At 40.9% G+C, this 144,179-nt stretch overlaps 1 protein-coding gene and 1 pseudogene across 7 annotated transcripts; both read left to right on the top strand.

The window, feature by feature from the left end:
* Nucleotides 1-25,020: 25,020 nt before the first annotated feature.
* On the top strand, nucleotides 25,021-143,959 carry TRIM9 (tripartite motif containing 9). 7 transcript variants are annotated; one of them, XM_059890678.1, is made up of 13 exons: nucleotides 25,026-26,010; nucleotides 87,543-87,638; nucleotides 90,090-90,212; nucleotides 105,347-105,457; nucleotides 106,569-106,722; nucleotides 118,232-118,377; nucleotides 120,048-120,186; nucleotides 132,071-132,259; nucleotides 134,773-134,814; nucleotides 135,236-135,259; nucleotides 136,069-136,372; nucleotides 139,490-139,652; nucleotides 141,901-143,959. In XM_059890678.1, exons 1-13 carry the CDS (start codon nucleotides 25,189-25,191, stop codon nucleotides 141,961-141,963), a joined length of 2,376 nt encoding a protein of 791 aa, XP_059746661.1. In that variant the 5' UTR covers nucleotides 25,026-25,188; the 3' UTR covers nucleotides 141,964-143,959.
* LOC100335253 (GTP-binding protein Rheb-like pseudogene) lies at nucleotides 77,644-78,729 on the top strand (annotated as a pseudogene).
* Nucleotides 143,960-144,179: the final 220 nt, after the last annotated feature.

Below are 144,179 nucleotides of genomic sequence, written 5' to 3'. Positions count from 1 at the left end.
CCTCCATATCCATCTACAAACCAGGAAGGCTGTATAGAGGACATATGTAAGGAAATGGCACTCCCTGGCCCTTGCTGCTGATTGTCTGGTGATGATTGGAGCACCTCTGTTTGTGGCAACCTCAGCTCAAATCCAAATCCACACATTTGGTGTATTGTTTTAGGGAGTCTATGTTATGACTGCCAGGGTGCTAATTCCTGCTTTGGTTCTACCTAGCCTGGTGATCCTGGACTCATTACTTGATTTCACCATGCCTACCTTTCTTTACCCTTACAAAGAGGATATATATCACCTATCCTGCAGAGTTGTGAAGATTCACTGAGATGATGAATGTACTGGGCTGAGCCCGGTGCCTGGCACAGGGTAAGCTCTCGGTAAATTGCAGCTCTGAATTGATTAATGATGGAAATGAATTTATATTTGTGCCACGAGTCTCTCTCCCAATAGTAAACCTCACTAATTGATTAAGCCTTTCTTTCTTTTTAAAAATGGCCTCACAACCTTCATATAACACCATCCTCTCCTAGACAGTCAGTAACAATCAATCATCTGGAATTGGTATGCAAACTGAAACCTATTAGTCCTTCCTGACTCAGGAAGCTCTTAACAGGCTGTCAGGCAGGGTTATTAACACTGAACTTGGTGTCCAAAAGTAAACTGGTAGTTAATTTTGCCTCTGGAAAAGTGGCAGTTTCAGCAGGATGCATCCATAGGCAAACTCACTAGTGTGGGAGAAGAGGGAGCCATGGGAGAACCTGCTCTTGATAGATGAGGGTAGGGGGAAGGCCCTGCCCACTACCATTAGGCTTGGCTCCCAGGAGGTTACACTGATAGAAATCAGGGCTTCTGGAAGGCAGGATGTGAGCAGTGCTAAGATTTACTCTCTGATATATTCTTTTCCATGAAACAGCTCTGATGGAAACTGGGAACTCACCAGGAAAAACTCATCCCTCCTGATTGGCTCCCTTTATATTTATATTAACTATTCCAAATACGTCCTAACAACTTCTGAATTGCAATTAAATCAATGGAGGACTATAATTTTTTAATAATTTACTTTTAAATGTTAGAGAATCTGGCAGATTGTAACTGGTGTGTGTGTGTACACTATTTTAGAAGTGACAATGAGGTTATTGAGAAGCCTTTCCAAGAGCTGAAGAGCCTGCTGGCTTGGATGGATAGCAGTGACATTTTCAGAAAAAATAAATGTTAAGAAGCTAGAAAGATGAAATATAGAAATAAAAACAGAAAGTAACACTTGTGTTTAATTTATTTCCATAAATCTGGCCCTACCAAAAATAACAAATTAGGAGATGCCAGCTTTCTAATATCCCTTTCTTGCTCATTTTTCTTCTTTCTTAAAAGGATCCAGTGCCCCAACTTTCTCCATTATTTTCATCATCAAAATCTTTCTGTAGGATATTAGTTGTAGAAAAACAAGTTCATATGTATCAATGATTAGTGGCTTAATATTTCCTCTTATAGGCAATGCATAGTCTTTATGACTTAAAAAGAGATGAGCTGAACTGTATTCCCCCCAAATTCATATGTTGAAGTCCTGACCCCCAATAACTCAGAATATGACTGTATTTTGAGATAGGGCCTCTAAAGAAGTAATTAAAGTTATATAATATCATTGGGATGGATCTTAATCAATGTGACAGATGTCCTCATAAGAAGAGGCGGTTAGGACACAGACAGGTTCTGAGGGAAGACTGTGAAGATACAAGGAGAAAACAGCTTTCTACAAGCCAAGGAGAGAAGCCTCAGAAGAAACCAATTCTGTTGACACTTTGATCTTTGACGTCCAGCCTCCAGAACTGTGAGGAAATAAATTTCTGTTGTGTAAGCCATCCAGTGTATGGTGTATTGTTATGGCAGCCAGAGCAGACCAATGCAAGTAGTATTGGAGTATAGTTGATTTACAGTGTCATTTACAATGTTTCAGGTGTACAGGAAAGTCAATTGGTTATACACATACATATATCCACTCTCTTTTAGATTCTTTTCCCATCATAGGCCATTATAGAGCACTGAGTAGAGTTCCCTGTGCTATACATACATCTTATTGGTTATCTATTTTATAGATGCTTGCTCTTTTGCTCAGTAGTGTCCAGCTCTTTGCAACCCCATGGACTGTAGCCCACCAGGCTCCTCAGTCTATGGAATTCTCCAGGCAAGAATTCTGGAGTGGGTTGCCCTTTCCTACTCCAGGGGATCTTCCTGACCCAGGGATCGAACATGGGTCTCCTGCATTGCAGGCAGATTCTTGACCACTTCACCACCTGGGAAACTCTCCATTTTATACATAGTAGTAGATGTACATGTCAATCCCAATTTTCCAATTTACCCCTTCTCTCCTTTTTCCCCCTGGTAGCTGAACATTTGTTTTTCTACATCTGTGACTCTATTTCTGTTGTGTAAATAAGTTCATTTGTACCATTTTTTTAGATTCCACATATAAGCGATAACATGATATTTGTCTTTCTCTAAATTACTTCATTCAATATGACAGTCTCTAGGCCCATCCATGTTGCTGCAAATGGCATTATTTTGTTCTTTTTTTATAGCCAATATTCCAGTGTATGTATGTAAACACAGATGCTTTATCTGTTCCTCTATCAAAGGACATTTGGGTATAAGGATTAAATGAGACAATATACATTATTGGCTAGCACAATGTCTACATGGTACCTGGCACTTAGCACTTCATCAGTACAATTATTACTATTATTGAAGTAGAATTTTAACTAAATATAGATGAACAAAATGGGTACTTCTGTACATCACTTGTCTTTATACACAGATACTCAAAAAGTATCTGTTACTGGATCACACTGCAATGGCAGCTTCTCACTCCTAAGGGGCCCTTAATTCCCATACAGTTGGCATCAGAAGCTACAGGCGTGGTCTTAATCTCCAAAATATAGATAAGAATTATGGGAAAACATAAGGAAAATCCATCCTGCAATGAAAGAGACAGATAAGAGTCTGCACCAACAAGTTAAATACAATTTAAACTTCAATAACTGAGTGATTATGCTAAAACCACTAGTTTATTAAGCAATTTATACTAATATGGAAGTAACTTGTTCCTAATTTTCTGAGAAAGCCTCTTAAGTGAAGGGTCTTGGGTAAATGTCTTGACTTGGAGGAAAGTTATTTAATAACTTTGGTTTCAGGTCAGGCACATTAAATTTCAAATAAACATTCTGTCTTTTAACATGTAAGTTATTTTTAGTATATATGATTCATCTAACAATCAAAACTCCCTACATAGGGAAGGAAGACAACATTAAAATTGATACCATTCTCTGACCCCACAGTTTTCAAAAAAAGGTAATGAAACAGTTCACTTAAAACTATTTTTCCACAAAGCAATCGACACGGTCACCATGATGTGTCCTGATGCCTGGCATCCCCGAGGGAAGCAGGAATAGAGCTGTGTTGGGCCTCCGCGTTCTCAGATTTTAGATCTAAGTACATTAGCACCTACTGCATATTTCGAGGCTTTTCCTATGCTTTTCTCTATAAATGGAAATAAAGCTGATGTTGAAACACCAGGTACATAATGCCAAAATATAAAACCAGAGGTAGCCTTCTTCTGAGTCTTGTTCCCAGTGTTCACAGTCTATGCTGGCCGTTCCTTCTCAACAGCAGAGATCTGTCCTTTTTTGTCTCTCTACCCCAACTCGGGCACAAGATATCTCTTTTCATTAATCTTGAGTCCATAATGCTACCAGTCCTGAAGTTCTGGGTTCTGTTTTGCCCCCCTCGTTCCTCTTGCAAGGCTCACTCATCTGTTCTCTGGTACCCAGGGACCGGGCCCACTACACCTCCCCTCCTCAATGAGTTATCTGTCTCTCATCTATTTCCCTGTGTAATACAGCTGATCACATTGTGCAACAGACACAAGAAATACTGAGTAGAGAGGCTGAAAGGAGGGGAGAACCAGGTCCCATTCTTAATATCAGGCCTCTGGAGCCTGGCTATTGAGTGTATCATTAGCCTGATAATTTAGCATCTCCCCAAATCTAAAATTCACCCAAAATGGGGCTTGCCTAGCAGTCCATTGGTTCAGAATACACCTGCCAATGCAGGGGACACAGGTTCAATCCCTGGTCCAGGAAGATCCCACATACTGCAAGCCAATGAAGCCTGAACACCGCAACCCAAAGCCCGCAACAAGAGAAGCCACCTCAGTGAGAAGCCATAACTAGAGAGTAGCCCCCACTCACGGCAACAAGAGAAAGTCAGAGTTAGCAGCAATCAAGACTCAGAGCAGCCAAAATAATAATAGTAACAAAACGCACCCAAAATGAATATACCTTAAAATCCTGGAAGAAATAACCTAACAAAAAAAAATAGAGAAAGATTTTATATTCTAGACTTCTATTTTCTCCTCAAGAAGAGGCTAAGCCAGTAACCTCCTTTGAATTCAAGTGACATTCTCTGTTGTAAATAATTCTTTACATGAGCCTCACAGAAAACCATTTCTCAACATTTCAATTGGAACAGAAATTACCACAATGACATGTTCCCTAAGCTCCTGTTAGCCTGACATCTCCCCCCTTGTCTAGCAGAAGAGTGAAGAAAAATTGACTTGTAGTTTTTATAAATGCTATAACTGAAATCTTATTGCATATATATTTTCGCTCAATTGCTGAAGTCAGTAAAGGTGTATTTGTTTTCTGCTTTTCTTAAGTAACGATGAATCAATAGGTCCATTTAGCTCAACCTCTCTACGTTTAAATCTTATAGTGAAACATGAGGGTGGAAGACAGGACCATGCTTGATTTTCTTTGTGTTACATCCTTCAGTCTCTAAGAAGCTTCCCTGATCATTTGAGTGACCTCACTCCCTAGATTACCTCAGCTACTGCTACTACTAAGTCACTTCAGTCGTGTCCGACTCTGTGTGACCCCATAGACGGCAGCCCACCAGGCCCCGCCATCCCTGGGATTCTCCAGGCAAGAACACTGGAGTGGGTTGCCATTTCCTCCTCCAATGTGTGAAAGTGAAAAGTGAAAGTGAAGTCGCTCAGTCGTATCGGACTCTTAGCAACCGCATGGACTGCAGCCTACCAGGCTCCTTTGTCCATGGGATTTTCCAGGCAAGAGTACTGGAGTGGGGTGCCATATGCATGGGTAAATTTGGTTTGCAAGTGCACACCCATAGTCTTTGATTCAGTGATTCCCTACATCACTGATTTTGTGTGTTATTCTGTACTGACTGGCTCTCCTTTCATCACATTGTAATTTATCAGTCAATTTTATCAATCATTGAGTGTGTTTTTATTTTTTAAATCCTTTTAGGTTATACTAATGAAAGAAGACAAAAGCTGATAGTGATGTAATCCTCTGAATTTTTTTAGTGATTCACAGAGGAATTTGGATTGATATAACTAGATATGACAGCTGCCATGAATGCCCTGCGCTGTCTCTTGCAGGACCTGATAAAATCTTCATATGCTCTCACAATCAGATCTATTATATTATACAGGCAAAAGAACCCACCAGAGAATATAATTATGACTAGCTCAATCACAGAATTCCCTTAGAATAATAACTAAAGGAATAACATGAAATTAAAAACAATGAATATAATGTAATGCTCCCCATAAGCAATTAGTAGATACTCATTAACAGACTATGAGACAAGGGAGATACCAAAATGTAACTCTGGTTTGCACCTTCACAGATGCGCAATCACTGACAAACCACAGACACTTATGATGCCCGGCTTAATCAGTTTCCACAGCAGGTGATGAAGACTTAAACTAGGGAAGTATCATTGAAGAGGGATAGTTCTTTTTTCTTTAGCCATGGAACAGATTTTTTTTCCATGAAATTCTCTAAACTAAGCAAATACTCATCTTTGTTTGGTAGAAAACCGCCTTGTCAGCATTAACTAGAATGCACGTGATTCCAAATGAGATGTTCAGTATTTGGTTTAATAACGTATTGGGTCTATCTTTGTCCTTAATAGCAGGAGAAGAATTTTTTTTTCCTATTTATGCCTAAAGGGAATGGCTGCTTCCCTGTCAGTCTCTAGAGACAGGAAAGAACAGTGCACTGCCAAGCATCTTTGAATACGAATGGAGGTGGTTCTTGCAATAAGCATGGAGAAGGACTTCTCCTTTCTCTAGAGCCAGAGGTTGACCTGATCATCTAAGGTATGGTGATAGAGATTTTAATTTTTAAGTTTGAGCCAAATTATCACTACTCAGAGGCCTATCCAGTCATGGGCCTAACTGTAGCCACTTTTGTGGGCATATCTTAACTATTCTCAAAGGTCGTTTGACCCACAAGCAAAGCCTCGCTATTTCTTCTTTGTCACTTGCCAATCTTATCCTGAATCTAAAAACAGAATGAAGTTTCTTATTTGTCTTTGCATCCCAGCATCTAGCATAGTTCTTGGCCCACATTTTATAGGATTGAATTTTTGTAAAATTCGATGGAATTATTAGTATAAGAGTCTTATCTATATTGAATAAAAGGAGCTAGTCCTTTAAGTGACTTATTTCTAACTTGAGCTGCATTAATGGACAAAGTCTAGATCTTTGGCCTGCTTTCATTTTTGTAAAACTAAATTTGTCAGTCATGTCATTGAAAACCACATATTTTTAAAAACCAGATATACAGTCATAAAAATCAAAAAGCAATTAATTAATGAAAGATACAGTTAGTGCTTCTTGATCTGAAGATGAAGAGAAAGTCATGTTTAGACACCCGGTACATGAAATATATACTGTATTAGAGAATTTCTCCTACGTTTTCTTGTTTAATTTCTTAATACAATTCCTTGAGTTAGGTATTGTGTTTCCCAATATATTAATAAGGAAACTGAGGTTCAAAAAGATCATTAATTTATCTAACAAATATTTATGAAGCACACATTATATCCCAAGCATTGTTCTCATGCTGGGGAGATATAGCAATGAGAAAAACAGTGTCCTCATGGAATTTATGCCCATTTTCTTTTAGCTAGTAAGTGGGTCTGAATCTGTATCCACCTGATCCCAATATTCATGGGTTTTTTTCACCGCACATGGCAGGTGGAGTGGAGATACTCAAATAGAAAAGACTACAATATTTGAATAACTTGAATAAATGCTATGTGACCCTGCCTTGGCCCTACAATAAAAGGGAAAGGGAACCCCAAAAGTAAAAGTACTTCAATTCTTGGTTCTAAGTTATTTATTCCTTTAAGCAATTAACCTATATTATTTTTTACTTAAAATAAATTCCACTTTCCCTGTCTAGACTCTGGAGATAATCAGATTTTTGTTAGCTAGCAAGGAATTATTCTGAGTCTTTCAGAGGTTGCTGAGACTCATGGCCATGCTTCTGCCCTTTCAGAAAAGTCCCTCTCCTTCTTTCATTTGTATGTTTCTGTGACCTATATACTGAGATAATGCTTTTGGGTTGATCCCCTTCACTACAGATTTTATCTTCAAAAGCCCCAAACTCCAACTTCTCTGCTTACTATGTTCCCTGCTTAATGTTCTTCCCCATCCTAGCTGTTTCTTCTGAAATCCAACCCATGAAGGCTTCATAACCTCAGCCACACATGCTCCCTCCTTTGACCCCCATGACACTATGGAACCCTTTCACAGCACTCATAGTCTCATACCGTGATCTTGAGTGATTTTTGTCTTATTCTCTAGTAAACATTCACTCTGAGAGGGCAGGGATGTCTTTCTTTTGTCTCCCATAATCAGCAAATGAGCAATAAATATTTTAATTGATTGTGTTATTTTAAAAAATTAAGCCCATAATTATCTCCACTCAGATTTTTTTTAACTGTCATTTCAGAGAATCAGCTATTTTCAAAACCACAAAGAAACATGCCACTCAAATAAAAGCCTGTATTACAGTTATTGAATCTGTAAGAATGTAAAAGAGGGCTTTCATTCAACCCATAGATAATTATTTGTCATCTACACTGCACAAATAATTATTCCAGGATAATTGGAGGTCGCAGTGAAGAACCAAACGTACATACAAATTTGTGAAGTGTTATAAAATAATTTAACAGCCAATAAATTAAGAGGTAATTTCAAGCAATTCAAAGAGATTGGAATCATGGATTTGGAGCAAGAAAAATGATCTTGCTCATTCAGGCTCTCCTCAGAAGTAGATCAGTAAAATTGGAAAATCCAGGGCTCAAAACCCAGCAGTAAGTAGAACTATCCCAGAATCTACATAAAAGTCTTCTAACATAGTATTCATTGGCAGCATCAAAGAACCACTTCATAAAAACTGGCATCTCAATGTGACTACCCTATAAATGTTACTGAAGCTAAGAAAACGTTGCATAGTAGAATGCTATTAGAAATTAGAACAACAAAATATTATCTTACCAGTTTGCTTGGCTACTCCTTTATATGAACTGAACTATACCCCAAAACCATCTTCATGATCTTGGGCACACCACTTAAACTTTAAGCATCTCTGTGTCTATAAAGTCACTTACCAGGGTTGTGCTCAATCATGTCTGACTCTTTGCAACCCCATGGGCTAGCCTGCCAGGCTCTTCTGTCCATGAGATTTCCCAGGCAAGAATACTGGAGTGGGATGCCATTTCCTTCTCCAGGGGATCTTCCTAACCTAGAGATCAAACCCAGGTCTCTCGCATCTCCTGCATTGGCAGGTGGACAATACAGTGTTGGTAAACAACATAGGTACCATACCATATGTATTATTCTGTTTTATTCTCTGCTTAAATACTAAATCAATATGGTTATTATATTAAACTTGTATTTTATTTTAAGGCATAAATATTTTCTTCTCGACATTTGAGTAAAACTTCATATCAAAGAACAGAAATTAATAATGAAATGTCTAGTAGTACTACAGCCATAGTTTAGCAACTTTCTTCTACCAAATAAGTTTGAACTCTATTTTATCTTATTTAGATGTTACCATGTAACAAGTGGTTCTTCAGTTCAGTTCAGTTCAGTCGCTCAGTCGTGTCCGACTCTTTGCGACCCCATGAATCGCAGCACGCCAGGCCTCCCTGTCCATCACCAGCTCTCAGAGTTCACTCAGACTCACGTCCATCGAGTCCGTGATGCCATCCAGCCATCTCATCCTCTGTCGTCCGCTTCTTACTTTTCACTTATTGCACAAACTTGTAGAGGATGCTTGGAGTATTAAGTGTCCCCCAAATCCTATTCTCGTTCTCATTCAGCCTGAGGAGAAAATGATCTGAAACATTTTTTCCTTGAAGACTACAGGGCATGTGCTCCTCCTCCCCTTCCTCCCCTCCTCCTCCCCCTTCTCCCCCTCTCCCTCCCACTCCTCCTCTCTTTCTCCCCCTCCTCCTCCTCCTTGCTCTCCTCCTCTCCCCCTTCACCACTCCTCAATATACTACTTCCTCATCCCCCTCTCTTTTCCTTCCTTCTTCTTCCCAGAAATTTAATGTGGATACTAAAGCCAGAGTTCCATAGAGCTTCAAGGAGCCATCTAGGCATTCTTAAGACTTGAGAATTTAGGTCCCGCACAGTGTAGGACATGACAAGATCATATAGTTCATACAATCCTGAGAAATCTAATTTTGGAAGTGTAATCTGCTTTATTCTTCAAGGAGCAACCAAGTTGAAAGAATCAGTATGTCTAGGTCTTCATATTCAAGTCCAAGATCTTTACAAATTGTCTTACCTTGTTCTTTCCGTTACCAACATGAAAAAAACATATAAACAACAAACAACAATTCTGGCTTTTCTGCTAGCTCAAAGTAGGGGAAAGAGAACTGAACCAGATGCAAAAAGTTCTGACTTAACGTCCTGGCTCTGCTCCACAACTTTGGACAAGTCACTAGGACTTTTTTAAGTCCCAGTTTTTGTAAAATTAAGATGCCTATCTGAATTACTTTGGAGAATTTTAATAATTTAGATAACGAATGTGAATATCTTCTATTAAATCATATAGTTCTGAGTGAACCGGCACTTTTATTATTCTGTGAGCTCCTGAAAGGTTTTTAAGGATTAAAAGCAAAAATTATATGGGGTAGAAATATAAACTAGTTAAATTCTATTTTTAAAATGTAAGATAAGAATGACATCAGAAAGATAACAGAATAGGAAGCTCAAGTTCTCATTTCCACACAGAGACTCTGACTCAATAACAATATATGGACTTAAATGCCTTCATGAAAACTCCAGAAACCAGTTAAGAAGTTGCAGTACTCTGGGTGACTGCGAAGCCAAAAACAGCCATGTTGAAATGGGTAAGGAAAGCCATTGAATTCTTTCTGCAGTCTCACCTCACTTCATCTGATACAGCTTTAGCTCAGTAGGGAGGAAACTCCAAACTCGTGGCTTCTCCTTGGGAGGGAAAGAAAGGCATGGAATGTACGTTTAACATTCGGAGTTCTTAAGGCTGCCCAAGGGACTGGCTCTGTCTTCCTGATATTTTTGATGCCTGGGACTCATGGAAAACAAAAGAGAACTCTGGGACTTGTTGCAGCACCACACCTGCAGTACCACAAACAGAGCAAGAGATTCTTGCTGTTCTTTAGTCACTAAGTCGTGTCCGACTCTTTTGCAACCCTATGGACTGTAGCCCACCAGATTTCTCTCTCCATGGATTTCCCAATCAAGAATACTGGCATAGGTTGCAATATCCTTCTCCAGGGGATCATCCTGACGCAGGGATCCAACCTGCGTCTCATGCGTTGCAGGCGGATTCTTTAGCACTGAGCCACCTGGGAAGCCTGAGCAAGAGATTACAAGCTCCTAAATAGTAAGCCAGCAAACCTTTCTTATTGGGAAATTGCCTGCATGAGCCCACAGAACATGAATTCCTGGGAAATGTTTGAGAGGTTCCCAGATTCTCTGGTCAGATTGGAAAGTTCTTGCCTTGTATAAAACTGTTCCATAGAGATTAGGAGAGGTGGCTGTTTTTTCAAATATCCAACTCTCAGAGGGAAAAAAAATTACATGGCATACAAAAAAAAAAAAACAGAGAAATATGGTCCAATCAAAAGAGCAAAATAAATCACCAGAAATTAACCCTAAAAAATAAAAACCAGACATCTATGAATTACCTGACAAAGAATTCAAAATTAGTTCACTGTGCATCAGTTCAATTCAGTTCAGTCACTCAGTCATGTCCGACTCTTTGTGACCCCATGAATCGCAGCACACCAGGCCTGCCTGTCCATCACCAACTCCCGGAGTTCACTCAGACTCATGTCCATCGACTCGGTGATGCCATCCAGCCATCTCATCCTCTGTCGTCCCCTTCTCCTCCTGCCCCCAATCCCTCCCAGCATCAGAGTCTTTTCCAGTGAGTCAACTCTTTGCTTGAGGTGGCCAAAGTACTGGAGTTTCAGCTTTAGCATCATTCCTTTCAAAGAAATCCCAGGGCTGATCTCCTTCAGAATGGACTGGTTGGATCTCCTTGCAGTCCAAGGGACTCTCAAGAGTCTTCTCCAACACCACAGTTCAAAAGCATCAATTCTTCGGCACTCAGTCTTCTTCACAGTCCAACTCTCACATCCATACATGACCACAGGAAAAACCATAGCCTTCACTAGACGGACTTTTGTTGGCAAAGTAATGTCTCTGCTTTTGAATATGCTATCTAGGTTGGTCATAACTTTCCTTGCAAGGAGTAAGCATCTTTTAATTTCATGGCTACAGTCACCATCTGCAGTGATTTTGGAGCCCAAAAAATAAAGTCTGAACTGTTTCCACTGTTTCCCCATCTATTTCCCATGAAGTGATGGGACCAGATGCCATGATCTTTGTTTTCTGAAAATTGAGCTTTAAGCCAACTTTTTCACTCTCCACTTTCACTTTCATCAAGAGGCTTTTGAGTTCCTCTTCACTTTCTGCCATAAGGGTGGTGTCATCTGCATATCTGAGGTTATTGATATTTCTCCCGGCAATCTTGATTCCAGCTTGTGTTTCTACCAGTCTAGCGTTTCTCATGATGTACTCTGCATATAAGTTAAATAAGCAGGGTGACAATGTACAGCCTTGACGTACTCCTTTTCCTATTTGGAACCAGTCTGTTGTTCCATGTCCAGTTCTAACTGTTGTTTCCTGACCTGCATACAGATTTCTCAAGAGGCAGGTCAGGTGGTCTGCTACTTCCATCTCTTTCAGAATTTTCCACAGTTTATTGTGATCCACACAGTCAAAGACTTTGGCATAGTCAATAAAGCAGAAATAGATGTTTTTCTGGAACTCTCTTGGTTTTTTGCTGATCCAGCGGATGTTGGCAATTTGATCTCTGGTTCCTCTGCCTTTTCTAAAACCAGCTTGAACATCAGGAAGTTCACGGTTCACGTATTGCTGAAGCCTGGCTTGGAGAATTTTGAGCATTACTTTACTAGCGTGTGAGATGAGTGCAATTGTGTGGTAGTTCAAGCATTCTTTGGCATTGCCTTTCTTTGGGATTGGAATGAAAACTGACCTTTTCTAGTCCTGTGGCCACTGCAGAGTTCCAAATTTGCTGGCATATTGAGTGCAGCACTTTCACAGCACCATCTTTCAGAATTTGAAATAGCTCAACTGGAATTCCATCACTGCCGCTAGCTTTGTTCGTAGTGATGCTTTCTAAGGCCCACTTGACTTCACATTCCAGGATGTCTGGCTCTAGGTCAGTGGTCACACCATCGTGATTATCTGGGTCATGAAGATCTTTTTTGTACAGTTCTTCTGTGTATTCTTGCCACCTCTACTTAGTATCTTCTGCTTCTGTTAGGTCCATTCCATTTCTGTCCTTTATCAAGCCCATCTTTGCATGAAATGTTCCCTTGGTATCTCTAATTTTCTTGAAGAGATCTCTAGTCTTTCCCATTCTGTTGTTTTCCTCTATTTCTTTGCATTGATCGCTGAGGAAGGCTTTCTTATCTCTTCTTGCTATTCTTTGGAACTCTGCATTCAGATGCTATATCTTTCCTTTTCTCCTTTGCTTTTCGCTTCTCTTCTTTTCACAGCTATTTGTAAGGCCTCCTCAGACAGCCATTTTGCTTTTTTGCATTTCATTTCCACGGGGATGGTCTTGATCCCTGTCTCCTGTACAATGTCATGAACCTCATTCCATAGTTCATCATGCACTCTATCAGATCTAGGCCCTTAAATCTATTTCTCACTTCCACTGTATAATCATAAGGGATTTGATTTAGGTCATACCTGAATGGTCTAGTGGTTTTCCCTACTTTCTTCAATTTAAGTCTGAATTTGGTAATAAGGAGTTCATGATCTGAGCCACAGTCAGCTCCTGGTCTTGTTTTTGTTGACTGTATAGAGCTTCTCCATCTTTGGCTGCAAAGAATATAATCAATCTGATTTCGGTGTTGACCATCTGGTGATGTCCATGTGCAGAGTCTTCTCTTGTGTTGTTGAAAGAGGGTGTTTGCTATGACCAGTGCATTTTCTTGACAAAACTCTATTAGTCTTTGCCCTGCTTCATTCCGTTTTCCAAGGCCAAATTTGCCTGTTACTCCAGGTGTTTCTTGACTTCCTACTTTTGCATTCCAGTCCCCTATAATGAAAAGGACATCTTTTTTGGGTGTTAGTTCTAAAAGGTCTTGTAGGCCTTCATAGAACCGTTCAACTTCAGCTTCTTCAGCAGTTACTGGTTGGGGCATAGACTTGGATTACTGATATTGAATGGTTTGCCTTGGAAATGAACAGAGATCATTCTGTCATTTTTGAGATTGCATCCAAGTACTGCATTTCGGACTCTTTTGTTGACCATGATGGCTACTCCATTTCTTCTGAGAGATTCCTGCCCACAGTAGTAGATATAATGGTCATCTGAGTTAAATTCACCCATTCCAGTCCATTTGAGTTCGCTGATTCCTAGAATGTTGATGTTCACTCTTGCCATCTCCTGTTTGACCACTTCCAATTTGCCTTGATTCATGGACCTGACATTCCAGGTTCCTATGCAATGTTGCTCTTTATAGCATCAGACCTTGCTTCTATCACCAGTCACATCCACAGCTGGGTATTCTTTTTGCTTTGGCTCCATCCCTTCATTCTTTCTGGACTTATTTCTCCACTGATCTCCAGTAGCATATTGGGCACCTACGGACCTGGGGAGTTCCTCTTTCAGTATCCTATCATTTTGCCTTTTCATACTGTTCATGGGGTTCTCAAGGCAAGAATACTGAAGTGGTTTGCCATTCCCTTCTCCAGTGGACCACATTCTGTCAGATCTCTCCACCATGACCCGCCCGTCTTGGGTTGCCTCACGGGCATGGCTAGTTTCATTGAGTTAGACAAGGCTGTGGTCTGTGTGATTAGATTGACTAGTTTTCTGCGAGTATGGTTTCAGTGTGTCTGCCCTCTGATGCCCTCTTGCAACACCTACTGTCTTATTTGGGTTTCTCTTACCTTGGTTGTGGGGTATCTCTTCATGGCTGCTCCAGCAAAGTGCAGCCACTGCTCCTACTCAGATAAACAATTAAAGGAAATCAGAAAAATGATGTATGTACAAAACGATGCATAAACAAAGATAGAAACTAAGAAGAACCAACTGAAGTTTGAAATTAGGTAATAAAAAAGGAATAATGGGCCTAACTTCACAAAAAAATGAAGGGGTAAGTGACAATTTCATGAGATGAGGCTTCCCTTCATTCCCTACTTATGCACACAAAATGGTTATTTTGGTTTGGAAGCACATCTGGAGACATGAATTTAAGTGCAAATATTTTATTTAGGGGATGAAACTAAGAAACACTGTTAAGGAAATGAAGTAAGGAGACAAGAAGCTACCCACTAAAGGGTGAATTTTTAAGCCACTTTGGGCAGGTAGGGCTTCCTTGATAGTTCAGTTGGTAAAGAATCCTCCTGCAATGCAGGAGACACCGTTTCGATTCCTAGGTTGGGAAGATCCCCTGGAGAAGGGAAAGGCTACCCACTTCAGTGTTGTGGCCTGGAGAATTCCATGGACTGTATCATCTACGGGGTCGCAAAGAGTCAGACACGACTGAGTGACTTTCACTTTCACTTGGGCAGGTAAACTGATCCCACTGGCGACCTCTTGGAGACAGTGTGAAGCAAGTCTCAAAATGATCTCAACCAAGAGATGTAAGGAACCTAGATATTTATCCACCAACCCCTCACCCACCCAGCATCACTTGTTGGGGCTGCTTCCAGGGGCATTAATTCCCCAAACTTCCCCTGTGTCTCAGCTGAGCATGTTCCCTTGGCTAGAAAAAATCTCTCAAAAACTCACAGTTTTCTGCACTGTCTCTTCCTAAGGCTATATTCATGACTCGTCTCTGCCTATCTCCTCCATTCATCTCTCTTCACTGCTGTATTAGTCAGGTTAGGCTGTGCTGTGTGACAGTAACACACAACTCTCACTTCTCTGGCTTAACACAGCAAAAGCTAATTTTCCTTGGTTGTTCTTTAGGCAGTGAATCACCAATTCTGACAGCTGTTTTCTGTATGCAGATTCAGTGATCCAGGCAGCTCTGATCCATGGTTCAATAATATCTCAACACATTTTCCATAACTTTGTGTGGGAGCTTTTCATGAACTCAGTCTGGAAGTCACACATTTCACTTCTGCACATATGTCTTTGGCCAACAAAGTCTTGCCTAAAAACAAAAAGTTTCATATTCTCCCCTATATCCAGGAAGGTATTGCTAAGCACTGGTAACATCTGCTCCCCCAGACAAGTTCCCTGAAACTAGCTTCCATATAACTGTATTGGCTAATCTGGCCTCTAGTGCACTTCATGACCTTTCTGTTTAGCACCGTCAATTAACATACTCAGTCTTTCAGTTTCCCAAATTCAAAATCCTAACAGAAGAATTCCTATACCCTATATTCTCCTATATTGGTCCTCCAGCATTACCAAAAGTGGTAACAGCTAAATGTAAAAGAAATTGTGAATGACTTCTGACTTTGAGGCTTAAAAAGAGAAGAGCTTGGGGCAGTTTAGGTGTTTACAGTTTAGGTGTTTACAAACACCTAAAGAAAAATTCTATGGACAAGTTAATTTTCCTAGCAAACTATCTGCTTCTTAAAGACAGGGGTAAAATATTTGAAAACTTATAGAAGGTAGAGAAATTATCCAGGAAGACACCTCCAGAGAACATCACAGGGAACAATGGCATTAGAACTGTATTAAGCACTTAGGAGAAAGTATTAATAGCTCTGATTTCTAATTAGGATACAGTAAATGATATAAAGTCAGACCAACACTGTAACAGCATATGTAAAGTAGAACTCCAAAACTTAAGATCAGAAACATGAGATTTTTTTTTTAACTCTGGCATGTAATAATGAAGACTAGATAGGAGAAAGGGAATTCCAAGTAATAGTGCTCACATTCCTTCAGAAATTATTTTGAACTTCTTCTAAGAATTATTTTTTAGATATTTTTCAAGTTATAACACATGCTTGTTATAAAAAGTGAAATAACCTAGAACAGTATATAAAGACTAAGCTAGCATCTCTCCTTTCCTCACTTTTCGAACTTTTTAACTTTATTGATGTTTTTAACTTCAATAGATGTTTCCATAAGCTTATTTATAATCTTTATTTAAAATTAATTGACCATACCTATGAATCTATTTCTAAACTCTATTGTTTCATTGATATATATTTATATCCTTAAGCCATTAACACAACAGTTAATTACTGTAGCTTCATAGTAAGTCTTAAAATCAGTTAATATAAATCTTCAAGTTGTATCTTTTTCAAAATATTTTTGGCTGTTCTAACTTCTTTATACCTTCAAGTAGATTTTACAATCAGCTTGTCAGTCTCTTACCCCAAAAAATTTCTACTGAAAATTTTCATTGGAATTGCATTGACACTATAGATCAATTTGGGGTAAACTGGCATCTTAACAATATTGAATCTGCCAACCTATGAACATGGTGTATCTCACCATTTATTAAAGTTGCTTTTAATTTCTCTCTGAAATGTTTTGTAGTTGTCAGTGTATAGATTTATACATTTCAAAAGTCAAATTCATGATTTTTGATGCTGTTATAAATAGTATAGTTTTAATATCAATTACTAATTGTGCACTGCTAATATATAGAGAAAAGGAGTCCGTCAAGGCTGTATATTGTCACCCTGCTTATTTAACTTATATGCAGAGTACATCATGAGAAACGCTGGACTGGAAGAAACACAAGCTGGAATCAAGATTGCCAGGAGAAATATCAGTAACCTCAGATATGCAGATGACACCACCCTTATGGCAGAAAGTGAAGAGGAACTCAAAAGCCTCTTGATGAAAGTGAAAGTGGAGAGTGAAAAAGTTGGCTTAAAGCTCAACATTCAGAAAACGAAGATCATGGCATCCGGTCCCATCACTTCATGGGAAATAGATGGGGAAACAGTGGAAACAGTTCAGACTTTATTTTTCTGGGCTCCAAAATCACTGCAGATGGTGACTGCAGCCATGAAATTAAAAGACGCTTACTCCTTGGAAGGAAAGTTATGACCAACCTAGATAGCATTTTCAAAAGCAGAGACATTACTTGCCAACAAAGGTCCGTCTAGTGAAGGCTATGGTTTTTCCTGTGGTCATGTATGGATGTGAGAGTTGGACTGTGAAGAAGGCTGAGCGCTGAAGAATTGATGCTTTTGAACTGTGGTGTTGGAGAAGACTCTTGAGAGTCCCTTGGACTGCAAGGATGTCCAACCAGTCCATTCTGAAGGAGATCAGCCCTGGGATTTCTTTGGAAGGAATGATGCTAAAGCTGAAACTCCAGTACTTTGGCCACCTCATGTGAAGAGTTGACTCATTAGAAAAGACTCTGATGCTGGGAGGGATTGGGGGCAGGAGGAGAAGGGGACGACAGAGGATGAGATGGCTGGATGGCATCACTGACTCAATGGACGTGAGTCTGAGTGAACTCCGGGAGTTGGTATGGACAGGGAGGCCTGGCGTGCTGCAATTCATGGGGTAGCAAAGAGTCGGACACGACTGAGCGACTGAACTGAACTGAACTGAACTGAATATATAGAGATACAACTGATTTTTTGTATGATCAATGAGTTCTCTTCATTCTGGCTGAAGAGAATATGAATGATACCTGGTTCTGTGTGTGCTCTGAGAATTGTTTACATTACAACTCCAATAATTGCTCTTCCTCAGAAGTTGTCATTGCCCACCTGGTAGAGATTCACCCTGTACATACACATAGGGTATCCAAACACCAAGCAAATCCCCATTCAGATTCCTTGAAACTTTGTCTAGCTCTTTCCTCTCTCCAAATTCTAGCTTCCTTCACCTTCTTAAAAATTGAATCTCTTGTCTTCTCAACTCAGGGAGATTGATGGGCTTTGTTAGAATTCCTCCTCCTTATGTCAATCTGGAACTTACAATCTGGTAGAAAGCCTGATTGAAGGTAGGGCTTACCTCTTTGTTTTCCTTCTCTCAGGAATTATAGTCCTACACTGTCTGTTATCTGAGGTCAGACCATAGTTGATTCCTATAGTTAATCCTGCTTTTTAGGCATTTATGGAGGGAGGATTATTCTCATATGGCCAAAAGAGGGAATTTTGCCCCTGTAACTAAGGATTGATGACTCTAGAACAGAATGTGGGGAGAAGAGAGAATTCTTTCTCCTCTGAGTATTCATTCTTTAGAATCAGAGACTTTTGTGTTAATAATCAAGCACTGTAGTCAAAAGTCAGAGAAGGCAATGGCACGCCACTCCAGTACTCTTGCCTGGAAAATCCCATGGACGGAGGAGCCTGGTGGGCTGCAGTCCATGTGGGGTTGCTAAGAGTCGAACACAACTGAGAGACATCACTTTCACTTTTCACTTTCATCCTTTGAAGAAGGAAATGGCAACCCACTCCAGTGTTCTTGCCTGGAGAATCCCAGGGACAGGGGAGCCTGGTGGCCTGCCATCTCTGGGGTCGCACAGAGTCAGACACGACTGAAGAGACTTAGCAGCAGCAGCAGCAGTAGTCAAAAGTAAACTGGAAAGCACCTAAATTTTTCATTGAAAAACCTTTGTCTTAAAAAAAATGGAAAAGCCACTAGTTCAGCTTAATTTTCTTGACTTATCGCTAAGGAACATCATTTGGGTGAAGAATTTAGTAAGTTTCAGAGGCATTTTACACAAATGAGAACATCTACAGTCAACCCTATCAATCCTTGTGCTTCAGGGCATGGGCTGATCACCAGCTGGAAGAGCGAAGATATTCCCTATACTACTTCTATAGCATCAACTACATTCAGGTCTTTATTTCCTTTAAACACAATTCAACGGAGGGCTGTAAGTATATTATGGCCAAATACTGCAACATGAGGGGAAATATATATAATATTTTAGAGAAAAAAATTCAAGAAAATGATAAATTATCAGGGAAGGTAAGCAGAATAAGCATGTGTGTTCATTGCTCAGTTGTGTCTGACTCTTTCAAATCTGTGAACTGTAGTCCGCCAGTTTCCTCTGTCCATGGAATTTTCCAGGCAAGAATACTAAAGTGGGTTGCCATTTGCTTCTCCAGGGAGAATAAGCATAGAAAATTTTTTTTAAAGGTCATTTTTGGTATCTATTACACACAGGGCCTGACAGAGAGTTAAACTCAGCATTTGTTGAATGAATGAATGAACAAAGAAAGAAAGAAATCCTAGCCTCACCAATATTTGACCTTTAGTACTTTGCTTATCATCAATTTACTCATCTTTAAAATGGGGATATTTATACCCATCTCTTCTTGTTATCACAGAGATCGAAGTAGATAATATATGTAAATAAATTAACTCACTGATGTGAGTTAATCAATCACTGAGTCAGTAATATATTTGTAGTATATATTTGTAATGTATTCGTAAATTATTTTGTGTTTGTGCTGTTGAATAAGAATTTTCTTTTCCTTTCTACTCAAATTACTGACTGTTCATTCTGAATCTTGTCTCAAATGTTGTTTCTCTCTTACCTTTTCTTAAACAAAGATTTCCAATTTAAAAATAAGCCATCAGTTATTAACTCACTGCCTGGAACAGCATGAAAATTTAAAAAATGATAGTCATTTAAATCTCCTGGGTTTGACTAAGCTAGTCCTGACCAAATAGACCTAACAAATCATTGATACATAATCAATATTTCTAGCAATGAAATCTTGATATATTTCAAGTATATCTCTCACAGGTCTGAAGACTGGGAAGTACAAGATCAAGGTATTGGCAAATTTGGTAACTGGTGAAGATCTGCTTCCTCACCAGATGGGAGAGGGCAAGGGAGCTCTCTTGGGCTACTTTTTTAAGAGCACTATTGGAGAAGGAAGTGGCAACCTACTCCAGTATTCTTGCCTGGAGAATCCCAGGGACAGAGGAGCCTAGTGGGCTGCCGTCTGTGGGGTCCCACAGAGTCAGACACAACTGAAGCGACTTAGCAGCAGCAGCAGCAGCAGCAATCCCATTCATGAAGGCTCTACCAAGGGCCACACCCCTGGATACCATCATCTGAGATACATTCAATCCATAGCAAATGGTGATCTGTGATAAGAAAGTTCAAACTCATAAAAAGAATAACAGCTGCTTACCTTGAAATGTCAGAAGCACTGGGCTAAGGCTGCTACAATTTACCAAATCCATATAAAAGTCATTTGAAGGGCTGTTAATTATGCATGGCACTAACACTCCTTTTTGCCTTTCTTTGGGATTGAAATGAAAACTGACCTTTTCCAGTCCTGTGGCCACTGCTGAGTTTTCCAAATTTGCTGGCATACTGAGTGCAGCACTTTCACAGCATCATCTTTCAGGATTTGAAATAGCTCAACTGGAATTCCATCACCTCCAGTAGCTTTGTTCATAGTGATGCTTCCTAAAGCCCACTTGACTTCACATTCCAGGAAGTCTGGATCTAGATGAGTGATCACACCATCGTGATTATCTGGGTCATGAAGATCTTTTTTGTACAGTTCTTCTGTGTATTCTGCCATCTCTTCTTAATATCTTCTGCTTCTGTTCGGTCCATACCATTTCTGTCCTTTATTGAGCCCATCTTTGCATGAAATGTTCCCTTGGTATCTCTAATTTTCTTGAAGAGATCTCTAGTCTTTCCCATTCTGTTGTTTTCCTCTATTTCTTTGCATTGATCGCTAAGGAAGGCTTTCTTATCTCTTCTTGCTATTCTTTGGAACTCTGCTTTCAGATGCTTATATCTTTCCTTTTCTCCTTTGCTTTTCGCTTCTCTTCTTTTCACAGCTATTTGTAAGGCCTCCTCAGACAGCCATTTTGCTTTTTTGCATTTCTTTTTCATGGGGATGGTCTTGATCCCTGTCTCCTGTATAATGTCATGAACCTCATTCCATAGTTCATCATGCACTCTATCTATCAGATCTAGGCTCTTAAATCTATTTCTCACTTCCACTGTATAATCATAAGGGATTTGATTTAGGTCATACCTGAATGGTCTAGTGGTTTTCCCTACTTTCTTCAATTTAAGTCTGAATTTGGTAATAAGGAGTTCATGATCTGAGCCACAGTCAGCTCCTGGTCTTGTTTTTGTTGACTGTATAGAGCTTCTCCATCTTTGGCTGCAAAGAATATAATCAATCTGACTTCGGTGTTGACCATCTGGTGATGTCCATGTGCAGAGTCTTCTCTTGTGTTGTTGGAAGAGGGTGTTTGCTATGACCAGTACATTTTCTTGGCAAAACTCTATTAGTCTTTGCCCTGCTTCATTCCGTATTCCAAGGCCAAATTTGCCTGTTACTCCAGGTGTTTCTTGATTTCCTACTTTTGCATTCCAGTCCCCTATAATGAAAAGGACATCTTTTTTGGGTGTTAGTTCTAAAAGGTCTTGTAGGTCTTCATAGAACCGTTCAACTTCAGCTTCTTTAGCATTACTGATTGGGGCATAGATGTGGATTACTGTGATATTTCATTCCAATCCCAAAGAAAGGCAATGCCAAAGAATGCTCAAGATACTGCACAATTGCACTCATCTCACATGCTAGTAAAGTAATCCTCAAAATTCTCCAAGCCAGGCTTCAGCAATACATGAACCATGAACTTCCTGATGTTCAAGCTGGTTTTAGAAAAGGCAGAGAAACCAGAGATAAAATCGCCAACATCCTCTGGATCAGCGAAAAAGCAAAAAAGAGAGTTCCAGAAAAACATCTATTTCTGCTTTATTGACTATGCCAAAGCCTTTGACTGTGTGGATCACAATAAACTGTGGAAAATTCTGAAAGAGATGGGAATACCAGACCACCTGACCTGCCTCTTGAGAAATTTGTATGCAGGTCAGGAAGCAACAGTTAGAACTGGACATGGAACAACAGCCTGGTTCGAAACAGGAAAAGGTACGTCAAGCCTGTGTATTGTCACCCTGCTTATTTAACTTATATGCAGAGTACATCATGAGAAACGCTGGACTGGAAGAAACACAAGCTGGAATCAAGATTGCTGGGAGAAAAATCAATAACCTCAGATATGCAGATGACACCACCCTTATGGCAGAAAGTGAAGAGGAACTCAAAAGCCTCTTGATGAAAGTGAAAGTGGAGAGTGAAAAAGTTGGCTTAAAGCTCAACATTCAGAAAACGAAGATCATGGCATCCAGTCCCATCACTTCATGGGAAATAGATGGGGAAACAGTGGAAACAGTGTCAGACTATTTTTGGGGGCTCCAAAATCACTGCAGATGGTGACTGCAGCCATGAAATTAAAAGACGCTTACTCCTTGGAAGGAAAGTTATGACCAACCTAGATAGCATTTTCAAAAGCAGAGACATTACTTTGCCAACAAAAGTCCGTCTAGTGAAGGCTATGGTTTTTCCTGTGGTCATGTATGGATGTGAGAGTTGGACTGTGAAGAAGGCTGAGCGCTGAAGAATTGATGCTTTTGAACTGTGGTGTTGGAGAAGACTCTTGAGAGTCCCTTGGACTGCAAGGATGTCCAACCAGTCCATTCTGAAGGAGATCAGCCCTGGGATTTCTTTGGAAGGAATGATGCTAAAGCTGAAACTCCAGTACTTTGGCCACCTCATGTGAAGAGTTGACTCATTAGAAAAGACTCTGATGCTGGAAGGGATTTGGGGCAAGAGGAGAAGGGGACGACAGAGGATGAGATGGCTGGATGGCATCACTGACTCAATGGACGTGAGTCTGAGCGAACTCCAGGAGTTGGTGATGGACAGGGAGGCCTGGCGTGCTGCAATTCATGGGGTCACAAAGAGTCGGACACAACTGAGCGACTGAACTGAACTGAACTGAACTATTTGTTATTAGCAAATTCTCTTGGAACTTATGAATTAGATGTATCCTGCAAATAGATGATGTTCCAAACTCACATGAAAACTTTCAATTTCTGTAAACAGAGTAAGTAGGCCTTTGGATGCTCTGGACTCAACTAATTAAAAGCTAAAAATAAATCACATAGAAATCAACTATACTCCAATTAAAAAATCACATAGCATTTGTAGTTAACATAACTTTAAATAACAATGAGAACTTTTCCCCCCCAAAACAATGATCAGGTGCTGTTTTTACTGCAATTGAAGAAAGGTGTTGGAAAGATAACCTAGTTTATTGGACTATTTCCCCATGAGCAGGATTATAAAAACTCCTCTTCCCCCCACCCCCCAACCCCCACCCCTGGCACAGTAGAGTGGTTTAAATGAGCTACAATCAAGCGATCTTTTTGGAAGATGGAAAATTGGAAGATTTGTTAAAACTTGGAAAGAAATTTTGTCATTTACTTCACGAATCATTCAGCAAAAGGCAGGCATGTGCAACTTGAAATAAGTTACTACCTCAGAATATCACCATGTCACTTAACCTAAAGGTGGATTTGGGGGTGTTTTTGGATTTTTTTATTTTTTATTTTTTTGTCCTCCATCATCAAATCAGTAGTTTTGCAAGCAAGGGACAGGACCAGTTATCTCCAGCGATGACTGGGGAGAGAGAGAAGAGTGATTAATATTTAAGGACTGACACTAGAACTACCCTGCCCCCACCCCCTATCACCATCATCTCATGCACTTCATTAGAAGAAACAGGAAGAACCCACCATCCTGGAAGCTGTGGTAGACGCTATTTGGTGTCACACACTTGAGACTCTGCATTGACACAGTGATCCATTTACTGAACTGTGGGCACTCAGAATTAAGCAACCCAATCCTGCCTCAACTGAACCAAAGATTCTGCTGCTCTTGAGGAATCTCAGCCAGGTGCTGACAGCCTGGTGAGAGGACAGCTTTGAGGGAACGGGGACTGAAGTGGGGATATAAGGACACTTTCACATCACACGGTAAGAAGCCTCTGGGCCGAGTTTGTACTGAAAGCGTGAAATGAAGGGGGCATAGATTTTAACTAGTATACTGAGCTTTACGTGAATCCCTAGTTTAAGTCACACTGCAACACTAGGAAATCGATATTGTCAGTCCACTTTTAGACAGCAGGAACTGGGACAGAAAGAAGACAAAGAGTTGACTCCTGCCAGGGCTCACGGCCTGCACCATCGGGTCCCCGGAAGCTGGAATGCAGGGACCGGCTTCTGCGGGTTTCTGAGCTGGGGAGAAAGTCCCCGCTGCGGTACAGAAACCGAGGTCTGGGTGAGGCGCCAGCAGCGGAAGGAGAAGGGCCGTCTCCTCTGTGGTGCAGCACTCGCCGAGGGGAGGTCGGCGCGGAGACCAGAGCTGAAAGCCAAACGCAAACGCCGGCGATAGCCATCAACCCCTCTGTCAGCCCCCTCGCTGCGAGGAGGGGTTTCTCACGCTCAGTTCTCGGGAGACTGAGCCGGAGGTCGGAAGGAAGCGGGGCGAGGGATGAGTCATCCCGCCCAATTCCTCCTTCCCGGTCCCTTCGCCTCCGCATGCCGGCAGCCTCCCGATATCATGCAGCCGGGCATGAAGACTCCCCGCATCCTCAGAATCCTCCACCAAACCCCCTGTGACCTGCAGAGGAGAGGAGAAGGATGGGGCATATGGCCAATGAGAGCTTCGCTCTCTCGCTTTCCGTCCAATCGGCCGCTGTTTACAGGCTGGGGCGGGACTAGGGGGCGAGGAGGGGGCGGTCCCAGGCTGGCTCTGGGCTCCGAGGTTCGGTGGCTCACAGAGAGAGCGCCTCGCAGGGAGTCGGCGCCTAAGCGACGCGGGAAGGCGCCACTGCCAAAACCACCGCCGCCACTGCTGGCCAAGGTGCTGGACACGACAGGCCAGCCGGCCACCTCGTCAGCTCAGGCGCCCGTTGCAGCCGCAGCTGCTTCGCTCCCAGCCGGGTCCCCATGGAAGAGATGGAAGAAGAGTTAAAATGCCCAGTATGCGGCTCCTTCTATCGCGAGCCGATCATCTTACCCTGCTCTCACAATATATGTCAGGCGTGCGCCCGCAACATCCTGGTACAGACCCCGGAGTCAGAGTCCCCCCAGAGCCGACGGGCCTCGGGCTCCGGAGTCTCTGATTATGACTATCTGGATCTGGACAAGATGAGCCTGTACAGCGAGGCGGACAGCGGCTATGGCTCCTACGGGGGGTTCGCCAGCGCCCCTACTACACCATGCCAGAAGTCCCCCAACGGCGTCCGTGTGTTCCCCCCGGCTATGCCGCCACCGGCCACCCACCTGTCACCGGCCTTGGCCTCTGTGCCCCGCAACTCCTGTATCACCTGCCCCCAGTGCCACCGCAGCCTCATCTTGGATGACCGGGGGCTCCGCGGCTTCCCCAAGAACCGCGTCCTGGAAGGGGTAATTGACCGCTACCAGCAGAGCAAAGCGGCTGCCCTTAAATGCCAGCTCTGCGAGAAGGCACCCAAGGAAGCCACCGTCATGTGTGAACAGTGCGATGTCTTCTACTGTGACCCGTGCCGCCTGCGCTGCCACCCGCCCCGGGGTCCTCTGGCCAAGCATCGCCTGGTACCCCCGGCGCAGGGCCGCGTGAGCCGGCGGCTAAGCCCACGAAAGGTTTCCACTTGCACAGACCACGAGCTGGAGAACCACAGCATGTACTGCGTGCAGTGCAAGATGCCCGTGTGCTACCAGTGCTTGGAGGAGGGCAAACACTCCAGCCACGAAGTCAAGGCTCTAGGGGCCATGTGGAAACTGCACAAGGTAAGTCCTAAGAAAACCCACCCCTAACTCCCCGCGCCTCCGATCCTCCAGTTTTGCAGCAGATGACACCCCCCCCCCCTCTCTTTTCCGCACAGTGCATCCCAACGGGGGCGCAATGCAGGTGCCTCCGATATCTGCTTCCCCCGTCTGGTGCATTGCAGGAAGCGCAGGGGAACCTTAAACGGCTCACAGGGGAGTTGAACCTCTCCAGAGAGTTGTTTCGGGGATGTGTAGAGCGGGTCTCCCGGAGCACTCTGCCTGCGAGCCAGACGCAGGGCGCCCCCTCCCCGCCGCAGACGTGCAACTCTGGGCCGCCACCAGCGAGTGGGAAAGCGATGCGTTACTGGGCCGACCCGCGGCTTATTCTCAGGGCCGCCAGGGACGCTCCAGGGCAGAGCCGGTGTGGGGCTCCGGCCGTGATCCCCGGGGAGGAGGTGGGGGCCGTTGGGTGGCGCGGACCACTGGGTGCGGAGCTGCTGAATAGGCTGGCGCCTGGAGTCGCGGCGTGGGCGGGGAACACGCTGGGAGCGGAATACTGATTAGTAGGCACTGGCCCAAACCCAACGTCCGCGCTGGAAGGACGCGGATCCGGGTGCTTTGCGCTCAGGAGGTGTATGAGTGGGGAGTAGGGTGAAAGAAGTAAGAAAAAATAAAATAAAATCCTGTAGTCGCCATGGCAACACGGCCAGAGGCTGAGGCCCTGACCCTCGCGGAGAGGACGTGGGCTGGAGGAGCAGGACTGGAGGTTTCTGCGCGGTCGCGGCCTGAAAACTAGGCAGGTGCATCTTGCAGTTTCTCAGGGTAACCCCTCCTATTGACCACCTACGCACCCGTTTGTCCAGAATGCAACCGTTTTCCTTTATCAGTAGTTGTCTGTGCAAACTTTGAAACACCTGTTACCAAATTTATCTTTCTGATGTCTTTTGGTGGTACTGCTGCCAAAGCTAGCCTCAAGAACAGGGCCTTTAACCACTTGTTAGGTCATGCCACTCCCCTGTTCAAAGTCCTTCCGTTGCCCCCACGTTTCTTATTCCTTAGGAAGGTCCGCCAGGACCTCACATGACCTGTTTCCTTTGGCCTCACCGACCTTATTTCCTCCCACTTCCTCTGCTTGAGCCAGCTGTCCCTCTTGCTGTTCCTCCACAAACACCAGGCCCCCCTGACCCCAGGGCCTATGCATCTGATATTCCTTCAGCTCCAGACCAAATACCCTGTATCTTAATAGTTCATTCTCTTGCCTCCTTCAGATCATTACTCAGATCTCACCGTTGCAGTGAGACCTTTCTGATTCCTTTAGTTCCCTCTCTGCTTTATTTTTTCCCAGTAGTACTTACCACTAACTGGCATGCTATATATTTTAATTAACATGCTACTTTTGTGTTTATCTATTGCTCCCCAACACACACACACACAAATAAGCTTCAGGGGGAAAGAGATCTTTATAATGTTGCCCACACTGATTAGGCAGAAGGGAACCACTCTTGAGATGTACATGAATCTGACTTTTACTTTTTTTAAAAATCCACTTAGTCGGGGGTGCAAAGGTCAAGGCAGGGGTTCAGGACTGTTATAGGGAGGTTTTCTTTACACCATTGAGTTGCAAGCTCAAGAATGAGGCAGGGCAGTAAAGATGGTCTTCAGGCATCAGCTGTCAGCCCCCCAACTCAGGGTTTCTTGGCACTCCCTGGAGACCAGAAAAGCTAGCCTTTGAGAAAGGCCCTCAGGTTAAGGGGAGAAATATTGATAATTTATTTAAAGCAAGAAAAAATAAAGCATCACCATTTTCAGCAGTCAGGGAGCTCAACTCAGTATTGATTGAATGGGATCCACATTTACAGTTATTTATGTTCTCCCATATAGCCTACTGAACTGTATTAGTACTGATGGAGACAACTCAGCACAAATTTGAGCTCCGCCCCACTCCAGGCACATGCCACTTTTTAAACATTTCAATTTAAGTTGTTTAAATGATGTTTAATTTTGAAAGTTTTAAAAACTTTAATTCATGGCCAATTTTTTCTTCCTGTTATGATTTCACTCCTAAACTGCTAACTATAGCCTACGTTGAATTGCCCTACAAATTACCATATCATTGGGGCTAAGAAATTAATCACCCTGTCTGGGAAAAAGGACTTATAGGCATACACTAATTAGGATGGTCAAACTACAGCATTATTTTTCTGTGAAGAAGAACCTATACTTTATCCATTAAGACCAAAGGCAGCCTTTAAATCTCCATCAAGCCCCATGTAGATTTAAAATGTTAAATCAAAACCAGAATTGAAAGAGACACATGTACTCCAACGTTCATCACAGCACTGTTTATAATAGCTAGGACATGGAAGCAACCTAGATGTCCATCAGCAGACAAATGGATAAGAAAGTGGTGGTACATATACACAATGGAATATTACTCAGCCATTAAAAAGAATACATTTGAATCAGTTCTAATGAGGTGGATGAAACTGGAGCCTATTATACAGAGTGAAGTAAGCTGGATAGAAAAACACCAATACAATTTACTAATGCATATATATGGAATTTAGAAAGATAGTAACGATACCCTATATGCAAGACAGCAAAAGAGACACAGTGTAGAACAGTCTTTTGGACTCTGTGGGAGAGGGTGAGGGTGGGATGATTTGGGAGAATGGCATTGAAACATGTATATTATCATATGTGAAATGGATCGCCAGTCCAGGTTCAATGCATGAGACAGGGTGCTCAGGGCTGGTGCACTGGGATGACCCAGAGGGATGGGATGGGGAGGGAGGTAGGAGGGGGGTTCAAGATGGGGAATACACGTACATCTGTGGCAGATTTATGTCAATGTATGGCAAAACCACTACAATATTGTAAAGTAATTAGCCTCCAATTAAAATAAATAGATTTAAATTTTTTAAAAAAAGAAATGTTAAATCATTTGTTTTATCAGTAATGGAAGCTGTGAGTAGACACTGTGGTGTAGATAGAGTTGACATTTGGATGTTTGCTAAAAAACAATAATGTAAAGCCCTTAAGACATGACATAAGTAGACTAGGAAGGGAATATTGGTTCATTTAAAAATATTTTCTTCTCTGATCTTTTGTATATTTCTTCAAAATAGTAAATACAGTTTTTTTTCTGCCAATATCACAGTGATTAAACTGCCAAGAAATATAAGGCAGGAGGATGACAGATTTTAACATTCATTTATCAACTGTTAGATGAACAACAAACATTATTCCCTCACCATGTCTGCTTAATAAGATAGTTAATGTGTTAACATTCGATTTTCTCATATAGTCTATCTTCCATCATCACAAAAAACTCATGAGCCAGAATTCCTAAGTCCTTCAGAATATAGGAGAGCAAAGAACTATACTAAGTAGTTCTCCCAAAGTTGGACAGTTAGTTATCAACACAGGTTATCACTAGATCTGAAAGTTTTCATTAATATTTAGTCATTTCCAGTGATAAAACTGTGTGAATAAGTGTTTCCCTCAGGAAACAAGACAAAATGGCTGAAGTTTATCTTTTAAGTACTTTTAAAAACAACTGGTTGAAACTCATTAGTTGTCAATTGACTAAATTGATTTACTTTTCAGATATCTATGGTCTTCAAAATCCATGAAAAATAATAATAAAGGAAGTGTCCTTGTAGGAAAAATATCTGGTGACATTTTTTATTTAGTGTCAGTACTTACTCTATTCCTTATCTAACTTAGGTTGGTATAAAGAAATGCTGTGCACACAAAACAAAATTTTGTAGGTACTTTAATATAGGCAATTGTAACCATTATTATTACTTTATAATTTTAGCAATTCATATTTCTAAATCTAACATTATTCTTGAATTTCTGATGTATTTTATCAATCAATGAATCAGTAATATATTTGTAAATTCTTTCGTGTTTTTACTATTGAGCAAGAATTTTCTTTTCCTTTCTACCCTAATCACTGTTCATTCTCAGTCTTGTCTCAAATGTTATTTCTCTCTTAGCTTCTTTTTCTTAAATAAAGATGTGTAATTTAAGCATTTTAAAATAAACCATCAGTTATTATGCATTCATCTTCAAGGCATTCTGGGAAAGAAATACCTGCTTTGTAGTGTGGTGGCATCTCATCAAATATTTTCATGATAAATGTGTTATTTAATGTAACTAAAGGCAATGGCACCCCACTCCAGTACTCTTGCCTGGAAAATCCCATGGACGGAGGAACCTGGTGGGCTGCAGTCCATGGGGTCGCTAAGAGTTGGACACGACTGAGCGACTTCACTTTCGCTTTTCACTTTCATGCATTGGAAAAGGAAATGGCAACCCACTCCAGTGTTCTTGCCTGGAGAATCCCAGGGACAGGGGAGCCTGGTGGGCGCCGTCTATGGGGTCGCACAGAGTCGGACACAACTGAAGTGACTTAGCAGCAGCAGTAGCAGCAGCAGCAAAGTGGTGTTCAGTTAGATATATACATCAGCAGTAAACACAGAATAACCTAGATGTTCCTATGGTAAATGCAACGGGTAACATACGTCCATGTTCTTAAATTTTTTAAAATTTACTTCATGTATAATGAGAACATTCTGTGAGCAACTTAAACATTCTTACAAGTATTAAGGAGAATGTTACAGAGGAATAAATTGTTTCTCATTGTACTGAGGCAAAAACAGAAAGAACTAGATGAAGTTCTGGCTTCCAGAGCTGATTTTTCCGCTTACCTGCTGGTAACTTTAGGCAAATCTATAACCTCTCTGTGCTTCCCACCCATAGAATGTAAAGCAACTAAAACTGTATTTATGACAGTATTTTGAAAAAATAATTATAATGTTTGTAAGTTAGTAATTTCATTTTGCCAAAATAGAAAGTTTTTGCATAAAACAGAAGTTATTGTCTCATTAGTCAACTGTTGTTGTGTATGTGTTTATGTGTTAGTCATCAAGTTGTGTCCCATTCTTTGCGACGCCATGGACTGTAACCCGCCAGGCTCCTCTGTCCATGTAATTCTCCAGGCAAGAATACTGGAGTGGGTAGCCATTCCCTTCTCCAAGGGATCTTCCCTGACCCAGGGACTGAAGCCAGGTCTCCCTCATTGCAGGAATATTCCTTACCATCTGAGCCACCAGGGAAGCTCTGAGCTATTACTGCATAGAAATCCTATCCCCCAACTTGAGATACATTGTTTGCTCCTTAAAGAGCACAGGGTGCAGTGTAAAGACGGAGAAGGCAATGGCACCTCATTCCAGTACTCTTGCCTAGAAAATCCCATGGACGGAGGAGCCTGGTAGGCTGCAGTCCATGGGGTCGCTGAGGGTCAGACACGACTGAACAACTTCACTTTCACTTTTCACTTTCATGCATCGGAGAAGGAAATGGCAACCCACTCCAGTGTTCTTGCCCGGAGAATCCCAGGGATGGGGGAGCCTGGTGGGCTGCCATCTATGGGGTCGCACAGAGTTGGACACGACTGAAGTGACTTAGCAGCAGCAGCAGCAGTATAAAGACTGTTCTTAAAGATGATCTCAAAGAGTGAGCCAGATCCTAATGGGTCCTGAGAGAATAGTCAGTTGAATTAAACCCAAGGAGCAGAACATTAGACAAAGATTTATTTGTGTATAAACAAAGGTATTTTGTTTTTCAGTTACAAAGCTAAAATGATAAGTGATACGACTCATTTTTTTCAGATGCACAGCTTCAAGTTCAACTTCTTGAACTTAGGCTGAAAATATATGTTTGGAACATGCCAGCCTTATGGCAGAGAGAAGGGAGCAAAGCAGATCCATTCAATGACACTTAAAGTTTCCATTCAGGCATGGCATGTCACTTCTGCTTACATTCCATTGGCTAAAACAAACCATGTGGCCAAGATCGACATCCGTGCTGTAGGAAATACACTCTTCCAATAGAGAGGTGCCAGAGAAGGGCCTTGTAGAAGACGGCAGAAAATATTTTGAACAAATAATACAACATGGCACATGCCTAATTCTCTCATGCCCGCTTCTGTCCCTGAATGGGCTTCCTTGGCCTGCACAAGGCCCAACATGACTCCCCCAGCTCCAGTGCAGCATCACTTTCACTTCAGGTGTCCACTCTCATCAGACCAGTGTCTCTGTGTCTCTTAGGCCACATTTTCAAGTTTAGGGAAAGAATGTGATTGACTCAGCTTGAGTGAAGGGTTTACTGATGACTGCCTACCCCTTTGGTAAGGTGGATGCAGAAGACGTGAATGAGACAAGGCACTCACCTTGGGTGAAAAACATAAGGGTGTGCCAGAAACTCAGTAATCAGGATAAAAATATTATAAGGTGGTATCTTTGTTTCTTTAAAATAAAAAAAAAAAAGCAATTATTTACTTGGCTGTACCAGGTCTTAGTTGTGGAATGGGGGATCTTTAGTTGCAGCCTGCGAACTCTTCTCTGCGACATGTGTGATCTGGTTCCCTGACCAGGGATTGAATCTGGAACCCCTGCATTGGGAGCACAGAGCCTTAGCCACTGGACCACCAGGAAAGTCCTGTAAGGCAATATCTTAAAAAACAAAGATGAATGCACAAAAATTCACAATGAGCAGAATATCAACATTTTAAAATGTTGATCAATGACAGTGCCGTGCTGAGCCATATTGGAGCCTAAGTCAAAAGGGAAAATCAGTAGTATTGATCCTGTCTTTAAGATTTTGATCTTTTGTTCATCATAGATTTTTTGGCATTCATTTTTATTTTTTAAAAATATCACATTAAAATATTATTTATGTTGACTACTGAGATTTTGGCATCCCTTTCAATTCCACACCTGAGCAAAATGCCTCACTCCCCTCACCCTAGTCCTGGCCCCGAGGGGTCATGAGTGGAAGGAGGATGGTAAAAGGTGCCAAAATATGATTTTGCATTCACTTCAGGTGTCTCTTTTAAAGTATGTGGTTGGGTTGAGAGTGTAAGGAACTGTATGCTGCTGCTGCTAAGTCACTTCAGTCATGTCCGACTCTGTGCGACCCCATAGATGGCAGCCCACCAGGCTCTGCCGTCCCTAGGATTCTCCAGGCAAGAATACTGGAGTGGGTTGCCATTTCCTTCTCCGATGCCTGAAAGTGGAAAGTGAAAGTGAAGTCACTCAGTCATGTCCGACCCTCAGCGACCGCATGGACTGCAGCCCACCAGGCTCCTCCATCCATGGGATTTTCCAGGCAAGAGTACTGGAGTGGGGTGCCATTGCCTTCCCCGAAGGAACTGTATAGTTTCATTTAATAATTCCATCTGTTTAGAAGAAAAGAAGAGCTTATGGTAACCATGGAATTTAGTGTTTTGTGATTTTTATATTTTGGTCTCATAATAGCAGTGTTCTTCTTAGTTAAGTGCTTCTCCTCACCATCAGTTCTTGCCTCAGCCTAGTCCTTGTGACTCTGTGAGGCTGCCAATCCAGGGCTCTGCCTTACCCGGCCACGTGGGAGAGCGTGTCAACATGGGCTTGGCAAGCCGTCACACCCTACCTCTCTGGCCAATTGATAATTCAAAGAATGAGCATATGACATGAGCCCATCCAGTGAGAATCCTCTTCTGAGGTTTATAGATACCATATATAGATAATAGAATCAGGGACAGAAAAGCCTTGCTTTCCTCTGACTTGTTGCATCTAGAAGAAAAGACAGGGGCTGTCTGTATCCCTGCCTCTTCCTCTTCCTCCTATATTAGTAGAAGAAAGTAAGGCAACCCACAGAGATACAGCAGGAAGAAACAGAGAATTTGGAAAAAACTGTTTGAACCCCTGGCCTTCATAACCAAGGCCAGCTACCCACTCCTGCCTCTCCAGTTGTGTCAATCAACAAACTTCCCCCTTCTTTCTGCTTTAGCTCATTTGTATTGGTTTTCTGCCACTTGCAACTGAGATTTATCACATATAAACAATTGTATCTGAGGTTACTGAATAATATTCCATTGTATGCTCTCCCTGGATCTTCTGCATTTTAACTACAGAACTAATTGCTTGAGATGCTTTAAACGCAGAGCAACAGAGTTGATGATGACATATATGTGTATGTGTGTGTATATATACACACACACACACACACAAATGCATATATATCTCATTTGCTTTATTCATTCATCTATTGATGGACATTTAGGTTGTAGAAGTTCTTTTTGCTTCAACACAAGTTTGGGAAACACCATTCTAGGCAGTGACTAGCCAAAAGTCAGTAAGGAAGTCGGTTTTCTTCATTTCTTATGTGTGTAGAGTAGACTACTCTAAAACTTCAGCCTGTGGATAAATGTCCCTACTCAGCCTATCCTTAAATCTTATGTTAAACCTTTTGATAAAATATTAAAAGTTACATTTATCTTATTTTTAAAATATTAAAGTCAAAGACAACGAGGTAAAGCAATTAATATAAATTTTATAGTATTTATGTCCATATATTTACTATAAGTTGCTTCTCTTTCTATTATAAATAACTGAAAGATGATTTTGAACATCAGTAATACCAATGTAATATAATTAAAAATTACTGCTTTGATTTACTTCTGACTGCTGCTAGGTTTTACATACATGATGCCAAATGACTGGCTTGATTGAGTTTTTCATTAAATTGTGGTAAATAGAAACAGATTGTTTTGAGTCCTTTTACAAAGCAAAAAAAAAAAGATAATATTAAAAGGTCAAAACTAATGCTGCTTTTGTGACACCAGAGCAGAACAACGTGTCAAAAGAGTAATACATTGCCTGTTACATCCTAGGCTTTCTAATATTATCACACTGACCTTCAGGATCAATTTCTAATCTTGGAAGAGAAGTTGGTATAAAATGGCTACCATCAGTGAACCCAGATTATCAGAGACCCTCTAGGTTTTGTCAACAGCATGTCTAATTCATCCCAAAAGACATCTCAAAGCAAAAAAACCATTGTACTGAGGTGTTCTCACAGCAGTTTTATCCTAACCTGAAACTGGGTCCCTGTCTTGAAGTAAGAACTATCTCAGAGTAAGGTTACCCAGAAAACCCAAGCAGAATTCACAAAATATAGTTGACATCACCAGTGAAGTTGTCATTTCATTTCACTTCTGTTTGACTCTGACTTTGCCATTTTTTGAACTTTTCTGGTTTATGTTGCAGATCCAGCCATGGTCCTGTCTGCCTACCTAAGTTACCTCTTCCTTCTTGACCTTCCTGGCCTTCCAGCTTCCTCACCAGCCCTCTGCCTGTCCACCAGGCCTCCCTCCACCATTTTCTTAGACTAGATCATCACCTCACCCCCACTAAGCTTGGCAGGCCCAGCTCCTGGGAGCCTGCCTCCACAGCCTTGCCCCATTTTCTACGCTCAGATGTTTTTAGAAGGTTTTTTTGATGGAAAAAAAGAATCAGAAGATTAATGATTAGCAAATATATTGGCTTCCCTGGTGGCTCACATGGGAAAGAATCTACCTGCAATGCAGGAGACCTGGGTTCGATCCCCTGGCTAGGAAGATGCCCCTGGAGAAGGGAATGGCTACCCATTCCAGTATTCTTGCCTGGAGAATTCTGTGGACAGAGGAGCCCAGTGGGTACAGTCCACGGGATTGCAAAGAGTCAGACATGAATGAGTGACTAACACACACACAATATATATCCCAATATTTTAAGTTTCTCCTATGAGCCTGACAGTTTTATTAAGAATTAATAAATAATAAAATAAATAATTCAAAGAATTAAATTTGAAAACCTGTATTTCACACCTTTTATTAAAAATATACTGAGCACCTACTGCATGCCAGCTACGGTTCTAAGCCCTTTCCAGCCACTTTTTCAGTTAATCTTCAGGATTCACATATCTTCCTGCACAAAAAGGTTATAAAGTCATTCCGATTTTAAAAGGCAAAGCCAGAGTTTGAATCCAGGCTTCTGTGTGGAACTGCTATTCTGTCCTACCTTCTGGTAATCACAGGAAACATATGATCTGCAAAGCACAATTTGCGGTCTTATAAATTCAAGGACATAACAAATAACTGAGATCTTTTAGTTCTCATGTATGAAAATTAGTGAGAAATTAAAAGTAATTTGTCTCCTAAGTTTTCCTGTAACAAAATAAATTTAATGAGGAAAATACAGGGTGGAGGGAAGGGAGAGACGTGTATGTTGAGTATTCCTTAGACCAGATCCTCGGAAGTGTGCTGGGTACCTCTGTCTTCTTGTCAGAACCAAGCAAGCAACAGATAGGCAGTAAGGTTCTATCAGCTCGGCCAGGGATTCACTGTCCTCTTCTAATAAAACAATCATCTTAAAATTTATAGGCAAAAGTGATATAAAACAAGAAGTAGATTTCTTTGGCATGTTAAGTATATTTCTATAAATCTAAAACATTTATAAGTGTATCCCGTGGGAAACATAAAAATGCATTCAAACCTGTACGCAGTAACTCCATGTTGACTTTCAATTTAAACTCACTCTTTTTGTACCTTTTGTTGAGATGGTTTAAAAAAATAAATGTATTCACCACCTCACACCAGTTGGAATGGCCATCATCAAAAAGTCTACAAACCATAAATGCCGGAGAGGGTGTGGAGAAAAGGGAACACTCTTACATTGCTGGTGGGAATGTAAACTGATATAGCCACTATGGAAGATGGTATGGAAATTCCTTAAAAAGCTAGGAATAAAAGCACCATATGACCCAGCAATCCAACTCCTAGGCATATACCCTGAGGAAACCAAAAGTGAAAAAGACACATGTACTTCAGTATTCACTGCAGCACTATTTACAATAGCTAGAACATGGAAGCAACCTGGATGTCCATTGACATATAAGCTGTGGTACATATTATAATGGAATACCACACAGCCATAAAAAGGAACACATTTGAGTCAGTTCTAATGAGGTGGATGAATCTAGAGCCTGTTATAAGGGTAAAGTAAGTCAGAAAGAGAAATATAAACATCGTATACTGATACATATATATGGAATATAGAAAGATGGTACTGATGAATTTATTTGCAGGGCAGCAGTGGAGAAACAGACGTAGAGAACAGATCTATGGACATGGGGGGAGGAAAGGAGGGAGAAAGGGAGATGTATGGAGAGAGTAACATGGAAATTTACAGTATCATATGTAAAGTAGATGGCCAATGTGAATTCGCTGTGTGACTCAGGGAACACAAACAGGGGCTCTGTGACAATCTAGAAGGGTGGGATGGGAAGGGAGATGGGAGGGAGGCTCGGGAGGGAGGGGACACAGGTGTACCTGTGGCTGATTCTTGTTGATGTATGATGGAAAACCACAAAATTCTGTAAAGTGATTATCCTTCAATTAAAAAAAATTTTTAAGAAAGTTTATTCCTATTCAGGAAAAGACCTGACCTGCCTTTTACCACAAATATTAAAAGGAATATATGACCTGGGAAAGCCCATTGTTTAAGAATGGTTTAAAGTCCAGCCAAATAAAATTGTTTTTCAAAAGCCTTGCATAGAACCAGCACTGCACATTTTATACTAATAGCTGTGATCAAAGAAGAAACTGTTCCTTGGAGAATTAGCTTTGGAAGCAGAATGCTGAACATTGTGCTTTGGTGTGGGAATACACGTTCTGTCTTAGCCCATACACGTGGATGGTTAATCCTCAGCTACCACTGATTTATTCATTGAAGCTGACTTTCCAGCCAGATAGCATCTATTCAGCTTTATTGAGCTTTTTCTTCATCCTCTCTTTTCTCTTACTTTGCTTGCAGCTTGCATTTTAAGAAGCAACTGTTTGACACCAAATACTTATCACTCTCTGCCACACTCCAGGAAGAGCTGTGAGAGGGCCATGCTGCTCTGACCTGTGCTGTTCATCAGTCTAAGACATTATCTAGTCTCTGAACAAAACCAGTTGCAGAGAGAAGTAAATGTGAATATGGGGGATTAAACAGTTTTTCTACCCCAGGAAGGTCTTCATAACAGGCTTTTTGACTTGGTAGGGAGCAAATGCTCAGAAGGTCAAATATACACAGATTCAGTTGTAATTATAACTCACTCAAAGCTGAAGGGAAATGACTTTATAACATACTATTTTTGATGCAAACAATCAACAGCTGACTTTACTATAAAGGTGTGTAGTCCATTGCATTATGCTACTGATATTTATGCCATCACCCAGATGCACCAGTTCATGAACTTGATAAAATGGTATCACTTATGCTATGCCACCCCCTCCACATCCATGAAATGTTATCCAAGCGCATTATTCACAAAAACTCAAATGTAGAATTGGATTTCCATTCAATCTAATAAATCTTACATGGCACAGATAAATCCATAGTGCTTTTAACAAGCAGTTGTTATTGATTTTATTGACTATCAATCATCTGGCCAAGACAGCAAGCAAATATGATAAACAGCTTTTAGCACACAGTCAATGCAGTATGAAGAAGCTGCATGTTTACATTCAACTCCTGTTATCTGGCCACCTTGTGCCATTATGGAAGCAAATCTGCCATTGATGGAACTAAAACACTATTCAGAATTTAATAAAATTTTCTCTACATTATAATTTAAGGAACAAAAAATATAGAATATATATACTTGTATGAATACTAAATTTCCAAGCTAGCTTTAACAAACGTGATAAGCAAGTGTACAGAGCATAACTACCATCCCCTTACCGTTCAAACATGGTACCTCTCCACCTGAACAAAGAATGATTGCTCTGGTCACTGCATATAGAAAGTTTGTAGAAAGGTTTGACTTGATATAAGGTCCTGTTATGTAGGTAAAAACATGCTAGTAAATATTGGTATTAGTTGGCAAATCACATAAATATTTTATAGTAAGTTTAAAAATTATCAAGCCAAAGATAAAATTAATGCTTCCTGCATGGAGAGTATCCTTGATTCTTGTTTTCCAAAGAGGTTGCATCATCTTACATCCCTACCAGCAATGGATGAGGGTTCCAGTTTCTCCATATCCTCAACACGTGTTAATATCTGGCTTTTTGACTAGAGCCATCTAAGCTGATGTTGAAAGGGTATCTCATTGTGGTTTTGTCTTGCAATTCCCTAATGACTAGTGATGTTGAACATCTCTCCATGTGTTTATTGGCTAGCTTCATATCACTTTTAGAGATTTTGCCTATTTTTAAATTGGATAACTTCTCTTTTATTGTTGAGTTGTAAGAGTTCTGTATATTCTGATATTTATTCACTGTTTGAATGAGAAGAATAGAAGCGTGAGACTCTCATTCTTCAGAGACACAGGAAATAAAAAGCCAACACGGAGATGAGAGGAAGAAAAAACTGGTCAAGACTGACCTTCCAGAACTCCTACTGCTCCCTCACCCAGTAAGCTCTATCAGCCAAGTCTGAAGCAGAGCTCAGATAAGCTCTACCAGGATTGGCTCATGACAAATAGGAAACGTGGAAAAATCCAAAAGCAGGAGGAGGAAATATTTTCACTATCTAATTCCCTGAATATGGTGGCTGTGCATCCTCTTTGCCTCACGTTCCACTCTTCCTGGCTTCGGTACTAGAGTTCACTGGTACTAGAGTTTTGGTACTAGAGTTAAGTATTACTAAGTTTCAGCGGTGCTGTGCTTCTGTTACTTGCAGGTTACCATTGTGGTGTTCAAAAAAGACACTTAGGCTGTCAAAGTGGTGGGCCCTTCCCCTGTATTTGAGAATTATAAATTGGTAGAATTGGGATACCGGGTATTTGAGATAATTTGCCTAACCCCCTCGAAAGTCAGAAAAATAAATCCCCGAACACTTCAGTAAATTACCAGAATCACACAGTTGTTACCAAAAAAATCTTTGATTTCTTAGAACTATATTAATTATTCCGAACATCCAAGGACCTATTTTCAGTTACTTCTATGTGTGCTGTGTATGGAAACACCATTTTTCTCTTTTGGGGCTTCCCTGATGGCTCAGACAGTAAAGAATCTGCCTGAAATGCAGGAGACCCAGGTTCAATCCCTGGGTCTACCCACTCCAGTATTCTTACCTGGGAAATCCCATGGACAGAGAAGCCTGGCGGGCTACAGTCCATGGGGTCACAAAGAGTCAGACACGACTGTGCAACTAACACCTCTTTTTTAGAGGCTCTCTCATGCCCTCAGACAAGTACAATCACAGTTTTTTCCACATTCCATGACTATAACTGTCAAAGTTTACCTGAACCTTGTTGTTCTCTCTTTAAATTGAATTGAAGTCTCTCAGTTGTGTCCGACTCTTTGTGACCCCTTGGACTATATAGCCTGCCAGGTTCTTCCATCCATGGGATTTTCCAGGCAAGAATACTGGAGTGGCTTGCCATTTCCTTCTCCAGGGATCTTCTCAACTCAGGGATCGAACCCGGGTCTCCCACACTTCAGGCAGAGACTCTATCACCTGAGCCACGTGGGAATCTTCGTTCTCTCTTTAAGGGGAAATTATGTGTCTGTTGTTGTTGTTGTTCAGTCACTCAGTCATGTCCTACTCTTTGTGATCCCATGGTCACAAAGCAGCACACCAGGCTTCCCTGTCCTTCACTATCTCCATGAGTTTGCTCAAACTCATGTCCATTGAGTTAGTGATGCCATCCAACCATTTCATCCTCTGTTGCCTCCTTCTCCTCTTGCCCTCAATCTTTCCACCATCAGGGTCTTTTCCAGTGAGTCAGCTCTTTGCATCAGGTGGCCAAAGTATTAGAGCTTCAGCTTCAGCATCAGTCTTTCTATACTATTGAATAATGTTCCTCCATTATAAATAAGGTAGCCCTTTTTTATTCTTTTCATTTTTTTTATTGAAGGATAATTGCTTTACAGAATTTTGTTGTTTTCTGTCAAACTTCAACATGAATCAGCCATAGGTATACATATATCCCCTCCCTTTTGAACCTCCTTCCCATCTCCCACCCCATCCCACCCCTCTAGATTGATACAGAGCCCCTGTTTGAGTTTCCTGAGCCATACAACAAATTCCCGTTGGCTATCTATTTTACATATGGTAATGTAAGTTTCCATGTTACACTTTCCATACATCTCACCCTCTCGGAGAAGGCAATGGCACCCCACTCCAGTACTCTTGCCTGGAAAATCCCATGGACAGAGGAGCCTGGTGGGCTGCAGTCCATGGGGTTGCTACAAGTCGGACACGACTGAGTGACTTCACTTTCACTTTTCACTTTCATGCATTGGAGGAGGAAATGGCAACCCATTCCAGTGTTCTTGCCTGGAGAATCCCAGGGACGGGGGAGCCTGGTGGGCTGCCATCTACGGGGTCGCACAGAGTTGGACACGACTGAAGCGACTTAGCAGCAGCAGCAGCACCCTCTCCTCCCCTCTCCCCATGTCCATAAACCTATTCTCTATGTCTGTTTCTCCATTGCTGCTCTGCAAATAAATTCTTCACGACCATTTTTCTAGATTCCGTATATAGGTGTTAGAATACTATATTTATCTTTCTCTTTCTGACTCACTTCACTCTGTATAATAGGTTCTCAGTTCATCCACCTCATCAGAACTGACTCAAATGCGTTCCTTTTTATGGCTGGGTAATATTCCATTGTGTATATGTACCACAACTTCTTTATCCATTCGTCTGTCGATGGACTTCTAGGTTGCTTCCATGTTCTAGCTATTGTAATTAATGCTGCAATGAACAATGGGATATATGTGTCTTTTTCACTTTTGGTTTCCTCAGGGTATATGCCTAGGAGTCAGATTGCTGGGTCATATGGTGGTTTTATTCCTAGTTTTTAAAGGAATCTCCATACTGTCTTCCACAGTAGCTGTATCAATTACATTCCCACCAACAGTGCAAGAGCGTTCCCTTTTCTCCACACCCTCTCCAGCATTTATTATTTGTAGGGTTTTTGATGAGGGCCATTCTGACCAGTGTGAGGTGGTATCTCATTGTAGTTTTGATTTGCATTTCTCTAATAATGAGCGATGTTGAGCATCTTTTCATGTGTTTGTCAGCCATCTGTATGTCTTCCTTGGAGAAATGTCTGTTTAGGTCTTTTCCCCACTTTTTGATTGGGTTGTTTGTTTTTTCTGGCATTGAGTTGTATGAGCTGCTTGTATATTTTGGAAACTAATCCTTTATTGGTTGTTTCATTTGCTATTATTTTCTCCCATTCTGAGGGTCGTCTTTTCACTTTGTTTATAGTTTCTTTGCTGTGCAAAAGCTTTTAAGTTTAATCAGGTCCCACTTGTTTACTTTTGTATTTATTTCCATTACTCTAGGAGATGGGTCACAGAAGATCTTGCTTTGATTTATATCATTGAGTGTTCTACCTATGTTATCCTCTAAGACTTTTATAGGTTCTGGTCTTACATTTAGGTCTTTAATCCATTTTGAGTTTATCTTTGTGTATGGTATTAGGAAGTGTTCTAATTTCATTCTTTTACATGTAGCTGTCCAGTTCTACCATTTATTGAAGAGGCTGTCTTTGCCCCATTGTATATTCTTGCCTCCTTTTCAAAAATAAGGTACCCATAGGTGCATGGGTTTATTTCTGGGCTTTCTATCTTGTTCCACTGGTCTGTATTTCTATTTTTTTTTTGCCAGTACCATACTGTCTTGATTACTGTAGCTTTGTAGTATAATCTGAAATCAGGAAGATTGATTCCTCCAAGTCCATTCTTCTTCTCAAGACTGCTTTGGCTATTCGGGGTCTTTTGTGTTTCCATATGAATTATGAAATTTTTTGTTCTAGTTCTGTGAAAAATGCCATTGGTAATTTGATAGGGATTACATTGAATCTGTAGATTGCATTTGGTAGTGTAGTCATTTTCACAATATTGATTCTTCCTACCCAGGAACATGGAATATCTCTCCATCTATTTATGTTGTCTTTGATTTCTTTCATCAGTGTCTTATAGTTTTCTATAAGACTGTTCTTTTGTCTCCTTAGGTAAGTTTATTCCTAGATATTTAATTTTTTTGTTGTTGCAATGGCAAATGGGATGGATTCCTTAATTTCTCTTTCTGATTTTTCATTGTTAGTATATAGAAATGCAAGTGATTTCTGTGTATTGATTTTGTATCCTGTAACTTTGCTAAATTCACTGATTAGTTCTGGTAATTTTCTAATACTGTCTTTAGGGTTTTCTACGTACAGTATCATGTCATCTGCAAACAGTAAGAGCTTTACTTCTTCTTTTCCAATTTGGACTCCTTTTGTTTCTTTTTCTTCTCTGATTGCTGTAGTTAGGACTTCCAGAACTATGTTGAATAATAGTGGTGAAAGTGGACACCCTTGTTGTGTTCCTGATCTTAGGGGGAATGCTTTCAGTTTTTCACCATTGAAAATGTTTGCTGTAGGCTTATCATATATGGCCTTTCTATGTTGAGATAGGTTCCTTCTATGCCCATTTTTTGGAGAGTTTTAATCATAAATGGGTGCTGAATTTTGTCAAAGGCTTTTTCTGCATCTATTGAGATGATCATATGGTTTTTATCTTTCAATTTGTTAATATGGTATATCACATTGATTGATTTACGTGTATTGAAGAATCCTTGCATTCGTGGGATAAACCTAACTTGATCGTGGTGTATGAGCTTTTTGATGTGTTGCTGAATTCTATTTGCTAAAATTTTGTTGAGGATTCTTGCATCTATGTTCATCAGTGAGATTGGCCAGTAGTTTTCTTTTTGTGTGTTGTTTTTGTCTGGTTTTGGTATCAGGGTGATGGTGGCCTCGTAGAATGAGTTTGAAAGTATTCCTTCCTCTGCAATTTTTTGAAAGAGTTTTAGAAGGATAAGCATTAGGTCTTCTCTAAATGTTTGATGAAATTCTCCTGTGAAGCCAATCGGTCCTGTTTTGGGGGAGATTTGGGGGATTTTGTTCTGGGGGAGATTTTTGATCACAGCTTCAATTTCAGTGCTTGTGACTAGGTTGTTCATAATTTCTTTTTCTTGCTGGTTCAGTCTCAGAAGATTGAACTTTTTAAACAATCTGTCCATTTCTTCCAGGTTATCCATTTTATTGCCATATTGTTCACAATAGTCTCTTATAATCCTTTGTATTTCTGCATTGTCTTTTGTAACCTCTCATTTTTCATTTCTAATTTTGTGGATTTGATTCTTCTCTCTTTTTTTCTTGATGAGTCTGGGCTAAAGGTTTGTCATTTTGTTCATCTTCTCAAAGAACCAGATTTTAGTTTTATTAATCTTTACTATTGTTGCTTTCATTTCTTTTTTATTTATTTCTGCTTGGATCTTTATGATTTCTTTCCTTCTACTAATTTTGGGGATTTTTTTGTTCTTCTTTTTCCAGTTGTTTTAGGTGTAAAGTTAGGTTGGGTATTCGATGTTTTTCTTGTTTCTTGAGATGGGATTGTATTGCTGTAAACTTCCCTCTTAGAACCGCTTTTGCTGCAACCCATAGGTTTTGAGTTGTCGTGTTTTCATTGTTGTTTGTTTCTAGAAATTTTTTGATTTCCCTTTTGATTTCTTCAATAACCTGTTGGTTATTTAGAAATGTGTTATTTAATCTCCATGTGTTTGTGTTTCTTACAGTTTTTCTTCTTGTAATTAATATCTAGTCTCATAGCCTTGTGGTCAGAGAAGATGCTTGATACGGTTTCAGTTTTCTTAAATTTACTGAGGTTTGATTTGTGACCCAAGATGTGGTCTATCCTGGAGAATATTCCGTGTGCTTGGGAAGAAAGTGTATTCTTCTGTATTTGGATGGAATTTCCTGAAGATATCAATGAGATCCATCTCATCTAATGTACCACTTAAGACTTGTGTTTCCTTATTAATTTTCTGTTTTGATGATCTGTCCATTGGTATGAGTGAGGTGTTAAAGTCTCCTACTATTATTGTGTTACTGTCAGTTTCTCCTTTTATGTCTGTTAGTGTCTGTCTTATGTATTGAGGTGCTCCTATGTTGGGTGCATAGATATTTACAATTGTTATGTCTCCCTCTTGGATTGATCCCTCGATCATTATGTAGTATCCTTCCTTATCTCTTGTAATCTTTATTTTAAGGTATATTTTGTCTGATATGAGGATTGCTACTCCAGCTTTCTTTTGCTTCCCATTTGCATGGAATATATTTTTCCATCCTCTCACTTTCAGTCTATATGTGTCTTTAGGTCAGAAGTGGGTTTCTTATAGATAGCATATATGTGGGTCTTGGTTTTATATCCATTCAGCCAACCTATGTCTTTTGGTTGGAACATTTAATCCATTTACATTTAAAGTAATTGTTTATATATATGTTCCTATTGCCATTTTCTTAATTGTTTGGGGTTGATTTTGTAGATCTTTTTTCTTCTCTTGTATTTCTTGACTATATAAGTCCCTTTAACATTTGTTGTAAAGCTGGTTTGGTGCTATTGAATTCTCTTAACTTTTGCTTGTCTGGAAAGCTTTTTATTTCTCCATCAATTTTGAATGAGATCCTTGCTGGGTATAGTAATCTTGGTTGTAGATTTTTCCCTTTCAGTAATTTAAATATATCCTGCTATTTCCTTCTGGCCTGCAGAGTTTATGCTGAAAGATCATCTGTTAAGTGTATGGGGTTTCCTGTGTATGTTACTTGTTGCTTCTCCCTTGCTGCTTTTAATGTTCTTTCTTTGCGTTTAGTCTTTGTTAGTTTGATTAGCATGTGTCTTGGTGTGTTTCTCCTTGAGTTTATCCTGTATGGGACTCCTTGTGCCTCTTGGACTTTATTGACTATTTCCTTTTCCATGTTGGGGAAATTTTCAACTATAATCTCTTCAAAAATTTTCTCATATGCTTTCTTTTTCTCTTCTTCTGGGACCCCTATAATTCGAATGTTGATGCATCTGATATTGTCCCAGAGGTCTCTGAGACTATCCTCAGTTCTTTTTGTTCTTTTTACTTTATCTGCTCTTCAAAAGTTATTTCCACCATTTTATCTTCCAGCTCACTGATTTGTTCTTCTGCTTCAGATATTCTGCTATTGATTCCTTCTGCTGCTGCTGCTGCTGCTGCGTCGCTTTAGTCGAGTCTGACTCTGTGCGACCCCATAGACAGCAGCCCACCAGGCTTCCCGTCCCTGGGATTCTCCAGGCAAGAACACTGGAGTGGGTTGCCATTTCCTTCTCCAATGCATGAAAGTGAAAAGTGAAAGTGAAGTCGCTCAGTCATGCCTGACTCTAGCAACCCTGTGGATTGCAGCCTACAGGCTCCTCTGTCCATGGGATTTTCTAGGCAAAAGTACTGGAGTGGGGTGCCATTGCCTTCTCCTGATTCCTTCTAGAGTATTTTTAATTTCAGTAATTGTTTTGCTTGTCTCTGTATGTTTATTCTTTAATTCTTCTAGGTCTTTGTTAATTGATTCTTGCATTTTCTCCATTTTGTCTTCAAGGTTTTTGATCATCTTTACTGTCATTATTATAAATTCTTTTTCAGGTAGTTTGCCTGTTTCCTCTTCATTTATTTGGACTTATGTTCCTTCCTTTATGTAGTATTTTTCTGACTTTTCATTATTTTTTTTTAAATTTATTGTGTTTGAGGTCTCTTTTCCCAGGCTTCAAGGCTGAATTCTTTCTTCCTTTTGGTTTCTGCCCTCCTAAGGTTGGTCCAGTGGTTTGTGTAAGCTTCATATAGGGTGAGATTTGTGCTGAGTTTTTGTTTGTTTGTTTGTTTGTTTTTCCTCTAATGGGCAAGGCTGAGTGAGGTGGTAATCCTGACTGCTGATGATTGGGTTTGTATTTTTGTTTTGTTTGTTGTTTAGATGGATCTTCCCTAGTAGCTCAGACAGTAAAGCATCTGCCTACAATGTGGGAGACCTGGGTCCAATCCCTGGGTCAGGAAGATCCCCTGGAGAAGGAAATGGCAACCCACTCCAGTACTCTTGCCTGGGAAAATCCCATGGACCAAGGAACCTAGTAGGCTACAGTCCATGGGGTCACAGAGAGTTGGACACGACTGAGCGACTTCAGTTCACTTCACTTCACTTTAGATGAGGAGTCCTGCACAGGGTGCTACTGGTGGTTGGGTGATGTCTTGGTCGGCCAACCTGGTTGGCCAGGTCTTGTATTCAAATGGTTTCCTTTGTGTGAGTTTTCACTATTTGATACTCCCATGGGGTCACAAAGAGTCAGACACAACTGAGCGACTTCACAACGACGAGGATTAGTTCTCTTAAAGTAAGTCAGTGCTCCCACTCCAAAGGCTCAGGGCTTGATCTCTGGTCAGGAACAAAGATTCCACAAGTGGTTTGTTATGGTATTGAGATTAAAACAAATATCCAAAAACCAGAAACCAAAGATGAACCCAAGACAAATGGCAGTTACAAAGTCAGGCAAATAGTAATTAAAATAATGGAATATACACATATACATCCATGAGGAAAATCAAAACAGTCCAACAAAAATAAAGTATAATAGATTGACCTGGTGAACAAAGGAAACCCAAAATTATATCTACCAAAACAGAACTAACTAAAGCACAAACTGGAAAACAAAACTAAAGCAAGGTGCCAATTAAGGAATAAAGCAATGAAAATGAAACTAACAAAATATTGAGAGGAAAGGAAAGAAATAAAAGAAAGATAGAATAGATATGCAAAGTTAAATAGAGGTGAATGAATAGGATTTATATACATTAAAGATTAACTGGAGGGGAAAAGAACAGTAGGAAAGGCAAACAAGGAATAAGTGTAGAAAAAATATAATAGGCTAAAAAAATTAAAATTATGAAAAATAGGAAAGAAAACAAAAGAAGAAAGAAAAAAGGAAAAAAAGAAAAGGAAAACTCCACAGAACTGCAAAAGCCCAACATAGAGGCAGAGGTTTATAATAACAATAAAAGTGTGACTGAATATACACATATACATATACATCCTTAAGCAAAATCAAAACAGTCAGTCCAACAAAAATAAAGTACAACAAATTGACCTGGCAAACAAAGGAAACCAAAAATTATATCTACCAGAACAAAACTGACTAAAGCACAAACTGGAAAACAAAACTAAAGCAAGATGCCAGTTGAGGAATAAAGCAATGAAAATAAAACTAACAAAAATGTTGAGAGGAAAGTAAAGAAAGAAAGAATAGATATGCAAAGTTAAATAGAGGTAGATAAAGAAGATTTATATACATTAAAGATTAACTGCAAGGGGAAAAGAACAGTAGGAAAAACAAACAAGGGAATAAATGTAGAAAAAATAATAATAAATTAAAATTTTTAAAAAATAGAAAAAAAAAAGGAAAACTCCACAGAACTGCAAAAGTCCAATGTAGAGGCAGAGGTTTATAACAACTATAAAGAATGTGACTGAGGAAAAAAAAAAAAGCTCAAAGGCTTAATTAGATTTCATAGTGCCAATAAAATCAACAACTACAACAGAGGGGGGAAAAAAAGAAAAAGAATCCAAAAGAATCTACAGAACAAGTCAAAACATAAGACTAATAAATGTTTTTCTTGAGTCACTGCTGTCAGAGTCCTTTCCCTCACTGGGACTCACAGTCCACCTCACCTCCAGGATGCCCTCCAACACTGTGCTGATCTCTGGACCTGCTCTGGGGACATCTCAGATTCTAACCTGGTCCTACTCCTGTGTGTTCTTGCCTCCAGTGTTCAGAGCTATCAGAACTAGTGTGTTTTCTCTTGTAGGAGCTCTCAATGACCTCTTAGATATTCTATAGACACAGAGTCTTCCCAGTTGATCACATGGATTTAATCTGCAGCTTGTACAGCTGGAGATGTACTCCACGTCCACTTACTTCTCCGCCATCGTGTGCTCCCTCCACCAGGTAGTCCTTTTTTTTTTTTTTTAACTTTGGCCTTCAGTAGACAGTGCCTTTGCTCAAAGGATGGATCTAATGGTAGGAATTCAGCATAAAGGCTGGAAAAGGAAGAATCTGTAGAAACAGGCTTTCCTTTGTCCCTCGAAGGGAGAACTGCTGCATTGCAGCATGGCTGTTCCCTGATTGGTTCCTCCTCTGGCCAAAAGCACAAAAGAAGTTTATAAGATGCAGCAAAAGAGTCTCCTGTTGCTCCTCTCCCGCTTCTGGTGCACTGCTTGCCATCTTGTTGGCACCTTACTGACCACCAGCCCTCTCTACTCCTCCGCTCCCCTCCTGCTGTGCTCTCCTGTGAATCTGCTGGTTTCCTGCCTACCTGTCTGCGGGCCCAGCTTTGGTTGCAATGACTGTGCCTTCCTTCCTGGTTATCTCCATGCCTTGCTCTGACCAGTGTGTGTCAAGTCTGCTCATCCAGCACCTTGACCAGTAACTTCAGGGAGTCTCTCTACCAACCCATCTGGCTTGTGCACCCTCTGCCTCCAACCTGACTCTGACTTTCCCAGTCCTGGCTTCCATCCCAGTAAAGGTCCCAGTGCTGACAGCTCCTCAGCTCATACCTCATGGATAGCAGCTTCAGGGCTGGCAGCGATCCCAGCAATAGATTACTGTAATGTACTTGGCCGATCACCTGTAATGTTAAAATAAGACTACGACATATACATCTGGGCTGTAGAAAAATGAACTCACATAACACTTTTCTTTTGAAACATGCCATAAAATGATTTAACTAAGTATAAACACAGAATTCATTGACTTACAGCCACCACTGAAATGAAATATGGCAGATATTTAGTAGAACCTGGAAGCTCTGCTTACATTGAAGGCAGGAATTAAAGCATAATTTATAAATTTCATCTGCAAAACTGGGAAGGAATGAATTAGTAGGGAGAAGATTATTACCCAATTTGGAGGCTAGCCAAAGACAGGTCAATTCCTCTCCTCTGAGTGAAGACAAATAGTTCAATTATGTTATAGTTTCACTCCCTTAGGTCTTCTATTTACTTTTATGAAAACAAAGTCATCAACTTACCATTTACATCATTTAATTTGAGTGTTATGATGGTTTGGGGTTATGGTTGATTATTAAGTTTTTTAAAACTGTATGTACAAGAGGTTATTATTCTGAAATATAGCCATCAAAAATTAACCCAGTAATTTTAGAGAAATCCAATCTGAAGCAATTGGTATAAAATTTGCATAAATATTAGATTTGAAAATTAATTTCATTTCATATTTGTTCATATCACATGATTTTTCTTCAGGGATTAAACCATATTTATCAGTGGTCTGCTACATCCCCTATGTTCCTACTGTTCTTTAGTCTTCCCAGCCATGTTAAGGAATTTAAATGGTCTGTTTTCATAGTGCCATCGTCAGTTAATTTCCTCAAGGCCCAGTGTGGGCTGAGTAAGGACCTTACTGTTGTTGAATCAAGTTTAGGGCACTGATGTTATAGCGTGAGATCACTGGCTGTTTAGTCAGCACCTAGCTCCAGGTGTATTCGGCTACTCAACTTGTAAAATTCATACGGTGAAGGATATTTCCAGTTTGATCATGTAAACAAAGCACTTTTATACACCAGAAAGAGGACTGGGTAATGTTTATACAGATAATGGTATGTGACCATTTTAACTCCCAAGCACCTCTGAGAAGAACTGGTTCTGGGTGATGTATTAAAACCAACATCATGGAACAGTTGTTGCTAGAACAGGATTTGCTGTTTGAACTGTGCTATGAGATGTAATATCGTATCAGTGTCTTTTCCACAAGGAACTGTTTCTTTGATTTAACAATGATCATCATTAAAATTGGCTTAAGAGGGTTTCATGCACATTGAAGTTGAAACTTGGGGCCAGGACTAAAGTCTGACAGCTCATGATCATTTTACTTCAAACCTTAAAACACCCTATTGAGGCCACCATGTAACCTACAGGAAACATGAGACTCCTTCCTTCCTGCTCCTAAAAGCAGTTGATCTATGTGCCATTGTGATGTTGCCGCATCAATGCTTCGTTGGCTGAGAACAAATGATGACAAGCATTTCAACACTATATATAAGCTAGAAGAATCTGAGAGGCATAGTGGGAATCCAGGTAACAGACAATAAAATAGTCAGGAGGAACAGGAAACAGAATGAGCTTAACAGAATGTAAAAACTAGTCTCTAGTTAAGCCCGTGTGTGTGTGTGTGTGTGTGTGTGTGTGCGCGCGCTTAGTTGCTCAGTTGTGCCCAGCTCTTTGCAACATCATGGAACTGTAGCCCACCAGGTTCCTCTGTCCATGGGATTCTCCAGGCAAGAACACTGGAGTGGGTTGCCATTCCTTTCTCCAGGAGATCTTCCCAACTCAGGTATTGAACCCGGGTCTACCTATATTCCAGGAGGATTCTTTACCATCTGAGCCACCAGGGAATCCCTAAGCCCTTATATAGCAAGCGCTATAATAAGAGTTGGAGCCAAAGGACTAGAGCCCAGCTGGAGAGGCCTTTTCATGAAAAAGCTATGGTGGAACTGCCTGCGTGGTACTGGTCCAGAAGAGCTGGTATAGAGTCAGAAGAGCTGAGTTCTGTTCCTGGGTCTGCCGTTATTCAGGCAACACAATGGAGAGTTTAAGAACTTGGACCTTGAGGCAGACTACCTGGGTTTAAACCCTAGATTTTCTACCATTTAACTGCGTGAACTTAGGGAAGTTACTTGGCCTCTCTGTGCCTTGGTTTTCTCATCTGTAAAATGCAGATAATAATCAGATTGATCTCCAAGGACAGTTGTGAAGATGAAAGGAATGATAGATACAAAGCCCTTGGAACAGAACCTGACCAGAATAAGTACATGATTAGTGTGAGCTATTGTTTCCTGTTAAATGGGACCGGAAATAAGTCATTTATACATATGACTTATTTTTAGGAATTGGCTCACACAGTTAGAGGCTAACAAGTCCTAGGATCTGCCATCTGCAAGCTGGAGACATGGCCAAGCTGGTGGTGTAGTTCACCCTGAGTCTGAAAGCCTTAGGACCAGGAGAGCAGATGGTGTAATCCCCAACCTGAGGGCAGGGGAAGAACAATGTCCCAGCTGGGGCAGTCAGTCACAGAGTAAACCCTCCCTTCTTCCACCTTGTTGTTCCGTTCAGGTCTGCAGTGGACTGGATGATGCCTGCTCACACTGGGAAGGCAATCAGCTTTCTCAGTCCACCAATCCAAATGCTAATCTCTCACCCAGAAATAATGTGGAGCCAAGTATCTGTGATCCAGGCACACTGACACACAAAATTCACCATCACATTGGGTTAGTCAGGAGCGGGCAATGAGAAATTCAGATAGATGAGACCCTACCCCCAAAAAGGCTTGAGAGCAAGGGCAGCTGGGCCATCGCACTGCTGTCTGTTGTTCCCCAGTGGCTGCTCCAAGGCTTCCTGACTCGCACTCATCTCTGGGTGTTAATGAAGAATTTGGGCCATGACTTCAAGGAGGACAGCAAAATTGGAAAAAAAGATTGACAGGCAAAAAGCTGCTAAGGAGTGCTTCCAAAATGCAGCCCCAAGTGGGTATGTGTTCCTTCAAACTTCGTGTAAACAAAATCATATTTTAAATGTACAAGAGACATTTCCTACAAAGAAATCTTCGGTATATATTTTTCAAATGTAAATGTTTCATAGATTCCAGGACACCAACGTTAATAACAGGCTTCAATTTTTTTCTAGAAAAAAAGTGATAAACAAGAAAAAGAATTTTAAAGAGAATTACAAGGTACATCCAATTTCAGAAATAATAACATGGAGTAAGAGTGGGGGAGAGGGTCCACTGGGAATTGAGAAAAGTGGCAGCCAAGTATATTAGAAAAAGCAAGAGACACAGAGATAGAGGCCCCTGTTCTGACCTTGTGTCTACCTCTTGGGCAACCCACTTGGCTTCTCTGGACATCCAGCTTCCTATGTATAGAATAAGGATGTAAGATGAGATGAGAGCTAGAGTCACCGTCAGTGTCAAATTTAATTGGGGTCTAGATTTATTGATGTCTGTCTCTGAGTTTGTGACAAGAGTTTCTTGGATAAAACTGTCTGCTACCTGCTGCTTGCACCTTTGTGAAGAGACACTTTAATTTTCCTACTGTTTCAAGTTTCTCAGTTGGGGCTTCAATATCTGGGGATCAAAAGAAGATGGATCGGATAGCTGCAGCATCTTCCGTTCCCCTCCTATTACCCTGGCCTTGAAAGTGCCCCAGGGGCTCCAGTGCCCTGTGAGAGGGAGGCTGGCAGTGTATGGAGGAATGGGCAAAGGCTTCCAGGTGGAGAGAGGGGAGTACATGCCACCCAGTTTTGACCTCTGCCCCCCTGTGCCAGGTAGAACAGCCCACTGGTGGGTCTGTAATGACCTTTGTCTACAGATGACACTCATTGTTGCCTCCTTGCAGAGAAAGAAAAGGACAGGGTGGAGAGGAGTGGTTTAAAAGGAATAAAAAAGATGCTTTATTTACTTCCTAAAATGAGGGTTCAGATTTGATTGAGAGAGATAAAAGGTGAAAACAATGGATGAATATGCGCTTGACTTCTCAGTTCTCCATCATGAGGATTTTTAACTTTGACCCTTGATGTGGATTCCTTATCTCAGGGCAAGAGCCGGTTTGATGCTAATCACTAAGGATCATGTTCATTTCGGATGCCAAATTTCTTCAATTTCAAGTGGTTATTATTTATGCAGAAGAAATAGGTATTTGGTTTTTGTGGTGGTCATTGCTGTGACTCAGTAGTGCACTGGGAAAAATGTAAAGCACTGGTGTACAGCATTGCTATGTCTGACTCCAAGCTTCCCTAATGTTGAAAGCACTGGCCTTGGAGTTGGGAAGAGAGTCAGAACAAGCCAGCTCCAGCACATCACCACTCATTGTTAATGCTTCTGCTTATGTCAGACCCCAGAAGAAGTACCAGATTGAAAGTTCTCTAAAATTATTTCTAGAATTGTTTAGGCCTGCAGCTGCAAAAAAAGAAATGTTACAGAAATTTTTAGTGTAGAAATCGTGAATGTACAGCTCAATGAATTTTCACAAACTGAGCACACCTGTATAATCAGCACTAAATCAAGAAACAATATTATCAGCCACCAGAAGGCCTCCTTGTACTCCCTTCCAGTCAATACCTCCACCTGCCCCTGCCAAGGATAATAAGCATCCTGGCTTCTAATAGCATATTAATTGTGCCTGATTTGTATTTCACATGAATATAATCAGACAGCACACACTCCAGCATGGCTTTTATGCTTATTGTTATGTTTGTTGGATTCATTCATATTGTTGCATGTAGTTTTAAATCATTCATTTTCATTGTTTTATAGTATTCCATTTTAGGAATCTTCCACAATTTATCCATCCTATCATTGATGGACATTTGGGCAGTTTCCAGGTACTGGCTATTACCAGTAGTGCAGCTATAAACACTTTTGTACATGTCTTCGGATGCACACACATGAGCAATTACATGGTTATCTCTGTAAGAGGGGAGCTGCAGGGTCAGGTACACATAAGCTCACCATTAGCACATGCTGCCAAGCAGTGTTCCCAAGTGGTGGTGCCATAGTACCTTCCCACCAGCAATACCCCCCATCCTCACTTACAGTTCAGTTCAGTTCAGTCACTCAGTCGTGTCTGACTCTTTGCGACCCCATGGACTGCAGCACACAGGCCTCCCTATCCATCACCAACTCCTGGAGTTTACTCAAACTCATGTCCACTGAGTCAGTGATGCCATCCAACCATCTCATCCTCTGTCATCCCCTTATCCTCCTGCCCTCAATCTTTCCCAGCATCAGGGTCTTTTCAAATGAGTCAGTTCTTCACATCAGGTGGCCAAAGTATTGGAGTTTCAGCTTCAGCATCAATCCTTCCAATGAATATTCAGGACTGATTTCCTTTAGGATGGACTGGTTGGATCTCCTTGCTGTCCAAGGGACTCTCAAGAGTCTTCTCCAACACCACAGTTCAAAAGCATCAATTCTTTGGCACTCAGCTTTCTTTATAGTCCAACTCTCACATCCATACATGACTACTGGAAAAACTATAGCTTTGACTATACGGACCTTTGTTGGCAAAGTAATAACTCTGCTTTTTAATATGCTGTCTGGGTTGGTCATAACTTTTCTTCCAAGGAGTAAGTGTCTTTTAATTTCGTGGCTGCAGTCACCATCTGCTGTGATTTTGGAGCCCCCAAAAATAAAGTCTGTCACTGTTTCCCCGTCTATTTGCCATGAAGTGATGGGCCTGGATGCCATGATCTTAGTTTTCTGAATGTTGAACTTTAAGCCAACTTTTTCACTCTCCTCTTTCACTTTCATCAAGAGATTCTTTAGTTCTTCTTCGATTTCTGCCATAAGGGTGGTGTCATCTGCATATCTGAGGTTACTGATATTTCTCCCAACTATCTTGATTCCAGCTTGTGCTTCATCCTCACTCACACTTGCTATTAATTATGTTTTCACTTTAGTTATGCTGGTAGATATATAGAGGTATGATAAAGAATCTGCCTGCAATGCAAAAGACCCCAATTCGATTCCTGGGTCGGGAAGATCTCCTGGAGAAGGGAAAGGCTACTACTCTAGTATTCTTGGGCTTCCCTCACGGCTCAGATGCTAAAGAATCTGCCTACAATGCAGGAGACCTGAGTTTGATCCCTGGGTTGGGAAGATCCCCTGGAGGAGGGCATGGCAACCCATTCCAGTATTCCTGCCTGGAGAATCCCATGTACAGAGAAGCGTGATGGGCTACAGTCCATGGGGTCACAAAGATTCGACACGACTGAGCAACTAAGCGCACACGTATAGTGGTATCAGTGCTGTGATAGCCAGTGGTATTGAGAACATTTTCATATGTTTTTTGGTCATTTTAGTATCCTCTTTTATGTGTAGTCAGCTAAGTAATTTGCCCACTCATCACTTGAGTTATGTGCCTTCTTATTACTCACTTGTCTTTTAAGTATTTCTTCTTCCTTTTTAACTCACAGATACTAAAAAATCTGAATTCTGAAATAAGCTACTTTTCCTTGGGGCCCAGAGGTGCTAGTTAGAAAAGATTTGCTACCTCTGCTTTCTCTACACTGTACATTGCTCTCTGTCAAGTCATCAGATTTTGTACAAATTTCATAGTGTCGCTTAGCAATATTAGGAAGCAATTTAGGGAGAAGGACTTTTTAAGAGAAAACACAATGCAAATGCAAATACATTTTAAAAAGAGAACAATTATTTCTTAAATGAGAGTAAGAGCTATTCAAATAGTCTGTAAGAAAGAAAGGAGTTGAAACCTCAGTAACCTGAAAAAGTCATTCTGATTCTGTATTAAATATGAATTTTTTTAAAGTTTTCAGAGGTAAGGCTTCTTTTTTCTTTGTATTATCTACATAGAAAAGCTTTGTTCCATATCTGCAGGTTTTTTTTTTTCAGAACCTTGTCCACTAAAAATTGAATTCCTCCTATGTGCTGGGTGAGCTGTCTTATTTTTTAAATCCTTATTTAGATACAGGGGTGAAATCTGTTAATCCATAACTGATTCTATGGCAAGCATATAGAAAATTATAAAGAATAGTTCACTATTTCAGAGGTTAGGAAACTTTCCTTGGATGGCTGGATGGGGGTCAGACATACCAAGAAGATTTGTCATAGAAGTCTAATTACTTTATCCTCCTTCATTTTTTTTTTTTCCTCATATAATAAGACAAAGTATGAAGACCACTATTTCAGGAGTGAGAGTTAAGTTTCCCCATGAGAAACTTAAGAAGAAAGAAATTTCCTAGAATGTTCCAGAAAGAATTGGGGATATTCCCAGTAATTTAAATTGGATTATAGACCTAAAAGTATAAGTTGGAACCATAAAGCTTCTAGAAGACAACATGGAAGAGTATATTTTCAGTTTTGAAAAAGCAAAAATTTCTTAAAGAGGACACAGAAAGTGTTAACCTTAAAAGAAAAAATATATAGAAATTAATTTCATCAAAATTTAAAATTTTTTTATAAGTCAAAAGGCATCAAGATATACATCAGAGAACTTGAATCTGGTATATATATTCCAGCAATAAAAAGCAAAACAATACAATGTTAAGATGACAAATACTTGAACAGACACTTTACCAAAGAAAGCAGAGGAATGGTCACTAAGCACATGAAAAAGTACTCAAAAATCATTAATCATTAAATAAATATGAGTTAAAACCACAATAATATATCATTTTATGTTATGTACTTGGTTGCCTCAGTCCTGTCCGACTCTTTGTGACCATATGGACTATAGACCATCAGACTCCTCTGTCCATGGGCTTCTCCAGGCAAGAATACTGGGGTGGGTTGCCATGCCCTCTTCCAGGGGATCTTCCTGACCAGGAATCGAACCCATGTCTCCTGTGTCTCCTGAATTTCAGGTGGATTCTTTACTGCTGAACCACTAGGGAAGCCCCACTTTATATTATACACTATAATTATTTTACATTATATTGTATACATTATTTATATAATTAAAAAGACTGACAGTATCAAATACTAGCAAAGGTGTGAAGCAACTAGAAATTTCATCCATCACTGATGAGAGAATAAATGATTTCTGGAAAATTGACAATTTCTCATAGATTTAAACACAGATAAATAATGAATTGATCACTATTAAACTATGAATCAAAAATACCACTCTTGGGTATTTACCCAAGAATAATGAAAGCATATGTTTACAAAAGACTTGTGCAATAATATTCATAGTAGTCATATTCATGATAACTTAAAACTGTAAACAGCCCAAATGTCTGTGAGTAGGAGCATGGATAAACAATTGTGGAATATCCACATAGTGGAATACTACTCATCAACACAAAGGAATGAAAATGTAACAGTATGAATGAACCTCAAAAACTTGACATTGAATAAAAGCAGCTGTATAGTTCTATAAAAATAGGAAAAGTATGATATGTGTTAAGAATGTTATGATGTTGACCTAAGAAGTAATGAAGGGTTGGCGGAGTGGCAACAGGAAGATTAGCCAATGTAGGACTTCAAAGGTAATCTAGAGAGTGAGAATTGACCAAACAAAATAATAATATTTAGACTCTTGTCAAATAAATAATATGATATAAATGCTTTCTGAAGACTATCCCTCCAGTCAAGTGCTTTTTTTTTTTTTTTTTTTTACAGAAGGAAGAAACAGGAAGCTAGAAAACCCATTACAAATTCTGAAGTTTCCCAGGCAGGAGGTGATTCATCCCTGTATTCCAGTTTAGTGGAATTTTTTTTAATGAAAGCCATAAAAATCTTGAAACTAGGACAAAACATTTCTTTTTACAGAATTTATTCCACATTTTCCACTCAATGAATTATTTGGAACTGATTTTAGGGCCTTGCTAGTCACCAGTATTCTAAAGAAGCTATACTGATGGTTAGATGTCCACAGCCATAGGAGAGAAATATTAAATTCCCTCATATAGCTGTATTTTCCCCTTTCTTTTCATTGTGTCCTCAATTCTGTGTCCCCAATTTGTGGTAAACAATCAAAAGCAAATGTTGAAATACAAAACTATCCCATCATGTGTATTTTTAGCAGTTGGCCTGTATTTCCTATTCTTAATGAAGGCTCGTGGGTAAACGCTATGCTTATCAGTGTCCACAATTGCTGTTTCTGTAGAAATTAACTCAAAAGTCATGTGGTAACCATGGTAACATTAGAAGAAGTTGCAGAAGTGGTATTTAGGGGAAATGAAAAAATCTCTGTCTTCTCCCTCTCTCTGATCTTCTGTGCTCCACTGTTTCCATCCTTAGAGGAGAGAACTGATTTCCCAAGAGCCATTATGGGGAGGAGGGGGCTTTGCACTAATATTGGGCTAGTCCCAGGCCTGGCCAACTACACTTCCATCTCATAACTTCCTTAAAAACATATTCTGACCTGCCCTAGAAAACTTGGAGACCTATATAGTCAGCCCATGGGTTCCAAAATCCTTGTTTCCTACTACAGCCTCTGAAGAAAAATACAGACCATCATGAGAATTTTTACTTGTATGTGGAGGGATAAGACTATAAATTTTAAGTTTAAGAAACAGCCATGTTTTTCTTATTCTTCAAAAATAACAAATCCCATCCAGAATTCACAGGTCATCCTGATTTAGTGTGATAGAGACACGCCACATGCAGCTGAATTGAAGGCATTTAAACATGATAGAAATTTGCTTCTTTTCCATAAAAGTCTGAGCTGAGTATATCTGAGCATATCATCAGGAACCAGGCCCCTTTGGTCTTATTGCCATTGTCCTCTTGACCCAGGCTTGCTCATCACTGCACCTGCATTCTCACCATCACACCTGCATTCTCACCACTGCGATGGCCAGAAGTTAGTTCTAGGGCTACACACAGCGGCAAGAGAGGCTGAGAAATACAGTCTTTATTCTGGTGGAAAGAATCCGCATGCAGCTGAATCAATAACCTAACTAATACAAGCAATGCATGCTAAGTCGCTGCAGTTGTGACCGACTCTTTGCAATCCTATAGACTGTAATCTGCCAGGATCCCCTGTCCATGGGATTTCCCAGGCAAGAATTCTGGAGTGGGTTGCCATTTCCTTTTCCAGGCAATCTTTGCAACCCAGGGATTGAACCCACATCTATTATATCTTCTGCATTGGCAGGTGGGTTCTTTACCACTAATACCTACTGATCTCATTTAGTCTTCCCATCCTGTACATTGATAGAGTAGTCAAGGCAGGAATAAGTCTTCCCATTCTGTGCATTTGAGGCTGACAGCACCTCAGTAACTAGCTCAGGACACTCAGATAATCAATGGTTATGTCTGGACTAGAGGTCAATTTCAGGTCTGAGTTCCAGTGCAAGACTGTGTTGTGCTATAGTGCAAGGACCCCTCAGCCCTACTGAAGGATGTTGAGATGTGCTAGCCCAGGCCCCTAGATTACTGTGGGACTTTTCTCCATTTTCACTTTTCAGTCTCTTTACTGAAAGGTTATCAGCTGTTGCCTCTTGCTGAAATCTGTTTATAAAAATGTTACTTTATAAGTTGTCGACTTTGAAAATAAATAATGGAAGTTGTTAGAATTCAGTTTAAAATCAGACTAAATTGTCTTGGAATCAGGGCCCAAATTTCTCTCCTTTAAGCAAATTATCTTGATCTTTTAGTGGATAATCCTGTGTATCAATTTGACTCTGTAGACATCTTTTCCACCTACCTCTTCTTTCTTACTGAATTCCAGAGAGATGGTTTGCTGCTGCTGATGCTGCTAAGTTGCTTCAGTCGTGTCCGACACTCAGCAACCCCATAGACGGCAGCCCACCAGGCTCCTCCGTCCATGGGATTTTCCAGGCAAGAGTACTGGAGTGGGGTGCCATCGCCTTCTCTGAGAGAGATGGTTTAGCTTTGTACAAATGTTTTGGTCTCAAAAGCAGTTTTTTTAATTGCTGGATTTTATAAGCTTGGCAATTTATTTTTTTAGTCAACAGATTGTATTACTAGAAGAAAGATAAATTCAGATTAAAAGACCATGATTTTTATTTTATAACAAAAATAAAACTTGATTTTCATATCTTCTGAAATATACTGATATATTATACAATGCTATTCTCCCCATGTATGTCATATTTTCAGTGGGTCACAAACGAACAGTTGGCAAGCAGATTTAAAAAATAAAATCTAAGAAAAAATGTTAAAGTGACAAAGCAGTTATGTTAAATTTAATGTATTTGATTTTAGCAGATAGAATATTACTATTAGATAGGTGACTCAAGTTTTAATATTAATTTTGATGAGTTCCAGAAAACAAATTTCTGTATCTTCAAGAGGAAATTATATGATTTGCATCATAACCTTCTTGAGGACAATGAAAAGAATATTTGTAAATTTCTTTGTGTTATTTTTAGAAAACAGAAACATCTTAATCCTGTAAAATGAGCGGTGCTTCTAATGATCAGGCTAATAACAATAATAGAACAATTCATTAGTTCAGTCATTTGCTGCTGAGACCACCCAAGCAATTTACTTCCCATTCAAAGTATGAGCAGCAATTTCTGTCAAAGAGTGGGGAATTTTAGGTTGATTAAATAAGGATGGGAAGACTTAGAGCACAGCATCCGTGGCCATGCAGATACAGTACGTCTAAAGCACTATGCTGGCTACCCAAAGAGCCTTATCAATAAATGCTCTGAAAAGTGAAAGTCTCCAGAATAATTCTGTTAATGAATGGGAGGCGGGCTCATTTATTCCTTTTGTTAATCTGATGGGCAGAAGCTTAGCCAAGTCAGGCGAATATTAAGGTAGAAAATATTGCCTTAAATCTCTATTCGCCTTAATAATATTTGCTTCTTGATCCCAGAAGCTGGAAACAGTGACCTCCAACTTGAAGGAGATCAGGGAAAGGCTTGGGCAGATTACATAATGTATGACAAGACAACATGATAGAGGAAACAAAGAAATAAAAAGAAAACACTATTGGCCAGGAAAAAACAAGATCTTGGACCAGCTACATACAATTAAGATCCTGGGATTATGAAACTAGAAAGAAGGATAGTGGCATAAGGATACAAAGCAATAATTTTCTTTGGTAGTTTGCTGAGCTGTTGCTCTAAAACAATGCCTGCTGCTGCTGCTGCTAAGTCGCTTCAGCCGTGTCCGACTCTGTCTGACCCCATAGATGGCAGGCTCCCCCATCCCTGGGATTCTCCAGGTAATCTATTTTGTATTCGGGGTATTGTGCCCTCTGAAGGCTAGCTCACTGTGCCCATGTGAGGTGACATTTTCAAACTGCCAGGAAAATGTTGGACTCATTTGTTTAATGTCAAGTCTTTTACATGAGATTATGAGATCTGAGATCTGGAGTGTAGTATATCTGGTGCTGGGGATTATTCAAAGATATATTTGCTTATTTTGTTTTGTTTTTAGAAATTCAGTTTTGGATTAGTAGTACCATTGCAAACTATGCATTTGTATAGAATAAATGTGTTATGTGATAGACCAAGGGCTAACACAAAAAATTTTATTTTAAAATGTTGAAACCAAATAAATATCAATTAATGTTTTTCATTCCATTATATAATAAAGATTCACTGACTAAAAACTAATTTCTGATCTGATTAGAGAGGTTTAATACTCTGAAATATTCTAATTTTTCAGCTGGATCAGGGATTATGAATGCATAGGCATTATTTTGTCCCATTGTAAAAGTTTCCTGTTTCATGTCTGTAATAAATAGAAGTGAGCAAAATGTCAGAGACATAAAGTGGAATGCAGAGTAATGAAATTGGTTTCTGGACATATTTATCTGAATTTATACACCCTAATGAAGGTTGTCCCCTGTGGCAGAGGAGTGCATAATTAAATTTTTCAGTCTTGTCTAAAGTTGTTTTATTAATAACAATTGAATAAGTCTCATAAATTTATATATCTAGTAAAATATAAATATTATAATCTTCAAATGTGTACAAGTTATAGTCATGGATTCTAAGATGTACATTGTATTAGCTGCCTATTCCTGCCATAAAAAAATATGCAAAGTTTATGAATTGAACCATCACAGATTTATTGCCTGCTACAATTCTGTGGGTTAGAAATCCAATACAGATCTCTCCCACCTAAAACCAAGGTGTCAGCAGGGTTGCATTCCCTATGGAGGCTCTAGAGGAGAATCTATTTTCTTGCCTTTTCTAACCTCTAGAGGCCACCACACTGCTTGACTTAATGTCCCTTTCTCCTTTCTCAAAACAACCTTGCTCCCCTCTGACAATTCTTCTGAGGTCACATCTCCCTCTGACTCTTCTGCCTCTGTCTTTTACTGCAAAGACCTTTGTGATTATAATCCAGAATAATCTCCCCATCTTCTGATTAACAACGTTAATTCCATCTGCATGTATTCATCTATATGAATACCTAACATATTCATATATGAATCAGGATGCAGACATGCTTGGGGGCCATTATTCTGCCTACCACACACATTTTTCCATTTCCACAATCAGGATATGACTTATAATCAATGCCATTAAAAAAAAACAAAACTGCTGCATAGTTTAACTGGCAATGCTTTTCTTCCTTCTTGGAACATAAAATGACGGTGCTTCCTAGCATTGATGACATTTAAACCTAATGGAATAACTTAAGGTAACTTCAAAGTAATAAGCCAAATGAATACAGTCTCTTCTGTGTGAGTTGTAGATCATACTCTCAAAATGATGTCAAAATTATTTCTAAAGAAAGATTAACTAACTCTGAGATGCTCCCTGAACTTCAATTACTAAATTTTAAGATAATGAATTTTTATAATTCAGGTTGAATCACGAATTATTAGAGAAATGCAAATCAAAACTGAAATGAGCTATCACCTCACACCAGCCAGAATGGCTATCATCAAAAAATCCATAAACAATAAATACTGAAGAGGGTGTGGAGAGAAGGGACCCCTCCTACACTGTTGGTGAGAGTGTAAATTTGTACAGCCACTATGGAGAACAGTATGGAGGTTCTTTTAAAAACTAGAAATAGAGCTACCATATGACCCTGCAACCCCACTCTTGGGCGTGTAAATCCAGAGATAAACATGATCCAAAAGGATCCATGCCCCCCAGTGTTAACTGCAGCATTGTTTACAATAGCCAAGACATGGAAGCAACCTAAAAACCCACTGACAGAGGACTGGATAAAGATGTGGTATCTATACACAATGGAATATTACTCAGCTGTTTAAAAAATGAAATACTGCCATTTGTAGCAACATGGATGGACCTAGAGATTGTCACACTGAGTGAAGTAAGACAGAAGGAGAAATATCATGTGACATCCCTTATATGTGTAATCTAAGAAGAAATGATACAAACTTACAGAACAGAGAGAAACTCACAGACTTAAGAGAACAAACTTATGGTTGCCTGTACACACTGATCTATATTTTTTCTTCTTTATTTTTTGAATTGTGAACGTATGATAACACATTTACAGGAGACTTGGAAAATACAGACCTTACTATATATTACAATTATTTTTTTAAGTAAATTATTTTTAGTTGGCATTTCAACATCAAACTCTCATAGATTAATAGAATGAACAGACAGAAAAGTAGAAGGATATAGTAGACCTTAAAAGCACTGTGGACCAATTCAACATAATGAAGAATTATACAGTTTTCACAAAACAGCAGGATACAAATTCTATTCAAGTTCCCATAAACTATAAATCCAGGGGAACATATCCAGGGACATAAAACAAGGTACAGAAATTTCATAGTCTAAAGGTATTGAAATCGTGCAGGGTCTGTTCTCTTATCACCGTAGAATTATATTAGAAATCAATATCAAAAGATATTTGGAAATAACCTACATATTCAAGTACAATCTGACATTTACCAAGAGAGATCTTTGACTTAGTCACTGAAAGCCTCAATGAAGTCAAAAGACTGAAAAAACACAGATGATTGTACAGAAGAAAGCATTTAAATAAGAAATTAATACCTAAATAAGAAATATTAATAATATAATAGATACCATAAAACCCCATATATTTGGAAATTAAATGTCCACTTTTAAATGATGGTACACTGCTATATTTAAAATGGATAACAAACAAGGACCTACTCAATGTTACATGGCAGCCTGGATGGGAGGGGATTTGGGGGAAGAATGGATACATGTATGGCTGAGTCTTTGCTGTTCACCTGAAACTATCACAACATTGTTAATCAGCTATACCCCAATACAAACTACGAAGTTTTTTAATTAAATTAAAATTTTTAAAACTCCTTGAAAAAAAAAATGAAATAAAATTCAAGTTGACCACTCATCTATCTTTAGAGATCATGGCTGACTAAATTGACAGCTTCCTTTATTAAAGATTTTAAAACAACAGACCCTTGTAGATTCAGCTTTGCCCATAAATATTAGTCTTTATCTTTGGGTGATAATCTATAACCCCTCTCATCCCTAAGAATACTTGTTTTGATCAATTTTGCAGTTGAGCTTGTTTGTCTGAAACACTCCCGAAGAGTGTACACTACGAACTACAGATTATGTCAAATGAACTTTACTGCATTTTCACTGAAGCTTCATACTCTATTGTCATTGTGCACAGGGCATTGCTTCTCATCAATAAGAGCCCCCCACCACACACACACACACACACACACACACACACACCTCCATAAAGACTAAGCTCTTTAAAAGATATTACCAGAAAGAAACAGAGGATTCCCCTCAGGACTTTGGGAAGAAATGGGCTTGACAACTTGACTCACCTTGGAGCCCTTAAGAGTCTGATAAATACTGTGCTGCTGCTGCTAAGTCGCTTCAGTCATGTCCAACTCTGTGCTACCCAGAGACGGCAGCCCACCAGGCTCCCCCATCCCTGGGATTCTCCAGGCAGGAACACTGGAGTGGGTTGCCATTTCCTTCTCCAATGCATGAAAGTGAAAAGTGAAAGTGAAGTCGCTCAGTCATGTCTGACTGTTAGCGACCCCATGGACTGCAGCCTACCAGGCTCCTCCATCCACGGGATTTTCCAGGCAACAGTACTGGAGTGGGGTGCCATTGCCTTCCCCGATAAATACTGTGAGAATACCTAAAATAAAGTTCATCTTAATATCATTAATAAAACATTTCATACATATGCAATAACAGTGCTTTGTGCAAAATATTTTTCAAGATTCTTTTCAATTCTGAGTTTTTTGTTGGTTTGTTTAGTCTACAGATAAATGACAAGTTCTCTCCATCAGTGTCAGGGAGAAGTTAGGGGTTTATTGTTGCTGTTGTTTAATCGCTAAGTCGTGTCAGTCTTTTTGTGACGCCATGGACTGTAGACTGCCAGACTCCCCTGTCCATGAGACTCTCTAGGCAGGAATACTGGAGTGGATTCCCATTTCCTTCTCCAGGGGATCTTCTTAACCCAGGGATCAAATCCACATCTCCTACTTTGGCAGTGGATTCTTTACATCTGACCCATCAGGGAAGCCCATGGCGTTTATATTGTGCACTAATAACGTGATGTGTGTGTTTAAGTCACTCAGTTGTGACTGACTCTCTGCGACCCTTTGGACAGTAGCCCACCAGGCTCCTCTGTCCATGGGATTTTTCAGGCAAGAATACTGGAATGGGTTGCCATTTCCTCCTCTGGGGGATCTTCCTGACCAAGGGATTGAACCTACATCTCCTACGTCTCTTGCAATGCAGCCGGATTCTTTACCGGCTGAGCCATCAGGGAAAGTGAAAGTCGCTCAGTCACCTCCAACTCTTTGTGACCCTATGGACTAAACAGTCCATGGAATTTTCCAGGCCAGAATACTGGAGTGATTAGCCTTTCCCTTCTCCATGGGATCTTCCCAACCCAGGGATCGAACCCAGGTCTCCTGCATTGCAGGTGGATTCTTTACCAGGTGAGTTACAAGGGAACCCCAAGAATACTGGAGCGGGTAGCCTATCCCTTCTCCAGTGGATCTTCCAGACCCAGGAATCAAACTGGGGTCTCCTGCATTGCAGGTAGATAATAAAGTGATGTGACTGCCAAACCCTAACTCTCAAAACTTAGAGATTTATAGCCAATGATGTCTGTATCTGGAAGCAAAAATGAGGGTTGAAGAGGAATCTGCTTAAGTAATAGACTCTGAGTGCATAGTGACAGTAGCTAAACTGAATTAGAGAATCTTGGCAACCTCTGTGCCTACATCAAAACTCTACTTTGAAAACAAGGACTCATATCAATTTAAGAGTGATGAGATGTCAGATTGTGCTGCTTCAGGTAACAGAATCACTGTCTCCTTCCCATTCAAAATCAAACCCATAGGGATTAAACACAAATTAAATGTTGCTAATAACAACGATAGCTAAAACACTAAGGGACTGGGCTGTTGATCAAATTTAATTCCCCTGAGAAGAGGAATTCCAGCAGACACACAACAGGGTGTAAAAAAGGTTTTAAAGAGTCTTTATTAACTAAAAAGCAATTCTTAATCTTTCTTATAAACCTTGGCCCTTTTATTATTTGCAAAGGGTCTCCTCAAGTGTTAGAAAGTTGGCAATTTGCTTTACAACATTTATAGGTCTTTTTTCCACCTAATGATTTGGAGGAAATATATGCTGAGAGAATTAATTTAATGACAAGCCAGATAAGGTATTAGTAGAATTCAGTAGCTGGATCATTGTGCCTGTTGTATAATAAGTATGGATTGTTTGATTGCTCCATCTTTTCTTCAGCGATCCTACATTTACACTTCACTAAAGTCCAAATTTAGTATGATTTAGCTATTTGCACTATACTCCTCTGCCAATTACACCCACACTGGCAAGTTAGGTGACTGCATCTTTTCCTGGGTGTTTTGTGTAAGAATCTCAACCTCGATGTGCAGCAGAGGCCTGCCAGGTAAGTCCTGCCTGCCTTCACCTCACCCACGCCAAATTCTTCTTCACTACTTGCTCCAGAGCAGTGGTTTGGCTAAATCGCAGCTCCTCTGAGTGGCACTGAGGAGGCCACGGAGGGAAGGAATGTGAGTAATGGAGAGAAAGGAAAGGAGCAACAGCAAGGGAGAGGGACATTAAGGAGAAACTGAGTAAGAGAGATGAGGTGAAGAGGTAGGAAGAAGGAGAAAAGATAGATATAATGTTCAGAGACAAAGAGGGTTTCCTGTAGTTATCTGGTTATGATAATAGTTATTGAAACTTGTAAATCAGAGCCTATCATTTCCTTACTAAAAACTCTCCAATGACTTTCCATCAGGCTTAGAACTAAATCCAGGCTCTTTATGATGACCTACAAAGCCCTACATGATCTAGCCCTTAGTGACACCCCTTAGTGACTAAAAACAATTCATCATCTCTTGCAGTTTCTATGGGTCAGGAATCAGGAGTGGCTTGGCTTGGTGATTCTGGCTCAGGGTCTCTCGTGAGGTTGCAGTCACATGTTAACTGATGTCAAAGTCATCTGAAGGCTTGTGCAGGTTTGGAGAATGCTATCCCAGGAGGCTTACTCATATGGCTGGTTGTTTGCAGGAAGCCTCTCAGCATCAGCTTCTCAAAGTGGTCTGGGCTTCCTCACAGCCTGGCAGGTGAGTTCCTATGGTGATTATCCATGGAGAGAGCAAGGGAGGAAAGGGGAGAGAGAGAGAGAGAGATTGGAAACCACACAGAAGGAAGCTTTATCCTCTTTATGACCTAGCCTTGGAAGGTATATAAGTTCCCTCTGTCATACTCCAGTGACTAGGACAATCCCAAGACCCTCTCCAACCTAAGGAGAGTGAACATAGACCACTTCCCTTGTTGGGTCACGCTGTTAGAAGTACATCTAGGAAGACAAATAGATAGATATGGCCATCTTTGGAAAATACAGTCTTCCGTGGGGAGGATTTCCTGTGGTTATAATAACTATTTTATGTAATTGATAAATCAGGTAATATCAATTTGTCTAATGGCTTTCCATCAGTTACTTTCAAGAATTCCTTACTTTTAAAGCCTTATGTGACCAAGCCCTTCCCTGTGAACCCCTCTTCGACCCCCACACTCATCCTTTTTGCCACTTCTCAAACCTACTAAGCACATTCCCTCTGCATGAATCAGTTTTCTCCGAGATAGTCACCTGATTTGCTTTCGTGTTTTATTCAGGTTTCTACTGAAAGGGCACCTTCTGAGAAAGGCTCTCCCTGTGAGTCCTCACTGCTTGCCCATGGACAAACTCACTTTCTCTCTGTCCTCGCTACCTCACTTTGTTTTTCTTCAAGGCTCTTGTCACCACCTGACATCATGGGTAGAGAGATAGATGGGTAGCTGGGTGGATGGATAGATGGGTAGAAAGAGATGGAGACCATCAACTCAGTTCAGTTAAGTTGCTCAGTCGTGTCCGACTCTTTGGGACCCCATGGACTGCAGCATGCCAGGCCTTCCTATCCATCACCAACTCCCGGAGTTTACCCAAACTCATCTCCATTGAGTCGGTGATGCCATCCAGCCATCTCATCCTCTGTCCTCCCCTTCTCCTCTCACCCTCAATCTTTCCCAGCATCAGGGTCTTTTCAAATGAGTTAGCTCTTCACATCAGGTGGCCAAAGTATTGGAGTTTCACCTCCAACATCAGTCCTTCCAATGAACACCAGGACTGATCTCCTTTAGGCTGGACTGGTTGGATCTCCTTGCAGTCCAAGGGACTCTCAAGAGTCTTCTCCAACATCACAGTTGAAAAGCATCATTTCTTCAGCACTAAACTTTCTTTGCAGTCCAACTCTCACATCCATACATGACCACCAGAAAAACCATAGCCTTGACTAGACGGACCGTATATATAATGTCATATATTAGATACAGATATAGAGCTTTGTTCTTTTGCTCTCAGCAGTATATGAATTCTATGAGGGCAGTAACTCATTTTGTTCACCAGCTGTCTCCAATAGACAGAACAGTGTCTACCCTAGAGTAAGTGCTGCTCTGTGTATGTGTGTGTTGAATGAGCAAAACACACACATGAATGAAAAAAACAAAGGGATATTACCTCTTCCTGAAGGCCATTCCCAAGTTGTTCTGACCAGTGTTGGCAGCACTGTAATGAGCGTGTCTGGGAGAATTAGGAAGGGCAGGACTCCACAACATGTATACCTGCTAACTGCTAAGTCACAGTGAGACCCAGTATAATCAATCTTTTCAATCTTGATGAAAGAATAAGAAAAGCCTATCATAGTACTTAGCTAAACTAGGTAGAGTTTGGTGTGACTTGTGAATTCAAGAGTCCAGCCCAGCCCTTCTTTGCCTTTGTTGGTTGATGGTGCCAAAATCAATAATCCTTGAGGCTTTCTGAAATAGTGGAGCATTGCCTTAATGATGATATATCAAACAGTTAAAACTTAAGGGTAAATAGGATTCTGTAATGGATTTAAAATAATTTTTTTTTTTTTTTTGGCTATGCTGGTCTGCCGGGTCTACTGTCATTGCAGCGCAGGGGCTTCTTACTGCAGTGGCTCCTCTTGTCGCAGAGCTCAGGCTCTCGCATGCGTAAGCGTCAGTTGTTGCAGCGCGCAGGCTTGGTAGTTGTGGCTGGCGAGTCCCAGTGCGCAGGCCCAGAAGTTGTTGCCCATGGGCCTGGTTGCCTCATGGCATGTGGGATTTTCATGGACCAGGGATTGACCCTGTATCCCCTGAATTGGCAGGCAGATTCTCAACCACTGGACCACCAGGGAAATCTTATAATGCATTTTAAAGGACAGCTTGCCTTACATATTACTGGGTTCAAGAGAAATTGTACTGCTAGGGAGATGAGACTTCAGAACTTTTCTGAAAGCCAGCAGAATAAAATCAAGAAATGCCTATGCTTACTCATTTAAGAAATTTAGCAACAACATGAGCAGTGATAGCTCTGCTTCTACAGAAAGCAGAGAAAAAACATCAAGACATCTCTGGAACACGTCTCCTAACTGCTGTGCTACAGCCATGCTGAGCAACTCACAGTTCCCAATCAAACCAGGCCGTCTTACCCCTCCACAGCCCTGCTTGCTGGGAATGCTACACTCTTGAGCTTTTACCTCCTGGTGCTCTCTTAACCCACACCTGCCACAGGAGAACCAAGCGCTGCATTCTGTTAAGTCCATGGTACACCGCTCACAGCACCATAACATTTTTTGGCATTCATGTAAGTTTGCATGCCTGCCCCCTGTCCTAGGGGCTACCCTGGTGGCTCAGCTGGCAAAGAATCCACCTGCAATGAGGGAGACCTGGGTTCGATCCCTGGGTTGGGAAGATCCCCTGGAGAAGGGACTGGCTACCAACTCCAGTATTCTGGCCTGGAGAATTCCATGGACTATATAGTCAGTCCATGGGGTTGCAAAGACTCGGACACAACTGAGTGACTTTCACTTCACTTCACTGCCACTATCCTAGATCACCAGCTTCTCCAGGGAAGAGTCTGGGGTCATGTTGGTGTTTGTGTCCTTACTAACTAACCAATGACCTTGACATAGGACACACTGAATAGAAGGATTTGATGGATGGACAGGCAGACAGACAAATGTGTGAACTGTCTTATCAGTGCTCTGTTGAGAAGATCGCTTAAAAATATGGGGGAAGACACACTCAGCACCCCGCTGTGATTCTCACTGGGGAAGAGCACTGGTGACTCTCTTCCTGGGCTGTCACACTGCACATGACCCCTGTCTGTAAAGTCTGTGAGCTGAGAATTCTCAGGACAGGCGTGCTATCCAACCTGACCTCTGCAGTCAGACATTCACACGGCAGGGACAGCCTATGTGATGATCCTTCCGTAAGCTGCCAGACATCCAGTTGAACCCTGAAAAGCTCTTAATGTGCAATGACTGGGGAATCCAACTTGGCAGAGCTAGATATTCACTGTGCTAATATTATGAAATGACAGTTCCCTCCCTCTTCCAAATCTCCCTCAAGGATCTCCCTGTGGCCCACTCTAACTGGACGTCCAGGGAAGGGAATTCTAGAGAATGTCATTCTACCTTCCTTGACACATTTCAGAGCCACCACCTCTTCTCAGTTTCATTCTACAAGCAGAGAACTGAAAAGCAGTCATAGAAGTAGTTGGAGTTCTATTAATTCTGTATGCACATCTAATAAAAACAGATAAAAGGTATAAATCTTAATATTTGCTTTCCTGCCCAAATTTCGCATAAAACTGCTATAGATGGAATTGGCCAAGAGAGCTTATGAGTTAACAAGCGTTTCAGCATGGCCCCAGATGGTCTGGTGTTTTGATTCTAGCTTGTTCTCTATCTTTTCTCCACAAAGCTTTACCTTTCTCTTCTCTCCATTGGCCCCACCATTCTCTGCCTTCCCCTCTTGGATACCCCTGCCATCAGTTTGATGTCTCTGCTGTGCTCTGCCCATGAAACCACATTTTCTTTCTTTCTTTCTTTTTTTTTTTTTGAGACCACATTTTCTACTCCCTCTGATTTCTTTCTTCCCCAATACCTCTCCTCTCTCCATACTTAAATCTATTAGCCATCAGCATACTGGATTTCTGTCATTTTAAATATATAACTGGAAATAGGCAGAAGATGATATTCTATATAGAAGACATTAAGAGGACAATTCCCATAAAACTGATTTTTTATGGGACATTCTGTAATGACATCTGAATTCTTTCTTTACTGAGACATAAAGAATCTTATCTTCATTAAGTCCTGAGACCAGGTATGTGATATCAATTAAAAGGCAGTGGGTTTGAGTCCCAGCCCATGGGTTCAAGTCCCAAGCTGAGTTCTGGATGGGTTCAAGTCCCACCTGAGGTGTGCAGTCTCAGGCGTGTGTGTGCTTAGTCACTAAGTTGTGTCCAACTCTTTGCGACCCCAAGGACTGCAGCCCACCAAGCTCCTCTGTCCATGGGATTTCCTAGGCAAGAATACTGGAGTGGGTTTCCATGCCCTCCTCCAAGGGATCGTCCCAACTCAGGAATTGAATCTGTATCTCCTGTGTCTCCTGTTTTGCAGGTAGGTTCTTTACCGCTTGAGCCACCTGGGAAATCTTAAGTAATCACATTCTTAGAAATTCAGAGATAGAAACATTATAGGAGATATAATGCATGCATGTTGGGACCTCATATAAGCAAGTTAAGCCATTAACCTTATTAACAATGAGCTAAATGTTTTGTGCCAGGAATATATAGGTGTGATATTTACATAACTTAAGTGGCAGAGGAGGAGGCTAGCCCTGTGTTCACCCTGAGAAGGTTAAGGCCAGGTCTGGAAGAAGCAGGCAGGACTGTAGCAGAGCAGTCTCAGCTCCTGGGAAAGGTTCAAGATGAAGGGACACCAGTTTCTCCATCTGTACCTGCCATAGGAACAGGCCTCCAAAGGCCTCAGAGAGCTGCACTCACCCTAAGGAGGAAGTTGTCCAATGGGAGGGGTGGGAGGAGAGAAATTTTATCCTATAAAGATCATTTCAGGTTTGCCTTTGTGGCCAAGCACATCTGTAAAACTAATGTCAAGGTCCCTTTTGCTCACCAAAATTATTCCCACTTTTCTCAACATTACCAAAAATTTCCTAAACTACAAAGTAGTTCATTTGACAACCAGAAATAAAAAATTTAAAATGGAAATCTTTAGTTTAGATAAAATTTTAATGTGAATGAATTTCAATGAAAGGATAATAGGGTATTTGGCCGATCACTCTTAAGGATCAGACTGGTGTCTGATCCTTCCTGGCTTTCAGAGGAGAAAGGAGAAGTTGTGGCATCAGGGGGTAGGCTAGGGGGACAAAGAAGATACACAACACATTGAGGCAGACTTTACCAGATTTAGCCATCACTGTCTCCTGCTGGGTAGGGACAGTGACAAGGTGGGGCACTGAGGAGTTGCTATAGGATACTTTCAATGGCGTTTGAAAACCAGCCTGCATCACAGGCTGGGGAGAGAGGGGTTGATTAAGCTATCAAATTCTCACTCTGCAGAGGGTTCTCATTGCAGTCTTGAACAATCAGCATCCTTATTCAAAGCCACATACCCATTCCCTCTTCAGTTCTATGCTGAGGACACCACCTCACTCCAACAGAACTTGCTGCTCCAGCAGTAAGTCCCTTTGTTCAGAAGGAAATGTGGCTTAGGGGGCTCAGGAATGAAATTCACTTTGTTAATTATATAGTGCCTCCCCCATGGCTCAGCAGGTAAAGAATCCTCCTGCAACAGGAGACATGAGTTCGATCCCTAGGTCAGGATAGTCCCCTGGAGGAGGAAAATGGCAACCCACTCCAGTATTCTTGGCTGAAAAATCCCTTGGACAGAGGAGTCTGAGGGTCACAAAGAATCAGACAAGACTGAGCGACTAATGAGATTGATAATAATTTTACTTACAAATCAGAATTAACCATTATGATTTGTATAAACGTTATTAGGAAATATGTTTATAAAACCTTATTTGAAACACATAATGTCATGTTAAGTATTGAAATGAAAATTAAAAACCTGAGAATGTTTCTTTATATTTCTAATATATATAATAAGTAATATATTAAGTTATTTTTAATTGATAAAATGATATTACTAAGGGGAAATCACAGTAAAAGAGAAAAGCGTATTCTTAGACAAAAGCAGCACCTGATTTTTAACAGAGAAATAGATAATAAGCAATTAAATCCATATCATACTTAAGAACAGCTCTGGAAATCTCTTCTTTTCAAGGAACTAATAGTTTCTGGGAAAAAGAGGAAAGACATTTGGGGGTGAACACATGTCATTTACTGTGAGGTGCTCTCAAATCTGTTCCCTCTACCTCAGATGAAAACATAATTGAAATTCACAGGAGGGCCAGGCTGTGCAGCCCACACTTGGCGGGTACAGAATGGAGCAAACTGCAGCTCTGAATAGGTTTTTCCGTGCACGTTGCTCTGTCTGTGTGATGCCAGTGGCAGATTCAGCAGTCACCTCACATAACCCACCCTTGCTCACCCAAGCTTTTAACTGCTTTTAACAGGCTTTTCTTTGGAAATGATTGCACAGTTATTTAGTCGTTTATAAAATCAACCAGTTCCCATAGTGAGATTTATTTCTATGGGAGTCAAATCTTAGATTCTAACTAGCAGAGCAAAAATCTGTTGTCATGGAAACCATTCCCATTTCACTAGGCTGGAGCTTCAATTCACTTGCCTGGAGATGGATTGACAAAGATGCCGAGGAAAAGGGTGAAAAGAAATCAGACATGGCTTAAAACTATTTTTCTGAACAGTATCGATGATCACTATTGATTTTACTTTGGATGGAAAATTGACCTATACTGGATCCTAACAAAGTACTTTCCGTACTGGGGGGAAGCAACCAAAGTATGTTTTAGAAGCTATTTAAGATAACCCAAAGAGTTTCTCTCTTGCCAATGACGAGGATCATTTATTAGACCAGTAAGATTGTGTTTTATTTGTTCCAGAATAACTGAAGCCATAGTAGTTATGTTAAGGGTAATTCAATTTCTTTATATTTAAGCTTTATAAGTTAAATGTTAAGACTGTCAGAGAAGTAATATGTGGATTTGTCATCAAAATGAAAGGATTGTGTGCATCTCAAACTCATAGTCAAACCAAGCATGTCTGTTCACAAGTTCTTATTCCTACAAACTTATGGCATCATAAGTTGACCATAAAGAGCATGTGTATTTCAAGCTTTACGGTATTTGTGCCTTCCTAAAAGGACAGAACATTTCTGAGGGTTGGTGGAGATACCAACAGAGATGGTGTAAGCCGTTCCATTTTTTGCTCCATAGCCCGTCATTCCTGCTCCCTCTAAGAAATTACCACATTTCAGATTAGGCACACGTTTCCTCTTAAAGGACCTTCAACCAGACACATCTTTTTATTTTTTACTGAAGTACAGTTGTGTTAATTTGTGCTGTACAGCAAAGTGATTCAATTATACATATATATATATTCCTTTTTACAGTCTTTTCCATTATGATTTATCAGAGGAGCTATCAAAATTTAGTTCCCTGTGCTATACAGTAGGACCTTACTATCAAACCAGATACATCTTTTAAATTAAAGTGGCACCATTGTGAGTGAAATACACACCAGAGTTAGTGGATGCCATGTGACTAGATTTCAGGTGCTGCTGGGTATCTGCAACAGAAGAGAAGTGACAACATGGTCAGAGGCAAGGCTGAGAGATGACAGTCTTCATCCAAGGCAGCAACAGCTCCCAATATTGAGTGAAATATTTTTAGTAGTCAGTTATAAGATTCTTGAGGATTTGACAGGTGTCTATTTAAATTCAGAGATTCAGTTGAAAAACAAATAAGGTCATCTGAAAAAAAACTAAATTTTTTTTAGGAAAAAAAATGTTATCCCACATCATGGGGTCTTAGTAAACAGATTAATTATATACAAGAAGTATTTATCCTTGGGGAAAAAATTCATTTTAAAATAAAAAGTATAAAATATCTCCAGTAAAATATACAAACCTTAAATTTATAGCTCAATGAATTTTTTATATTTATTTATATTTATAAATTTTACACCTATTAATATATATGTGTGTGTGTGTATATATCTAGCACCCAGATCAAGATATAAAACATAGTCTTCCCTCAGAGAATTTCACAAAACACTTCTCCAATCTTCCTACCTACCAAGGTCACCATTTTCCTGACTTCCATCATCATAGATTAGTTCTTTCTGTTCTTGAACTTTGCATAAATAACAATATGTATCTTTTTGTCTCACTTCTTTAAATCAACATAATGTTTTAAAACTCATTTATGTTTCATGTATATCATTAGCTTGAATATTCATTGCTAAGCAGTGTTCTATTGTATGAATATACAGAATTTATTTATCCATGTTACTGTTGATAGACATTTGGGCAGTTTCCAACTTGAGGCTGTTATAAATAAAGCTGCTATGAACATTTTTATCGAAGTTTTTTGTGGACATATGCTGTCATGTCGGGTAGCTGTATATTTAACTTTCCTGGAAAGCATCGGTTTTCCCAGGTGGTTTTGCCATTGTAACTCTCACTAGCATGTGTGAAGCTCCCCTCCTCACCAGCACCTAGTTTTGTCATTCCAGTGGATGTGCAGTGGTCTCTCCTTGTGTGCCCTTTTTTCTAAAGAAGCTTTTTAAAGAAGCTATGTTAATATCTGCCTCAATGTTGTCATGGGGTCCTATGGTCAGAATAAAAATTCAGATACTGTGATTAACATTTCCCAACCTCCCAATGACCCCACTGGGAAATGTAGATTTTCCAAGATAAGTAAAAGTTCAGGGGCGCTGAGACTTCAGGGTACTTATAAACTGATGATCATAACGGGTTGAAGTAGAAAGGTACACCTGATTCTTCTATAGTCACAACTCTCTCATTGACTGTAGCCCAGAAGATCCTCTACTTTTTAGGCCTTGTGTGATTAGGCTGGTTCAGCAAGATAATCCAGAATGATCTCTTAGAATCAAGGTCCTTAATCCTGTCTGCCGAGTTCCTTTTGCCGTGTGAGATAAGATAACCCAGGTTTCAAGGATTTGGGTGTGGACATTCAGGGAGCCACGATTCTGCCTACAACATCAAGAAATAGGATTGATATCCACAGATTGAACCAGCTCACCTGGAATCTGGTGCCTGAGCCCTGCTCTCAGTGACACTACGAGGTACAGGTAATCCCCTGGAGTGAACATTCCCCAATGCTGCTCAGTGGTATAGATGACACAGGGTGGCTTTTATTCCTCCCAAAGGGTCACAAAGGCTGAGGAGTAGATGGAATGCCATCAGGTGTATTTGTTTACCAGTAACATTTAAAGAAAACTTGTGACTTCAACCTCATTTATAGGTTTGCTTAGCTTAGCTATTCTTTGATGTTGTACCAAAAAAAAAAAAAAAAAAAAAAACCTTTTAAAAAGAGATAGAGACTGCTGTATCCTCCCGTGCAACTCGTAATACTAGCGAAAAAAGACACTGAAATTGAATGTTCAGAACATAAGAACAGCTGCCCAAGCCATCCTTATATAAGCACTTACGTGCAAAAAAAGCCTTTTCTTTCTTTTATGGTCTGGCCACCACTGTGACTTACCTTTGAAAGTGTATTAGAGATGGAAAAGATTCTATTCTGGGTCTAGGAGGTCAGAATAGGGAGAAGGGAAAAAATGTTGCTGGTTTTCCAAGTTCCATCTATGAATAATATTTCTAGTAGGAACCTTGTTAAAACGAGTATTATTAGGGTTTCCTACCTCTTCCAAATAATCATATTTTTAAATGTAATATATTTTCATAAACTGTGTCTCCTTAATATCTATATAATTTATAAATTCAGTTTCAATTATCAGTTTCATCCAAGGGGTTTTAGAATGGCATTTCTTAATTTTATGAGAGATACATTAAGCGAAGCATTTGGGGGACTGTAGTAGGAAAGGTGAATCAAAGTTATTAGTTAATTTTGACTCAGTAATGGACAAATATAGGTTGACATGTGATGACAAGATGGGAAGGTAACATGGAAAAGCACAGCAAACCATCCAAAGTAATTGGTGAGTGGGATTAAGATATTAAAAGAAGCCCCGCCCCTGGATGCCGCTGTGCCCCGGCGCGGCCGCCGCCGATCGCAGCGCAGGAGCCGCCGCCGCCGCGGTTGATGTGGTTGACCCGGGGCTGAGGAGGCCGCTAAGATGCCGCAGTCCAAGTCCCGGAAGATCGCGATCCTGGGCTACCGGTCTGTGGGGAAATCCTCGTTGACGATTCAGTATGTTGAAGGCCAATTTGTTGACTCCTACGATCCAACCATAGAAAATACTTTCACAAAATTGATCACAGTAAATGGACAGGAGTATCATCTTCAACTTGTGGACACAGCTGGGCAGGATGAATATTCCATCTTTCCTCAGACATACTCCATAGATATTAATGGCTATATTCTTGTGTATTCTGTTACATCAATCAAAAGCTTTGAAGTGATCAAAGTTATCCATGGCAAATTGTTGGATATGGTGGGGAAAGTACAGATACCTATTATGTTGGTTGGGAATAAGAAAGACCTACATATGGAAAGGGTGATTAGTTATGAAGAAGGGAAAGCGTTAGCAGAGTCTTGGAACGCAGCGTTTTTGGAATCATCTGCTAAAGAAAATCAGACTGCTGTTGATGTTTTTAGAAGGATAATTTTGGAGGCAGAAAAAATCGATGGGGCCCCTTCACAAGGAAAGTCTTCCTGCTCGGTGATGTGATTCTCCTGCAGAACCGGGGATGCTGGGGCCCAGTCCCGCCTAGGGAAGCCAACTGCCCGTCATCCTTTACGATAAACTGCTTCGTTTCTCTTCTGTTAACCTGAAAGATTTCATTTGGGTCAGAGATTCTCCCTCACCCCTCCTTTCAGATTATGTTCAACTCTGACTCTGTCCAAATGAGTTCACTTCCATTTTCAAATTTTGAGCAATCATATTTTCAATTTATATATTGTATTTCTTAATAATATTATGACCAAGAATTTTATCGCATTAATTTTTCAGTGTAGTTTGTTGTTTAAAATAATGTAATCATTCAAATGATACATATTGTTACACTACTATTAACTAGGCTTCAATATATCAGTGTTTATTTCATTGTGTTAAATGTATACTTGTAAATAAAATAGCTGCAAACCTTAAAAAAAAAAAAAGATATTAAAAGAAATGTGATAAAGCCACAAATTTTTTAAAAAGGAAAAATAGATTATAACAAACAGAAATATAAATAATGTTGGTGGAATAAAGCCAACTATATCAATGAATACAATAAATGTAAATAGCTCAAATTCCCCAATGACAGTGAAAAAAAAATCAGATTGAGTTAAAAACAAATATAGTTTTGAAATAAAAGAAGAGCAAAGTTGTATGAGAGAGAGAGGAGGGTATAAATATAGCAATATCAGATGAAATGGAATTCAAGATCAAAAGAACTAAGTGAAACATAGAAGGATAAGCTCTAATGTTAAAAGGTATAAATATTGTTTAACAAACAACAGAGCCACAAATACAGAAAGCAATACTAAAGGAGAATGGGATCAAAGACAATCTTTGCAGGAAATTTGATTACTTGTTTGTTTTAGAATATTGTAAGTCAAGTAGACAAATAACAAAAATTTAGGATATCTGAATAATGCAATTAACAAGTTAAATTGTGTTTACAAATATGTTGCAAATTTTTATATTATACATATCATTTTTGTATTATATATATTCTCTCCCACAAAAAGAGAATATATTCTTCTCTTATGCTCATTGCCTGTTTATCAGAAGCTATCATGTACTTGTATCTGTCCACAAAATAATAATTATACATGTAAAACAGTAGAGATCTTATGAATCAGACATTCTGACCATAATCTACTCAAGTTATTAATAACAATCTATGATTTCACTTCCTATTCAATGGACCACCTGAATTTTCCAGATCACTGTCCAGTTTTGGATCCCTAAGGCTTTCTGGGTAAGCAAATATGTGCAGTGAGGCCAGCCTTGTGTAGTCATCAGCAGTGGAAAGAAACTAGTTTATGTAATACATACTTAGGTAGCACCCCATAGGTTAGGACCTCTACTAAAGGATTCACAAATAATACCGGTGGGAACTTACACCTTAAGTAGGAAAATATCAATAAGAAGCTTTTTAAGGGAAAAAAAAAAAAAAAACTCACCCATCCATCCTGGTAATTTTAAAATGCAGATTAAAAAAATGAGATTCCATTATTTGCCTACCAGATTACAAAGGTAAATACAAATGATATATTTGGAGTGAGATATATAGGCAAGAATATCTGCCTATATATCACCTTCAGCAGGAATGTAAGTTAGATGATTATATAAAGGGACATTTTGATAACATGATTTTTAAAACTCTCTAGGAAAGTTTGCAGATCAAGCAGTTTCACTTTGGGAAATGGGGATAATCAAGAATGTATTCACATATTTCCTGTTTGAATTTCATTTAGCCCTTTGCAACAAGATGGAAACAAACTAAGTATGCTAAAATAGGAGATTCTTTAAATAAATTGTGATGTACCTCCACCCTGGGTTATCCTACAGTTTATCAGTGAATAGCACAGATTCTGACTGCAGGCTTCCTAAGTTTGAATCCCTGCTCTGCTTCTTAGCAACTTTATGACATTGGACAATTAACCTCCCTTGCCTTCATTCTCTCACCTATAAAAAATATGAATAATAATAGTATCTACCTTTGCTGGGCTGTTTTGTTAAAAAAGATGAGTTAAGATGTATAAAGCTTTACCTGCCATGTAGTAAATGTTACCAAAGTGTTTTGTATTTTTTAGCGATTAGTGTCAGCAGCAGCTATTAGTCAGATATGCAATAGAGTACTTAGTCAGATGGAAAAATATTTATATCATATTAAATGAAAAGGACAGATTTCAAGACATCAGTTGAGTATATGACCTGATGTCCATTTTGTTGATATACACTGTATGGAGACATACATATTTGATTATGAGAGTATAAAATTTTAAAAGATAAACATCAAGAGTTCATTATCAAGGCTATTAATAAGTAGTGTGTCTCTGGTGAGACTGAAGTTTTCCTTTTCTTCTTCTAAGTCTCTTAATTTTCTGATTTTTCTTTTTTTCTTATTTTTGTGAAATGAACATGTTCTGCCTTTAAAATAAGGTGGGAAAAGTTATTTCTTAAATAAAAGTCTTACTCTTGCCAAGAAACTTGAAAGAATAAGTCATTCCTCTTTTGAGCACCTAACAATTCAGTCTCTGAAAAGCACAAAGCATTTCTATATGAAAAATAGTTTAGTGATTTTTTTTTACCTTTTCATATATATTTCTAAGACCATGTTTTAAACTGTTTAGTGAAAAGTCCTTATTGTAGAACTGAGAGTTTCTATCTGGAACATTTAAATACTATTAAGAACTGAAAACTTATAGATCTCATTCTGTTTTGCTTCAGCTGTTCCCTGGTAGCATCAGACAAAGCAGAATGCTGTAACACCACTTAGAAGAACACAGCAGAACAGAATGAATGTGAAGACAGCTGGGGGATCCATACAGCTTTCTAGAAAAGGGCTCAGAGTCTGCTGTTTGGGGCCCTAGAATTTACCTAGGAGCAAAGGCAACACACACACAAAGGAGAGCTGTCCTATAATCCATCTCCAGGATGTAAAATCCAATATTTGCACTAAGACTTAGCCCAAGGAAGGCGTATTTTTGATCCTCGGGTGTAAATACCTAGTAACTGCCTGACAACACGCCTGTGGCGGGTTAGAGTATCCACAGAAAGGCGTGCTCAGCCATGAGCAGAGTGGTGTTGACCTTCCAGCCTGTGTGCCTGCCACTTGATTAAAGTTTCAAGCCTTCAGTCACAGCAGTCGCTGCATGAATTCTTTCACAGCTTCCAGCACTCTAAGCAAAAACCATAGAGATGTGGCAAATCAATTTCCACCAAGAAACTATGAACACTGGGGTGAGGCAACAGTTTATTTTGCTCTGCTCTGAGGCAAGAAATGGCTCCTCTATTTCATTGCTGAAAAAAACCTGCCATGTTGATTTGCATCTCCATTTTGAGAGTTTTCTGTCTAAGATGGAGAAATATTTGAAGTTTGGTGGATAGAGGCCGTGTAGATTATCTCTGAAATTCAAACTCCGGCCAGAACTGGCTGAGTCTTGCTAGGAAAGCAGACGCTTTTCATTTTCCCTTATAAGTGAAAAGGCTACATTTCTGTTGTTAGTCGTTAGAATATTCTAGTCTTCCTCTGCTTCATTAGAAAGCCTATGGGAGAGAACCTTTAAATGTGATATTATTAAGATCAGAATGGTGGTATTTGCAATGCAGTGACAGTTCCTTGAAGGAGGGATATTGTCTCCTTTATCATCATTTTCCTGGCATGAATCACTGTGACTGGTTCATGGTAAAATGGGAGGTTGATTAAATTAAAATCATGAATGGAAAATTATCGTTGCTATCTGTATTAGTTAGTTTTGCTGCAATAACAAACAAGTCCCCAAATCTCAGTGGCTTATAAACCAAAGATTGATTTCTTGCTCATATTATATCATGGGAAATAGTCTCAAGTTCCATTCTACATATCTTCTTTCTAAGGCCCCCAGCCACCATATGGGATGTGCCCTGTGGCATTCTGACCTGGCTCATAACAGCCCGAGCTCTAAAGAGTTGATGATGCACATCTCTCCCCAGCTATGTTCAGTGATGCCATGTTGGTGACCTAAAATCAACACATGGTATATGAACCATGGGAATTGGCAGACACTACCAATCAAAATTCTTTTGTTTTTGTTTTATGAGGGCCAGTTCATCAGTGTACCCCTGGGTCTGTGTGACAAAGAGGAAGAGGAAAAAAGCTGGCAGAAATTCACAAGGCCTCTTCAGGTTAAAGTAAATCACATGGCCAAGGGTGACATGGCAGGGACACATGCAGGACACATGCTCCATCTACAGGAGGTCCTCCAAGGCCTATGGCAAGGATGGGCAGGGAACAAACAACTGTGGATGCTACAATATTCCCGGCTGTCTGAATAACTGTAATTGACCAAACCCCAAACTGGGACATGTGACATGACTAAGTATTTTAATGACTTATGTATGTGTATTTTAACATAATTCTCATTGTAAAAACTTACTACTTATTAAATGCTTACAATATGCCATGTGTTGTATAGAACTTTATATAGTACATAAGTCTCACCAATCTCCCCCATCCTATGATACAGATACTGCTATTAACCACATATTGCAGATGAAGAAACTGAAGGCTAGAAAATTGTTTATCAGATGGGATGCCTTGGACACAGATTCGGAGAGTTGAATAGCGATGGCTAGTTGCTCAGTGGTCTCCATAGATCCATCTACAAGGAAGTGAGATGACCAGAACTGAGCAGAGGGAGGAGTTGACCTGCAGGGCCTCAGCCAATTCCTGCAGGGTGTTCTGGAGCTGGGATGACCTTTCAGGATTGTTCTCAAATCATGGCAAGAGGGTCCCAGCCAGTCTCCAACCATGGGGTTCTGGCTCTTCCATATGTGAGTGGCAAAACCCTAACTCAGGAGTATCCAGACCTCTGAGCCTCTGCAAACTGGCAGGGGAGTGATTGGAGTTGAATAGGACATCTGTTAAAAGCACTCATCAAGATCCCTGGTATTTAAGAAATGACCTATATGTTGACAACATTTGAGTTTCTTGTTTTTACTTTTTAATTATATAATATCAATAATGTAGTAAGACTCAAAAATCAGTATTCTTCAAGAAGAATTGTTATTTTCTGGGAGGGAGTACTTTCCTTCAGAATAGCATTGCATTGATCCTCATTTTTGTGTTTTGTGTTGACCTTGGTACCCAGGAAGCAGGAGGCTAGGCCACAGTCTGCAGCAGGGTGCGCTGTGTCGGAGCTGCCCAGGGAAGGAGCAAGGTTGTTTTGGGGGCCACCAAGCTGCCTTTGTGTGTCTGCCACCTCACCTATTTTGTATGATTCTTGATTGACTCTTTGTGACCCATCTCGTGCCTGTAGTTTCAGATCCTAGACAGCTAGGAAGTTTCCTTTCATTTGTTCTAATTTGTCTCCATCCAGTATTCATAGTATTAATAAACTGAGGGGGGAAATGACATGAATAATGTTCACGGCAGGAAAAGGAAAGAAGACGTGGTTTTCTGTCTGGGAAAGCTTGGCAGCTGGGCACATGCACTGAATTCATTACCTGTTTCCTGAGCCTAAGTGATTGTGGTTCTGAGACGTGCTCCACAGGGGCTCCCAGGTTGAGCTCCAATCTCTTTTAACATCTACTCCTTTGGGAGGCTAGGCTAGCCAGTCAGAGGAGAAGTTGGAAGGGGAAAGCAGGAGAGAAGGAGGGAAGGGGTGGAGTTCTTTGTTTCTCTCCTCCAAGCTCGGAACAACTTGCCATCTTTCTGGGCGATCTTGGTTATTCCAAGCATGCTCAGAGCTCTGGACTGGAAATCTGTCAGTGCTTCTTTGGCTACATCATTTTCCCACTCCCATTCACTTTCTGATCATGATACCTTTTCAGTAAATCAGAAAACAAATATCCAAGACACATTGCTTAGGCATTACAGATAGCTTCTGATGGCTACATATACAGCCGAAAACACACACTAAATATTTGCATCTTCTGTGTTCTGGTATAAATTTACAGGGCTGCTCTGTGGTCCTGAGTATAGAACATCTCTGTTAGCATAGAGCGGGAATTTAAATGCTCCTGAGAAACAAAATAAATAAATAATAATGTTCTTTTACATCAGATATGGCTTATAAACATGATCAAAAGACTGTCCTATAAAAGCAACACACATATAAATCCTCAGAAGAAGAGCATTTTCTAGTGATAGTTTCCAGGATTTTTTATTGTCTGCTGCTCCATTTCTACAAGGTGGCAAAGCTTAAGAGAAAAGTTTCTAGATATTTATCTTATAATGCAGATCAAATACCAGAACAATCATTAGCCAGGAAGAAGGCCTGAATATAGACACAAAGGGAGGAAATCTGAAAATAAATTGAGTTTTGCAGTTTACATACTGCTTTGCTATGTAAAACCCAGGGAGTAGGTGAGGCCAGCACTCTTTGTCTACTATAGTATCATTTTTTTCTACATATGTACCAGCACCTGATCAACAATTCTTATTGGGCATCAGGTCTAACTTATATTATACAGATGCCTTGAATTCCAAGGCTGGACTATAAGAAACCAGGTGGCTCTAATTTTGTGTAGTTGAATGAATTTGACTTCTCTACTCAAACCTCCAAATGTGATAACTAAGACATAGGTTACAATAAAGGGAGAAGAAAACTGTGGTAGCCCAGCAAACTCTGACTCATTCAGGAAAAGAGGGAAAGTGAATTCTAAAGTCACAATAACATTATGTCTCCTTTAGAACATGATTGTCATTCTATTGCCCTCTGTTCCAAATGAGACTCTCTTTGTCCCTTGGGCTCCTGAAAAAGTTCTTGAGAAGAAAATTTTTACCCCAAGTTATAGTGTAGCTGGGGCTTCCCTGGTAGCTCTACTGGTAAAGAATCCATCTGCAGTGCTGCTGCTGCTGCTAAGTCGCTTCAGTCGTGTCTGACTCTGTGCGACCCCATAGACAGCAGCCCACCAGGCTCCCCTGTCCCTGGGATTCTCCAGGCAAGAACACTGGAGTGGGTTGCCATTTCCTTCTCCAATGCATGAAAGTGAAAAGTCAAAGTGAAGTCGCTCAGTTGTGTCAGACTCCTAGCAACCCCATGGACTGCAGCCCACCAGGCCCCTCCATCCATGGGATTTTCCAGGCAAGAGTACTGGAGTGGGTTGCCATTGCCTTCTCCAATCTGCAGTGCAGGAGACCCCAGTTCGATTCTTGGGTCAGGAAAATCCCCTGGAGAAGGGATAACCACTCCAGTATTCGTGGGCTTCCTTTGTGGCTCAGATGATAAAAGAATCAGCTTGCAGTGCAGGAGATCTGGGTTCAATCCCTGGGTTGGCAAGATCCCCTGGAGGAGGGCATGGCAACCCAGTCCAGTATTCTTGCTTGGAGAATCCCCATGGACAGAGGAGTCTGGTGGGCTACAGTCCATGGGGTTGCAAAGAGTCAGACCTGACTAAGCACAGCACGGCACATTGTGCAGCTGGGACCTAATATTCAATTACTGAGTAGCCCTTTCAGCAACTGTAAGCTCACTTTGTTCCTTTTCTTCCTAGGCTGTCTTGGTTTAGACTCCTGGAGTCTGAGTACCTCAATCAAAGTACAAGCAATGAAGGGTATCCTCCAACAGATCCTGTTCCAGGAATCTGCCCTGCAAATCCCACCCTAGTCAGTCCACAGAGGGTTATGGGCAGGAAGGAACAAATGAATAAAGGTTAATAACAGCCAACATTTATTAAGCATGCACCATGTCCCAGCAGGGTTCTGGGCTTATATACAGTACCTCATGCAATGCTCACAGCACCAAAAACCATAGTATTCTTATTTATGGATGAGGTAGAGCTATGTGTGAGATATGAACAGCCAGTCACTCGCACCATTTATGAGTTTGGAGTGGTTTCCCTTACCATGATTCTTTGTTAGCAGGAGCCGTCACATTGATGAATGTAATCAGCCCTCACGATAATCCAACCACTAAACATTATTTTTCCCACTTTTTCCATTGGAGTAACTCTGACAGAGGTCACTTTCTCAAGGTCATGCTTAGGGAAGGACAGTATCTGAACCCTTCTGAAGCCTGTGCTCTCCCACCCCACAGTGGCATGCAGCATGCACATTTTTAAAGAGATTCAATGACTGACTTCCTATTTAGTCATGCACATATAAGCAAAAAACCACGACATGACCAAGATATACAATTTTATGATTCCACCCTTTTACTAAAAAGATGAGTGGATAACGCATCGTGTTAGCAAGGAGGAGAAAAGGCATTAGTTTTCAAAGAAGGTGATGTGGGGAAAGGAGTTTGCAATTTCCAGGAGGGATGTTGCCCCAGCTGCTAGGGGAAGGATTTTGTATCAAGTACAGTGGTAATGACTGCAAGTAATGGTGAGCTCCTGTATAAGGATTAAACTGTAGGAGGTAACTTGTCCCCCACATAACAAGAGGCCTGTGGTAGGACACTTCAAGTGTTGGTTCAGATGCTAAAAGACGCCGATGGAACCTGGCACTGTCTCCTTTCACCATCCTCCCTTCCCATGTTGATCTTCGCTTCTTGAGAGTTCCAAAGCATCTGCCATAAAGTTGGGAGGAAAAGGGAAGAGGCTGCACCAGCCTCACTGGTCCCATGTTAGCAGAAAAGCAGAAGCTTTCTCAGCCGTCCAGCCTCCAGCCAGCTTCCACTTAGATCTCATCAAGCAGCCGTGGGTCCCCTGTGCGGTGTGGAAAGGAAGAAGAAAGTATACCTTGCTTTAGGAGGCTAGTGTGGAGAGGAGCTGGGGTGGGCTGTGCTTGGGAGAAGGAATATGTGCTTGGGAGAAGGTTGATGAGAAGGAGCCTCATCCTGCCCTTTGAATTCACCATTACATATAAGTGACCCCGGGCATCACAGGTGCTCTCACCCTTCCTTCCCTCAACCTGTTAACTCTTCATTTTTTCTGCTTTCATCCCAGTAGCACTTTGGGCTAAATAGTGTTGATAAGTATCAGATCACCTGAATCACTATTTTTTTTTAATTTAAAGTTAAATAAACCATTATTGAATTAAGTAAGTAATTAATAAGATGAGGGGCTTCTAGGAAGATACCAGCTGGTAAGGGCCTTTGACTATAGCGGCCAGAAGTTTTCACTGCCTCAGAGGAAACACTCCTCAGGGGCCTCTAGAAGGAGTAGGGATGCTGCTATTTCCAGAATCTTCAGGTTACAGGTGTTGGCTCAGTGGCCCAGCTGAGACAAGAGGAATCTGAAAGGGCGAGGGCTCTTGGATGAAAACCACCCTGTATGGCTGCCTCCTGCAATGAGAACTCTATGGTTTCCTTCTTTGTCTCTGCAGAGCCAGCTCTCCCAGGCGCTGAACGGGCTGTCAGACAGGGCCAAAGAAGCCAAGGAGTTCCTGGTACAGCTGCGCAACATGGTCCAGCAGATCCAGGTATTGGCAGCAACCAAGGCAGAAAGCAAAGCCATGTGCTAAGATGTAACTGTGTACTTGGGATGTGGTGGCGGGGGGTGGGGGGGGGTGGGTGTTTACTTGTCTTATCTTTTATTTTTATGTTTCCTAGGAAATTTCCTACATATTTTTTTTCTGCTCTTTCTGTTCTAATATATGCAAACACACATACAGACCAACTTCAAATATACCCCTTCTCAAGACGGTTACATTTCCCCAACAAGCCAAGGACATAACCCCAGTTTCCAAGAGGTTCCCATCTTCCACACTGAGCTCCTAATTCTTTGCTGCCATGCATTCAGAAAGATGTCTATTTCTTTGTGGATTCAGTCATTATTGTTGAGTTTTCTGAATCTATATGTTCCCAAAGCACCTTGCAAAAATTATATCTTATCTAATAGTAACAAACAGGTCACATTTTCTCTTTTTTATGTCTTTCTTTCCTTCCTTCCTATCCCATAATAATGCTTCTCCTCTACCTAGATACTTAAATATTTTTCAACCATGATTCCATGGTAACTATAATTTCAGATTGCTTTATGTGGACACAGTAACCAACAAATCACTTGGCATTTGAGAGCCTGTGAACTCCTACTAGAGCTGAAGGGGAGAAACCATTAAATTGCATGAAATGCTAAAATAATGACCTTCTGCACTGTTTAATGTTCTTACATTTTCAGGTTTGCCTCACAGAAATAACCTGAGCACTGGCCTCCAGTAGCTTGACTTTCTGAGTTAATATCTAACCTATGTCAAGGCAGAAATGGCTTTTTAAATGTAAGCCAGCCTTCTAGAGCACCTCACACTGATTTTTTTTGCCCTTTGTTGACATGCAAGCCCCTGTTAACAACCTAACAGTTGTATATTTCCTTCTGCTTTCCAAAACAACAAAGTTTATCAATTGGTCCCTTCTTTGCTCCTGGCATAAAGTGTGCAGCCCCAGGCTCACCCCTGCACGTCACCTCTTCATTAGAGCAGAGCTTTCTTTTACTCTATCAGAGCCTTTACTGAAACAGCTTCCCCCTCCCTACCAATAATAACCTGCTTGGTTAGAGAGCTCTGCAGTGATGATTTCCAGGAGTCTTCTGTGAGAACTCAAAAGCAAATTACTATGAAAGCCAAAACTTAATATTTGTAGAAGTGATTGCTCAAGCAGTTGTAAATGCATGCCTTATACAAAGAAGACCTTGCATTTGAAACAGTGACCTAATACCTAACTACTGATCCTTACATTAGGAGACACAGTTCTGGATGACTGAGAATTAATTTAAATTTGATAGGCTAAGCTGTTCCTTCATTTCTAATCCCCCAAATTTTACAGCTTACTCAGTTGAGTACTATTTTTTCAATGCTATTACTGTACATGTAACAAGTATTTAGCTCTCATTGGCTGTAAATTACAATTGTTTTCCAGATTATGGTTGGAGAATCAAAGCTACATATATAACTTATTGAAAGGATTACCTCTAATGAATGCTTATAGTTTAATGAGAGAATTGCTTTTAAAAATGTCTGTAGCATGGCTCAGTGGATAAAGAACCTGCCTGCAGTACAGGAGACACAGGAGATCAGGTTCAATACCTTGGTCCAGAAGATCCCCTGGAGGAGGAAAATGGAAACCCACTCCAGTATTCTTGCCTGAAAAATCCTATGAACAGAGGAGTCTGGCAGGCTTCAGTCTAAAGGGTCACTCTGTTGGACACGACTGAGCGACTGCACACGCATGTAAAAAAAATTTAGATCCAGCATTCAGTTTAAACATCGTGGGAAAGTTATGATCCATTTAGAGCATGGTTACTGTTCTCCCACAAGCTGACTTTCACAGCAGGCTGATGCCTGTTACATATACCGGTGATTCTTCACTGTCTATCTGCACTTATTTCTTGCTTTTTTTAACGAAAGGAGCAAGTGTTTTGCCCATGACTATTCGTCTAAACTTCTGTTGTCATTGTATTATTGTTTAATATTGAAGACCATTGCCATCTGCTTTCTTCTTTCTGCCTCTAAATTCAGTGATTCTTTCGCTCTCATGCCTCAACAATACTCGACTCCCTCCGGCAACCAGCCTTTCTGAATGCCACCTTCCACCATGCACAGCTGGCCATATGCCAGCCCTCAAAGCAATTCATGTTCAACTCTACAAACTAAAACTTTATTTTACTTGATATAATTCAAATTGCAGAGATGATTTCCTCTTGCTAAAAACACATGTATTAAGTAACATTTACCTCTTTGAATCTAAAGTGAAACACTATCACTGCAGAATAAAATTTATTTTGTTATTTATAAAATGCATGTGTGCACTGTGGGCAGGGCTCCTCTTCCTTCCCTTCAGCGGGGCCTTCCCCCCACAAGTGGTCTGGGGCTCTGCTGTCTCTGGCAGCCCGAGGCAAGCGGTCACTTCGCCACTGAACACTGTGCTCGCTCACACAGGAGAACAGCGTGGAGTTCGAGGCCTGCCTGGTGGCGCAGTGTGATGCCCTCATTGACGCCCTCAACAGGAGGAAAGCCCAGCTGCTTGCCCGCGTCAACAAGGAGCACGAGCATAAGCTGAAGGTGAGCACTGCACCCTGTGGGGGGCGGGGCACCAGGCTTCCGGGTGAATGCCCACAGCCTGGGGTGGCCAATGAGGAGCAGGCAGGCCCCTTCACTCGGCACTCACTCCTTTCTTTACATCACTGATACTCATTGAGTGGCTTTTATAGGCCAGAAATTGCCCTGGGTACAAACATAATAAACAAATCCAAATCCCTGCTTTCATGGGGCTTATATTCTACTAGAAGGAATAAACAGAAGGCAAGATAAGTAAGTAAATGGGGGTTGAAATTTTAAACAGAATGACCAGAATGATGATGCAGAGGCAATTTTTTCAATTGGGAAATGGAATCTGTACTTTTCAGAAAACAAACAAGATTGTCTTCACTTGTGAAGCAAACTATGTAACTGAACAGCTGTACAGACTTTGGTCATCACACAGTGAATCAATTGATCACAGGTCTGGGGTCCTATTGGCAGGAGGACTGGTCCTCCCGGAGACATCTGCTTCCCCATCTATTGCCCCCTTGGAGCAGGGCAACAACATGTAAGAGCAGGCTGGATAGACATAGATGGGCAGCATCCAGCAGAAGGAAGCAAGAAGTAGCCAGAAGGAGCACATGCATGCCCAGCAAGCTTCAGGGTGGCTGCCAGTGGGTGGAGGGTGGGTAGTGTGCCATGCTGGCCTGTGGTTGGGGTGGAGGCAGAAGTGAGGTCTGACCTTAGGTTCTCTGCTGGGGTCAGGCAACCAGTGTCAGGGAGCTTCAATACTGTACAGCTTAGAGTAGACACAGCCTTGGAGGAGCTGGTGGCTGGTGAGCAGCCCAGGAAGTAGCAGATATCCCCAGCATGCTTGGAGCAGGCTTTAGTCCCTGGAGAAAAAGAGGAGGTCCCATTCTAAAAGTGTGGGATTCCAGTAGGAGAACCAAGGGAGAGTTTCAAAATGAAAAACTAAGAGAACAGACATTACAAGATTTGGGGCTAAAGCTTGGTGACCGAGCCAGTGCCCAGTTCACGGTTACTAGAAATAAGGCAAGAAACCAGTTGCTATCTGGGGCATGAGAGCTCAGCAAGACGTGCAGCAAATGGCAATGTTGAGTCCTGAGCAGTGGAGTCCCCTAGTCCTTAACCTGTGCCCACCATGCTCCAAGACTCAGGACCCAGAGAACTCCACTGTGAAGATGGGAAGCCAGGCAGCATGAAAAGAGAAGCATTTCCCCAGGGAAGCTTAACAGTTCTATCCAAAGGCAAGGGAAACCCCAACACTAGTTTACTTCTTTAGGTTCCCTCCTCTGCTGCTTCTCACCTGCAGTTCCCCAATACACATTTGGATCCACATACAGGCTTCTTCCCTTCCCCAAAACCAGGGCAATGTGGCTGGAATAGAAACCTTTCTCCACTGCCTTTGTGACTTACCTACCTGGCACTCTGAATTTACCTGTGTCATGGAGGCAGACAGGAGGCTGAGCTGTGACCATGGGGTCCAAGCTAGAATGGACTCATGAGAGCTGGGCCCTACAGTGAATTTGGCAGCCTGACCTCGCTGGTGCTGTACGGGGCCATGTTGGCCAGCCTGACCTTGTTGGTGCTGTATCATTGGTCGGCTTGACCTTGTTCGTGCTGTTTTGGGGCCGTGTTGGCTGACCTGACCTCTCTGGTGCTATATCAGGGCCATGTCCCTTTGAGCGTTCCTGATGTGACAAAACAGAGCGGTTGCATCATGGAGAGGCTCAGCAGATTCTTTGTTAAGGAAAATTGCATGTCTTGAAGTTGGAATCTGAACCAGAAGTTAGGAAAGAAAAGTACCCAAGGAGTGAACATTGAGAGAGCCTTAGTTCGTGGGCTTGAACAGTGAACCAAGGCTAGGGATCTTACTGCTCCTTCCAGGGAGGCAGTCGCTGTTTGCTGATGGTGAATCTAACTGGAAGACCTTCTCAGGTTTGTCTTAGAATGAACACAAGCCCCCAAGGGTTATCACACCAACCCCAGCCCCATGAAGGCTTCACGCTGAACTTCAGATAATGGAGGGAGCACTGGGCTTTCCTCAGGAGCCTCCCCGCCCCTCCCAATGACCTGTGTGGTACTTGTCTCATAAAGTACTCAATGAGGCCAAGTTTTACTTGAATGATCTTCTCTAGCTTATCAATTTCCAGGCTCCTGTCCCTTAGTGTCTATGATCAAATTATTTTCTTTTGAATTCTATAAAGGACCATGGGATGTGTTTCATGGTAACATACATAGTCATTCCTAAAATGTGAGAGAGATAAGTAAGGCAGTATTAAAGATACTTCAGGAAAAAACGTTTCCTGAAGGCTGTGCTATGTGGATGTTAACCTTGTACATTTAGCTCTAACAACCTGGGAGATGGATTTAAAGCCATAAGCCTATTCATCTAAGATAGTCAGATGAGGCTTGAATGAAAAATTCTTCTGAAGTCACCATTTTTTATCCGAATTAAAATCTAGAAGTACTGTGGACTGTGATTCTGTAGTTAACCAGGTAGCAACACAGAATGAGCATGTTTGGTGACCAAGCCCTGGCTTTCATAGCAGTAAGAGCTAACATTTGGGGATACTTCCTTTGCAGCAGCAATATACTAGTTTTGTTATAGGGATCAACTCCTCTGTTCCTCACCACTCTGGGAGGTCATTATTACTGCTATTAACATTCTAGAGATGAGGAAACCATGGTACTGGTTTCCTTGATTGAGAACTGATCCTGGGATCCAGAATTCCTGTCCTGTTAACCTGGCTTCAGAGTCCAGATTCTGGACCATGGCACCCTACAGCTGTAGGGTAGTACAGTGCAGAGAGAAGGCATGTGGGGACATGCCTAATCCTGTCCCCAGTCAGCCAGCACCTACCTAATGCACACCTGCTAGGAGCCGAGTGCTGGGCTCTGGGGCAGGGGAAGAAGGACACGAAGGTGACTCAGAATTAGGGGCTTCCAGTCCTGTGGATGGGAGAAGGCAATGGCACCCCACTCCAGTACTCTTGCCTGGAAAATCCCATGGACAGAGGAGCCTGGTGGGCTACAGTCCATGGGGTCACTAAGTCAGACACGACTGAGCGACTTCACTTTCACTTTTCACTTTCATGCTTTGGAGAAGGAAATGGCAACCCACTCCAGTGTTCTTGCCTGGAGAATCCCAGGGATGGGGGAGCCTGGTGGGCTGCCATCTATGGGGTCGCACAGAGTCAGACACGACTGAAGTGACTTAGCAGCAGCAGCAGCAACAGTCCTGTGGATGAGATCAGTCACACCCACAAATGACTCCAGCACAGATAGAGAGCAAGTTTCCAGGAGAAGGTTGCCCATGTCATTAGAGCTGTGAGAAGGGCAAAGTTACTTCCAGCTGAAGGGGTCACAGAGAGCATCATGGAAAAGCAGGCATTGGAGGAGCCCAAACTTTGGGAGACATGTGTTGATGGTGGTGTGCATTCTTGCCTGCGGGAAGTGGCCAGACTATGAGGGAAGAAGAGGGTGGTCAGCACTGTGCACCCTAGTCTTGCTCTATGCAGTTAGTCATAGGGACCGATGGGTGTTTTCTGTTTCCATCACCTGCTCTGACATTACTAAAAAGATGATCACTACAGCCCTTCATTTTAGCACCTTTCAGAAACCCAGAACCTTTATTGTTATAGTGGAACTTAAAATGTCATTTGAACCACAGACAGTATCTAAACTCACAGCTGTCTACGGGTAATGAGCCGGACAGCTGGGATTTTCCCTCTGATAGTGGACCAGCCGTTTTAATGTGTAGCCATAAAGTTTTAACTTTTTCGTTAAAGGGCATCTCTTTTGTGAATCACGGCAGATGCTTCCCTGACATCTTTAAACAGAACACGGTTAACAGTTTGTGTTAAGTCACAGGGGGACTATAGTGGTGACTCCTGGTTTTCTCTACAGGAGAGATGTAAGGGCAACAATCTGGATAGATGCGGGGAGCCAGGACTGAGGAAACACCATTTATCCTAATCAAAAAGTACAGAGGGGCATGAAAGCCACCAGCCTAGGCTGTGCCATGGATGCAAGTGGAGATGATTCAGGGACAGCTGTAACGCATTGCGGGGACCCCGTGGCCAGTGTCGGTCCATCAGTGCTGGTGGCCTGCATGGTCAGGGACCTCTGAGCAGAGGCAGCTGCCTGCCCTCATTCCACCCTGCCTAGGGTGGAGTTCCCTGCCCTAGATCCCAAAGGGCGACAGAAACCAGAGACAGGTGGCTGGTTGTCTCCCACGGCAGCAAAGCCGTTCTGTCTTCTGCCTTCTGTGATTTGTTTCTCTGCTGTTTTCAGCTGATTGTATCTGTCACTGCTTCTAAAAACAGGCAGTGCGGCCGTCACCGTGACTGCTGATGCCAGCCTCCACATCTCCCTCCCTCTGCTTTTCTCCTCCTGCCTCTTTCCTTTCTTGTCACTTCAGTTGCTACTCAGATTTGTGAGAAAAGACTGGCCTTTTATAGACATCACTTGCCAGGCACAGTACTTCTTTTTGTCTTTGTTGGCTAGCCCATCACTCACAGTCCGGAGGGGATAATCTTATGGTCTTCCGCTTCCCTTTGGCAGAGTTCTCTGGGGGCCTGCTTTTTGCTGACAAAGAGGAGAGTTGTGTGTGTGTTTTTCTGGCAACTTTCTCTTCTTGAGCCATCCAAAAGGCTAGGGGAGCTGGAAAGCCATGTGCATAAAGACAGTCTTTATAATCCACTCAGGCTCCTCTCTGAAAGAACCGATTGCTTGAGCAGATGGAGCAGTTCTGGTTCTGAGGCAAGATGGAGCCATGTGGTGAGGAGCCCAGATTCTGGGTCATAAGAGAACGGGATGTGAACACTGTATCACTTGCTGGGTCTCTAACCATGGACACATCTACAGCTCCATTTCTTCCACCTGTGTGGAAAATAGGACTAGACGTGGTCAGCACCACCTAGGGTATTGTAAAGCCCTTAAAGCACAGTACTCAGAATGTGAGCTTTATTGTTGTTGTTATCACTGGATATCTTTCCCAGAAAAGACCCTGATGATGGGAAAGACTGAGGGCAGGAGGAGAAAGGGGCAACGGAGGATGAGATGGTTGTATGGCATCATTGGCTCAGTGGACATAAGTGTGAACAAATTCCGGGAGATAGTGAAGGACAGAGAAGCCTGATGTGCTGCAGTCCATGGGGTCACAAAGAGTTGGACACGACTTAGAAACTGAACAGCAGTCACTGGAAGACTGGAAATATAGTCTTACTCAGAACACGGAGGAAGTAAGTGCTCCTGGTATTTTCCATAATACCAGAGTTCCTATTGCAGAATTAACCTAGTGTGATTAATTATCTCTGAACCTAGGAATGGTGACTTGAGTATAATTCATTACCACACAAAATAGTGCACTAAGTTAGCTATTTTTAAAAGCTAAAAACAAGACTTTGAGGCATATACAGATGTGACCTTATATTAGGAACACTGTCTAAATTACAGTAATACTATTCTGTGGTTTGAAAAAACACTGGAAGCCAAATACCTAAAATTTCAGGATATGATAAACTAATCAAATGTCAGAAAGCTACTGGAGGGAAAAAATGCTTTTTGAGCTTTCAAAAACTATTACTAAATCACATTTAATGCCTTGGACAATATTCCCTCTATCAGCAGAGGCAGCTGGGCCCCTAGGTTTCATGTCTGAAGTGTGTGTGTTGTGTCAACATCCTTCCCAGGTCTTCCTTGGCTAAATAAGGCTTTAAAATATCCTCATTGTCTGTGATCCTCACAGGGAATTTGTGTCAACATTTTAAAAGTGCCATTAATGGGATCTGTGCTCTTTTCAGGAACTTTACAAATGTCATTTGTCTTTTGATAAGCCCAAAGAAATATCTGAGAATTATTTTTATTTATGTAACATTCAGATTTGAAATAACTCCACAATCATCTTACAAGTGTTCTTTCTCCAATATTTTAGAATGAATTTGTGTGTTGAATAGTACTAAGTGATGGATGTCTTCTTGGTCCCCTTGCAAGTCTAGATCCTCTTAAAGAAAAAAAAAATAGTTATAGTTAGTTAAATACATTCTGAAAAAAATCTAATCTCTAATTTCCATGTGTGGTTGGTAAGTTAACATACCAGTGACATTACTCAGTGAGAATGCTGAGGGATAATGATAAAAATGATAAAACTGACTGCTTATTAGAGCTTCTACTTTTATAGAGGGCCTTCATGTCCCAATTGTAATTGTCTATAGAATGCTTGATTTTGAATCCAATTGGGTTTTGTTAGACTCATTATCATGATTGTCATTATTATCTTCGTTATTATTTACCATGTATTGGCTGTTTGTTCCCATTATGTTAGCAAAAAAAAAAAAGAATTAATCGTATGGGCATATTATTAAGAGTACAGATTTACACTAGGGATATTATCAGCTTTTGCCTAGAAAATCCCATGGACGGAGGAGCCCAGTAGGCTGCAGTCCATGGGGTCGCTAAGAGTCGGACATGACTGAGCGACTTCACTTTCACTTTTCACTTTCATGCATTGGAGAAGGAAATGGCAACCCACTCCGGTGTTCTTGCCTGGAGAATCCCAGGGACAGGAAGCCTGGTGGGCTGCCGTCTATGGGGTCACACAGAGTCGGACACGACTGAAGCGATTTAGCAGCATTATCAGCTTACTTTAGCCGTTTTGTCAATGCTTCATAATAGGTAAATAATCCTTTGATCAGGTTTAGAGGGAAAGAGAGAAGGAAGAAGGAAGGAAAGGAAAACGGGAGGGAGGCGGGAGGAAGAGGGATAGAAGGGAAGGAAAGATCTGCCCAAGCTCACAAAGAATTTAAAAATAATTAGGTAGGATTTGACTGTTATAGTCATTACTAGAAAGAAAAGCAACAAACTAAAAAGTCCACTCAATTACAATAAAACTACTGGCAAGACGTTCCATTAGTTCTTTACAGTGAAGACTTTGAAAAAATTCAGGCATACTTGAACACTTAAAATTTTTGACTGCCCTCAGCAGAAGTTTTTTGGGGGCCAACTCTAATAATTTAACCACAGTTATTATTGATGATAAGCCTATCATTAATTGGGAATTCATTTGGCAAATTCCATGGTCCTCTGCTTCCCACATGTAGAAGCAAAAGCCATAGAGGGCCTGTAAGAAACAGAGTGCCCAAGTTGCCCGTGGAATCATCAGGATGCCTCCGCATACACCTGGAGCTCACCACAGTTCAGGGACATGCCTTTGAACACCCTCGACTCACTCTGGTAATGACAGTGAAGGGCAGTCACAGAACTTCTGGAATGTACTTTGCCTGAGTCCATATATGAAAGATACACTTAGCTCCAGAAGGCACTTAAAGCATACTTCACAGATGATGGACTAATCCACCATTTCTCACATCCTACAAAACACCACCATACTGGATGCAACACTTGTATTGTGGGACGCGGTAAATGATAAATGTTCTCCTATGTGGGTGGGGCCACATCAGGATGCTTCTCTCTCCAAATGGCTTGCATTTCTTCCTTCATTAACTTCTCTGTACAAGGATACAGTATTCTATGCACTAAGAGCATACTTCAGATATTCCACTCAATGCTTATTGATGAGGTTCTTGTCATTCACACTTCTGAGACAGAAAGTTCACAGTTTTACTGTTAAAATCTCAAGCCTTACAAAAAACAGGCATGTGTTTTATTTGCTTAATAGGCCTAATGATCCTTTTATGGATTAAAACTCAAAGCATCAGATTTGTCTTTGAAATGACTAGTCGCTGAGGTGGTTAAATTAATAATACTACTACAGAAGATGGTTATCAAGAAAATGGAAGAAATCTTTGCATATTTCCATAAGCCATGTGGGAGAATGGTGGCATGTAAGAAATTTAAAATGCTCTTCATTAATTTAAGTGTCCCTAAGTTTCAATGAACGTAATGATAATATAGGAGATAATATTTTACTCTAGGGGAAAATCAAGAGAATTATTTATTTTACTAGATGAGTCTATTGGTCAAAGTACTTCACCAAAAATCACCAGTGAGTCAATTGCAAGTATCAGTTAGTCATCTTGCAACAGGACCTTGTGGAACACAGAGAAAACTATCCCCACTGACCAAAGGGACCTGTGTAGAATAAATTCAAGTTTGTTTCTTGAAAGTACTTATATCTTAGAAAAACAAAAAGAGAATTGCATTATACTTAGAGGAAATTGTTTTAAACAGTGATGGGAATATATATTAAGAAAGAATGTCCTGAAATATTAAGAGAATGTTAGTATTTACTTAGACTAAAAATTCATCAGTGATCTCTCTCCAGACCCCATGATGAGAGAAAATACTATGAGAAAAGTATTTATTAAAAAGAAGATTTGAAGAAAAATTTTAAAGAGCCACATGTAAGATGGACAGATGAAATTTGGATAAAATAATGAAATCCCCCTTAATTAATCCCAGTTCTAGCTGCTCTTTGTATCACCTGAGCTGAGTGATGGGAGACTGACCTGTTCAAGATGCAGTGGAAAATACAGTTGTAGATCACATTTGTACTATATAAGCTGTCATGGGTTACTCTCTGCTACTATAAAGTCTAAGCATTCAAAGAGACATACAGTCTGTTCTCAAATTCTCCTTTTCCAAATAGGTACAGTATCATATCCTGACCCCCCAAAAATGACCTTCATAAATTTGCCACTTAACAAAATAAAACTCTTCAAGTGATCAATAGGATTGCCATCCAAAACAGATGGTGACTGCTAATAAAATATTGAAGGCCCTCTCTGAAACCATGGACCACACATTAATTAACTGTCCTCTAAGAGCTGGTTTAGGCCTTAATACACATGAAGACTGGAGGACTATTTCCTAGTTGCTATTTCTGCTTTATTGACTATGCCAAAGCTTTTGACTGTGTGGATCACAATAAATTGTGGAAAATTCTGAAAGAGATGGGAATACCAGACCACCTGACCTGCCTCTTGACAAACCTATATGCAGGTCAGGAAGCAACAGTTCGAACTGGACGTGGAAAAACAGCCTGGTTCCAAATAGGAAAAGGAGTACGTCAAGGCTGTATATTGTCACCCTGCTTATTTAACTTATATACAGAATACATCATGAGAAACGCTGGGCTGGAAGAAGCACAAGCTGGAATCAAGATTGCTGGGAGAAATATCAATAACCTCAGATATGCAGATGACACCACCCTTATGGCAGAAACTGAAGAAGAGCTAAAAAGCCTCTTGATGAAAGTGAAAGAGAGTGAAAAAGTTGGCTTAAAGCTCAACATTCAAAAAACTAAGATCATGGCATCTGATCCCATCACTTCATGGCAAATAGGTGGGGAAACAGTGGAAACAGTGGCTGACTTTATTTTTCTGGGCTCCAAAATCACTGCAGATGGTGACTGCAGCCATGAAATTAAAAGATGCTTACCTCTTGGAAGGAAAGTTATAACCAACCTAGGCAGCATATTCAAAAGCAGAGACATTACTTTGCCAACAAAGGTCCATCTAGTCAAAGTTATGGTTTTTCCAGTGGTCATGTGTGGATGTGAGAGTTGGACTATGAAGAAAGCTGAACGCCGAAGAATTGATGCTTTTGAAGTGTGGTGTTGGAGAAGACTCCTGAGATTCCCTTGGACTGCAAGGAGATCCACCCAGTCCATCCTAAAGGAGACCAGTCCTGGACGTTCATTGGAAAGACTGATTCTGAGGCTGAAACTCCAGTACTTTGGCCACCTCATGCGAAGAGTTGACTCATTAGAAAAGACTCTGATGCTGGGAGGGATTGGGGGCAGGAGGAGAAGGGGACGACAGAGGATGAGATGGCTGGATGGCATCACCGACTCAACGCACATGAGTTTGGGTGAACTCCGGGAGTTGGTGATGGACAGGGAGGCCTGGCATACTGTGATTCATGGGGTCGCAAAGAGTCAGACAAGACTGAGTGACTGAACTGAACTGAACTGATTCATGTCACTCCTGCAACATGTACATTTCCTTAGAAACTCCTTATATCCAGCCAGCTGAAAACACAGTGCCAAGGGTTTCTCCAGAGCATCAGAGCCACTGCAAAAAATATAGAACTCAAAGAAAAAGTGACATGGTCTGACTTCCTATGAATTGTTTTTCATTAAAAAACATATAATGTAGAAGTAAATAGTACTAATAAGGAGTAGAAATAACACAGAGTGAAGAAGGTAGCAAGTAAGAAAGCTGAATGAAGACACTCACAGAAAAAAAAAATTTATACTCTTAAAAGATTCAATTATCTGGCTGATTTCCATAATATGGTAAATCTTGCTAGATTAATTGAGAAACTAAAAGTTAATTATAAAACACCCAAAAATGCCACTTCTGGGAACACACCGATTCATTTTTAATAGTGAATTTTATCACAGGTTACTGTGATCATAGCAAAATGTTTGATTAAAATGTTTTAAAAATGGACCAGCATGCACTGTAGCAACAGTGGGAGTTGCGAGCCAAGCAGGATATTGAGTCCTTCCAAGAAGCTTGAACCATGGAATACAACAGCCAACAGCAAACACCCCTGAAACTCACAGACTCTTTGGCAGCACAACAATGAAGCTTCTTAAGAGTAATCAGAGCCCTCAACACTCCCACAGCTCCTTTGGCACCAAATAAACCTTGCTTAAGAAGGAAATTTATAGAGGCAGACATAGAACTTTATGAGGCCTGAGTAATATATTTATTTCAGCACATTTTGGTCATAAAATTATCATTGAGCTGAACGTTCTGGCAAGTAAACACAGTTCAGTCTTTTTTGCCTCAAAAGGAGGCTTACTTTGGGTTGTAGTGCTCAGATCCAGCCTGTGCTTGTTATTCGGAATTTTAGTACCAGTCACTTCTATATAGTCCTAGGGCAAATGCCACTGGGACAGTGAAAGGTGACTGCTGAGGTTTCTGCTACCTAGCAGCATTGAGGCACTGGCTGCTGAAATGTAAAAACACTTTCTGGGAACAATTTAGTCAAGCGTCATATAGCAGAGATGAGTAGTATAATAGCTGTAGGTCCCCTGCATTGCATTTTTTTAAGTGCTTAACTTATGGATGTTTTCTTTTTCCCCAAGAAGCAGAAACTTAACTTTTCTTTACCTCCTGATATTAAAGTAAAATAATAAAATGAAAATATAATATAATAATTTGCATCACTTGAGCCCAGACCAATAGACAATGGTGTTAGTTTGACAGAAACATACTAGATGTTAGGAGAAAATAAATCAACCAGTGAATTTAAAAGTGATGTTTTCCCCCAATCAAAATCACAAAACAATCTTCACATCAAAGGTGGTTTCTTTCACCAATTCCAATAAAGAGATTTTAAATCCTACATTTTATTTTTTATTTTAAAAAGCAACAACAAATCATCTGTCAAAATATTAGGAGACTCCAAATAGCCAAAACAAGCTTGAAAAAGAAGGGCAGAATTGGAGTTCTCACACTTCCTGATTACAAAATGCACTACAAAGCTACAGAATACTGTACTAGCATAAAGATAGACAGAAGACCACTGGAAATCGAATAAAGCCCAGAAGTGAATTCTCACATACATGGTCAAGTGATTTTTGACAAAGCTTCCAAGACTATGCAATGGGGAAAAGGTGGGTTTAGTAACAAATGATGGTGGGAAACTATCTTCATGCAAAAGAATGAAGTTGGACAGTTACCAAAAGCCATGTACAAAAATTAACCTGAAGTGAATCAAAGACTGAAAAGTAAGAACTGGAACTATAAAACTCTTAGATGAAAACATAGGGCAAATGCTTCATGACACTGGGTTTGGCAATGATTTCTTGGATATGGCATCAAAGACATAGGCAACAAAAGAAAAAGTAGGCAAATTGGACTTCATGAAAATTTGCAAATTCTTATTGTCAAAAACAAACAACCCAATTTCAAAATGGGCAAATGACTTGAACAGACTTTTTGTCAAAGAAGATATACAATAAGTACATGAAAAGATGCTCAAGATTATGAGTCATTGTGCTGTGCTTAGTTGCTCAGTCATATCCGACTCTTTGCAACCCCATGGACTGCAGACTGCCAGGCTCCTCTGTCTGTGCAGATTCTCCAGGCAAGAATAATGGAATGGGTTCCCCTGCCTTCTCCAGGGGATCTTCCCAACCCAGGGATCAAACCCAGTTCTCCCACATTGCAGGCAGCTTTTCTGAGCCACCAGGTAAGCCCTATGAGTCATTCAGTTCAGTTGCTCAGTCGTGTCTGACTCTTTGTGACCCCATGAATCGCAGCACGCCAGGCCTCCCTGTCCATCACCAACTCCTGGAGTTCACTCAGACTCAGGTCCATCGAGTCAGTGATGCCATCCAGCCATCTCATCCTCTGTCGTCCCCTTCTCCTCCTGCCCCCAATCCCTCCCAGCATCAGAGTCTTTTCCAATGAGTCAGCTCTTCGCATGAGGTGACCAAAGTACTGGAATTTCAGCTTCAGCATCATTCCCTCCAAAGAAATCCCAGGGCTGATTTCCTTCAGAATGGACTGGTTGGATCTCCTTGCAGTCCAAGGGACTCTTAAGAGTCTTCTCCAACACCACAGTTCAAAAGCATCAATTCTTTGGCGCTTAGCCTTCTTCACAGTCCAACTCTCACATCCATACATGACCACTGGAAAAACCATAGCCTTGACTAGACGGACCTTTGTTGGCAAAGTAATGTCTCTGCTTTTGAATATGCTATCTAGGTTGGTCATAACTTTCCTTCAGGAAATGCTAATCAAAACCACAATGAAATACCACTTCACACCCACTAGGATGGGAAAGAAAGTAAAAGTCGCTCAGTTGTGTCTCTGCGACCCCATGGAATTCTCTAGGCCAGAATACTGGAGTGGGTAGCCTTTCCCATCTCCAGGGGATCTTCTCAACCTAGGGATTGAACCCAGGTCTTCCACATTGCAGGCAGATTCTTTACCAGCTGAGCCACAACGGAAGTCCAAGAATACTGGAGTGGGTAACCTATCCCTTCTCTAGCAGATCTTCCTGACCCAGGAATCAAACCGGGGTCTCCTACTTTGCAGGTGGATTCTTTACCAACTGGAGCCATGAGGGAATGGCTACTATTTGGGGAAAAAAAAAAAACAGACTGATAAGTGTTGGTGAGAATGTAAAGAAATTGGAACCCTTGTGCATTGTTGGTGAGAATGTAAATGATGCAGCTACTGTGGAAAGTAGTATGGTGATTTCTCAAAAAAAAAATTAAAATAGAGTCACCATACAAGTCAGTAATTCCACTTTAGGGTATATGAACCACCCCTCCCTAAAAAAAAAAAAAAAAAAGTGAAACAGACACTCACACAGATATTTGTTTTCTTATGTTCATAAATTTATTCAAAATAGCCAAAAGGCGGAAGAAACATAGATGTCCATCAGCAGATGAATGGATAAACAAAATGTAGTATATACATATAATGGAATATTATTCAGTCTTGACAAAAATGTTGACACAAGCTACAACATGGATAAACCTTGAAGACATTATGTAAAAGAAATAAACTAGTCACAAAAGGACAAATACTGTATGATTCCACGTGTATTGAGGTACCTAGAGTAGTCAGGTTGACAGAGACAGAAAGTAGAATGGTGGTTGCCAGAGGCTGGGAGCAGGGGTGAATGCAGAGTTACTGTTTAATAAGTCCAGAGCTTCAGTTTGGGAAGAAGAAAAAGTTTTGGAGATGGTTGGTGGTAATGGTTGTATAACAATGTGAACTTATTTAGTGCCACAGAATTCTCCAATTAAATATAGTTTAAATGGTTTAAGTTATATGTTATATATATTTATTACAATAAAATAATTAGAAGATCAACAATATTGAATGAATTAACTGTCAAAAAATTAGAAAGAACTTTATCAAAAATAGGTTAAATAAATTGAACCCACTCAATAGAGTATTTTTGTAGTCAGTAACATTTATTAATGATGGCAACACAGAAAATGCCCGTGATATGGTGTTAAATGGGAAAGAGGTGAAATTGTCATATACTATAATTGCAACTATAACTAAATCTAGCTCAAGGGAGAAAAACTAAAAGGAAACATCAAAATTCTTTAAAAATTTGCATTGGAGTAGTGAGACTATTTGCTTTTCTTAAACCTATTTTCCTGTTGTTTTTGAAACAGGATGTAATCATCTTTCATGGAAAATAAATTTATAATGAAAACTGAACAAGGAATAAGGGAAAGTTTTTAAATAATTATTATTAAAACCCATTTTAGTTATTACCCATAAAATCCAGAATGCTGGGGGGATTGGGAGGGGGAGGTTTGAGGCTTCTGCAAAATAGTACAAATACAGAAGGTGAGTAATAGGTTCCTAGAAAGCCCTTGTTCAATTCTGTGCTTCAAAACCTGCTTCAGGATTTGGGTCACTGAGCAGGGACGCAGAGGACAAGCATTTCTAAAGAAAGAAATTTTTCAAGGAGTGTCATACACTTGACACGGCAAAGATAACTTCCCAGGGGCAGAACCTGCATGTTCAAAGAGATACCTCTCTAGGTCAGGCAGACTCATCGCTGAGCAAATAGCCTTTAAAACTGCTTTCCCAAATGAGGCAATGAGTGATGCTAAGTCGATTATAACTTGATTCTGTATCCATCTTTGTCTGGCATACTTGCTGTCATTAGCTCATTGTCTTTCAGCAACCACTTCTAGGCTTACCCGCTCAGGGAAAAGAGAATCAGAACAAGAGAGGATCTGGGTTCAAATGGTGATATCTGCTCTTTAGAAGGGACAGGTAGAGGGTGAGCAAAGATGGTGGGTGGCTGTGTCACAGAACAGACGCTGCAACTGCACCTCCAGCCACTCAGTCATTTAACAGACCCTCCCATGACCTCTCACTTAGAGCAGCTCCCAGAGAGGGGAGTGATGGAGACCTGTGACGGAACCAAGATGTCCCTTGAGGCACCAAGGTAACCAGCTTCCCAGAGGTCTAACAACCGTGTGCCTTTCTGATGGCTCTAGTAAGAGCCATTATCCAATCTGTCTTCCAGAGCCATTGTTCCCAGCAGACACTGCCACAAAATATTCTCATAAATTGAGTTCCACTCCATGATGCTCTTGCATTCTGGTTTGAAGAAGTTTTCCAAAGTCCTAGTTTGCTTTCTTTTCTACACTCTGCCACTTTGGGTCCATTCTGTCGTCTTATCAATCCTAGGTGGTTCGAGATCAGATCTCTCACTGCACAGTGAAATTGCGCCAGACCACGGGTCTCATGGAGTACTGCCTGGAGGTGATTAAGGAAAATGATCCTAGTGGCTTTTTGCAGGTAAGTGTCAACTAGTTTCTGCTTCAGATACTCAGTGTTCCATGAGACTGACTCTATGATGCCAAGGCCAGACTCCCAACAGACCTAGCTGGGTATGGGACATTCCACAATGGAACCCACCTTTGTGTTGCCATATGGATGTGGGTGCCTTTGGAACTTCACTGGCTTCTCAGAAGACCCTACCATCATGGGCTACAAGACTGAAAAGGCTTTTAAAACTTGTTTTTGTTTATGTTTGATCATGAAAACATAATTCCCTCTAAGTTCCTCCAAAGCAAACTTTTTACCTTGCGTAAGAACTGGGTCCCTTTACTAATATCTTGGACAATTTTGTCAGAAATGTAAGTATACACATGTTTCTACCTTCTTTACACCTCCTTCTGGCAAGTCAGTGATTTCCCAAATAGAGTGAAAATTTTTCATTGTTTGGATGTCTCATTATTTCTTTAGTGTTGTTTTAATGACATGCTGTGATGTCAGCTAAATTTTACTTAACTTTTGATCCCAGTGATTAATGGACCTCTGATTAAGGAACATGTAGCTTCCTTTCAACTAACATTCTACCAAACTGGCCAAGAATGATGGGGGGAGCCTAAATATAAGAAATGAAAAAGTCCTCTACCAAAGAATCAGATCATGCATGAAGATGATGTATAGGAAATCTTATCTTACAGATGATCATATGCAACCTCTCTGAACCACTTAATAAAAGTCATTAGGTCTTAGGTCTTGACGTGATACCCATAGCTCATATCAGAAACCTATGATTGTTGGTGCTAGTGGATTTCACTAATTGCTAACCTATCACTACTGAATGTTGTTGGCTTTTAGCTAATCAGTCATAAATAGCATGATCCTGTATCCAGATGATATAATAGAGCAACTAACAACTTCTAGTTATATATAGTGATCCCTCTGAGTCCCAGAAGTACTCAGATTTTCATGATAAATCACAGGTTACTCTCATCATCAGAAGTTCCTCTCTGCCTGCATAGAGACAGGAAGGATGTGGGTCCCAAGGCGCTTGGTGGGGCACACTGGATAGCCAAAGAGCAGTTTGGGTGCCCAGTGTGGGGTTGTATTTCTTAGGCTATGCTCTTTGTTTGAATAGATTTCTGATGCTCTCATAAGGAGAGTGCACCTGACTGAGGATCAGTGGGGGAAAGGCACGCTCACTCCCAGGATGACCACGGACTTCGACTTGAGTCTGGACAACAGCCCTCTGCTGCAGTCCATCCACCAGCTCGACTTCGTGCAGATGAAAGGTGCGTGCCTGTGCCCCACCCAGTCCGAGAAACTCCCTGCTAGAAGCAGGGTAAAGGCAGCTTGCAGATTACAGCAAACAAAAGGCAGCCACCGGGTTTATAAATCAGCTGAGAGGTGAGAAAGTCCACACACACACACACCTCTGGTTAGTGTTACAAAAATCTGGAATAGCTCCCATCTTATTGTGTAATGGAAATTATATCCTTGTAGCTGGAATGTCAGATAAATCAGATGGACACAATGCTTGCCTTTTTGAGAGACATAAGAGATTTCACATGCTCAGCATTAGAGGAAGAAAGAGAGAGAACATCGCTGTACATAAATAACATCTTGTTACAGACGGTAACCCCGATATATTGATATAAATCAAGGGAGTTCAGCATTGAAACTGCTTCTACAGGGATAGAGATAGTGGCAGACAGTTGATTGTGGATTAGCAGGAATTTGAGAGGATCAGAATTGGCTTGCCTATGCTGGTCAGGAAAATGAGAGCCTGGGTACAGAAGGAAAATGAAAGTATGTAATAAAAACTTTAACATTTTAAATTTTTTGGTCTCTGAAATTAAGGGGTATGGCAAGATCTAGAGATTTGTAGTATCTGCTGAGGGGACATACAAGTACTTAAAATTATCTTAAGGAATATAACTCTTTGAAGAAAAGGTAAAAACTCAAGCCAACCATGCAATAATACTTTTATGGCAGTGTAAGTAATATCCCATTTGAAAAATATTTCTGAATTTTTAAAAACCTTTTTATGGTAAAATAACTTATACATTCAGAGTAAGTTGCAACAATAGTAAGGAGAGGTCCCTCTACCCTTCATCCAGTTTCCATTCATGGTTACATCTGACGTAACTGTCACATAACATCAAAACCAGGAAACTGACATCCGTACAGTGTGTGTGTATGTGTAGTTCTGTGCCGTCACATCACATGTGTATCCACCTCTGCAGTTCAGATACAGAACTACTCCATCAATGCTTTCCCTCATCTGCCCCTCTTAGTCCCCCATCCCCACTGATCTGGCTTCCATCTCCACAACTTTGTCATTTTCTGATCTTTTTTAAAACTAAAGTAATTGATTTGCTCTTTGCTTCTCCCAACTTAAGCATCCATGTAATAAATAACTTAGAATCCAATGGTTTAGAATTTTTGTGTCTTAAGAAAAATCCGCATACATCCTTTTATTGGAACCATATAACCCCGTGGGTATTAGGGGTTTATACTACATGTGCAGTTACACACATTCCTGTCCTGGGTAATGCACAGTACTTCTCTCATCTTAATGAGTTTTTGTCCTCTTTCATCTTCAGTTTCCTCATCTCTTTGTTTAATATGTATTGCTTTGGGATAATGCCTTTATTAATTTTCAAAGTAACTAGTGTATAGATTGTAAATAAAAATGCTTTGTTGTAGTAACAAAAACATTTAGCTTTTACTGGCTGCCTACCAAATCAGACATGCTCTTTCCATGGATTACAAAATGCTTTCCATAGATTAACTCATTTTATTCTCCCAATCCTAGTAAGCAGCTGAGGACATTGAGGTGCAGGAAGACTGGGTTACTTGCCTGGGCTCACCCAGCTAGTGACTGGCAGGGCCAGAATTCAAACCCATGGAGCATGGTTCCAGAACTCACACCTACAACTTCCAGTTTGTGCTGTAAAGTTAGTGCCTTACTAAGCCACTTCTTCAAGAAGTAACTGAATTCTTCTCTTAATCTTGAGAAATTAAATTTGTTTTTGTTGCAGCAATGCTTTCAGGCTTTAAAAAAAAAATTTTAACCCCTACATGGTAGCCTGTGTTGTGTCACCATCCCAATAATATGCAGAGCCCCCTTGATCAGCCTCTTTTTGTCCCCAGTTCCTTCAACAAGGTAGAATCATTGAAAGGTTATGTCACAAGTAGCTCAGAGGAGAAAATGTGTCACAAAAGGGCAATGTAAGGGCTTTTGGTGTAAGAGAGAAGAAAAAAAAAAATGAGTCAATCCAGTTAGCCTTGGTGAAGGGGCAGGAGGAGGGGCAGGTAGAGCATAGAGGCCTCAGGGCTTTCAGATGCTTTAATCAGCTGAAAGCCCTCTCCTCCCCCATCCATTCTGAGAGATGTCCATCTGCCATGGTGGAGTCCAAGCCAGTTGACACAGTGATGACAATTGTATTGCAGTAAATGGGCCCTTCCTTGGAAGTAGCAATTACAGGTTCACATGTTGTGCATCACAGATCACACTCCTAAAGTATTATCACTTGGCCACTTAGGGCTGCACACAAGCGTAACTGTGGACATGACTGTACACACAGCAGAGAATGCCATGCATGTGAAAGGCCAAAGTGCAGAACACTCTTATAGCAAAAACTCACCTAGAATACAAAATTATCCAAAACAGTTATTTATAAAGTTAATACAGTAGGCCACTTGGTATGAGACTGGATTGTTCCATTTTCCTTTTCTTTTTAATACTTCATGTTAATTTACTTCTAATAAGTATCCCTCTGAGGAATTAATTTATATGTTTATGTGTGTGTGTGTGTGTTGTGTTCACTAAATTTAATTAATTCAGTAAGAGCCCAGTCCTCCTTAAAATCTGAATAATTTTTATCTGTCACACTTTTAAAGGAGAGAAAAAGCTGAAAGGCCATGACCCAGAACTCAGTTACCTGCAGTTAAGACTTGTCTTGCTTGCCCCCGCTTTGATGTCTGTTAGCATATACACAACCATGCCTAGTGTGTTGTTGGTCTTTTTATTTTCTTAGGATATTCATAGTCAGTTTAGCAAACTGAGCTTCACAGTCAGGAAAATATCTCAAGAAATTGCACACTCATGTCCATGTAGTAATAGCTAAATTTAAGTAGCACTTGAAATGGTGTTCAGTTCAGTTCAGTTGCTCAGTGTCCAACTCTTTGCGACCCCATGAATCGCAGCATGCCAGGCCTCCCTGTCCATCACCAACTCCCGGAGTTCACTCAGACTCATGTCCATTGAGTCAGTGATGCCACCCAGCCATCTCATCCTCTGTCGTCCCCTTCTCCTCCTGCCCCCAATCCCTCCCAGCATCAGAGTCTTTTCCAATGGGTCAACTCTTCGCATGAGGTGGCCAAAGTACTGGAGTTTCAGCTTTAGCATCATTCCTTCCAAAGAAATCCCAGGGCTGATCTCCTTCAGAATGGACGGGTTGGATCTCCTTGTAGTCCAAGGGACTCTCCCATTGTAAGACTAACAATATGTTGGTTTCAATATATAATTTCTAATTGTGCTAAGTGGATTAGTAGAAAGTTTAAAATATTTTCAAAGTTACTTGAAATAGGCATTTAAGTCTGACTCAAACTTAAACTAAAATATCTGTCTACTTCCTGACTCAAAATGTGAGAATCTCTCCAGTTTTGAAATTTTATCTCAGATACCTTTTTTTCTTAACATCAGACAAGATAGGTCTCTTGCTCATTTTAAAATATTCTCACAGCATCTGCTACTCAACTAAAATGCATTGTCTAAAATTAGTCTCTTATTAGCTAAGGATTTTACTGATCTGCTCTTTTGGATTCCATATCACCCTCAAGCAATTGAGATCTGAGTGAAGAATGTTGGTACCCTCTCTGTTCAAACATCACAAAATGTAAGGGCATTTCTCCAGTTGCATTTTGATTAGAAAATCATCTTACCCTCTTTCCAGACTACTGGGAGTGGTGTTTGATCTCTCAGACTTTTCTTTTGTAGACAACAACCAATTAAACTTTGTTTTCTGTTTTTATTATAGAGTAATAGAAACATTTTTCCTTAATCCCAAATTGCTATTTTCAACTTTTACCTGGTCATGGGAAGGATATTTTAATATCTTTTTTGCCAGTCTATCAGGGGCTCTGTTGCTTGGCTCAGAATAGATTCCAGATACGTACTATCTCCCAGAAAAATATTATTACCCCAGAATTGTTTAAGGACACAAAGTATCCCAAGGTTCATGAGTTAGTGCTGAAATAAAACGCCAGATGTCGGGGTGTTCATTCTGACCCAGGGTGAAACATTGACCTGACAGTCCATCAAGCCTTTTTAACACATAGACCAACAGATATTAATCTCTTGAGTGCCTCTACTCACCTAGGGACACATTTATCTCCATTAACTCATGTTGAACGTTAAAAAGCCCTGAATATGCACCAAGGTCATGGGCAAGGACAATGTGATCTAAACAGATTCTCCTGTAGATCATGGGAAAAAAACACCCAGAGGTTTGGCAGAGAAGGGAATGAGCATACATGGGGTGGTGGTGGTGGTTTAATTGCTAAGTCATGCCCAACTCTTGCAACTCCATGGACTGTGGCCTACTAGGCTCCTCTGTCCATGGGATTTCTCAGGCAGGAATGCTGGAAAGGGTAGCCATTCCCTTCTCCAGGGGATCTTCCCAATTCAGGGATTGAACCTGCATCTCCTGAACTGCAAGCAGATTCTTTGCCACTGAACCACCAGGGAAGCCCCCACATGTGGGAACTTGCATGAAATCTGTTCATGCTCTGGGGGCCTGGAATTCGTGTCCTCAAAGCCTTGTGTGCAAGTTTATCCTCAGCAAAGTACTAATGCCAGCTTTCCAGAAACAGCCCATTCTTCTGCTGAAGTCTAAACTTTCCTCAGATGCTATTTGTATTGTTCAACCATCATAAAAAGGAATGACAGTCCACAAAGGAACCTTCAGAGATGATGACAGTAAAATTGCTCTCCCAGCCACTACAGCTCTTAAGGTGAACTATTATAATCTATAACAGCAATTCTTGAGAAGCTTTATCGTTCACATTCTAGGAACTAAGAAGAAACACTGCTCTTGGAATTAGGCCTGCACTCTCCCTCTAATTCACTATTACTGAGCCCCTGACTGGAGAGGCAGTGATGTAAACATCCAGCCCAGGGAGCCAACCTGCTGGGCGTCAAAACCCAGCTCTGCCACTGCCTCACCCTGAATCCCTCCTGTGTTTCAGTTCCCTTGTCTACAAATAGAGATCATCACAGTACCTACCTTGTGGGCTGGTGTTGAAAATTAACTGAGTGGACACATGTAAGCCCCTCCCCACAGTCTGGGCCTCAGCAGTGTTTCCACCTCACATGTGTTCTCGTGGCTCCCTCACAGCTCCCTTTTCTCCCTTGTCCTCACCACACTCTTGTGAACCCGCACAGAGGAATTCTGGATGGTGTGAGGGCTGTCAGTCTGAAGGATTAGAGAGAAAAATAAGTAAATATGAAAATCATGAGAGATAATTTGAACTAGAATGACCTTAAAAAGGTAAGACTTTTGAAAACCTTGGTATTAACAGGCCACAGTGGCAGAATTTAATTTTGAGATGAGGCTCCACCAGACCCCAAGGAAGTCAGTAAGAACAGCTACCATTCTGTGTCTAAGAGAACTTTTAGCCGGAAGCTTGATTTTACAGGCTAAGAGGATACTGAGTACTATAATTCTCATCAGGTCAGGGGAAGCTAGTTATTTAGGAAAAATAAAGATGTCCAGGAATGATCATGAATGTGTTAAGATAGTTATTGTAGCTCCACTTATAGGAATTTCAATAAAACAAAACCTTTTCTCTCGGAGTTCAGCCCAACAACTATAATGCTATCCATTTCCAAAGCATAAGAGATAAATCAATCTGAAAATACTCTGGATTCTTGTAGGCCATTTATTTTATACCTAATAAATTGAAGAGGGGTAATAAAGATACAACACCCAGTATAAAATCTGTCGTTCTGAAACGCCAGCCTTAGTCTTTTTTAACAAGACTGTAATTTTATCACATTTCCTTTTATATGCAATGTCACTTTGGGGTAAATAAGGAAAAGGAAAAAATAATTCTCAGCACATTGAGAAATAGATTCAGACACATGCAGATGTTCCCCGGTTCCTTCCGTCTCTCTCTCTTCCTCTCTCTCTCTTAATTTGCTTTTTTTTTTTTTTTTTTTGTTCATTTGTTTAAATTTGGGATAGTGTTAAGATCTGAAGATTAGAGACTAGTTAGACTTTTTTCTAGCTCCTTGGCCTTTGAACGTGTATCCCACTGAGTACTTACAAATGAAGTTCACATGTTTTAATTACACATGACACTATATATTTCAATGCATCTTTTAATTATATCTATGACTATGTGGGAAATTTGAGTTTCTTATCAGAGACATTGAAAGCATTTGTGTGATTCAAGTTGAAACCATTTTCTGGATCTTATTTGTTGATTTTAAAACTGGTGAAATGTTGACTTGCCTGAAACATGAAAAAAGGGAAAATGAAGACTAATAAGGCAGATAATGAAATTTAAAAAGTCCGAGGAGTTGTTATTTTATGGAAGGCCCTAACCAATACCAACAGTTAAGAGCAAGTATTTCCCAGGGAGACTCACTGCCTGTCTCTAGAAACCCTTTGAAGAACAGTTTGCTTAAATTTGTCAGATTTTGTTGTTGTTACTGTTCAGTCAAAAAGTCGTGTCTGACTCTTCATGACCCCATGGACTGCAGCATAACAGGCTTCCCTGTCCCTCACCATCTCCCGGCATTTGCCCAAGTTCATGTCCATTGAATCAGTGATGCCATCTAACCATCTCATCCTCTCTCACCCTCTTCTGCCTTCAATTTTTCCCAGGATCAGGTCTTTTCCACTGAGTCAGCTCTTCACATCAGGTGGCCAAAGTATGGGACCTTTAGCTTCAGCATCAGTCCTTCCAAAGAGTATTCAGGGTCAGATTTTACTCCACTGTTAATATGTTAAGAGGTATTCTTTTACTACAGAAAAAATTTAAATGACAAAGTAAGTTTCTAACTGAAATAGTGACCTTAAATTAACCTCTAGTTAAGTAACAGGTTCCTGTGATGTGCTTAGTCGCTCAGTCATATCCAGCTCTTTGAGACCCATGGCCTGTAGCCCACCAGGATTCCATGTCCATGAGGATTCTCTAGGCAAGAATACCAGAGTAGGTTGCCATGCCCTCCTCCAGGGGAACAGGTTCCTAGATGATATCTATTATGCATAGAAAGTCACTAGAATCATTCAAAGGAGTTCTGTCTTCTGCCTCTTCTTTCCAGCCAGTCCTGTAGTCTATTTAGTGAATGAAAGTGAAAGTGTTAGTCGTGTTAGTCAGTCTTTGCAACCGCATAACTGTAGCCTACCAGGCTCCTCTGTCCATGAAATTCTTCAGGCAAGAATACTGGAGCGGATCATAAGGCAGTTCTATTTCCAGTTTTTTAAGGAATCTCCACACTGTTCTCCATAGTGGCTGTACTAGTTTGCATTCCCACCAACAGTGTAAGAGGGTTCCCTTTTCTCCACACCCTCTCCAGCATTTATTATTTGTAGACTTTTGGATCGCAGCCATTCTGACTGGTGTGAAATGGTACCTCATCGTGGTTTTGATTTGCATTTCTCTGATAATGAGTGATGTTGAGCATCTTTTCATGTGTTTGTTAGCCATCTGTATGTCTTCTTTGGACAAATGTCTATTTAGTTCTTTGGCCCATTTTTTGATTGGGTCGTTTATTTTTCTGGAGTTGAGCTGTAGGAGTTGCTTGTATATTTTTGAGATTAGTTGTTTGTCAGTTGCTTCATTTGCTATTATTTTCTCCCATTCTGAAGGCTGTCTTTTCACCTTGCTAATAGTTTCCTTTGATGTGCAGAAGCTTTTAAGGTTAATTAGGTCCCATTTGTTTATTTTTGCTTTTATTTCCAATATTCTGGGAGGTGGGTCATAGAGGATCCTGCTGTGATGTATGTCAGAGAGTGTTTTGCCTATGTTCTCCTCTAGGAGTTTTATAGTTTCTGGTCTTACGTTGAGATCTTTAATCCATTTTGAGTTTATTTTTGTGTATGGTGTTAGAAAGTGGTCTAGTTTCATTCTTTTACAAGTGGTTGACCAGATTTCCCAGCACCACTTGTTAAAGAGATTGTCTTTAATCCATTGTATATTCTTGCCTCCTTTGTCAAAGATAAGGTGTCCATATGTGCGTGGATTTATCTCTGGGCTTTCTATATTTTATTCCATTGATCTATATTTCTGTCTTTGTGCCAGTACCATACTGTCTTGATAACTGTGGCTTTGTAGTAGAGCCTGAAGTCAGGTAGGTTGATTCCTCCAGCTCCATTCTTCTTTCTCAAGATCGCTTTGGCTATTCGAGGTTTTTTGTTTTTCCATACAAATTGTGAAATTATTTGTTCTAGCTCTGTGAAGAATACTGTTGGTAGCTTGATAGGGATTGCATTGAATCTATAAATTGCTTTGGGTAGTATACTCATTTTCACTATATTGATTCTTCCAATCCATGAACATGGTATATTTCTCCATCTACTAGTGTCCTCTTTGATTTCTTTCACCAGTGTTTTATAGTTTTCTATATATAGGTCTTTAGTTTCTTTAGGTAGATATATTCCTAAGTATTTTATTCTTCCCATTGCAATGGTGAATGGAATTGTTTCCTTAATTTCTCTCTCTGTTTTCTCATTATTAGTGTATAGGAATGCAAGGGATTTCTGTGTGTTGATTTTATATCCTGCAACTTTACTATAGTCATTGATTATTTCGTAATTTTCTGGTGGAATCTTTAGGGTTTTCTATGTAGAGGATCATGTCATCTGCAAATAGTGAGAGTTTTACTTCTTCTTTTCCAATTTGGATTCCTTTTATTTCTTTTTCTGCTCTGATTGCTGTGGCCAAAACTTCCAAAACTATGTTGAATAGTAATGGTGAAAGTGGGCACCCTTGTCTTGTTCCTGACTTTAGAGGAAAGGCTTTCAATTTTTCACCATTGAGGATAATGTTTGCTGTGGGTTTGTCATATATAGCTTTTATTATGTTGAGGTATGTTCCTTCTATTCCTGCTTTCTGGAGAGTTTTTATCATAAATGGATGTTGAATTTTGTCAAAGGCTTTCTCTGCATCTATTGAGATAATCATATGGTTTTTATTTTTCAATTTGTTAATGTGGTGTATTACATTGATTGATTTGCGGATATTGAAGAGTCCTTGCATCCCTGGGATAAAGCCCACTTGATCATGGTGTATGATCTTTGGAAACCAGAAGGGAAAGAGACATGTGTACCCCAATGTTCATCGCAGCACTGTTTATAATAGCCAGGACATGGAAGCAACCTAGATGTCCATCAGCAGATGAATGGATAAGAAAGCTGTGGTACATATACACAATGGAGTATTACTCAGCCATTAAAAAGAATACATTTGAATCAGTTCTAATGAGGTGGATGAAACTGGAGCCTATTATACAGAGTGAAGTAAGCCAGAAGGAAAAACATAAATACAGTATACTAACGCATATATATGGAATTTAGAAAGATGGTAACAATAACCTGGTGTACGAGACAGCAAAAGAGACACTGATGTATAGAACAGTCTTATGGACTCTGTGGGAGAGGGAGAGGGTGGGAAGATTTGGGAGAATGACATTGAAACATGTAAAATATCATGTATGAAACGAGATGCCAGTCCAGGTTCGATGCACGATACTGGATGCTTGGGGCTAGTGCACTGGGATGACCCAGAGGGATGGTATGGGGAGGGAGGAGGGAGGAGGGTTCAGGATGGGGAACACATGTATACCTGTGGTGGATTCATTTTGATATTTGGCAAAACTAATACAATTATGTAAAGTTTAAAAATAAAATTAAATTAAAAAAAAAGAATACTGGAGTGGGTAGCAATTCCCTTCTCCAGGGGATCTTCCCGACTCAGGGATTGAACCTGGGTGTCCTGCATTGCAGGCAGATTCTCTACCGTCTGAGCCACCAGGGAAGCCCAAAGCAGTGCATTTCCTCCAAATCTAGATGTTCTGGGACCTCTGAGGCTGCAAAGGCATTGTTCTCTGATAAGATTCCATTCTTGTGCCATTGAAACTCAAAACAGGATTTCCTTTCATAAACTGGTCACCTCCAATTCACTGGTCATAATTTTGATTTAATTATGTTTGATGTGTTAACTTAGACATGGTTTTCTTGTAATGTATCAGCCTTCTTAAGTATAATAGACCTGCTTCACCTTTACATCTCTTATATTCTAGTCCCTGCTTTTGTTTTCTAGGTTATCCACCATAAAACCTTTTTCTAAGCCGCTGTTAAAGTAACTTTCTTCTTAGTTGGGGTGACTGGCAAGGAACAGATTTAATTTAGGGCATGACACTCTGAGTTCAGTTTTGGTACAGCATACCAAGTATTCCACAATTAACATTTGTTCATCTGAATGTCCCTGGACGTGGTCCAAACCATTCTTTCCCATGTTAAAAGTGCTACAAAAATAAAATCATGTTTTAGTGCTGAAAACAATTTTTAAGCAGTTAGTGAAAACACTGCTCCCAGATTCATCAATTGAGTTCATACCTTAGGAACTAGGATTATTCATTCCCTGATATTTGTATGTCTATATGATTGAAGGCTCTATTAATCTGCAGTTTTCATACAAGACTCAGCACAGAAGGGGGAGGGGGTATTGAGACTAGTAACACTGTGACAGATTTTCACAAGGTCAGGAGGACACTCTGACCCTCCCTGCTAGCCCCCATCTGTTCCCATAGTATTCTCCGGCTCACAGTTGACTGCTAAACACCAACACAAAAACAGACTTGGGCTAGTGCCATTTTCAAGGCATATGCTATGCTAAGTCACTTCAGTCGTGTCCGACTCTGTGTGACCCCATAGACGGCAGCCACCAGGCTCCCCCGTCCCTGGGATTCTCCAGGCAAGAACACTGGAGTGGGTTGCCATTTCCTTCTCCAGTGCATGAAAGTGAAAAGTGAAAGGGAAGTCGCTCAGTCGTGTCCGACTCTTAGCGACCCCATGGACTGCAGCCTACCAGGCTCCTCCATCCATGGGATTTTCCAGGCAAGAGTACTGGAGTGGGGTGCCATTGCCTTCTCCGTTTCAAGGCATAGCTACCTGGAACGAATGCTGTCAAATTCCTCAGAAGTTTCAAAACTGAGAAATCACTTTTGTATCCCTTGGTACCAAATTTTCACAAATCCACAGTTGTAGCTAGTTATGTGCACAAAATCTTAAGTGGAATCACTAATAAAAAATGAAAGAAACTTAGACATGTACGTAGTGGTTTCAGAGTTGTTTCTCAGCATAGGCAGTCCCCATTTTATTAAATGCAGTTTAAGTTTCAGAGTAACTTTACGATACATGTATCAACCATGTTATGGATGAGCTAGGCTGTAGTGGGCAAAATGGGAAATCCGGACGACACGGCAAACATTTCCCTGAGGGCTGAGGCCTTCCATGCTGAAGGGGATGAGAATACAGCAGTCGTCTCCCCTCTGGTTAAGGTAGGAAACGCTGCTGTGAGCTTGGAAAGGCACCAGTGAAGAAACGCTCGCCACGCCTGGAGGCTCTGTGAGGCAGATCCTATTCAGGTTCCCTCGCTCCCCAGGCTAGGAACTTAGTCCAGCCACTTGTTTACAAGTGGGTGTTGAGCATTCCTAGATGCTGAAGTGTTGACAGCTCCACAGAAGTCAGGGTTACACTAATTTCTGTTTAGCTTCCTCTCCAGTCCCAGCGACTCCCATCCTGCAGCTGGAGGACTGCTGCACCCACAACAATAGCGCCACGCTGTCTTGGAAACAGCCGCCTCTGTCCACGGTGCCCGCGGAAGGATACATTCTGGAGCTGGATGACGGCAATGGCGGTCAGTTCCGGGTAAGTGGAGAACCTGCTGGTTGACGGTTTAATCGCAAAGTCGGACTCTTTGCCACCCCGTGGACTGCAGCCCAGTAGGCTCCTCTGTCCATGGCATTTTCCAGGCAAGAATACTGGAGTGGGTTGCCAAACCTACTTCTTCTTAACCAAATTGGTGACGACCACAGAGGACCCACCTCAGAGCCTCAGACCCAACCTAGCAGGGCCTGCACACCCTTCATCTGAGGCCTTCATCCTTGTCCCATCAAAGAAGGATGAAGGAGTCCCGGAACAGCAATTGCCCCTCCCTTCTGAAGAGAAAGTACCTACAGTCCTGCAAGCTCTGAAATCAGGCTGCCTGCCTTCCAGTCCCAACCGCGCCCCTAAAGCTGTGGGAATGTGCCCGTTTCTCACCTCTTTGAGCCTTCAGATCCTCATTTGTAAAAGTGAAGTCGCTCAGTCGTGTCCGACTCTTTGCGACCCCATAGACTGTAGCCTACCAGGTTCCTCTGTCCATGGGATCTTCCAGGCAATAGTACTGGAGTGGATTGCCATTTAATGATAACATGTGCCTCATGCATTGTTGTTAAGAGCCAATTGGATCATTCGTATAAAATTCTTAGCATACTGAAGCCCCAGCCACCAGTCTTCCTAGCATCCCCCTAAGGAGATGTCATTTTGAGGCTGTGCTCAAATTTGGACTAAAATTATCTTTACTCATTACATCAGCATAATGTTGCAACATGTACAGCTAAAGAGGGAGGTAAATACCTAACCTATGCTAATGATGCATTATGCTAGGATTTATTTTAAGCTTTTGAAATATCACTCTTCCTCCCTTCCCTGTTTCCTCCCTCTTCACTCTGTACTATGAGGAAAAATCTGAAAAGTCATAATTTCCCTTCCTGCACTTCGAAACTCTTTTGCTTTGAATGTCATCTTTGTGACAATTCCTGAAGCTATCAGTGGTTTATAAACATACCAGAGAGACCACATTCATGTTTCCAAACCTGTTTTTTAAATATAAATCATACTGGTGAATAAAGAGCTCAGTAGGTATAATATACTGAATAAATGTCAGCTTAATAAGGATAATGCTATCTGTGGTGGTGGTGGTTTAGTCACTCAGTCTTGTCTGACTCCTGTGACCCCAAATACCCAGTTTTAATCTTTGAAGCCCTATTTGCTAATAACTAGCATTCAGTGAGCTGACAGACCCATGCTAAATACAAGGCACTACGCTAGTCAGTTTGCACATATGACCTTATATAATCTACACACCAACCTCACAAGATAGGTTTTTTTGTCCCAGTTTTACAGAGAAGGAAACTGAAGCTAAAAGAGGTCAGTTCAGAGCCCAGTATTTCACAGGATGAGTCAGATCAGGCAGACCCCAAAGCACCTTCTCTTATCCATCCTGCAACACTTGCCTCCTGAATAACTTAGAACAAAGTATTGTATTAGTCGCTAAGTCATGTCTGACTCTTTGTGACCCCATGGACTGTGGCCTGTTAGGCTCCTTTGTCCACAGAATTCTCCAGGCAAGAATACTGAAGTGGGTTGCCATTTCCTTCTCCAGGGGATCTTCCCAACCCAGGATCAAACCCAGGTCTCCTGCATTGCAGGCAGATTCTTTACTGTCTGAGCCAAGTTTAGAGTTAAATGGTGGCCCGTTCTTTTCTGACCCTCAGGAAGTATATGTTGGAAAGGAGACCATGTGCACCGTGGATGGTCTTCACTTCAACAGCACATACAATGCTCGCATCAAGGCCTTCAACAAAACGGGAGTCAGCCAGTACAGCAAGACGCTGGTCCTGCAGACGTCCGAGGGTAAGGCCCTTCAGCAGTATCCCTCAGAGCGAGAACTGCGAGGCATCTAGAATGGCTGGCAAGCCCGGAGGTAACCCCACCACTGCCCACATTCGCAAGTGTTTCCATGACTTGCCCTGCATTCTGGCACAGAGCCGCTGTTTCTCTCCTGCATTTAGAGAGCTCATGGTGTGTGGACGGGATCAGACCAAAGTGTCCACAGCAGCAGTTCCAATGGCCTGGGCCGGCGGCTTCCTTTGATAACACTCTAAATAAGCTGCAGCGGAAGAAGCTGACAAGTGAAGGCCTGAATGTGCCGCGGTGTGTGAGGCGAATGTTACCTAGGCTCTAGGGCAGGCTCCCGTTGTCCACGACACACATCACTGGCCAGTTTTGCCCAGAGGATTCTAAATTGCTTTGTAGCCCTTGCTCGTATCTGAGGGTGGGGCCAAGGTCCTTTCCGCTGTGGATTTATCCAACTGAATGTGTTTCCAAGGGGTGTGGGGCCCAGGGCTATGCCAAGAGGGCCTGTTGGCCACTCCCGGTTAACCTTCATGCACCAGGACCAGGCTCCCTGTGGGCACCAGACAGGAGGAGACCAGCACCTCGGCATTACCTGGCCATTCTCACCTCTGCCAGTCCCTCTAGGCTTAGTTAGCCTGCCTGGGCCCTCTGCACAGGTCCATCTCTAGAGAACTTTTGCTTCTTGGCTATACTGTAAATATCTTGGTCATCAGAAACAAGCCACCCATCTCAGGAGAGGGGCTTGGATTTGATGGCCAGGTATAACCTCTGAGCCACTTCACATTTTCACTCTAAAAGCAATCGTCACACATGAGATTAAACCTATGGTGAGGAATTTGTGGTCGGTGCCAAAGCATTTTCAGACCTTCTGGGTGTCATTTTAATCACAGGAGCCACCCCCGTCCCATGGCATTCTCCATAACTTCCCTCTGCAGAGCTAATTATGTTGATTTTGTTCACATTCAAAATGTTAGCTGAAAGAACTGTGGTGGCGTTTTCTCCCACTTCCCACAAACCTCAGCATGTGCCGGTCACCCTCTAAAATGGTTCACATGGTTAAAAACAAGCACAACTTAAATCCCACAGCAAGGTTGCAAGGCCCCTAGCTGTGAAAACCACACTTAGGGAGCACTTGTGTGTCTGAGTGATGCTACTCAAAGAGAAGAATTCAATGAAAGGGACAAACCCACGTGACCTACCCTGACTTGGGTTATAGGGATGTGGTAGCTAAGCCTCCTCTGGGACCCTCATTTTGGCAGCTTCTCTCTGGGAAGAGAATTACCAGCTTGAGAGCAATTGCCTTCCCAAAGCTAAGTGCTAAAGCCCTCCAGGAGCCTTCCTAGGTGCCATGCAAAAGGGCCTCAAGGGGGATGGCCTGGTTTCCCATGTGTGTATACAGCAGTTTGATTAAAGAGTGAAATGCATGCCATCAGAGCAGGCAGACAATTTGTAGCAATGTTATTAATCTTTGTTCACCAGACCTAAGGGAAAACTATTTCTATTCATAATGCATCATGGAAGTCATACTATTCTGCTAAAATCAGTTATAGCATAGCAGCCTGAGCACTTACGTCTCTCTTTTCATCCTGCAGGAGGATGTAGTTTCTAAGTTTCGATTAATGTTCATAAGATTATGGTGTCTAATAAATTACAGGATTGGAACTGCGATCCTTGGTACCACAGTCACAGAACTGGGGGTCATTTTCTAAAAGAAACTAACGGAACAAGTCCTCTTCCAACAAAGAAACTGTACTGTAGAAATTAATTTCCTCCATGAATTTTATATATTGTGTACAAATATAAGGTATGTATCTAAATACAAAGAACACCCTATCATCGTGTAGATGTCAGTATTCTCTGTTACTGCACAGAAGTGATTTTATCATGATGAAATAAAGTTCACACACATACTTTCTCCATAACTTTGGTTTGTTCTATTTGTTTCTCCCTCATTCTAATTCATTACAACAGTAAGACAAGATTTAAAAAGCAAGAAAAAACATAGCAAATAGCTTGTTAAAAAAAGAGAGGTTTGATCAGTCTGTAACCATTGAGAAAAATATAGACCTAAAGAATTATACCTCATTTTTGTTTTTTAGAAATCAATGAGAAAATGCTGTTAACAGAGTTTCGATACATTAGCTGAATTTATACTTTATTAATCTCATTTCCTACCATTCCTGAAAAGGTTCACTTTGGAGGTTTTTTCCTTTGCTGCTATTGTGGGTGATGGGATGGTTGGTTTGCTCTCTACTTTAACAAAATCTTTTATGTTCTTTTTTAGCAAGAGTTAACCCCTTTCCAAGGTTCAAAATAAAAAGTCTGTATCACAGAAGGGTACAATTTCATATGTGATAGCAAGTCTAACTTGTATTTTCATGCATTTAGTCCAAGGTTGAAATCACTTGTCACTTAACCCTTTGAACTATCACAAAACCTTCTGCTGACCTAAAGGTAAAACATTATGTGGGGGAGAGCAAATGTCCACATTGTTTGTTGTGAATTCTGACCTTTTTTTTTTTCAAAGCAAATATATTTGTCTATTTGTTGGGCATTATTTGATAAGTGTCTGCTGTATGCTATGATATGGGTATACAATGTTGAGCAGAGGTCACCCCAGATGTCACGGAGTTCACAGTCTAGGAAGAGAGGCAAGCCTTAAAGAAATAGACACACAACTATTGCATATTTACAAATTACGGTGAACACTGTGAGAAAAGGAAAGGGACCATAAGGAAGACATGATTTGTGTAAGGGGATCAGGAAAACAATGGAAAGTAATTTAATGCAATGGAAAGTGTAAAGAATGTGTTATCAAAAGACATAAGGAAAGGAAAACACATTATTACCTGAATTCAAGCTTAGTTAGTTCCCTGAAAGCAAAGCTCCTGGGCATGGACTTAAAACTGCCATGAGAATAAGTCCAGCTGCAGATCCAAACCAAAGTACCCTGACTGAAGAATAAGCTTAACTGTAGGCAGTTGAGAATTTTAATGAAATTTTAAAATAAGGCCCATAGCCTGGTTATATATGTATTTCTAAATGATTCATTTGATATCCACGATGGCTGTGTCACAGTCTCTGAAACCATCTGCAAAGAGTATTTGTTTAAAATATTATATAACAAGGCTCCATTAATAAAGTCCTCAGGCTTATTCTGTGTCTTGAAGTCTATTCTCCTGCCAAAAAATATTTAGACATGGGTGAGAATAGGACAGAAAATTTTTGTTTATTTCCCCCTACTTTTCTCCTACCTATCTAAACAGACTGTACTTTTTTCCCCTTTGTTTAAAATCTGGAGAAAAAAATAAGGTAGACCAAAGATAATATTCCTAGCACTCAAATAGTTCACTAATACTATTATCTGGCTGGTAAAAGATCTTTCCCTGACTCCCCTCAGCTCTCAGAGCCAGGGAGTCACTTCATGCAGCCTTCTCAGCAGAAAAGAAGCTGAAGCTCACCAATTCTTCAAGAAATTAAAGCACAGAGAGTTGCACCTTCTGTGCAAAAAATAAAACCCTTTGCATAAAAAGATCATTTTCCTTGGACACATTCTAAGAATTACTAAAGAATATGGACATTTTAAAGACTCTTGATCTATGTTTGCAAATTGCTTCCAGATTTTACATAAGAAATGTATGAGCTATTCCATTTTTAATATCACCTTAATTCTAGTATTTAGAATTTAATTTCAACTAACAAGCAGCTTCTAAAAGTAAAAACGTTTCTAAGAGAAGGTTTTTAATTCATATTTTCATAGAAAATATGATTGTCTTGCATCTAATAGTGACATGAAATACAACATACTGAAGGGAAAATGAATATGATATAAAGGGAAGGAAAGACTTCTCAGAGAGAGAGAGAGAAATCTAAACAGAAGGAATAACTGTACGCAAGGCAAAGACTTCAAAATATGCCTTGAGCTGACTTTGCAAAGGAATCCTCATTCACTCAAAAACATTAACTGAGCATGTCGATTTCATGATCACAGAGATGCACATAGCATGGCCCTGCCCTAGAGCTTATGGGCTTTATTCTTCCTCCTCCCTGAATCTCATGGCACCTGGCTCAGAGTGGCAAAAAACTACGGTACCCCCTCGTCTCTCCAGAACTAAGATATCCACCCTACAACGTGGGTAGTCATCTTAGAATCAAGATATAAGCAACAATGACCTATGATTGGCAAAAAAAAGAAAAAGAAAAGATACAGAAGCTTTTGTGATGTTCTCACAGCAGAGCCCTTGGTGTCACTTGGCTCTCACTTACTCTTAGTTTACCCACAATTCCATAGAGTTCATTGACTCATTTGCAAAGAGTGCAACAGATTGGAGGCATCACATTAGCAGAGAGAAGAAGAATTTGGTATAAAAGTGAATTGAAGCTATTGGCAGCCTTGAGCCAAAGAAAGTAACTGGAAAAACTGAAAAATCCAAAAAATCAAAAGCGAATGTTCTTGGGGCATATGCTCCGATTAAGAAAGCCAGAAAGTATGTAATGTATTTTAGAATGATTTCCACATTGTACATTTAAAAGTCAGTATGTATTCTGGAACTCTTGGTAACAGGGTATTCAAGTATATCTCAGAAGGCTTTATGGAATATAAGTACTTCCTCCTCCCCTCACCAAATACTATGATAATAAGCCCTATTTCATTTTGTGTAGAGCTCCTAAGAACTTTCTTCATTATCCTTTAAAAGATTCTGTAAAAATGACAGCAACGTGAAAGTCTGCAAATATTTTTAGGATACTGAAATTCAGTGGAGGAATTGTATAAAATCTATCCATTTTCTGTAAGGGCCTAAGGAAAACATAAGGATTCTTTTCTGTTTATTCTAAGACCACTGTATAGACTTTGTACCTCTGTACCCATCACTACTGTCTAAACCTCTCTTCTGTCCTCTTGCTGTAGCATCCCAGATTTACCCTGTGTTTTAGTTTCTCATTGCTGATTTAACAAATTACAACAAGGTTAGTAGCTTAAAACAACAGATTTTTCACCTTACAATTCTAGATGTCAGAATCTTAAATGGGTTTCACTGGGCTAGAAGTGAAGCATCAGCAGGACTGCATTCCTTGGAAGCAGTTCTAGGGAAGAATGTGTTCTGTTTCTTTTTCCAGCTCCTAGAAACCACCTATATTCCTTGACTCATGCCCCCTTCCTCCATCTTCAAAGCCAGCAGCATAGCATCTTTCAATCTCTTTCTGACTCTGATCCTCCTGTTTTCCTCTTATAAGGGATCCTTGTGATTAAATCCCTTGGGCCCACCTTGGTAGTCCAGGATAATGTCCCATCTCAAGATCCTTAATTTATTCACATCTGTAAAGTTCCCTGTGCCATATTAGGTGACATAGTCACAGATTCTGGGGATTATGACATGGACATTTTTTTGGCAGGTCATTATTCTGCCTACCACACTCTGGGAGAAAAATATTATTCTTGTTATTCCCACTCTACATATGGCAAAATGGAGCCCAGGAGAGGATAAATGACGTGTCAGGCCTGAGCCTTTCAGCTCCAGTGCCCAGCACAGTACATTTTGATGCTGACATTAAAACAGTGCTATTTGCACTCAACCAATAGGAGGGAAAGAGAGAAAACTATCCTAAGTCTATTTGCTAAACGTCTGAAAACAGCTTGTGGAAGCAGTACTGTGTAGCTGCTTCATGTATTCATCCAGAAACCCCAGGCAGAAATAAGACTTCTAACACTTTCAAAGAGTCACATTAGAGTTTCGTTCTAAAGAATAATATTCCTGCTTTAAGAAAGAGATGTGGGAATGGCTGTCATTCCTTAACACACACACACACACACACACACACACCTGCCCAGGCTGAGGTTCTCCCCAGTGTGGACGTTTTTCAGCTGGCAGTGACCAGTTGCTGCCTGGGAAGGAAAAGGATGTCAGAGCTGCATCTCTGAGGTCCTGGAAGGACCCCACCAAGTGAGATCTGGAACTGGGAGCCCTGCTCAGGTTGAAACCAAAGAGCTACTTATTCACAGAAGCTCTCAGCCCTCCAGATCTCGACTGTGAGGCCAAGTGGGAAGAATAATCAGTGATCATGAGAGAATTAGGCTGTAGATAAGGCTGTAAATTCCAGCGCTGCCCACATACAGGAGCTCAGAGCACAGAGAAAATGTGCTCTCAAGCATCCTCTTTCTTGAACATCCACAGGAGCCACCTGCCCAACACTTTCCAGGATTGTTTTATCTAATGACAACTAAAGGGTTGGGATTCTTGAAATGATATCTTAGAAATTGCTTTCTAAAAAGGGGACATAGAAAAGGTTATTCATAAAGATTAAAATGCCCTTTTCTCCCCCATTAGATTCTCAGCATCACAGTTCCCTTTCAAGTGTGATAGCGCCTTCTCCCACACATCATAGGAAATAACCCAGAGAATAGTCAGTGATACAGGCAGAATGTTGGCAGAATGTAGGCCCAGCATGACCCCAGATGCCTTTGTTCACAACCTCTTTGCAGATACTTTATAGTAATCAGGGGCCGGAGTAGCTACTGTACTCTTAAACCTTGCTGCGCTAAGACATCCCCTATCCCACAAGAGAAGATGTAACCTTGTGGGAGAAAAAGAACCTCACCTGCTCTCAGTCCACCCATCCCATGTGGCCAGAATCCCAAAGGGTAGGGTAATGTGTTTGCCTTTCAATCTGTATCCACCACAGTCCCGAGAACTACTCTATATATAGATAAGAAAGATTCATCCTCAGTATAATGCAGGGTTTGGAGAATGATAATTAGATCATCTACACAAAGCTGGGTCACCCCTGAGACCTCCAATACATGCCCCATGGCCTATAGCATCAACCTTACATTTTATACATTTCCAAGGCACAAAAGAGACCAATGACCTTACCACCCCCAAAATTGTATCCACCAGGAATTGATCTGCCTGTGTCCTTATCCAATCACATCACAGCTGGTAGTGTGACTTAAATGAGTTCCTTAATCTTTCTGGACTTCAGGGTTTTGTTTTTGTTTGGGGGGCAAGGTGCTGTTTGTCTCTAACACTTTAAACTTAGAACAGATGATCTCTAAATTCTTTACAATTAATACACCCTGGTTTTCTTCAAAATTACTGCTGAAAGCTGTTAATTATTTCAGTAAATGCTATGAACAAGTGTAGCCACCTCCCGTATCCTCCAGGGGTATAGTGGTTCTTAGAGGCTGCCTGTGATACTGAAAATTCAACACTAATAGGAATAGTTAATAAAGGATCAAATAAAGAACAGTATATGGTCCACTGGAGATATTTCCTGTCTGCCTGTGCTTTACTCTTTCTCACTCTGAGCATCAGCCCACCACCTCCCCCCAGAATTGTGTTTACTTAGAAGAATATGCATTTCCAGGACAAATTCTTCAAGGTAGGTAAATCATGCTTGAACAAATTTGGGTAGATTTTACAAAATCCAAAGTGAGAGGCATAATGATAGCTTTCAAAGCCCAGAGAAAAAAGAGATTTTGTTCCTTTTAATTTTGACAACATGTATGACATCCAGGGAATTTCCTGATTTTTCATAGGACTGAATTGGATCCAAACCCTATTTTTGCTTCTGGGGAATGCACTTTGTATCTGACCATCTGGGGAGCAGTTTAGTCCTTTGGAATCTTTTGCATCCACTCTTTTGTATTAATAGTTTCCTTATAAATAATTACCTGATGTTCTAAATTGGAATGGAGGACTTGGTGACAGAGTGTGCAACTGTCCCATGGTGGAAAGAGGGTGTTTCATTTCTTCTTTTAAAAGGAGCTTTTCAAAACAGATTTGTTTCTCACTTCTCAACTGCAATTAATGCCATACTTAAGAAAGATTAAAATACCACCTTTCATTGTAAATTATGTACCAGTGGGATATAATTGTGACTTGGGGTGCTTATTAGATCATGTAAGGAAACTTCGCCTTCTTCATTCATTTCTTGGTCTCTTTAAATTCCTCCCAAGAAAACAAATTATTTTACAGCTTGTTTATAATTGAACTGGAACTCATCTTTAATGCTGCTTGTGCAACTCGTAGTGACATATTTTGCCTTATTTAGCTCTGAAATACAACCATTTTGTTGAACTAGTATCCAAAGGCTGCTTAAGTTATGAAGCTTTTCATACCAGACAGGACGATAACCAAGAATTCTACAAGAGCATAAAGGAAGCTGGGTTAATGTACATTGTCATAAGGAACCCCTGTCAATTTGCTTTTCCTCTTTGGATTCCAAAATTAACACCTCAAAGACTACACATTTCCAAAGAGTCTGCAACACCCGTAGAAATCTCTAGTGCACTGTACATGTTGAAATCAGTCAAGAAATTCTGTCTTCAAAAGTGTAAAAATCAATAATATAAGACAGATTCTCTCTAAATGTTTCCTATTTAGTTACTCAGTTCTAATACAGTGTCTGCTAATGAAAAAATAAAATAAATATTCAGTAAGTCAAAAAGAGATACACCACTTAAATATCCTTTTTTTGCCTCAAACCCAAAACTCAGTAAATAATGTTTGATCCCCAGTCAATCTTTGCTTTGATAATTCTTGATTGTTTCTTTCAAGCAGAGGCCCCAACTCCAGAATCAGCCAGTTCCAGATGGAAAGAGAAAAGAGTCCAGGCAAAGACCAGAGGAGAATGATGCTCATTGACCAAGTTGAGGGAAAGTGTGTCCTGACACATTCCCATTATAAACACAGTCCCTCTCCCAGAGTTACTGATATGCCCAAAATTGCTACACCAGTATTCAGCTGGTGTTCTGTTTTCCCTTGCTGTTTTGGCTAAATTGCTTTTGCTTACCAAAGCTCTTCAGCAGACAGGATCACTACATGTGATGAAACATAAGAAATTTAAAATATTTAAGGAGCTATTTGTCTTTCTCTAGTGACCAATGTATTAAAAATTAATAATAATTATCCTGAATATTAGCTATGACCTAAAACATAGCCTCATATCATGTATTCTGAAAAAAAAAACACTAACCCAATTCCTCTTTGTCATGACTAATAGAATATTAATGGCTGAAAAGCCTTCTCCAGATCTCAGTAGTTGTGCTTTGAGGGAAAGTAAGGAAGTCAGTTTAGATCCTTTCTGCATCCCAGGGTATAAAACAGAATACACACCATAGATAGCTGTGTGTATGCTCAGTGTGAGTTGTGTGATTTGGCTAAACATGAGTGTAGCATTACTGTTCCCAATGTTGTCTTATTGTCTTTGGTTCATGTCTTTGAACATGTCCAGAGGGGCATGATGAGGAGAGTAAAGATTTGAGATCCATACCTTAGAAGAAAGATTGGAAATCAACTCTCTTTATCCCAGAAAAGTGATTATTTTTAAAGAGAACCATGACTGCTCTTGAATATGGCCTCAGTAATGCTACACTTGAGAAGTAGGGCTCCCAAAGTGGTATATCCAGAACAATATAAGCAATAACTACAACAGGAGGAGGCTGCCCAGAGGCCATGAGATCCCTAACCTAGAGGATTTCAAGGGGAAGCTTATTATTGCTGCTCAGATGATATCAAGATAAGTGTCTTCCCTCTAAGACTCCTGCAACCTAAGGTATTATCAAATGGTTTAGATGACCTATAGGCAACTGACCTGACATTTGCACCCTATGCCGAGGGAGAAAGGCACAAAGCATCTTGCTGGGATCAAATGCTCGCTCTCGCTCTCTCTCTCTAGCTTGCTCTCTCTCTCTCTCTCTCGTGCTTCATTTGGACAGTTTTCATGAAGCAGTAGGGCTTTTTTTTTAAACTTCTTAGAGAAAATGGGGTAGGAGTACAAGGTAAGAGCCCAGCTGGTAGGGTATGGGAGACCACAGGTAAGAAAAACTCAGAGCAGAGATGGAGTGATTGGGTAACATGGATATTAAGTAAGCTTGCCTGAATAGAGAACATGGCTCAAGACTAAGAGGACTCAAGGAAAATTGGGTCATCAATAATGGTTCACATAAAAGGATAGAAAAACTAACCATTCTAGTGTTCAGTTACTAACCCCATGAATAACCATAGCTGCCCTCAGCCCCCATCCTGCAGAGTGGTCCCATCACCAACTCTAGGTGCTTCTTCCTGGTGCTGAGAATAGAAGAGGTGAGTATGATGGGGTTGGATTTGCTTCCTGAGTCTGGATATAGTACACGTCTCTTCACTGGTTTTCAGATGATTACTTGGGGGTTCAGTATACTCCAGAATTCATTTTATTATATATGGCCTTTTCCTTAATTATTGGAGAAACAAGTATTTTAAATATAATGAATTAGCTGTTACCACCTGGTGAAAGATACATTTCTAAGAAAATTCTTGTTAAAAATATTTTACTGTGATAAATACAGTTGTAAATTCTCCCCCTAAAAGATGCCCATATTAGTTTGTGGTGTTGTGCAATTGTCTTTCAACTTTTTCTATTAAACTAAAAGACTAATTCTACTTTGAGATAATTATATCATAAATCATTTCTTAACAAGAAATAGTCACACATGCCAATTTACTCCAACCATGTGAAGTTTAGGTAGAAGAAAATTGGAATGTATTATTGGGAACACAATGCCTCAGCTCCATAAATAGCAGTTTCTTTTCTCTGAAAACCTTGTTTGTACTTTTCTTATTAAAGAAAAAAAACTTCCCCCAAACTAAAAAAAAGTAGCCTGAAAAGCTAATTTTAATGTTTTAAGTTCAAAAATGAACATGAGGCTGGGTTGGCAGTATTGAACTGAAACCTGCCAGTGCCCTGCTCTGAGCTTCTCGAATAGGATCCCACTCTGCACACATATGCTACACTGAGCATGCATGGAATAGCATTTTGATAGAATAAGGATATGTTCGGTACAGAGGAACATGCTAATAGACTCAAACCAGAAACATATTCCCAGGAACACTTTAGCCACCAAAACAAAATTATTGTTTCAATGAGAAGAAATTTCCTTTGTGGTTTTGGAACTAGAATACTACCATCATGCTCTCTGTATTTCCTGAATTGTTACTATCAAATTGAGTTCTAAGATGTCCCCAATTGGTAAAACATGTGTCTCTGACTAGATCACTCTACAGCCTACAACCACCTATTAACAAATGAGAAAGGAATGATTTCAGTAATTTAGAGGTGAGAAACTACCTCTAAATTACTTTAAATTCTAAAACTAGATGAAGCAATTGATATGTCATTACTATGGTATAATAGCCATCTTCATTCCAGACCTGACTATCTGAAAATAAAGACATTTTTGCCAATAAAGACCAATGTACCTCACCACTGCCCGTGGTCGTTTATTCTTAGAGAACCAGAGATATTCAAGGGCACCCCTAAGGGCTGATCTTAATTCAGAAACAAAGGTAAGGCTCCTTCCCTGATTACTTGTTCAGCCCACTGTCCTTCTCTGATTTAAAGAGCAAGTCTTGGATATGCTGGTATAGAAAAACCATCTTGTCCATTTAGAAACAGAAATATATATATTAAGAGAGAAAAGGGAACATATGGAACAGCACAGAGTTAGTAAAAACCGTCACCTCCTAAATAGAAACCTTTTCAGAGACCATTGTTGTACAAATAGTAATACCCAACAGATGTGAAGAGGGTAAAGTATTGATCTCTTGGTCATCAATGGGTTAATTTAAAGTTTCTAAGTTCAGCTCTAAAGATATTTAATTAAAAGGAAACTTCCAATACTTTCTGTACCTGTAAAAATCAAGGGAAAATGAAGACAATCGTTTGTGATGTTTGAAGTGTCCTCTGGTTTGAGTTCTGTCCTGCCAAGAATTCCCTAAACCACATTGGCCTCGATGGGGTGGATGAGGCTTTGTGAAAATGCATTCGTGAGGCAGGTCTTGGGGAAGCGTGCCCGGCAGGTGGCAGATTTCTGATCTCTAGTTTGCATTGATCTTACATTTAGACACAGACTCAGAAGAACAGACAGTCCCTTTTCCAGTGCCTTCGGAAAGATTGCCGCTCCGTAGAATGAGTCCTTTCTCCTCCACCCTTAATCTACAACCCAGCTTCCCCGGGAGAGCCTACTTTGATTTCCGATCCTCACCCCACCAGCTGAGCTTGCATTCCTCTTTACAGTCTCTCAATGCACCGGGTGAGCCGAGCTCGTCTGACCTCTTCTCTTGATCTCTGTGCCTTGAAGGCATCTCGGAAATACCTGTTTTGTTCTTGCTGTTCATGTGTGTGCGGAGGGCAGTGAGCTAATCTCTATGTCTGTGGCCTGCTTCCGGTTTGAGGAGCATTTGGATGATGGGAGATTTGTGGCATTCATGTTTGTGTGCTGTGAGGATTAACATCGAGCTGTGGTCAGTGTATATAATGGTGTTGAAAAGTGATGAGTGAAGTGGTTCTTTTTGCACAAGCTGGTACCACCACCGTGGGAACCCTGCTCTGTCATCACATGCCATGGCGTAGCACGCACAGGTGCTGGCTGAGGGGAGGCTGTGGCCTTAGTTTGGAGGTTTGCAACCCTGCTGTATCCAGGAAACCAGCTGTGTCTGGGAGACTGGATCAGTGCATCCAGCCTGGAGTGGTCTGATTAAACATAGACTCAAGAGATCTTTACTGAAAAAAGTAAAAAACTTGCCAACAGCAGAATGCATCATGCAAAGCAGGCAAACCAGAGAGCAGAAAGTATTTTCTGCGAAAGCCTTGCTCACTGGTCAGACAGTGTACTCAAGGCTGATTTTTTTCTAAGCAAAGAGAAGGGACAATCACCAGCTAAATCAGAAAGCCTTAACTAGCCTAAGGCCCAAAGATGGGAGTCTCTGAGAAGTTAGGCCTCCGGAAGTTTCCCACAGCTGAGAGGGTTGTGACAGGGTTTCAGGTTTCAAGTTGGACTAGTGATACTATTCCGTGAACTCTGTCTAGAAAATAGAATCTTAAAATATCTAAGACGCAGACCTATTTGATCTCTTCAGGACTATATTGTAATCAGGGCTACACATGATGCACATTTTACATTTCCAGAGGCTTCTTTTGTTTGTTATTTTATTCTGTTTGCTCATCCCACATCCTGGAATGAAGAAGGCCACAGCATGACAGTGCAAAAAGGATGCAGGGACTTCAAGCTCTCTTTAAAATGACTGTTTTTCTTTGTGCTTTTATGTTTCTTCTTGTTTCTCTGTGCACTATTGGCTTTTAAACATGCTTTGTTATGGAACTCTCTCCACTTGTGTCTAATGTACGGAAATATTGTTATAGTCTTTGTAACGTATATTGTCTCAAGAATAAAATGAAATGTGGGTTTGGGGATATTTGATGGCTGTATTTGACACCATTGTTGTATCGTTGAACCTTAAATGTACGATGGTGTATTTAAAGTAGTGTAAAAAGATTTCAGAAAGCTTGTTTTGACAAAGATTTGCACAAGGCATGATTCATTTAAAAAATTTTAAAAGCCCTATTCACATTCTGCAGATTTATTTCCAAAGCTGGATGAGATACAGTTTTAAAACTCCATGTGTTCCATATTCACTAAGTTCTCACCTGTGAATAGGAACTGAGATGATAATTGATAGAAACTAAACAAGTTGTCTGCCACTTTTGCAAATGAATCCATCTCAGAGAAAAATAAAGTAACCAAAAGTAAGGTCATAATCTTTACATTTTGCTTTTAATTCAATCATTAGTCCCTTCTAAGGTGCTTTCTTAATTCTTTTAAAATTCTTTTCATTCAGTGTATTACCCTTCATTTAGCACATAAAGGCCTGACTGAGTTGAAAAAAAAATTAAATGATCCTTTCTAGGAGATATCCTAGTGCTCATCAAAAACACATTTCAGTCACTGACACCACTTTAAATTGTAGCTCACACGACTTTGAACATTTTAAGACTAGAATGCTTCATCCACCCTGATGAAGCCTCTCATGGAAGAGGTAAGAGTATCCAAATATTAAGGAGGGGAAGGTGGGTGCAAGAGTTCCTCAGGTGATTCTAATGTATCTCTGAGGTCACTCCACCCCATCAGCCTTCATGCTGGCTCCCCTCCCTTAGGCGAAAAGGATGAGGTAGTAAAACAATCTGAAAAAGACAGGAGGTCATTTTTGTTTTTACTACATTTATTTCATGTCATTATTAATAATTACCAGATGTCTTTAATAACATATGGATTACACCACATATTTAATTCTATAATTATCATTTGACTCAGGCCCAAGTCACGGTAAAGGCCTTTTGGCACAACCAGAGTTAGAAGAACATGGAATAGTGATGTAGAATGGAGCTTTATCAAGATCCAGTGGTTTCTCCACTTCAACTGGATGAATTTCTCCACTTCAACTGGATGAATTTTTCTTGTTTTCTTCTGAATATGAAAACTTTACTGGAAAAGGTTAAACTTAGAAGATGATAAAAAATTTAAGCTCTGCAGTTTAGAAACAATCGGAGGAGACTTTATTAAATTAAAAAAGAAAAATCTACTATTCATTTTGAAAGAGCAGAGAAGCAGTTTTTACTCCAGCAAGTAAACTAACATAAAAAGGGCTTTGGTTTTTCATGAATCAGGCCTCTGATGACTACTCAGCTGGTGCTTTTTACGTGTATACAAATAATCTTTATTGAATTGGTTGTTGTTTCATAGCTTTGATGTGTAGTATTTCTTTATAGGATGCAATTTTGAGACACAATCTGCATCTTACTCTCAATTAGGCAAGTATACCTATTGTAATTGTTATCTTTTACTTATGTGCTTGGTATGCTCCATTCCCTTCACAAAATAAATGGTAGCAGCTTATTCTATGTCAATAAAATTGTTGAATTGTCATTCAAATCCCATTATAGCAATCTCTCTCATACTTAGAAAAAATGAAAAAGATGCCTGTATTTTTAAATGTTGTACCTCAAAGAAGATTACTTTTCCCCCAGATTTCTTGTACAACAATGCAAGCACTCATTATAAGCAGAAAACTTGTGGGCAAAAGGTACTAATCAGACCAATGGCTGTAGTGTATGCAGTTTTAAACTTAGCCCTTTTTTGGTGTTAGTCTATCAAAAGAGACATGTATTCTTATCAGTGTCAATTTTGCCTCCTATTTCTCTCTCCCATGCTTTTCACTTGGAATGACAACAGTTGACATTAAAAAGCTGTTGGCAGGTATGGAATAACCTTACTCTGTTACCAATAGCAAAGACCAAAATGCATGTGAGGTGGTTCACAGGTTTGATAAATCAGCGATTCCGCCTGTCTGGAGGAGGTTCTTCGTAGGTGGCATTTAGAACCTGGGCACAGCACTGTATACAAAGACATCATTCGATCTGCACCTAATCGCCAATACTTTTTACGTTTTAAGAATAACACTCACACCATATCTGTGATGAAGGAAGCAACCAGTCTTACATCCAAGTCTCAATCACTCGTGAGAATTAGTTTCTGTTGCTGATAGCTCCAAAGCTTCTGAGTTTTCACTAACACTGAGGAAATTTTCAAAACAACTAAATTGAGCACTTCTGTTGAAGGAGTATTTCCATATTTCACTGAGTGTGTTTTATCCCTCCTCCATCTAGGACTCTAGTTACTAGCCTCCCCGTCTCAGGGTTACACAGGCATCTTAGCGCATCCCTCTTCCCTTATGTCTCTGGTGTACTGTTCTGCCAGTCACTGGGTGAAGGGACTTGATGCCACTTCACTCCCGGATCACCTGGTTGGGAGTGCAGTCTGAGCCAGGTAACCCCTGCTGAATCGGTCGTGTGTCATCCATCTGTTTCTGGGTGCAGAGAGCCCCAGGTCCCAGGACGTGCCCTCTGTCTGCTCACTCATGGCCCCTTCTGGCTCTGGACACTTCCTTCCCGCATGGAAGCATGAAAATGGGACAAAACACTCCTCTCCTGCCCAGGAGTAAATTACGGTGGGAACTCGTTGGGTCCGTCTTAGTAACCAACCACCCTCCCCTCTGTTGTCCCCAGTGGCCTGGTTTGCTTTCGACCCTGGCTCGGCACACTCTGACATCATCTTCTCCAATGACAACCTGACTGTGACCTGCAGTAGCTATGATGACCGCGTGGTGCTGGGGAAGACCGGTTTCTCCAAGGGCGTCCACTACTGGGAGCTGACAGTGGATCGCTACGATAACCACCCCGACCCTGCCTTCGGTGTGGCTCGCATCGACGTGATGAAGGATGTGATGTTAGGAAAGGACGACAAAGCTTGGGCAATGTATGTGGACAATAACCGGAGCTGGTTCATGCACAACAACTCGCACACCAACAGGTACCCTGCAGCCCCGCGCAAGCAAGCCTTCTTCATGTTGGCTTCTGGTCCAGAACAATAGCCCAAGTTCAGAGACCTATTAAATAGACAACATGAAGGAAGTCGGGCAGGCCATCTTTATTAAGTAGACCTTCTACTGCTCTTAGCCGAGTCCATCCTGGTGTTTTGGTTTTTGCATAATGATAGGGACATGAGCACTTTCTTAGACCCCTCATTGCTGTAGTCCACTTAGGGCTGCAAACTAAGAATCCTCATGAATATCCATTATAGAAAAACATTCCAGGATTCTAAAACACAGTCTTAAAACTTACCAGAAAAGCACTTGTGTACAAGATACTCAGTTTTTCTGAACATCAGTTTCCAAATCCACAAATTAGGAAAATCATATTTTTCCATGCAGAAATGTTCCCATGATTAAATGAGACATGCAAAAATGCCTCCCATCAGAAGCATCTGAAAATAGAAGCCACTGTTCTTATCATTATCAGTGCCACAGTTAAGTGGTATTGAGCACTTTAATTTAAACTAAATCTTATGGGTTTGTTTAAATTTATGATATATTTAAATCTTATGGATGCCAGTTTGGATAGTTTTATAGTTGAAGATTGAAGAACCCTCTTACTATTATATGGATTCAGAGCACCCAGTTTGCTGGGGAAAAAGAACGCAGGAATTGTTTTCAGTTTTCCTTTACCACCAAAATCTAGGCAATTATAATTTAACTCGTACCTATAATATTTTCTCTAGACTTCCTTTTTCATTTGGTTTGTGTTTTCTTCCTCAAATGTATTTTTCACAAATTTTCTAGGTGGAGAAGTGTCTTTTAGGAACCTTTTAGGTTCCTAAAGACATCTTTCAGGATGTCTCAAATACATCCCCAAGTTACATTCTTATCGGTGTCTGGAATGGGGGTGTGGGGGACTACAGCTATATTCAGTCAGAAGGAAAGTGAGTCGTGCAGTGGTAGGCAGTGGGCTCCACTGTCTCGGCTTCTTCTGTGTGCTCATCACTGCCTCTCTTCTAGCAAGTAGGTCTCCTAGGGCCTCCACTTCTTCCCTTGGGTAGTTTCTCTACGTCTGCATTCAGTCGTGCTTCGTTCACTGTCCCTTGAAGTGAGCACATGTTGCTGGCCAAAATTATGGCCTTCTCTGCCCGCCAAAGCCGGATGAAAAATACAGAGACAGAGTTTGGAAGAAATAGAAAGGTGGCTCCAAATTATCAGCCAGTGGAAAGGGGAACACAGTAGGCTCATGCCTCCCCCACCGTGGGGAGTCTAGGGGCTTCTATAAGATGGGGAACAAAGGTGTTAGAATCTTGATTTCTTCTTCTTGCATTGTTTCCAAGGCAGTCATACTGGCTGGTGTCAGTAACCCAGTGCCTGAGTCTGGCAGTTCCATGGCTCTGTGGCCTTCTTTCTGATGTGTAACTACAACAGGAAGAGTGTTATAAGGGTAAACACCAGATAGCATAGAGTCAAAGGAAAAATAGGTGTGAAGTGTAGTTCCTGCAGAGTTAGGGGGCAAAAGAAGCAAACTTAGTTACAGAGTTAGGAGCAGTTAAAGTGAAAAAAAAGCTAGGATTGTTCAGGCCTGCTCACTGTTCTCTTTATCTTCCTGCTTCTCAGGAACAGGAAAGAAAAAGACTCACTCCTCATTTTTTCCCTTTTCACTTGCAACACACACATGCCATTCCAGCCTGGTCTCAAATCCTACTATGTGTACAGAAGCTGTTACCTTCAGGGATTCACATTTGAGGGACCCTCTGTCGCCAGCTCTGATGCCATCACCCATGTACCCCACTTACTTTTCCCTTTCAACTTCTTTATTTTGGAATGAAGGGGTAATAACGCAACTGCCATACTATACAGAGAAATAGTTTCTTAAAGCAGAACACGTCGCCTTGCATGTAAACTGCATGGCACCAGGGCCGTCATTGCTGAAACTGAGAAATTGCCAAGACACCATTGATACCCCGGCGTTTTTAACGGCTGTGCACAGTCTGTGTTCTGCATCCCAAGGGGAAAAGAAAAACGCTCTCACGTGTCTGTGAGGCTGAAGTTCAGTACTGCTGGATCTCAGTGAGGAGGAAAAGGACAGATCTGATTGTCTAGGCTTAATGGCTTTTGTGAAACCATCAGTTAAAGCATAAGACACAATTTGTTTCCAATGACAATCACTCCAGCTCCTAGAGTATAATCATTTCACCTTACGGAGAGGAGATTCCTCTTCTTCAATGCCATTTTATGGAGAGCCTCCAGCTTCTCAATTCAATTTCAGTATGCCCCAAATTCCCATCTTTCTGGGATGAGTTTTTCTGATTAATGGATAGCATGAGGCCCCAAATCTAATTTTTCATGCATGTGTTCTAGGTTCAGCTTAAGTGCCTCTTTACTTTGACTTTCAAATTAAATCATTTTGGATTGAATGACGCTTAATTCACAACTTGAGACACAGCTCTAGGCAAAGTTCTGATAGCCTAAAGGCTACTTTTTGTTCCCGGCCTTTGATGCTTGTGTCTCCATGTGGAGACTGTGTGTGAAGGGGTTCACTCTTAGCAACAGCAGAGCAGCGCAATGAACCTGTGCATTCTCAACAGGGGCGTGAGAATTGGTTCAGGGAGCAAGCAGATCTTACTTTTTTATATACATGGGCTTCCCAGGTGGCGTGAGTGGTAAAGAATCCACCTGCCAATGCAGGAAACTTTTTATATAAAGCAGGAGACATAAGAGACATGGGTTTGATCCTTGGGTGGGAAGATCCCCTGAAGGAGGGCCTGGCAACCAACTCCATTATTCTTGCCTGGAGAATCCAGAATCCCGTGGACCGAGGAGCCTGAAGGGCTATGATCCATAGGGTCACAAAGAGTCAGACATGACTAAAGTGACTGAGCACGGCACAACACAGCTATACATACAGCTCATAAGCAGATAAACAATATATCTGTGGCATTAAAATTGTATGTGAGGAGGGGTCACTAAGAGGAAAACTGTGTTAAAAGGCTTCAAGGGTAGGGTATGATAATTTTAAACAGATTAAGAAATACTGGTTTAACCATACAAACAGGGAACTTCTAGAAGGAGGACGGGCAAATGAATTCCCATGTTTTCTTTTTCCACAGAACTGAGGGAGGGATCACAAAGGGGGCCACGATTGGGGTCCTCCTCGACTTCAATAGAAAAACCTTGACGTTTTTTATCAACGACGAACAGCAGGGTCCCATCGCGTTTGAGAACGTGGAGGGCCTGTTCTTCCCGGCAGTCAGCCTAAACAGGAACGTGCAGGTGAGCGGCTGCTCCATTTGTGAGGCTGCCCGCGGGGCGGTGAGCTTAGTCCCCGACCTGGGAGGGCCCAGACCAAGACACGGAGGAGAGGGGATTGCGGGACGGGTCGGACGTGACAAGGGAGATAATTCCAGACCAGCATAAGCCCCTTCATTATATTTAGACACAGTTTGGTGAACAGCAGCGGGGGAAACTGGGATTCTCTTGTGGCAGGCTAATGACTGTCCTCCTGAGCCCTAGATTCCTCTCTAGTGGAAAGGAAACTCTTGAACCTGCTGGCCTGAAAGCAAATGAAATGACTGCCGCAAAGCCCCAGGAGTGCCTGAGAAGTGAAAGTGTGAGCCTGAGGTGCTAACAGGATGCTTAGAAATCTGGAGCTTCTCCACTGCAGTCTTATCACTTCTGTTAGGGAGAGAAAACATAGTCCCTGCCTGCAAGTTAGTTAGTAATGATTCTTTGTAAATATAAACAACAGGGTTTTCTTATTTGTTCATCCAATAAATGTCAACTGAGTACCTGTGATATGTCAGGCACTACTGAAGTATTGTAAGTATTGTTGTTTATCAGTGACAACACAGAAATGAAAATCTTGCCCTCTTAGAGCTTGCATTCGAGTTACAAGAGAAACAGTAAATAATACACACAATTGCTGTGTTAATTATATAGTATATTAGAAGACAGTATTGGAAAAGATCCTGATGCTGGGAGTGATTGAGGGCAAGAGGGAAGGGGGCAACAGAGGATGAGATGGTTGAATGGCATCACTGACTCAGTAGACATGAGTTTGAGCAAACTCAGGGAGTTAGTGAAGGACGGGGAAGCCTGGTGTGCTGCAGTACATGGGGTCGCAAAAAGGCAGACATGATTTAGCGACTAAACAACAACAACGGCAAGGCAATATGCAGTGGAGAGAAGACAAGGAAAGGGTAGGGGACCGAGAGTGCCAGGATAGGGAGGGCAGTGGCAGTCTTAAGCAGGGTGGTCAGCATAGGTGGGCCTTATTGCAGTCACAGGTGAGCTGAGCCTTGAAGGAAGTGAGGGAGTGAGCTGGGTAAGGCTTTCCAGGCAGAGGGAACAGCCAGGGCAAAGAAGGTCCAGGAAATCACAGCTGGGGCAGATGGGGGGCGGTGGGAGAACAGATGAGGGCACGCGAGAGGGTGCCCTACCAGCCACTGCTGAGATGGGAGCGCTCACTTCCGTCTTGAGCTGGAACTCGACATTGGCTGTGAACTTCACTCAGCAAATGGCTGCCGAAAAATAGATAGGGCTTAAGTATCAACACAGTGCTCATGATTTTTGTTGTATACAGAACTACCATCTTGGGAGCTATTTTAAAAAACCATTGTTGTTTATAAGTATGTGTGCAGTAGAAGTGATTGCAACCCAGTGACCTCTGCCCTTCTCTCTTGCTGCAACTTGATGGGTTTTTCTGGAAGGCTGAAATCTAATCCATCAAGAGTTTGGATCTACATTGGACCAAAGAAAGCCATAGATTTCCCTAGAAGTGTGTTTTGGAAAACACTCATTCAAAGTTTTCCGCTTTTTTAGCTGTTTCCCTTGCAAAGACTATTTTACTTAATGATCTTTAGAGGTTTCTGGGATGTTCTGAGTATCTTCAGAGAAAGACTCTTAGACTGGGGAAGACAGGGACAAGGTGGAGAGAGATGACAGACAGCACTGCAAGAAATGGTTCTAGCCTGATTGGTGCAGCCGTCCACTGAGGTCTGAGGTTAGACAGAAATCAGTGAAATAGTTTAAGTGCCCATGTCTCCTCATTCTTGGCAATCATCTAGGCCATCCCAAAGTGAAAGGCTTATCCTAATTGAAATAACTAGGGGACAAGCAATAGGGGAAGGGTTGTCTGCTCATCTGTTCTCTATCCATGGATATGGCAGTGACCGTTGCAATGCGGCCAAAAGGGTTTGCCACCTGCAAATCAATGCCTCATTCTTCAGTCATAAGGAACACAATCTCCCCAGAATTCTTTGAAGAGGCAGGTGGATTCGAATCATATTATCAAGTGTCTCCAGGATCAGGGAGCCCAGCATGGTGGCCAGGTTCTTAGCACAGGCTGAATTCTGCTGGAGATCTCTGTGATGTCTACTAGAACAGATGTTACAGAAAAGTGAACAGATCCCTTTCTGAGTTAGGAACAAGCCCACTTACTCCTAAGTGGGGAGAGGGTGCAGTGAGTTGGGTGGTGGGGGGCTCCTAAAGTGCCTCCAGGACTCACAGTCTCTTCCCCTAGGTCACGCTTCACACGGGGCTCCAAGTCCCCGACTTCTACTCCAGCAGAGCATCAATAGCCTAAGAATGTGCCGTGGAGGCGCCAGCTGTCTGTTCTTACCTCCCGCCTGAGAGTGACTGCAAGGAGCTCAGCCAGACCTGGAGGGAGAGAGAGGAGGAGAAACGCTGGTCCTCATACCCACAGCGCCTCCACGCACACCCTTCCCCCCAGCCTCTCTACTGCTGTAAAGCCTGCTTTCTCTTCCATAGTCAGCAGTTCTAACCAACAGAGGACCTAGACAGCCCACCGTGTCACTTTGTTTCCAAACCCAGATTTTGCTTTTATTTACATTAATTTTTATGTAGGTGAGTTATCTTTTGTTTTTCTTCTGATCGTGTCATTGGTGAGTTATGAACTGGCACTGCCAAGAGAAAATTCTCCTAATAACTTGTTTCTTAAGCTCTCTGTCAAAGAGGTAGGTGGTAGGAAGAGGTAGGGAAGAATGAGCTGAACTTGGAGCTTGCCATTTAGAATGTTCTTAAGTGTTCTTGCCCTGTGACCTCTCATGCAGTGTTACCTCTGCATAGCTAGTCTTTTCAGCAATGAAAAGTTTTACTATCCATTGAAGCACAAAAATGATGGCTACACAACTGCATAGAGGTTCATAGCAGTGGAGGCTCAAAGGACATCTGGGTCATTAGGCGGGATCAGAAACCCTGGTCACTGATTGAAACTGGAAAGTCTCTAAACATAGGCAGGCCAGGGGACGTCATGATTTGGTTCATTTATTTATCACAAGTTTTTAATTGAGAACCTATTATGGACCAGACACTGTTCTAGATGCTGGAGACACAATAGTGAATACACAGGTGTGGTCTCTGCCCTCCTGGAGCTTATATTGTCCTAGGAGAACAAACCAAAAATAAAATTATTGCAAACTGTTACTAGTACTAGAAAGGAAATAAAAAGGGCCAGAGGTGCTCATTGGCAAGATCTTTCGGATCCCCCAGAATGATGCTAGAAATCCATACATTCTGGCCACAGCGCCAGAAACATACCAACTCAATGCCTTTCCAACTGTGCTATTTTAATTATGGTACCTGCTGCCATTCATCACAAAGCCCTTCTTTAGTAGAAATGATGTCAGCATTTGTATTTGTTAATGCTGCAGTGATACTAAGCCTTAAAAACCTAATGTGAAAAAAAAAAGTAACAACCAGAAGGAGGCGCTCTCGTTCTCTGTAATGGGGGATCTTAAATTGCAGCTCACAGCATTCCATTCTCAGGATTCACCTCTTGTCTCCGTTTAGACTCACTTTCTGTGCCTGTCACAGGTGAACTCTCCATCCACTCAGCTGCCACTCACAACCCACCTTTCTGGACTAGTTCAAATAATGTTTGGAAGGAAAATGAAATTGTAGGTCACTGCTCTGCTCTTAACAGAGATAATAGCAAAATAGAAGAATAATAAACGTATTACTTCCATGTAGAGATAGACCTATATAAGCTTCCTTTCAGATTCTTTAGTTTGACATGAAGTTTTAGAAGATGTTGGACCTTGAAAGAAGTTCTGGTTAGTTGTCTAAATATTTGCCAGGGGGTCAAGAAATTCACCATGAAAAAAAGAAAAAAGTAACGAAAGGAAAGCAGTAGGATGGGAAAGCTAGCAAATTAAAGTTTTGGGCAAAAAGTAATATATGTAAATAGCTAATAGTTTACTTTTGTGCTTTATTTAGATTATTTCTATCTGCTGTGGTGTTTTTCTAATTAAGTGTACCTAATTTATTGAATGGGTGCTATCCTGTTTGTGTCCACCTTGGTTTTTCTTGGCTACAGAACCACTCTGTTGCAGGCCAACACTAATTTGATATTTGATTTACTCCAATGAGACTTGATGGCTGGGCCGCTGTAGACTCATAGTTACTCTTATTCTTTATTAAATCCATCCTGCTAATTAGATTTCTAGTGACTGGTAACACATAGTTTACACAGAATTGCAATTATAGATGCATATAGCTCCTGTACTAGAAAAAAAATGGATATTTCTGGTGTACCAATAAATGATTTTTATGAGAGAACATTTTATGTCTCTTTAGAATATCGCAGTTTTTTTGCCTATTTGGGATGACACTTCACTTTTGTCAGAGCAATATTTCTTCAGCAAAGGGTCATTGGAAGGTCCCCCAGGACTGGGGAAAGCAAATGTACTTCATCCCATCTCCTCAGGAGCCTGGCATTGTCTCCTGGTGGTACTGACCACCTCAGCCTTAACTTCATATAACATATTAATAGTTGATGCC

This window comes from Bos taurus, chromosome 10 (genome assembly GCF_002263795.3).
Source record: "Bos taurus isolate L1 Dominette 01449 registration number 42190680 breed Hereford chromosome 10, ARS-UCD2.0, whole genome shotgun sequence".
NCBI lineage: Eukaryota > Metazoa > Chordata > Mammalia > Artiodactyla > Bovidae > Bos > Bos taurus.
The sequence above is the reverse complement of the archived record's forward strand: the minus strand, read 5'-3'. Positions and strand labels throughout refer to the sequence as shown.

What these genes read in the sequence shown, in the direction of transcription:
- TRIM9 (XM_010809284.3), top strand. Translation starts at nt 25,189, where the DNA reads ATGGAAGAGATGGAAGAAGAGTTAAAATGCCCAGTATGCGGCTCCTTC. An exon ending in AGCACGAGCATAAGCTGAAG is followed by an intron (nt 90,213 to 105,346) that starts GTGAGCACTGCA and finishes TATCAATCCTAG; the next exon opens with GTGGTTCGAGATCAGATCTC. An exon ending in AACAACTCGCACACCAACAG is followed by an intron (nt 136,373 to 139,489) that starts GTACCCTGCAGC and finishes CTTTTTCCACAG; the next exon opens with AACTGAGGGAGGGATCACAA.